Below are 144179 nucleotides of genomic sequence, written 5' to 3' on the forward strand. Positions count from 1 at the left end.
GTCATGTTTTTATAAGAACAAGAGTGAAAACGTTGATTGCCATTTGTTGGGTAACAAAGTTCAGCCTGGATGTGCGAAACAGTTCAGAGTCAGCCTGTGTAAATGAAGTGTCTGGCCATGTCGGCAGTGAACGCTGCCACTCCATTCTTCTTCCCTTTCGTTCGGACAGTAAAAATAACCCAGGTAGGAAGTAGCATTGGAGTTGTATTGTTAATATGCAACATTTGTGATTGTTGATTTCCTTTCCCCCTTTTGGTTATCGCCTACACAAGTACTGTTGCATCTGGCTTGGTCTATAATCTCATGTGGTGCTGTAATTGTATTTGTTTGTTTAGCAGGCATACGTCAGGTTTCTCCTTGAGGAAGGAAAGTTTCCTGGTGGTGGAACCCTGTAGCTGCATATTTGGCGTTTTACTTGCTGTGGGCTGCTGTTTCACTGGTGAGTCACTCTTACTGTGTGTATGCACGTACGATGTTGTGGACCCGAGAACACACCTCCAGTTATCCTGCCTTGGCCAAAGTAAGCCCCAGTCTCTGGCCCCACTTTATATGCAGCTCCAGTGTCAAATGCTATTTCTATAACTTCTAAATAGAAATATATACAAATTAATATTTGTATTTTTTAAAGTATTTGGGGGGGGGGGGGGGGCTTTTTGCCTTAATTGTGACAGGACAGTGAGTTGGAGAGAGAGATGGGGTAGGATCGGGAAATGATCCAGGTCAGACTCAAAAACCACATTTTGGATATTTGGACCCGAAATTGGTATGGGTGCTGTAGCCAGTTGCACCACTGTACACCCTCTAAATTGAAATATTTTTTTTTCTAACCCCTGTGAGTCTTTTCTGGTCTTTTGCTGCAGAACTGGCGGGTGGCGTAGTCAGGCTACTGTGATTGGCTCATAGCTCCCGCCATACTGCTCTTGCCACACCAACAGAGGCCAAGAGTATTTAAAGATACCTTAAAGAAGAATTTCAGCAGATATTCCTGGTGTAAAGAGATTTAGAAAATAACACCTTTAGCTCTTATTAATTCTTAAGTCCTGTCTCACATTTTTCCCAATTGGTGTCCATGCACACCTAACAGCCTGAAGGAAGGTAAGAATATGTGCAACAATTACAGTAAAGATGACATTTCCATCAAACACTTCAAAGCAGAATTTAACTTGGAAAAAAAATTGTGATGAATGTTCACCAGTGAAACATCACATTAGTGTCAGAATTATATTAAAGGATCAGCCTTAGAGAAATATCAGGCGTTGAATTACACAGCACCTGGGGTTTGGTACGCAACAGAACACTGAAGAATAAAATGATACTTGACTCAGACAAACAAGTGAAAGAGCACTGCAAATTCCAATATTTGTTCCTCAAACTTTGTCAGAGAAACTCCCTGAATATCTCAAAATAAAAACATAATAGGCCTACTTCAACAGTATTACACAATACCCATCGAACCACTTTCATTTCATCAAGTCTTTGAACCTTGCTTGTTGTGTTAGAGGTTTCATTTGATTTTCTCCTTACTAGTTTGATGCAATCTATGTTAGTAATAGTTGTATCCCACATTCTCTTTCATTGCTCACACTGTTCATTTTCAACATAAAATACTAACAGATAATGAAATAATACTGTTTGGATTTACAGTACATAGCCTACACATCTCACATACACACTCACAACTTTGCTTTGGAGTTGCACATAGGCAGTTTAAGAAGCACTGATATAAAATTTGGAGAGACATTAACCTTAACACCTGGGCTTGGATTGTTACAGCAGACACTCAGCGAACAGAATGCTTCAGTTACGTGCCCAGTGTAGACTACCAGTAAGGAATAACAAAAGTTTAATGTTACTTAATTACAATATTCAGACAGTCATGGGCATGTGGCAGGGCACCAGAGGTTGGACAAATCTCAGTCACTGACCACTATATTGAAACCATAATGTAATTTCCAGACTCAGTCTCTGTTCTGTGTTTGTATGATGATGATGATGTAATAACCACAGTTAGGTTGTGCTGGGAGTAAAGTACTGTGTGCCCCTCTAATGTCAGGGATGGCATACACACAACCTCATGACTGCAACATATGTTTTGTTCATCAGTTGTGATCACAATTGTAACACTTTTTGCAAAATGCTTGCAAAATCATTTTTTCCTTCATTATTTTGCCGAATTTGTGATGAATGTCTATATGGCCTTTATATTTTTTTACAAGATTTCAGTACAACAGCTGTTTATTTGTTTTTTTTTTTGTATTCATTTTGTTATTTATTTAGATATTTTATTCAAAGCGACTTACAGTAGTGTGAACTACTGGACTTACAGTAGTAGTGTGGTTTTACAGTAGTGTGGTTTTACAGTAGTACTATGGTCTTTTGAGACAGGCATGACCTAAAGACAGCAGACAGCAGTAAGGAGTTCCGCAGGGATTATTGCCAAACTTCAGAGATTAAATGTCTGCTCCCTGACCAGTGATGTTTAAGATTTGACAGCTGACTTCAGGAGCAGTCACCATAAAAATGGTCTGTCATTAAAATCCTGAAATGTGAACTTTTAACAATGTGCAGGCTTTCTGCAGAAGAGAGCTGCTACACATGTGGACAAATGACACTTTTCTGCCCTGTACTAAATATTATGCTAAATATAAATAGGCTACTCTTTGGCACCACATTTTGATAGTGTATAAATAAATTATAACTGTTCTATAACCGGAATACAACTGGTATGCCCAATGAGTGCATGTCATTACCAGGTAATACGATTTAAGATTTCAATAGTATGATAGTATGAACAATTAAGGGCTAAATTAAATAAATCATATTAAGGGCTATTAAACAATTTTGTACTTAGTGTATATTACATGAACAAAGTGTTATTAATAATTACCGTAGTATGTTGTGATGAGGCCAGTTTAAACTGTACTTGCAGTTAGACTTATCAAAGGTGATACTGTTCATTTAATGAATCAACGACAGTACACAAAAGGCTTGGATTTAATTTCAAAATGAAAAGGAAAAAGAAACAAGACAGCTTATCTTACCATCAAATCATCAAGTCAGTAAAACAGCCTTCCTTTACAACATTTACATCTTTAATGTACACCATTGATTAATTTAAACATACATTGATTTGAAAGACACATATGCATTTACATGACTTTATTTAGTAATCCCAAAATACATTTCTGTTTACAATATGACACTTTAGCAACAATGCACTTTTTTTCAGACAACATTTGGAAAACTCATCAATGCACAATACATTTCAAAGAACTCTTGTGGACTTCCTGTTTAAGGCCAGGTCCTACACTTACACTTTAACACTTCCTTTGGGTTTCTGCACCAGGCTACATCCACCATGAGGTGACAGTGCCTGCACACACTTATGTCGAGTACACAGTTAGGGGTGCACACACAAATCCATGTATGGGCCTTATATAAATGCATAAAGAACCAAGGAACAGCCAAATATCCATGTTTGTCACAATGACTCAAACAATAGAAATACTGACTTTCATTAGAGCTTCAATATGAAACACATCTGATCACTGAGAGTTCGTTCACTTGGTGCCAGGACAAACACGCCATACTCCCAGGTCCCAGAGCAAAGAGCTGGAGCTCCATAACGTTCGCCTTCACAGCATGCTCGTCTATTAGGAGTGATGTCAGCCATGGATGTGTTGTCTGTCTGTCAGTTTGTTTACCTAAGGTGGTCGGTTGTCTCTCACAGTAATCTGTATGGCTCAGCTGAATGCCTGGTGGAGCTTGTGCTTCCTCATCTCATCTTCCTCAGTCTCATGCGGTTCTCCTTGTCTCGCTTCTTCAGTGCATTGACAAACTGGTTGAAAAAGAGCTCCTGGTCCTTCTTCTTCAGCACCTGTTTAAAACGCTGGTCTCTGCCGTACTTCTCCGAGAACTCTTTGAAGGTTGACCTGTGAGGTGAACAGTGGGCTTTTTTTACTGAGTAGGAATAAAAGAACAGTCATGCAGATGTGGGGGATGTGAGTGAGCCATCGGAACCTTTACTGTTTCACCCTGAAAAAGGTCAACCAAGGTTGTACACTGACTTGTACACTTGAGCTGCACTGCAGCAGACAGGCTTGTGTTTTGACACTGATTACTTTTATGTCTGTTAACGCCGAGAAAAGAGAGAGTGCCACTGAAATGTAGGGGTGAGAAAGCTATTTTCCTTTTGGGCACTGCGGGAACTTTGCACAAGGGACAGGATAATAGAAAAAGCCATGCTGCCACTAATGCTGCCTTATCTTTTGCTACAGTTCCCCCAATAAAGCCTCCTATTCTGGGTTAAACTGTTGCAATGATGTGGCATTTGCAGCAGACACAGCATCATACTTTAGTGATGCAACGACTGAGTGCTTATGATCAATGGACTGTGTAGTTCTATTACTCTTAAAAGTTCAGTCAGCGAAAGAAAGTTAGTCCCAATTGAGACAAAACACATTCTGTTGTATACACTTCCCGATTTATCTTTTATTTTCCTTAAAAGCAACAGTGAACATGGAAAAAGCAGGCTTTCGTAAAATAACACAGCCAACAGTCTTTGACACTAAACACTGAAAAATTCATCATTAAACACATAGGTTATTGAATAATTCTTTGTGAAGGCAGAGAACTGAGCGCATCCTATATGTGGGGCTCCCCGGGGTAACAAAACTAGCTCATTAATACACAAGGTCACCCACAGAAGTGCACAGCGAGCCTCGTCACTCTCCTCATAATGTGTCAGACGGCGGAGCCTTTACCTGGAGGTAATCTTTGACTCTTCAAGGAGTTTGCGGTATTCTTCTTTCGCCTGCTGCAGTTTGCTCTTCCTTTCTTTGTATTCCTCCTTTATTCGGGCTTTCACAAACTGATCGAAGATCTATTAGTCGGAACAGGGAGACAAGCACAACACATTTCCCTCTTTAAATAAGACAAAATAAACATCAGATCAGTTGAAGTGGAACTCCGTAAGATATAATGGCTCATTTGTCTTGGCAGCTTTGAAATAGCAACAGCTCTGGTCACAGTACCTGTTTGCGTTCCTCTGAGCTCAGAAGGAGGTATCTTGGATCAAAAACGATTTTGTGCAGCTCCTTCTCCCAGGTGGAGAATGCTGACACCTACACAAGAGGACAGACATGAGTCATAACAAATGCATCTCACTCATGCCTCCCTCTTAGATTCCACTGTGAAATATACATCAGTCTCTGCCACAGACATTCTCCATCTTTCACAGAAAGACAGCGTGTAAAGCACTGGTATTTTTTCTCCTTTCCTGGAAGGTTGACTTCAGCCCCCAGATCTAGGTCCATACCCCTCTTTCCAGCAGCATGTCCCTGAAGTGTGCTATGCGGAGCTCCAAGGGCAGAACCATGTGAGCGGGTGATGTTCCACTGAGTGTCGCTGGTTCCTTGTCTATGCCATCCAGCCCACTGTCCTCAGGTTCTTCTACCCTTTGAGAGCAACAGACAGAGAAATAAGGGGGTGCAAATCACAATACTGAATATGACTGCCCCTTCTCGTATGATGCAATGAATGAATTATGCAATGAATTAGATTCTTCTGCAGCACCCTCAGTACTCTATATTTTCCAAGTCAGGATCTTGGTTTCAAACATTACAAATGTTACATGAGAGATTTCATGATGTCAGTTATATAAATAAAGTGTTTTAAAATTAATGCTTTGCAACCAAACTAGCTCTAAGTTTAAACCTCTCCAAACTCCAAGGGACATGGCGGCTATGTAGTTCATAATCATATTCCACATCACAGATTCTTTCCCTATATTTAGTCTGATTTCAAACAGATAAGCAACATACTTCAAAGATCTGGCTTTTAAAACATACATCAGAGCATCAGAGCTTCACAAAAAAACTCCATACATTGTGGAAAAAAATGGTGTGCATCGTACACCAAGCTGAGAGCGCAGAGAGTGAGATGTCATGGAGGGAAACATGAACACGTGTGATTATTCATTAAATATGAATAATAACAAAATAACAAATAATAATATATAATACATTTATATTATTAGACTACGTCATTCTTTGTCTATCAGATGATCAAACCATTACACATGCAATAACACAGCAGACTCTCAGTTTTGAACACAACAAAGGCTAAACAGTCTGAACCAAGATAATTATAATATCAATCTGCATGTTTGACTTGCACAGCATGTCGAATTGCCCTGTTTAGACATTTGACTAGCTAATAATATGAATTTCACAACCACAAGTTCCCTTTGAGGAAAAAGACAGTACCCACACAGCATATTAAACATGAACACAAACACACTAGCTTACTTGTTCCTTTTGGTTTTTGAGTTGTGCTCATCTTCATCATCATCATCATCATCCACTGATAGAGAACTTGAGCCATCCTCTGATAAAAAAGAAGATTATGGTGAGGGATGGCATTGCTATATACTGTTACATGTGATCATTAATCAATACACACATGATTATAGTTACAGCATAGCAAGTAAGCAAATACACCATCCTTATAACCAATCTTACCCACCACTTTCTGATATTTAATCAAATAGGAGGTCCCAATTGGTTAGAACTATTGTTTTTTCTCCTTGTTCTGAGCACAGACCCGGAGTACAAAATCTATTCTTCTAAACATAATTCATGTTCCAATTCAAGTGGGTTTTGTAACTGTGAAAGAATGATAAAATATTAACGTAAGGATAATGAAGGCAGGTGTATAGCTGGACAGGTACAAAAAAACACAAGGACCTCACACATTAGTAATGATCAGATTTAGCTCAGCTTTACCACAACACTTGATTTTTCTCATTCATATATTGGACTGTTAGTAGGGACCAAAATAAGAGTCCAGAAAAAATATTTTACTAAATACTTTACTAAATCATTTTTCATGTTACACATACCTAGACATGCTTCAGGAATTGACGTAATAGATTGAATTGAAGTAATAGGCTACAGCAAATTAACAGTAACTGGCACACTTTTCTGTTTATAAAACTGACAAGCCACCTCAACATGAACTACTGTTTAAACATGTTCATATGTTACATCTTGTATTCTGTAGATAATTACAGCACTTGACATTTGGTATATTTCTCTCTGAAAGAAATGTAAAGCTAGCATAAAGCTAATTTAGCCAAAATGGATTGTTTGAACTATGCGGTCTTACTGCTTAAGGTCATCAATGTGTAATCTGCCCGTAACTTCAAAAAGGCTAAATCAATGAAGATGAACAACCTTCAGGGAAATCAAGTCAGGCGGATAATAACTTCCCGACAAGATCTCCAGTAATTCAATATTTACAAAGTCAGTCACACATGATAAATTCTGATTAGCTAATCTGTAAGAATACTTAGTCAACTGTTGGAAAGCTTTATGAATTTGCATTGCTGTCTTGCACAAAGACAAATGCTTGCATTGAATATTGGGCATTCATATATTCCAACATGGTCAATATAATGGCATATACATATACAAGAAGCTGCCACTGCAGCAAACACTACACATTGGGCTGACATGGTGATGATAAAGTACATTTCACTGCAAGGGACGTACTTGATGATGAGTCTTTCTTGCGCTTATGGGGGGGATCTTCCATAATCCTTTTAAGATCTCCACGGTCTTTTAAATCTACAGGCCTGTCCCAGACTGACAGTTGCATTGTGGGATTGAAGAAGAACACCCTGTCATCACCTGTCCACACCACGCACCTGCAGGGGCAGAGATATTTCACCTCAAAGACATGAAAAGACCAAAACAGCGCAGTGTCATTTCAACATCACAAGCCATCTTGTGATGGCTTCAATGGATTTTGAATTGAACTGCAGTTGATGAAGTTGCCACCCTAGACACTGCTGTTCTTACCACATAAATTCCTCCCTGTTCGAGTCCAGGGAGGTACTCTGTCCACAACCCCCGTCACCCTGGTGCTGCTGGCCTATGCTGCGCGTGAGGATTGCAGGGATGAGTGTAACAAACAGCAGCAGGGTACAAGGTTGTGTGGTATTAACCTCACCCCCCACCCCCCCAGCCCCTTGGAGTGAGGCCCATGAAGAGGGCAGCCGCCTCCGTCCTGGCACACACACCCCATAAAGATTTAAGGAACAGGACTGTCCACACAAGGACCTCTGCACGGATGGAGGAATCTATTCCTTCAGACTTAATACACGGCTGCTTGGTGCTTATAGCAGGGTTACTGTAAATCCAGGTCTTCTAAGCGCAGATCTAAAAAAAAGTGTGCATGGGCTTGATTGGATTATTTATTCAGATATAAATGGCATCAACAAAAAAACTGTTACAGTTTAGCACGCTGGCACCAGACAACAGGATCTCATAATTTTCAGATTACTCAGGACATTGCAGAGAAGATTTACAGTCTTCTGACTGAGAGTGCTTATCCCACCACCGTTCCACATTTATTCTTGGCGTGAACACAGCACACCGTCCTCGGAGCGTTCACAAACTCGGCACATCAAAGAACTGTTTTAGAATATCTCTACACCTGCCATGACAAACAAACGGTGACATTTCATTTACACTTTTCCCACACCACTCCTCCGCAGTTAGATTAATGTTGCCACATCGGTGCTTTTTGTGCATGTGTGTCTCTTTCAGAGTTGTGACAGTTTCATTATGATTCAGCATGGGCAAACCAGCTTGACTAAATGTGGTTACAAAATACAAATATTAATTATTTGTCACCTGAAAAATGCGGGTGCAACAAAACAATTTTGCTGGGCGCCAAAGACAACATCATGAATAAGTAAATGGCCATTACCCCATATTTTGTTCCTCTTTGCACAAAGTTAAATGCTCAGTGGGATGTTTGTATAGTTCCAACATGAATTAAAAATGCAATAAATTATTGTAATGAGGGGGTGATATGGCATTAATTGAATTACAACAGTCCCTTATGGTTTCCACAATATCCTGAGTATGTCTTTAACTGAAACATTCCCCCTAGCTGTTATCTGGAAGAAGGTCCAAATATTGTGACAGCAGTCTTTTGCTGAATTAGACATGCATGCAGACACGCAGACACGCACACGCACACACACACACACACACACACACACAGAAACCAACAGGATAAGTTAATTAAGTTGAGACACTGAGTCCCAAACAGGCTCTTACCAGGGAGATCCAGGAACAGGTGTGGAGGCCACAGGCCGCTGGTCTTTAGGGGCACTCTCCTCCTCCAAGCTGATCTTGAAGGGCTTCTCCTTTAGACAGGAGTTAAACACACAAGTGAGACTGAGCTGTACTGGGAATCTGATTCTAAAAATAGTTTTGCTTTGCCTTAGTGATGCGTGTTTGCAGGCCAGTGCAAGCTGTCTTTGTCATGAAACATCTCGGTCATCTGACCTTCACCAAGTTTTCACGTTTTAAATACAACTGAATGTCTATGGTGTTGAGGTGAAATAAAACTCAATAGGAGTGATATTGCCTGGATGATTAAAAAATGCCTCTGTGCTGCTGGGATCCTTCCCAATATTGCTTGAATTTATTGAGCTATACACTCCTGTACATGCAGTTATTGATTTCAGGAGACAACAAATGGGTCGGAGATAATAACAGGTTTACAAGCTACAAGTCTGAAATTATGACTCCAACAAGGTATGACAGGCCCCTAGAAAGGTGTTGATACTAGACAAACATTCTGCATCTGGCTAATATAAAAATCTGACTCCATACTTTGCTTCCAATTAAACATAAATCCATAAAATGGAAAGAAAAACAATCGTATGAGTATTCATTAGACATTTTAACATGCACAGAGACTTCTGCTGGTATGAGTCATATTCCTGTGTGTGCTTCTTGAGGAGGCACGTTTGCTGACTGGGCCTTCAATTAGCTTTTACTTTCAAATGGCGTGCAAGGCTAATAGAAAAAATCAACAGCGGAGATTACTTTGTGATAAATTGTTTAGACCCACACACACAAACAAACAGGCACGCACACACAGAGATGCATGACCATCCCATCTAGATCAGTGATTCTCTATGCAAGCCTGTAGGGTGTGCGTGTGTGCGTGCATGCGTGGGTGGGTGGGTGTGTGGGGGTAGGAGTGCTATGCTACAGGCCTAGCCTGGCATTTATCACATAATGAATTATACCACATGTCTTGAAATATGTTCTAATTGGCAAGGCTATGAAATTCTCCAAACAAATCCAGTTACCGGGAGTCTCGTCTCACTGGAATATTGATGGGAAAGTCATAACTAGACCTCACACCGTACTCAGCTTTTCAGGTCAGCTTTTGTGAGAGCCCGTTTGATCTCCATTTCATACAAGGCAATAAACATATCCTAGTGCATCGCACCATCGTCCATGTGAGTCTATTAGAAATCTAAACATCTCATCAGCATTGGGATGATCACACTAACTTCCCACCACATGGTCAGTGGACACGGCATGGTAAGACTGGGAGAGGACTACACACCACACGTTTGTCCTCCGCCTTCTGATCAGTATGTAGCACCAGCGCCCCTGCACGCGGCGGCTTCACCATATCCAGCTTCTTATCTGCAAGATAAGAACACATGGAGGAAGTCTATTAGCATACATGTATGTTGTTAATGTGACAGAGTGGAGCCTAATCAGTCTTGCTAATAAGGGCGATGGGAGACTATGGTATATCAACAGACAAGCTGAGGTGTTTTTTTTTTTTTTTTAATGAAGATTCATCAGAAATGACACAGCCATTTAGTGAGGTGTCAAGAAGGATCATTCATACCTAATTAAAGCTCTCAGCATTCAATTGCCCCACCAATCAGCAGCTCATTACGTGTTAAGTAGGTGCAAACCTCAAATGAAAACTCAGCACACCTCAAAGAGCACCACCAGGGCTTGTTTCCCATAAATACTGCGCCTGAACAACAGGCTCAGTGATACTCATTTATAAAAACAGTCAGTCGTCCAATTATTGAGTATGAAATACAGTACTATTGCTGTACTTCAGGACTGCCATCGTAGTGCTGCTAATCTTGATTCCCATGACATACAAAATTCATATCGTATCACACCAGTCACATATTCAAGCAATCTTAATTTTTATTAACATTTAACATTTGCTACATCATTACAGTTTCCTATCCCTGAATGCTTATAAAGTAATTAAGTGAGCATAATCAATTAGAAATCATGGTTGCTAATAAGGGATTGTTTTTCCAGGAAATTGTGTCTAAATTATGAGTGACACCCTTTTTTAATTTGGCATGTCTTACTTACTGCTGGAAATGATGACATAATCATTGTCATTGTGAAATAATAATATTGTATAGAACGTGTTTGTACAACCTTAACACTTTCTCTTAAATCATAAACTGATGGATGGTATGATTGTGATGCCAGGTTTTGATTTTGAATGATTGATGCTGTTCATTTCTCGATTTCCTTTCCTTGATTGCCACTAAAATGCTGGGGGGGTGTCAGATACTGATACCCTGATTGCAGACGAACAACTATAAAAATATGAATTTAATCATGCCTATGTTGGCACAGTTGCAAATGGGACCCTTGTCTGGGCATCTGTCGCCAATAAGCATGCTGACAGTCATCTCATGGTATAGAACTGAGATATTTTGTTACGGCTGTGGTTGGATAGTGTGACTACCGCAATGCATGAAAACATGACCAAGTTCCACCACTATGGATCCTGCCATCTGGCTGTCATTATGGAAGTGTTGTCTGCCCAGTCTGTGAGAGACAGGTGTTGACATTAAGCATGGGTACAAAATAAAAATGCAACATCACACAAATTAGTTTTTATTATTTCTCAAAAGCAACATCTATGAAACAGAAGCACATCAGTGCAATTGTGAATGATCTGTAAACCCTGTAAATGGATGAAGCAACGCTTTATGGCTTTGAGAATGGGCATATGCATATGCATAAGCATTCAGTTAGCATCCTCTCTTCACTCTCAAATGACCGAAAATGAAAGAGGAGAAAAAGTAAAATGACAAACAGACGTATTGCATTTGAAGCCCGGGGACTAACAAATCAGAAATATTTGTTTCTGCATGATTGTGAGGGAGATATTGACAAAGGAAACAGTGTGAAAATCAATACCACCCCCCATATCAAATCTTGTTAGTTGCCACATCCCTAGGGGCTCTTAATGAAGTAAATGTCCCTGTGTCCATGCATCACATCAGAATGGAGAGCAAACACACTCAGACACCTATGAGGCAGCTGCGTCTCAACGTTATACATTAATCAACACTTCTTTCCCGTAGTGTATCTGACATTACATGATATAAACAATGTTTTCAGGAGGAAAGCTGCACAAACGGCAAAGATGGCACTTGAATGCTGAAATCCCTGATTCGTTGTGTCCAATCAAACAAGGTACAATAAATAGCAACGCTAATCTAAATTCCGCTGCCTGGGAAACAAACTAAGAGGTCTGAGAAAAGCACTCCATTCTGCGCAGCCATGAAATCCCCCGAGTGTGCCATTGATTTCAAAAGGCTTTTCTGAGAAGCTTGACTACAGAATAGAGATGACAAGAGGAGGGATTAGATGGTAAAGCATGCGGCTAATGGTATCCAAATAACAGGTCTACACCGTGTGTGCCCAAAGAAAATGAGGGAGTCTTTTTTTGAAGGATGTGGTTTTCCCCGTGAATTTTGCCATTAGTGTAGGATAAGGGTGAGGCCTGCTATGGAGATTATGCAACAGCACACTCCTTGTGAGTGCCAGAAAAACAGCTAGAGCACTCCACTCTAATCTAGTGTAAACTAGTTATCCACACCTTGTGAAGTCTCACTAGGTGCACTTAAATGCTCATGGAAAGGTCGCTATGAAGGGCTGAGTAAAGTTTCATTTTTAACATCATGGGCTCATCCATCTGGGACCAATCCAATGGAGTGTTGCTTCAGAAGGCTGGGCCTAATCAAAAAATGCTTGCATATGATTGAATAAGCCACTTGTCCGTCATCTATTGACGTGCTACTTCAACCACTCACATCGAAGCCAACCTGTGACACTGATAACAGTCTCACAGTCGCTTCTACGCTATGTCACATCTATGAAACTCCCGCCCTGCGTCCTGATTGGCTCTACCATACAATCTCGTGCTGAAATCACTCTCAATAGAAGAGGTCCCAGATGGATGTGAGTGAAGCTAGGCGGAGCTAAGCGGAACGAAATTCATCTGGCGAGAGTCAGGTTATAGCAGGTTAACTCTCAAGCTAAATTAAGCTGTGTTGCAAAAAAAAAAATCAGTCGGAAAACGAGTCCAAAAAGATGGTTCCGTCAACCTGTGCTTTCGTCACCTGTAGCCTACAACTTCAAAAATAGAAGTAGGCCTAGAAATGTTTTTCCGACAGTGTCACCAAGCATGGATTTACACATTCACTAGCTCCAAAGAATGTATGAAGATTGTGCGATTAAAAATGTTTTAACTTCACATGCGTGTGGTTCTAGGAATCTTGCCACTCTGCGCCACTTACGTTCGGTGGTGGTGTAACGTGCAGTGAGACAGCATAGGAATGGAATTGCGTTCTTGCAGGTTCGCTCCCCATACGAAGTATTAAGGCAACATAGTTTATCACCTTGATAATGGCATTTTCAGTTATAATCTTTGATGAAAGACATATGTCTACTGCTGATAAAAGGCCATGCACATTTGGTAGGCTGTTCAGTGACAGCTGCCAGTGGGCTATATTATATCTGATGCAAGCCAAAGGATAATTCTGTAGCCTAGGCAGCTAATAATTAAAACTGCTTCATGTGTCGACGATTGTTCATGAATGTCAAATCAACTGTGTGCTACACAGATTTAATACTAGCCATAAATTGAATTGAAAGCCATTGCATTTCAGATCATTTTATTTAAACACTTGGGACTTATGGGAGACAATAGGATTATGTTGATACTATTTTATTTATTTCACCTACACCTAGACAATTATTTGGAGTGAACACTTTTAATCTAAGAATGTAAGCTATAGATAGTTTTGAATATCCATAAGTTGTTTTTGAGTTTATACTGTTTATTCATTCACTCGTTTTGTTCAAGCCATTAGCATTGTTGTTTTAAATGTATGCTTTCATTATTCTCCAATTTCTGTAGGCAATCTATTTTTTCTCTCGATGTTAAATTTGATGACTTTCGATGAAAATCCTGTAGATGGCGCTTGCCAAATCGAACAGAAATTGTCTAGTGTAAACGAAAGGCACTTATGATAAAATATTTTGTCGTCTTCCTTCGCAATCGTTCTCGTATAAACGGCCCCTTAAAAACGAAGTTATCTCACATGTAGGATTCTGTCATATATCCTACAGGTGGGGCTCCGCCTCTACTAACATTTTGGAGCTCGAATGCGCTTTAATAGTGCTGTGCGTGCAAATATCCCACTATGGACGTGCATACCATACAACAACTGATGAACATTGATTTATTTGATGTTATAGGTTAGACACACAAAATGACCGCAGTGTAGATTAAGCCAACACTCATTAATGCGGAAGTAATTGTTTTTAAATAGAGGCGGTGTCTTGTGCGTCTCCACGTTTCACGATTGGCCAGCGTCATCCCAACACCGAGAACGCGCACAGATCTGAGCTGAAAGCCTAGTTTGACAAATATATCACATAACTGCTATCGTAGTATCACTTAACGTAGGCCTATACCCCCGAGTCAAGGCTTTGTCAAGCCTTGATATGTCTACATAGCCTAGATATGTCTAACGTGCTTCGTAGTGTACCCCACTGGTCTAAAGTCTGTGGCGCAAATGCAGATGCTATTTTAAGGGTGCATGCATGACCACAGGCCTGCATGAATTAATGCGTTGCACACCAATCAAAGCCTTGATATTTGTTAAAAATTTACCAGAGCGGTACAAAATATGACCGCCGCCCAGTCCAGCACATTTTTTCCACAAAAATAAATCACGCTGAAAGGCCTATATGATTCTAACTGTCGCACTAAGTTGCATTATCCACACTCAATTCTCACTGGTATCTTCTAGACAACAAGTACCAAAACATGATTAGTTCATAGATTTCACATGTAAAATTCCTTTTATACAACCCCCCCCCCCATCTTGCCTGTTCTGAGAAATTCTTGAATTGTGTGCATGTGTGAGTGTACATGTTTATGTTTATGTGTGTGTGTGTGTGTGTGTGTGTGTGTGTGTGTGTGTGCGTGCTTGTGTGTGTGCCTGCGTACAGTATGTGCTTGTGTTTTTGCATATGCATGCATGCGTACATATATCTACTGTGTGAGCATGTGTCATACGTATGATTACTGTGAATGTATGTGTGCGTGTGTATCTGTTTATGCACATGTGTGCATATGGAATGGGTTAACATGACCCCTGAAGGCAAACATTCGGAAAAAATTGGTCATCCTAGGCCCTACAGTTCTCAAGATATTCACAGAAAACTGTGTCTGCCCCACCCTTCGGGGGGTCAAGTCCAGCGGGGGGGCTACAGATCAAAACGAAAAACGATGGTTCCATGCTATCCATGTGGGGTTACATGCCCACCAAGTTTCGTGTACCCTGGTCTTTCAGTGTCCCTGGAATCCTTGTTGGTGTAGGTCACTAAATGTACACATAAATTATTTTATTGTAAGGCCCCCCATGAACGAAAGTTCACAAAACTTGGCATGCATTCGGAGGGTGTCATAATGATCCTACACTTTCAATTTCGTGCAGTTTTGACCATATCAGCCAGAGATATTGTGATGAAAACACCTCATTTTTTGCTTTTTAATTCTTAACTAGGTGGCGCTATACATGAAATAAGTGGTAATGGGACCAACATACGAAAAAAAGGTGGACCTCCTAGGCCCTACGGTTCTCGAGATATTCACAGAAAACTGTCTCCGGCCACCTACAGGCCAGTTGGTGTATAGTAACATAATATTAATTTATTGTGTGGCACCCCATGAACGGAATTCCACGAAAGTTGGCATGCATTCAGAGGGTGTCATAATGATCCTACACTTCCAATTTCGTGCAGTTTTGACTACGTTAGGTCACAGATACCTGCGATGACAACACCTCATTTTTACTTTTTTGTGTTTAACTAGGTGGCGCTATACATGAAACGAGTGTTTATGGAATGGGTTGACATGGCCCCTTGAGATCAACATACAAAAAAAATGGTCCTCCTAAACCCTACGGTTCTCGAGATATTCACAGAAAACTGTGCCTGCCCTACCCTCCTTTCGGGGGTCCAGTCCAGTGGGGGGGATACAGATCAAAACGAAAAACGATGGTTCCATGCTATCCATGTGGGGTTACATGCCTACCAAGTTTTGTGTACCCCGGTCTTTCAGTGTCCTGGGAATCCTTCGCTGCGCGGCGGTCATAATTATGACCTATTAATTTGGACAACTTTATACAGCCCTATAAAGGCTAAAGTTACCTTTAGTTTTGTTCCAATTTACCGTTGTGTATGGCTTTAAACATTGCGTGCACTTTAAGCTAAGGGTTTAAGCACCATCATTTTGCCTACCTTGTTGTAGCCCATCTGAAATAACTCCAAGCTTTGTTATGTTCCCTCCATCCTTTCGTTATTTTCAAAAAACGTTTTATATCCACGATGGCCTTGAAGTCTTGAGTTAGTGAATTAGCTTAAATCAGCTTTTATGTGCTGTTAACCAGCAACCATAGTACAAGAAAGCAGCAAGTATGGCTACAATTTCTGTAGTTGCTGCATCCATTCATTGTTATTCTCTCTCCTGCTCAAACAAATGTTGTGCGTGCATTAAGTTGATGATAACGTGTTTACAAACTCTACTTAACAGAAAATATTGTAAATAGCCTACTGTCATGCAGTTAATGGGATACTGTGCAGAGTTGAAAGTAGGTCAACATGGAAACTGTTTCTCGTTGTTGAGTTTGCTGAGGGTAAGGAGCCCTTGCTTGGCCGCCTGTGCTGCACAACGCACACTTCGCTCCTCTCATCTATACATCGTAGTTCCCATTTCTGTAAACCATACATAATTTCAAAGAAAAATATTACCACTCGAGGGGAAATCAGTGTGGTGTCCATTAAGATGTGAAAAAAGGCAAAAATCTAGCGTACACATTTTCACGAATCACGGATGTGTTGATGACAAATTAGGAAATATTAGAGGACTTAAGGAGACGTGATGTTGAATTGCATGCCGATGCCATTTAACCCAAATACTCTCCCGTGCTGCCGCTGGGGTATGTTAGATTACATTGTACATTGCAAAAATATCACCATGCATTCATAACCTCGTGATTCAGTGATCCCAAAACATCGGAAAGTATGTCTTTGTGACAATTCTGCATTACATTTTGTCAAGAGGAAAAATCAATAGCTAACTGTTCCCAACTGAACAGTGATTATAGCGCTGTGAACGCTCCTGGCTGCGCCTGCCAAATATTAGCCTGACTCTCGCCAGATGAATTTCGTTCCCCTTAGCTCCGCCTAGCTTCACTCACATCCATCTGGGACCTCTTCCATTGAGAGTGATTTCTGCAACCGATTTTATGGTACAGCCAATCAGGACGCAGGGCGGGAGTTTCATAGATGTGACATAGCGTAGAAGCGACTGTGAGACTGTTATCAGCGTCACGGGTTGGCTTCGATGTGAGTGGTTGAAGTAGCACGTCAACAGATGACGGACAAGTGGCTTTTTCAATCATATGCAAGCATTTTTTGATTAGGCCCAGCCTTCTGAAGCAACACTCCAATGGATTGGTCCCAGATGGATGAGTGGAGCTAGGCGGAACGAAATTCATCTGGCGAGAGTCAGGTTAGGCAAATATGCCACCATAATAGCAATCAGCTATGGAACAAGCGTGCCTGTTATTAAAGGGAATGTGAGATGACGCTCTGATTGGTTTATTGCATGTTACGACCAAACCACACCCATGATTAATGTAGCTACTTCAGATCACCCCATTTTAAACATAGCCTGGAAGCCAGCCTGATTTTATCCCACCCACAAAATCAAAGGGCAGATATTTGAATTATACTTGAATTTCCCCTAGGGATCAATAAAGTATATCGATCTATCTATCTATCTATCTATCTATCTATCTATCTATTTCAGTCTGGATTCGCTCCATTGAGAAGTCTCTATGCCCAACTAAGATGTGTTCGGGCCAATCAAATCATTTGGGCGGGCTTCATATGATGATGGACAGATGAGCAACAGTGTAGCAGTCATCTACGCCACCTGAGCGTGCTTGAGTTGATTCTGAGTTGGATTCTGAGATGGACAGATGAGCAACAGTGTAGCAGTCATCTACGCCACCTGAGCGTGCTTGAGTTGATTCTTGAGTTGACAAAATAGACAAACAAAAAAACAGTGATTAAGGCATTTGATATCCTCAAATTTTGTGGGTTGGGTAAATTCGGGTTGGCTTTTTTAGGCTAGGTTAAAACATGCGCGCCTCATAATCAAACCCAAATGCTGTGTTACCAGACTCAATTTCAAAAAGAATTTGTGTCTTGCTATGCCAGGCTAGTGCCTACATTGTCTTTTGTGAAAAACAAACAGTGGAACAGCTACAGAGGCCATTCATCTGTGCTTTATAGCATTGAATAATGCTGTATATCATTGTGCAAATAGGATCAATAGGTTGTTCCTGAATGTATCAGAAAAGCGTGTTTGCCTATCTATTTCCTAAAAGCATATGGCCCACAGCACCACAGGACAAGGGAGTCCATTCTGGGCTTAATAAACACTACCACAGCTTGCAGCCATGGGGCTGCACCGAGCAGCCAAAGAGAATGCTGAATGATTCTCCCTCCCTGCCGCAGACAGCTAACTACGGCACAAAGACATGGAAGACCACATGCCGCGGCCTTATCTTCCCATAACACTCACTGCATATAAAAATGACCAGAAATAAAGAGTGTGAAAACAACTGCTGAGATGTGTCTGATAAGGAAGGTGCAGATTTTTAGATGGAATGCAAATTATTCTTATACACCTATTCATGTGGTGACAAAGTGGCTCAAAATATTTCCAGTTTCTCCAGGGTAAAATGCAGACTTTAAATGCCATCGCTAATTTCAGTATCACTGTGACAACCTGGTGTGAATTAATTTGAGTGAGCACCATAGAATACTTTAAAGGAACCATATGTAAGATTGTGGCCAAAACTGGTACTGCAATCACTTTCAAAATACTGAAGAGCGGTGTATCCCCTCCCCCTCCCCCCTGACTTGAGGTTGCCAACCCTGATGGCGAAACACTACTGACTTCGTGATTAGTAGATAGGTGGAGGGTGGCGCATCAGGCCAAAACACAATATGACATGACAAAACACAACATCAACATCAGTTGAGGGCTGCAACTTCACTTTTTAAATGACAATATCCTGGCCGGACTACTGTTGTCAGTGATATAAGTATTTGAAATGAACATGATTTCTTAATGTCTAGTGACATATCAGGGCCATTTTATGATTAATTGAAATATTTTTCTTACATACGGTTCCTTTAAAACATCTACAGCTAACTCAAACCAATCTCTGCCATGAAAACCTCACTAAGTTTCAACTTTATTTCAGTGCTTCCCATATTTATTTGTGGCGGCCCACCACAATATCAACATGGACCACCACACAATGATTTTCTATGTTGTACTAATTTATATGGGATGAAATCCTTTTCATCTCTCTCTCTCTCTAATTAAGTTATGTGCAAGCATATAAGAAGCAGTATCCCTACGCTAACTTTAGATTACTGTTGGGTTGTCAAGGTTATCACACTGTAACATTACAGCTACTTACATCGACTTCTCGTGCAAGGCAAGTATAACTATAGGCTATTCATTTAATTGACTCTGACACAGAATGTTTGCTCACCCCCCCCCCCACCCCCTTCATCTACCACCACAAATACACTGTATTTGTCACTCAATTCACTCAATTATACAGATATAACCAGTAGTGAAATGCTTAGGTACCTGTCCAGTTAAGCACAGTTAGAGACTATTACAATAACCCACAGAGAAAATAATCACATAAACCCAAATAAATAATACCACACATAGCAAAAGGAAAGTGCATGTGGAACACCTGTGGTGGCAGTGTGTTCCACACAGTGTTGGCACCTCATTCAGCAGTCTCATGGGCTGAGGAAAGAAACTCCTTCTCAGTCTTTCTGTGTTGGCCCTGAGCAGATGGCAGCGTTTCCCTGAGGGCAGCAGGGAAAACAGTCTGTTGTTAGGGTGGCTGGGGTCCTGGACAGTCCTTCTGGCTCTTACTCTGCAGCGCTTGATGTAGATGTCCTGCAGATTGGGAAGGTCTTCATGGTCCACTCAGCTGAACGGACCACCCTCCTCAGAGCCAGTTGGTCCCACTTGGTGGTGTTCCCCATCCAAGCCATGATGCTACTCAGGATGAACTCAGCCGTCTGAGATGGTAAAGACGCTGGTTGGCCTTCTTTACCAGGGTGTTGATGATATGTCTGAGATGGTAAAGACGCTGATTGGCCTTCTTTACCAGGGTGTTGATATGGTGGGACAATCACAAGTCCTGGGAGATGTGGACGCTGAGGTATTTGAAGCTTTCCACCCTCTCTATCTGGGCCCCATTTATGCTGAGGGGGAGAAAGCTCCTCTGCTGCTTCCTGGAGAAATCCACTATGAGCTCCTTGGTCTTTGAAGTGTTCAGCTCTAGGTTATTCTCTCTACACCAGTTCTCCAGGTGGATGATCTTAGAGTGGTAGGCTGCATCGTCATTGTTTGAGATCAGCTGTGTCATCGGCAAACTTGACTATGATGTTGGAGTCTGAGGTAGCCTTGCAGTCGTGGGTATAGAGAGAACATAACAGGGGGCTCAGCACACAGCCCTCACCTAACCCAATCCCACAATGATGCTCACTTCAAAAATGGATCAGACCAAGACTGTCCTTCAACATCCTGACTGGTGTGGGGAAATCAAAGAGCTTACCTGTCGGGCCCTGCTCCTTCCAGTCGCCGGCCACCAGGGCCACGCCAGGTGCCGTCAGCGAGGCCACCCTGCCGATCTGCGCCGGCAGCACGGGTCCCAGCAGGCCCTCCCAGGTGGCGCGCACCCCTGAGTGGAAGACAGACAGAGACAGAGAGAGAGAGAGTGAGAGAGAGAGGCAGGATAAGGGCCTTTGTGGACATGAAAGCTTCGGTGACACATCAAACGTGGAGCCCTCTCCACCCGCACCCAGGGGAGCCCCCTGCTGAGTGGCCATCACTCGGGCCGACACACTCTCCACGGGAGTCTGGCTGGCCACAGGCCTACACTTAATGCACTGGGTAATAATCTTACACGTTCACAACTCTGGAGTCCAGGCATGGAAATACCATACGTACTGTACGCAGGTGCTGGGAAGGGCACGAACAAACTCTAACTCAACAAACACTGAACTCTGAAGTTTAGTCTGTGATGACAACATGCAACTTTGTTGTTTTAAAAAAGGAAATTTGATTGATTGATTAATTACTCTAAGGTCTTCTGTAACACTGTACTGTAGCTCAAATATAAGCACAAGGTAAATTACTAAATGTAAATGTAAACGTGAGATTCTGCTTGTAAGGGAAAAGTGCTTCATTTTGCCTAACACCGCAGTGTGACAGCAATTTTCTGTAAATCAAAATATAATTATTGGAGTGGTAATGCATTGCCTCTAAAGAAATCTATCAGACATCACAGCATTTGGCGAGTAATGTGATTTATCATATCTGTCCACAATGTTAAAACTGAGTTATTGATTTGCTAATGCACATTCTGCTCATCTGATTCTCCACACAGAACTAATATAACTTTGCAGCCCAATTCAGTGAGTCACAAAGAACACATTTCAGAAACTCCAAATATTGCAGAAAGAATAATCATAGGCATAATCATTTGTAATTCAACAGGATGGTTGGTACAATAATGAGCTTAAAACAAAAAGCAGAGTGCAGGCTTAATAATGATAAAGTTGGTAGTTCACACACGCTAAAATTTTAAAAAGCTCTCCCGTTATGTGAGCATGTTCCTTTAAGTTCAAAATAATAAGAAGTGGCATAAAATGTTTATCTGTAACAGCACATTCTGGGCCAATTCCTCCTTGAATCTGTCCAAAAATATCAATAAAAAGATATCAATTTTTTTTTGACATAACAGAATCGGTGCATTGAAAATGTACAACTTCATGCAACAAAGATGTCTCATTTATAAAACCCCTTCCCAACCATGCAGACATCCTGTGTGAAATATTGCACATAATTCTCAGCATGTCTCCTATTGGTTGGGCAAGCGGCAGGTAATGGAACAAATAAAGAGCATCTCAGTAAGGCTGCAGTCACACTGGCAGGGTAACCAGACAATCGATTGGAGAGTGTCGTCGCCCCCCCCCCCCCCCCCACCCAAACAGCCAACATGAGATACAGCATTGGAATTGTTGACAATGCTTGAAGCTCATTTGCCAGGATGCAAAAATGTTTCAACCTTTATTTTCATTTTGGCTGTCTGAATTCCCTCAGATAAGTGGGCTTTATTTGGAAAGGTTAATTGCATTTGAAATTAGCTGGGGGCACCTCTATGCCGACCTCTGGATTCTGCTGCTTGACAGAAGGAATTTGAATCTCACTTGTTTGCACAGTCAGAAAAAAAAAAACATTCAGTAGACATTTGATGTATGCTTAAAAGGTAGATATGGCAGTACGTCACAAAATATATTCAACTCTGAACCAAGCATCATTTAACTTCAGATAATGTGGTACCTTCTCATATAAATACATATTTTTTTAAAAACTCATTGATGTTGAAGTATTAGGATTGGATTTGTAATTCAGTACCAGTCCCTGGGCTGTGTTTGTTAGATAGCAATAATTTATTCATGGTTCTGTTCTTACCATTTATGAATATCATCAAAATGTCATATTTAACAACACACTTACATCAGATGTACAGTACATTATTTTTAAGCAGGTGTCAGCTGACACATTTTAATGAGATCTTTACCACTATAGAAATTGCAGACATAAGGAAATAGAATGGGAATAAGCAAAACAATTCTCCCACCAAAATAGAGAAAATAAATGTGCTTATGTTAGTCACAGCCTGTCAGTTTGGAAAAGCTTGTTTATCAGAACTGAAATTTAAACCAGCATCCTGAAATCTCTCACATCCTAAAATCCTCATGAGTAGGCTTTTTTCTATAATAACTCTTTTTTTGCGAGGTGTCCAAAGGTGGCTTCCTTCTTGAAACTGTGGAAAGTATGCTCCAAATGGATCGGTATCTGATTAACCTGATTCTCCTCCAGTCTTGCTCTCACATCTGGTGAATATAAATTTCAATTCAAGCCATGTCACAGACTTGAGTAACACACCCACCCCCCTCCTCCCCCCAAAATCTGACTATCCCACTTATCCCCCACCCCCTTACTCCTTCCAAAGTGAGATAAAAAGTGAAGTGATTAAAGTATAAACTGGTGAGTGGAGAGGAGAGAGTGGGCGGGGGGGGGGGGGGGGGGGGGCAGGGTAGATAAAGAGAGGAATGGAGCGCTGTATAAGTGAAGTGGAGAGAAGAGAAGAGAGAAGAGGCACGACAGGGCGGAGGAGAGAAAACAACTCTGTCGTCCTCGACAAGCGGTGTTAGTCTTGTGATGAAGCCTATAACAGGCGTCTCTGAGCACATATGCTGGAAGTAATTCACTGGCAGGAGGCTCAGGAGCAAGGAGTGTGGGGGTTGCAAGTGTCTGCTGTGTAGTCAGCTAGACCCCTGGGACCTGAACATGACAATCATCTTCACTCTCTCAAGCACTCTTTTGCTGAAATGATGGCGTGTGTTTAATGTACCTGATACAGCTTCTCTGCTCAGAGATATCACTGTTATTGCAGTACAAAAACGTCCTTATTTTTGGCTTTGTGAAATCTGTACACCTGATTGCTAAAAGTTTTTTAAGAATGTATTTATTTTAACGGATGCTTACCCAAAGAAAATGACAAAACAAGGAACTTGTCATTAGATGACAATTATGCAATGGATATCATAAGGTGGTGTAACCAAAACAATGACTTGAAGCACATAGCAATTAGCTTGACGCATATTGTTCGCCTCTGCTGGGAAAATTGCTGTAGACTAGGCTAATGCTTCAGTATATTTTCCCATAATTCATGTAAATGGTTCCAGCACTGTATGATTTGCAGGAATGAAAACATTAATGGACCAAATGATGTCTTGTTAATGGCACTTAGCACTTAGTGAGAACAGAACTAGGAGCACAGAGATGTGCAGAGCAAAAGTCCTGTGATGCAAATCACTGTTTTGGTAGGTTTATTGGAGAAACTCAAACTTTAAATGAAAAATGATTAAGCACTGCAAGATACGTTAATACTGTGTCTCATCATACGTGAACATACGGCTGTCTAGATTTGAGCTTCACGATGACTTTCCGATCACATATGGACAAGAACATCCATTTAAATTTTGCGTGTTGGATTCAGGCAGCAACAGACACTGGGGCTGCACCAGAGCTGGGCCAGAGCTGACCCTGGATCAGCCGCTAGCGGAGTCGAGTCCCTCTTTGCATTCCACAGACTGCTCTGAGATGATGCAATCATTTAATCAGAGGCTTGTGACTGCATGACAATTCATACCCCATGCCTACCGGGAAGGAGACTCAGATTCACAGCATTATCGCAAATGTGCAGATTGGGTATAACGTTAATGAAACTTTAACCATAGCTTCCTCTCATGGACAAAAAAAAGTAGAATTGTGGCCAAATGTGTTTTTGTCTGTGGCTAGGAAAATAAATGATCTGTGTGGGTCTCTGCAGTTTGTCCCCTGCCCAGCTTGGGAAGAAAAACAAAAGAAAGAGAGGGACAGAAAATACTAGAATGACTGATGGAGCAGGCGCTCACCTTGCAATCGCACTTCCACACTCAACACCCTCATAGACAGGTGAAACTGTGTGTGTATGTCAGTAAGTCTGTGTTTGTCTGACTGTGTATTTGTCTGAGTGCGTGTGTGCGTGTGTGTGTGAGTGAGTGAGTGAGTGAGTGTGTGAGTGTGAGTGTGAGTGTGTGTGTGTGTGTGTGTGTGTGTGTGTGTGTGTGTTGCAGAGTGACAAGGGGGTGCTGGAAGCCATTCCTCACTACTTCAGCTCGTTGTTAGAAAGTGCTCTGAAGTCTTCCCATTTCCCAAATCCCTCTGAGTGACTGAGCGGGTGTTCTTTGTTACATTAGACCATGGCCATGGTTAAAAACGCGTGACGATTGCACCAGTAAATGAAGCGTCGTTAACAAGCAGTCTGCAGACTCTCACTCCAGGAAAAAAATGGAGTTTGTTTATCCCTCACCCAAAAGCCTGTCCAATCTCCCCTTTAATAATCTCTGTGCTTCCCCCGAACACTTCCTGACTCCCCAATCTTTCACTCTCTCCTCTGCCTCCCCTCTCACTTTGCTTTCTATTTCCGCTCTGGCTCTGCGTCTAGTGGTTCACATCTGGTCTACCCCGTCAACATCCCAACCAGTCCTACACACACACTCAGACAAATACACACTCAGACAAACACAAACTTACTGTTACTGTTGTAGACCCTATACAGCTACACAGTGAGTGTGTGACTGTAAATGTGTGTGTGTGTGTGTGTAAGGGGGCACTTGATACTTTGCTGACACGCTTCACCAAACACGCCTCATTACAGCTTTGCTCACTTTCACATGCACGCGGCGTCTGCTCTTCCAGCGGCGGGTGTGAATCTGTTTCTGCAAAACTAATTGGAGTGGTGTCAGATCCCACAGTGCGAAGAAAGAGCCAGATGGGGGGAAAAAAAAGAGTTGTTGTTGAACAAAGATAAAGGGTCTGGACACACATGTGTACATCAGACATTCTCTCTCCCTCGCTCTCTCTCTACCTCCCTCATCCTCTACCTATCTCATTCTCTTTGTGTGAACGAGCAGCTCATCAAGGCTAACTGGTGCAAATGAGCCGCTGACTCGGCGGGATGTCCACACCTCCTCCTGACTCGTGTCACCCCTGCGCGCTGGAAGGCTGCGTAATGCCGGCGATGGACCATCACAACAAAGTGCCCTTAACAGCGGCGTGTCCACAACAAACTCAGAGTTCTCTGTCCTTCCAAGCATCACTTAATAATTGACCGGACCTGTTTCTGCGCGGAAAGCACATCAGATCCATTGACATGCCCTGCTGATGCACCACCAGCTCAGAACAAACGAGTGTTGCTGCTTATTCTGACAGCACTCCTCATCCCACCGTTGCTTTACTTCATGCGTAGACTACTGTATGGTCCACATGGCTCATTTGTGTGTTTGTGACTGGTCTGAACTTGACCTCTTGCGAGTGGTGTGGTTGCAGATGATTTCCCTGTTCACACTGGCAGGGGCTTTCCTGTTGTTGACTGATGGTCTTTGATTGAAGCAGCGTGTAGTTGATCTGTGCTTTTGACAGGTAATCCATGGAGAGGACTGTCACAACGTGATGAGCATTTGCTCAAACGACATCAAATGAGAACATTACCAGTGTGCCATGTTTCTACACGAGCTCGTCCTGTGCCTGACCACAGGCTCTGAGAAATTACACCTGTTAGACCGAAAAGGTCACCTATGGCTGACCATCTCTAAAACGCTGACATTTTCCCCGTCACTGTGGCATGCACAGGGGGAGCTAAAAGGACAGACATCCAATTTAGGGGCCTAATGGTTTCTAGGGGGAGAACAGCTTTTGAACACCAAAACAACACAAGTTACATGGGGTGGATGAACACACAGATATGACGGAGAGTTAAAAGGTATTTTGATGTTAAAGAAAGATTTGAACAAAAGTGACAAAAACCTATGGTCTGAAAGCTCTGCAGCTATAGAAAACATGACAAGAATATTCTTAAATGATCATTCAGGAGGAATGAAATATTATGGTGTAAGAGCAACACCTTCAGACTGGGAGTAATGGATTGGAAGACAGTTACTATAAGTACTCCAGTGTCAAAAATGAAACCCCACATTTCAGAAGATTTCTTGGGGATACTAATTTTAGATGAGACTCTTTGTGTGTGTTTCTTTAGATATTTCTGAACAGAACACTCAGTCACAACACAATTGTATGAATCTCTGTCTGAAAGAAATTTCCAGGAAAACAGGTTAGAGAGCAACAGCCTGTTTCCAAATGGGAGGAATGCAGATCACTAACCATTAACTGAATTTCTAACAAAACCAAAGCTTTCTGCTTCATTCCCTGGAAACGACTAGCCTATACAAAACAAATGTGCTTATTCCAAATGTTCCCTGACACAAACTCATCTGAATAAAAGTGTCTGTCAATGAATAATTAAAATGGAGCAATCAATTCATACTGTAACTTAAGTTCCATATCTTGATAAGTTCAGCGGACTTCTTTGCTTGCCGTAGCCCCCAGATGTGTGCTTTATATTTTGTAAGATTCTTGTTCAGACCAAAATAATTTTGCGTTTCCCAAACAGGTGATCCTCTGAAGATCTATGAACAAACATCCAAATATTTAATTGCAGTGAAAAACAACAGCAGTAGACAACAAACTAGAACCATCACCTGTGCCCCTTACATAAAATATCTCTTTAAAACTGACAGCATTATCAAAATGGAGATTTTTGGAAGTTTTTTCCCCAAGAATTCGCATTCAATAGTTAGAGTGATCCATCATTCAATTTCACGAGTGTCCCCATACAGTTGTTTTTGAGGGAGATGCTTTTTTCACAGGAAACCTCAAAAATCCTGTCAGGAACTGTCTTTTTAAAGAGGAAACAATGAGGCAACAGCCGGTGGCAAAGTCAGTGATTCAACAGCCCACCATCAAGCAGCGAGTTATCTGCTGTGAATTCCACATCAGTTAAGTGTGGAAAGGAGATGCAGTAAACATTCTCATTATCCACCCCGTGCACACCCCATGATGACACTGTGTTGTTGATGTAGCACACAATCAATCTCACTTCAACTCAGTTTGGAGACAAACAGAAAGTTAGGCCAGGGAAAGAACATGGTGAATTGAACACCTCCATAGCAGTTAAAATGCATTAAGTGCATTAAGCTATTACAGCATGTGGTTTGTCATATTTGACAAAAAACAAACATGGTTATGTGAACACATGATAAATGATATCCAGTAATTGAATGAAATCCAAAAACGCAATAAATGAATATCTACACCACCAGTTTTACTTGTCACTCACTACACGTTATGGGGCAGCCGTGGCCCACTGGTTAGCACTTCGGACCTGTAATCGGAGGGTTGCCGGTTCGAACCCCGACCAGTAGGCACGGCTGAAGTGCCCTTGAGCAAGGCACCTAACCCCTCACTGCTCCCCGAGTGCCGCTGTTAATGCAGGCAGCTCACTGCGCCGGGATTAGTGTGTGCTTCACCTCACTGTGTGCTGTGTGTTTCACTAATTCATGGATTGGGATAAATGCAGAGACCAAATTTCCCTTCAAATTTAAAAGAGTATATATACTATACGTGCCCCATATTATACTGACCACAATTCATACCAACATAAAACTCCAGTCTACACACAAAGAAAGAAAATTACTTTGTGTGCAATAAGACAACATCAAGACAAAAATAAGCTGTAATGTATAGCTTTTATAGCTTTAAGAGATGATGTGATAACCATGATAACAACTGTCTCCATGATAGGAAAACTTTGATGTTTAACACAGTCTCAGGACAGAGAGGAAATAAGATGGTAGACCTGAACACAGTGTGCCCCCTCAGCAAACTTTACTTTAAGCTTTTCTCTTCCAACTTGCTTGGTCAAAGGGACAAAACAGCATCCTATCACTGGCCAACCCCAGCCCACCCAGGCCCATTCCTGTCCACACACACACACACACACACACACACACACACACACACACGGTTCCTTTTTAAACTTCTGCCAGAGCGTTGGGTATCAAAGAAACAAAGGAATAAAAATGTGACCTAGTTAAGTCCCAGGATGCATCAAAAGATGAGCGGCGCATCAGAATCAATGAGGGTAGACGTGTTGTGAATCTGTGAAGGAGCGCAAGTCCTAGCGCCTTACCCAAACCTCCCTTCCCCTCATGTCTTTGGAGAAGCTACATTGACTCCCAAACCAGAAACATTTGAGTGTGGCCTTAGGGCAGGATACTTTTCTTTGAAAAGGGAAGCACAGAGGGCGATGTGAAGCCGATAACTCCCAGCTAAATTAGCATGGGGTGCATTTAGATCTTAAAAAAAAGGTCCCATCTGGTTTACAGACATCTGCTTAGATATCTGGCTCTGTCATTTGGAATGCTAAACTCACTGGAAGTGAATCATACATGAATCATTCCCCACTGGTCCTCCTGGTCCCTTAGCTCCAAGAACTATATTAACTCAGAAAGTGTTTAGCCTCTGGACACCATCATTGCTCTTGTTACTGTGCACTGTTTCTATTTCTCTCCTCCCTACCCTAAGTGTGGCTAACCTTCGACATTCGTCATTCATGTGTCAAAACACATGGCAGATGCAGGTGTTGCAAAATATGTCATTCATCTCGTCAACTGAATAGTAAGACCAGACAAATGATCAAACATCGTATTTTGATCAGTACAGTTTTTTTCTTAATTGTTTCATGTCTTGAATGCTCCCAGATCTTTTTGTCATACTGTAGTTCACAAGCTAATTATTTATCAGAAAATTCCGGTACATATCAGGATAGGTCTGTAAATTGACCATTTTGTATGGTAGAAGGTTTCTAACCAAATGGACCGCTTTCACATGAGGCCCTTCCAGTATTTCAGAGTTTGTGGAGGAGTTGCCTTTTTAAACCTCTTATTCACCAGATATATACTCACCGTATACTATGAGCACCTTAAATTTTGGGTTTTGAATTGCATGACAAAACTTTCACAATAATAGTTGCTGACTGCCAATTGCATTTCCATGCAACTTGACAGTTACACAATGCAACAACTACATGACTTAGGGTACATTCCGACTTTACGTTTTAAAAAAATCTGGCATGATTTCTGTTCCAAAAAGCAGCTGGAAGCCTCTTTATCAGATATGCAAAGTATCTACTTGTGATTGGTCAGCTGTCAAAAAACAGCGTGACGTAGGGTGTTTTTTCGCTAGAAGTTGAACATTTCTCAACTTTAAAACCAGCTCTGAGCTGCAGAAAGTCTGCACATACCCTTAGATTGCATAACATTTTTCCAGTCATTTCCAACAGTTCTACATTTAGGCATTCTTAGCTAAACTAACATGAACTAGATGTATCAAATAGCAGTACATCATTTCACCACTGCATGGTAATGCCATGTACTATCCAAAGAAAATAACGCATGCTTCTATAACTTCTCTCCATCATCCTACTCCTGTAACTGCTTGTGAACCAGAAGTCTTACATGCTCTCACCTTGGTTGCTCAATGGTTGTTGAAACTCTAATTCTTGCTTAGTATACACATACATTTTGCAAAACATTTGTGTGTGTGTCTGTGTGTATATGTGTAAAAATGTGTGTGCTCAAAAAGTGAGCCTGTGCGTGTGTGTGTGTGCACTTCAGATGCCGTTCCCAAACTGAATTACTGCACAGATTCACATGCACACATCCACAATCGCTTATCATAGGTTTCTAAGCAGTTATTGAAATGTGTTAGTTGCAGTGCAGTTTGAACCTTTACATCACAAGATATTGGCACATGCGTGTCTTGAGATAGTGAAAATGTCAGTTGCAGTGCCCCCAATGGAAGTAATTCCAAGAAATGTGGCATCTAAAGAATGTGGCAGTGATGCAGATAGGAAATTACAAAACCTATAGAACCGTACTATGCTGGTCATGATAATGGCCAACGATGGGTGGTATGTTATATACAGTACATAACTGATGCAACGAATAGACTGCATAAATCAAGTGTGTGTATACTGAGCCAGAAAAATTAAGTGAACTTATGCCACAGTTATTAGATATGGTATGTATAATAATAATAATAATAATAATAATAATAATAATACACATTATAAATTACCTTTACTTGAAAGAGAACCATTTCAAGTTAAACACCATTAATGTGGCTCTAACTCAGAAGTTGCATAATATAGCAATAAACTGAGCAAAGAAAAATATAGCTGACAACAAAGTAGTGTCATTTTCAAGAGAAAAAAGTGCAGTTAAATACGGAGATCCCTTATGCATTTTTATATGAAAAGGCATTGCATTGTGTTCTGAAGAAAGTGTTTAAGTGGCACAATAGAAAATCACTGGGTTGTGTTCCTGAAACACTCAGCTCAAAAGCTTTCCCTTTAGTGTCAGTCATAAAGTGCCTGAGGCTGAACTGGCGCCCTCGTCCAGAGATGACAGGACAATTAACAGTGTGCTGAACATCAGCATTCCGTCTGCTGGGTGCAGAGTGATCGATACTCATTTATGAACATAAGTATAAATATAGCTGCAAGCAGCAATGAGGGGGCCAAGCAGTGAGATAAGCAGGCCAGATTAACCATGTAAATCAATGCCGTTGCATCAGACATATAGCCTTAAGCAGTCACAGCAAGTTCCATGACATACAACCCAAGATTGGCTGAGTTACAAGGTCAAGTTTCACATCAAAACATAACTGATTTTGTGGGGCTGAACCAGGGCTGAGTGTCGCCGCCCCCTCCCCCAGCCAGCCCACCGCCGCAACCGCCCCTGCCCATCCCACCCCGTCCCACCCTTGCACGCACACATTAGAATGAACTAGATGGAACTTGCTGTCATCAGTTTCACATCAAAAATAAAAAATTGACTGAGATATGATCACACTTGCTGTGATTTAAACACAGAGGTCAAAAATTGACGTCATAGGGTGTGTTGAACTCGGCTTGGCCCAAGGATTCCAATGATACCTCATTTTGCCATTCGGGTCAACAGGTCAAAAGTTACGTCCGTGAACACAAGTCCAACTTTGGCCTGTTGGTGGCGCTAGAGCGCTTGAGGTGCCGGCATGAAACTTGGTGAAATGAATTATTGGACTGTCCCCAATTAGTGTGCAAAATTGTATAACTTTTTACCAGACGGTTCTATGGGCTGCCATTGACTTCCATTGCAAAATAATGCGCATCAGCAACTACTGGCCAAAATGCATTTTTGTCAATTACGGAGCCCCCTAGAGGTCAAATGTCACCAAATTTCTTGAGCGTCCTCCCGATGTGGTCTGAGTTACATGTACTAAGTTTGGTTTTGATACATGCAAGCGTTCCTGAGATATGAAATCACTTCCTGTTTGGCGGCTTCGCCACAAATTTTGATTGGCTGGTACAGGCCAAAGCTTCTGTCAATTGTTCCAGAAAGCAATGCACTCATCAGGCATGGTCTGAAGATGGTCTCTGCCAATTTTGGTGAGGATCCGCTGAAATTTGTGACCTGCCAAAACTTATATGTGTTTTTGATTAAATCCAATATGGCGGCCGAATCAATAACGATGACATCACAAGTTGGCCTGGGTTGGCCTAAGGACCTCCAACAGTATTATCAGACACCACTAGTGTGTTTTAATTCTAAGCACAACTGCTGCTACAGGCCAAAAGGCATGTTTCTTAATTACAGCGCCCCCTAGAGGTCAAAGGTCACCAGATTTCTTGAGCGTCCCCCTGATTGGGTCCTGAGTCCATATACTAAGTTTGGTTATGATAGATGAATGGGTTGCTGAGATATGAGCTCACTTCCTGTTTGGCGGCTTCGCCGCATATTTCGATTGGCTGTTACGGTCAAACGGTTTGAGTTCCGAAGACGAAAAGTGATAACTTTTGTGCGGCTTGGTCTGAAGAGCATGTGTGTCAAGTTTGGTGACGATCGGATAAAATTTGTGACCTGTGAAGTTTTAGTTTCACTTTCACTAAAATCCAATATGGCGGAAAATCCATCATGGCGGAAAATGACGTCATAGGGTGCGTTGAACTCGGCTTGGTCTAAGGATGCCAACGGTACTTCATTTTTCAAAATCGGATCAACAGGTCAAAAGTTACGTGCGTGAACGCACGTCCAACTTTGGCCTGTTGGTGGCGCTAGAGCCCTCGAGGAGCCGACATGAAACTTGGTGAAATTAATCATGGGACTGTCCCCAATCGGTGTGCCAAATTTCACAACTTTTTACCAGACGGTTCTATGGGCTGCCATAGACTCCCATGGCGGAAGAAAGATGTTAAATAATAATAATAAATATAGCTGCAAGCAGCAATGAGGGGGCCAAGCAGTGAGATCAGCAGGCCAGATTTGCCATGTAAGTCAATGCCGTTGCATCAGACATATAGCCTTAAGCAGTCACAGCAAGTTCCATGCCATACAACCCAAGATTGGCTGAGTTACAAGGTCAAGTTTCACATCAAAACATAACTGATTTTGTGGGGCTGAACCAGGGCTGAGTGTCGCCGCCCCCTCCCCCAGCCAGCCCACCGCCGCAACCGCCCCTGCCCATCCCACCCCGTCCCACCCTTGCACGCACACATTAGAATGAACTAGATGGAACTTGCTGTCATCAGTTTCACATCAAAAATAAAAGATTGACTGAGATATGATCACACTTGCTGTGATTTAAACATACAGGTCAAGAATTGACGTCATAGGGTGTGTTGAACTCAGCTTGGCCCAAGGATTCCAATGATACCTCATTTTGCCATTCGGTTCAACAGGTCAAAAGTTACGTCCTTAAACACAAGTCCAACTTTGGCCTGTTGGTGGCGCTAGAGCGCTTGAGGTGCCGGCATGAAACTTGGTGAAATGAATTATTGGACTGTACCCAATTAGTGTGCAAAATTGTATAACTTTTTACCAGACGGTTCTATGGGCTGCCATTGACTTCCATTGCAAAATAATGCGCATCAGCAACTACTGGCCAAAATGCATTTCTGTCAATTACGGTGCCCCCTAGAGGTCAAATGTCACCAAATTTCTTGAGCGTCCTCCCGATGTGGTCTGAGGTACATGTACTAAGTTTGGTTTTGATACATGAAAGCGTTGCTGAGATATGAAATCACTTCCTGTTTGGCGGCTTAGCCGCAAATTTTGATTGGCTGGTACAGGCCAAAGCTTCTGTCAATTGTTCCAGAAAGCAATGCACTCATCAGGCATGGTCTGAAGATGGTCTCTGCCAATTTTGGTGAGGAACAGATGAAATTTGTGACCTGCCAAAACTTTTTTGTGTTTTTGATTTAATCCAATATGGCGGCCGAATCAATTACGATGACATCACAAGTTGGCTTGGGTCGGCCTAAGGACCTTCAACAGTAGTATCAGACACCACTAGTGGGTTTTAATTCTAAGCACAACTGCTGCTACAGGCCAAAAGGCATGTTTCTTAATTACAGCGCCCCCTAGAGGTCAAAGGTCACCAAATTTCTTGAGCGTCCCCCTGATTGGGTCCTGAGTCCATGGAATAAGTTTGGTTATGATAGATCAATGGGTTGCTGAGATATGAGCTCACTTCCTGTTTGGCGGCTTCGCCGCAAATTTCGATTGGCTGTTACGCGCGAACGGTTTTAGTTCCGAAGACAAAAAGCAATGCATTAATGAGGCATGGTCTGTAGATGATATCTGTGAAGTTTGGTGTCGATCGGACAAAATGTGTGACCTCTGATACGTTTTAAGAGATTTTGATGAAATCCAAAATGGCGGAAAATCAATCATGGCGGAAAATGACGTCATAGGGTGCGTTGAACTCGGCTTGGTCCAAGGATTCCAACGATACCTCATTTTTGACAATCGGATAAACAGGTCAGAAGTTACGTTCGTGAACGCAAGTCCAACTTTGGCCTGTTGGTGGCGCTAGAGCGCGGGAGGTGCCGACATGAAACTTGGTGACATGAATCATTGGACTGTCTCCAATCAGTGTGCCAAATTTCACAACTTTTTGCCAGACGGTTCTATGGGCTGCCATAGACTTCCATGGCGGAATAATAATAATAATAAGAAAACTAACAAACACAATGGTTGCCTCGCAGCTTCGCTGCTTGGCCCCCAAATATAGCTGCAAGCAGCAATGAGGGGGCCAAGCAGACAGTTCAGCAGTCCAGAAGTCCAGATTTGCCATGCAACTCAATGCCGTGGCATCAGGCATATAGCATTAAGCAGTCACAACAAGTTCCATGTCAAACAACCCAAGATTGGCTGAGTTACAAGGTCAAGTTTCACATCAAAACATAACTGATTTTGTGTGGCTGAACCAGGGCTGAGTGTCGCCGCCCCCTCACCCAGCCAGCCCACCGCCGCAACCGCCCCTGCCCGTCCCGTCCCACCCCGCCCCACCCTTGCACGCACGCATTAGAATTAACTGGATGGAACTCGCTGTCATCAGTTTCACATCAAAAATAAAAGATTGACTGAGATATGATCACACTTGCTGTGATTTAAACATAGAGGTCAACAATTGACGTCATAGGGTGTGTTGAACTCGGCTTGGCCCAAGGATTCCAATGATACCTCATTTTGCCATTCGGGTCAACAGGTCAAAAGTTACGTCCGTAAACACAAGTCCAACTTTGGCCTGTTGGTGGCGCTAGAGCGCTTGAGGTGCCGGCATGAAACTTGGTGAAATGAATTATTGGACTGTCCCCAATTAGTGTGCAAAATTGTATAACTTTTTACCAGACGGTTCTATGGGCTGCCATTGACTTCCATTGCAAAATAATGCGCATCAGCAACTACTGGCCAAAATGCATTTTTGGCAATTACGGTGCCCCCTAGAGGTCAAATGTCACCAAATTTTTTGAGCGTCCTCCCGATGGGGTCTGAGGTACATGTACTAAATTTGGTTTTGATACATGAAAGCGTTGCTGAGATATGAAATCACTTCCTGTTTGGCGGCTTCGCCGCAAATTTCGATTGGCTGGTACAGGTCAATGCTTCTGTCAATTGTTCCAGAAAGCAATGCACTCATCAGGCATGGTCTGAAGATGGTCTCTACCAATTTTGGTGAAGAACAGATGAAATTTGTGACCTGCGAAAACTTGTACGTGTTTTTGATTAAATCCAATATGGCGGCCGAATCAATTACGATGACATCACAAGTTGGCTTGGGTCGGCCTAAGGACCTCCAACAGTATTAACAGACACCACTAGTGCATTTTAATTCTAAACACAACTGCAGCTACAGGCCAAAAGGCATGTTTCTTAATTACAGCGCCCCCTAGAGGTCAAAGGTCACCAGATTTCTTGAGCGTCCCCCTGATTGGGTCCTGAGTACATGTACTAAGTTTGGTGATGACAGATGAATGGGTTGCTGAGATATGAGCTCACTTCCTGTTTGGCGGCTTCGCCGCAAACTTCGATTGGCTGTTACGCGCGAACGGTTTTAGTTCCGAAGACAAAAAACAATGCATTAATGAGGCATGGTCTGAAGATCATGTGTGTCAAGTTTGGTGACGATCGGACAAAATTTGTGACCTGTGAAAAATTAGTTTCACTTTCACTTAAATCCAAAATGGCGGAAAATCCATCATGGCGGAAAATGACGTCATAGGGTGCGTTGAACTCGGCTTGGTCCAAGGATTCCAACGATACCTCATTTTTGACAATCGGACAAACGGGTCAAAAGTTACTTGCGTGAACGCACGTCCAAATTTGGCCTGTTGGTGGCGCTAGAGTGCTTGAGGTGCCATCATGAAACTTGGTGACATTAATCATGGGACTGTCCCTAATCAGTGTGCCAAATTTCACAACTTTTTACCAGACGGTTCTATGGGCTGCCATTGACTTCCATGGCGGAAGAAAGTTGCATAATAATAAGAAAAGATAGAAAAACAATGGGTGCCTTCGCAGCTTCGCTGCTTGGCCCCCAAATATAGCTGCAAGCAGCAATGAGGGGGCCAAGCAGTGAGTTCAGCAGGCCAGATTAACCATGTAAGTCAATGCCGTTGCATCAGACAAATAGCCTTAAGCAGTCACAGCAAGTTCCATGCCATACAACCCAAGATTGGCTGAGTTACAAGGTCAAGTTTCACATCAAAACATAACTGATTTTGTGGGGCTGAACCAGGGCTGAGTGTCGCCACCCCCTCCCCCAGCCAGCCCACCGCCGCAACCGCCCCTGCCCATCCCACCCCGTCCCACCCTTGCACGCACACATTAGAATGAACTAGATGGAACTTGCTGTCATCAGTTTCACATCAAAAATAAAAGATTGACTGAGATATGATCACACTTGCTGTGATTTAAACACAGAGGTCAAAAATTGACGTCATAGGGTGTGTTGAACTCGGCTTGGCCCAAGGATTCCAATGATACCTCATTTTGCCATTCGGGTCAACAGGTCAAAAGTTACGTCCGTGAACACAAGTCCAACTTTGGCCTGTTGGTGGCGCTAGAGCGCTTGAGGTGCCGGCATGAAACTTGGTGAAATGAATTATTGGACTGTCCCCAATTAGTGTGCAAAATTTTATAACTTTTTACCAGACGGTTCTATGGGCTGCCATTGACTTCCATTGCAAAATAATGCGCATCAGCAACTATTGGCCAAAATGCATTTTTGTCAATTACGGAGCCCCCTAGAGGTCAAATGTCACCAAATTTCTTGAGCATCCTCCCGATGTGGTCTGAGGTACATGTACTAAGTTTGGTTTTGATACATGAAAGCGCTGCTGAGATATGAAATCACTTCCTGTTTGGCGGCTTCGCCGCAAATTTTGATTGGCTGGTACAGGCCAAAGCTTCTGTCAATTGTTCCAGAAAGCAATGCACTCATCAGGCATGGTCTGAAGATGGTCTCTGCCAATTTTGGTGAGGAACAGATGAAATTTGTGACCTGCCAAAACTTTTTTGTGTTTTTGATTTAATCCAATATGGCGGCCGAATCAATTACGATGACATCACAAGTTGGCGTGGGTCGGCCTAAGGACCTTCAACAGTAGTACCAGACACCACTAATGGGTTTTAATTCTAAGCACAACTGCTGCTACAGGCCAAAAGGCATGTTTCTTAATTACAGCGCCCCCTAGAGGTCAAAGGTCACCAGATTTCTTGAGCGTCCCCCTGATTGGGTCCTGAGTCCATGGACTAAGTTTGGTTATGATAGATGAATGGGTTGCTGAGATATGAGCTCACTTCCTGTTTGGCGGCTTCGCCGCAAATTTCGATTGGCTGTTACGCGCGAACGGTTTTAGTTCCGAAGACGAAAAGGAATAACTTGTGCGGCTTGGTCTGAAGAGCATGTGTGTCAAGTTTGGTGACGATCGGACAAAATTTGTGACCTGTGAAGTTTTAGTTTCACTTTCACTAAAATCCAATATGGCGGAAAATCCATCATGGCGGAAAATGACGTCATAGGGTGCGTTGAACTCGGCTTGGTCCAAGGATTCCAACGATACCTCATTTTTGACAATCGGGTCAACAGGTCAGAAGTTACGTGCGTGAACGCAAGTCCAACTTTGGCCTGTTGGTGGCGCTAGAGCGCTCAAGGTGCCGGTATGAAACTTGGTGAAATGAATTATTGGACTGTCCCCAATTAGTGTGCAAAATTTTATAACTTTTTACCAGACGGTTCTATGGGCTGCCATTGACTTCCATTGCAAAATAATGCGCATCAGCAAGTACTGGCCAAAATGCATTTTTGTCAATTACGGTGCCCCCTAGAGGTCAAATGTCACCAAATTTCTTGAGCGTCATCCCGATGGGGTCTGAGGTACATGTACTAAATTTGGTTTTGATACATGAAAGCGTTGCTGAGATATGAAATCACTTCCTGTTTGGTGGCTTCGCCGCAAATTTCGATTGGCTGGTACAGGTCAATGCTTCTGTCAATTGTTCCAGAAAGCAATGCACTCATCAGGCATGGTCTGTTGATGGTCTCTGCCAATTTTGGTGAGGATCCGCTGAAATTTGTGACCTGCAAAAACGTGTACGTGTTTTTGATTAAATCCAATATGGCGGCCGAATCAATTACGATGACATCACAAGTCGGCTTGGGTCGGCCTAAGGACCTTCAACAGTAGTACCAGACACCACTAGTGGGTTTCAATTCTAAGCACAACTGCAGCTACAGGCCAAAAGGCATGTTTCTTAATTACAGCGCCCCCTAGAGGTCAAAGGTCACCAAATTTCTTGAGCGTCCCCCTGATTGGGTCCTGAGTCCATGGACTTAGTTTGGTTATGATAGATCAATGGGTTGCTGAGATATGAGCTCACTTCCTGTTTGGCGGCTTCGCCGCAAATTTCGATTGGCTGTTACGCGCGAACGGTTTTAGTTCCGAAGACGAAAAAGAATAACTTTTGTGCGGCTTGGTCTGAAGAGCATGTGTGTCAAGTTTGGTGACGATCGGACAAAATTTGTGACCTGTGAAGTTTTAGTTTCACTTTCACTAAAATCCAATATGGCGGAAAATCCATCATGGCGGAAAATGACGTCATAGGGTGCGTTGAACTCGGCTTGGTCCAAGGATTCCAACGATACCTCATTTTTGACAATCGGGTCAACAGGTCAGAAGTTACGTGCGTGAACGCAAGTCCAACTTTGGCCTGTTGGTGGCGCTAGAGCGCTCAAGGTGCCGGTATGAAACTTGGTGAAATTAATTATGGGACTATCCCTAATCAGTGTGCCAAATTTCACAACTTTTCACCAGACGGTTCTATGGGCTGCCATTGACTTCAATGGCGGAATAATAATAATAATAATAATAATAAGAACAAATAGAAACACAATGGTTGCCTCGCAGCTTCGCTGCTTGGCCCCCAAATATAGCTGCAAGCAGCAATGAGGGGGCCAAGCAGTATAGGCCGGAGTAGCCACGGCGACAAGATAGAACTCAGCAGACACCCGCGATCAACACTTGCAACAAGTGTCACATCAAAACATAGCTGATTTTGTAGGGCTGAAACAGGGCTGAGTATTGCCACCGCCTCCGCCAGCCAGCCCCCCCACCTAATCACCCCAGCCCGTCCCACCCCGTCCTGCCATGCCCTTGCACGCACGCATTAGAATTAACTGGATGGAACATGTTGTCATCAGTTTCACATCAAAAAATAAAAGATTGATAAAACACATCAGCAACTACACATCAAAATGCAATATTGCTAATTGCAGCACCTCCTACAGGTCAAAGGTCACCAAATTTTTTGAGCATCCTCCTAATGGGGTCATGAATCCATATAGTAAGTTTGGTTATGATACATGGCAGGGTTGTTGAGATATGAGCTCACTTCCTGTTTGGCGGCATCGCCACCAATTTTGATTGACTGTTACAAGCGAATGCTTTTGCCAATTGTTCCAGAAAGCAAGATATTGATAGATTATGGTCTGAAGATGGTCTCTGCCAATTTTGGTGAGAATCCGCTGAAATTTGTGACCTGTGAAAACTTGTACGTGTTTTTGATTAAATCCAATATGGCGGCCGAATCAATTACGATGACATCACAAGTTCGCTTGGGTCGGCCTAAGGACCTCCAACAGTGTTACCAGACACCACTAGTGCATTTTAATTCCAAACACAACAGCAGCTACAGGCCAAAAGGCATGTTTCTTAATTACAGCGCCCCCTAGAGGTCAAAGGTCACCAGATTTCTTGAGCGTTCCCCTGATTGGGTCCTGAGACCATGGACTAAGTTTGGTTATGATAGATGAATGGGTTGCTGAGATATGAGCTCACTTCCTGTTTGGCGGCTTCGCCGTAAATTTCGATTGGCTGTTACGGGCGAACGGTTTGAGTTCCGTAGAGAAAACGAATAACTTTTGTGAGGCTTGGTCTGAAGATCAAGTGTGTCAGATTTGGTGTCGATCGGACAAAATTTGTGACCTTTGAAGACTTTTTAGTGTTTTTGATGAAATCCAAAATGGCGGAAAATCCATCATGGCGGAAATTGACGTCATAGGGTGCGTTGAACTCGGCTTGGTCCAAGGATTCCAACGATACCTAATTTTTGACAATCGGCCATACGGGTCAAAAGTTACGTGCGTGAACGCACGTCCAACTTTGGCCTGTTGGTGGCGCTAGAGTGCTCAAGGTGCTGACATGAAACTTGTTGACATGAATCATTGGACTGTCTCCAATCAGTGTGCCAAATTTCAGAACTTTTCACCAGACGGTTCTATGGGCTCCCATTGACTTCAATGGCAGAGGAATAATAATAATAATAATAATAATAAGAAAAAATAGAAACACAATGGGTGCCTTCGCAGCTTCGCTGCTTGGCCCCCAAATATAGCTGCAAGCAGCAATGAGGGGGCCAAGCAGTGAGATCAGCAGGCCAGATTAACCATGTAAATCAATGCCGTTGCATCAGACATATAGCCTGAAGCAGTCACAGCAAGTTCCATGCCATACAACCCAAGATTGGCTGAGTTACAAGGTCAAGTTTCACATCAAAACATAACTGATTTTGTGGGGCTGAACCAGGGCTGAGTGTCGCCGCCCCCTCCCCCAGCCAGCCCACCGCCGCAACCGCCCCTGCCCATCCCACCCCGTCCCACCCTTGCACGCACACATTAGAATGAACTAGATGGAACTTGCTGTCATCAGTTTCCCATCAAAAATAAAAGATTGACTGAGATATGATCACACTTGCTGTGATTTAAACATAGAGGTCAACAATTGACGTCATAGGGTGTGTTGAACTCGGCTTGGCCCAAGGATTCCAATGATACCTCATTTTGCCATTCGGGTCAACAGGTCAAAAGTTACGTCCGTAAACACAAGTCCAACTTTGGCCTGTTGGTGGCGCTAGAGCGCTTGAGGTGCCGGCATGAAACTTGGTGAAATGAATTATTGGACTGTCCCCAATTAGTGTGCCAAATTTTATAACTTTTTACCAGACGGTTCTATGGGCTGCCATTGACTTCCATTGCAAAATAATGCGCATCAGCAACAACTAGCCAAAATGCATTTTTGTCAATTACGGAGCCCCCTAGAGGTCAAATGTCACCAAATTTCTTGAGCGTCCTCCCGATGTGGTCTGAGGTACATGTACTAAGTTTGGTTTTGATACATGAAAGCGTTGCTGAGATATGAAATCACTTCCTGTTTGGCGGCTTCGCCGCAAATTTTTATTGGCTGGTACAGGCCAAAGCTTCTGTCAATTGTTCCAGAAAGCAATGCACTCATCAGGCATGGTCTGTAGATGGTCTCTGCCAATTTTGGTGAGAAACACATGAAATTTGTGACCTGCAAAAACGTGTACGTGTTTTTGATTAAATCCAATATGGCGGCCGAATCAATTACGATGACATCACAAGTTGGCTTGGGTCGGCCTAAGGACCTTCAACAGTAGTACCAGACACCACTAGTGGGTTTCAATTCTAAGCACAACTGCAGCTACAGGCCAAAAGGCATGTTTCTTAATTACAGCGCCCCCTAGAGGTCAAAGGTCACCAAATTTCTTGAGCGTCCCCCTGATTGGGTCCTGAGTCCATGGACTTAGTTTGGTTATGATAGATCAATGGGTTGCTGAGATATGAGCTCACTTCCTGTTTGGCGGCTTCGCCGCAAATTTCGATTGGCTGTTACGCGCGAACGGTTTTAGTTCCGAAGACGAAAAAGAATAACTTTTGTGCGGCTTGGTCTGAAGAGCATGTGTGTCAAGTTTGGTGACGATCGGACAAAATTTGTGACCTGTGAAGTTTTAGTTTCACTTTCACTAAAATCCAATATGGCGGAAAATCCATCATGGCGGAAAATGACGTCATAGGGTGCGTTGAACTCGGCTTGGTCCAAGGATTCCAACGATACCTCATTTTTGACAATCGGCCATACGGGTCAAAAGTTACGTGCGTGAACGCACGTCCAACTTTGGCCTGTTGGTGGCGCTAGAGTGCTCTAGGTGCCATCATGAAACTTGGTGACATTAATCATGGGACTGTCCCTAATCAGTGTGCCAAATTTCACAACTTTTCACCAGACGGTTCTATGGGCTGCCATTGACTTCAATGGCGGAATAATAATAATAATAATAATAAGAACAAATAGAAACACAATGGTTGCCTCGCAGCTTCGCTGCTTGGCCCCCAATAAGAAATCATAGAAAAACAATGGGGCTTCGCAGCTTCGCTGCTTGGCCCCCAAATATAGCTGCAAGCAGCAATGAGGGGGCCAAGCAGGCAGTTCAGCAGTCCAGAAGTCCAGATTTGCCATGCAACTCAATGCCGTGGCATCAGGCATATAGCATTAAGCAGTCACAACAAGTTCCATGTCAAACAACCCAAGATTGGCTGAGTTACAAGGTCAAGTTTCACATCAAAACATAACTGATTTTGTGTGGCTGAACCAGGGCTGAGTGTCGCCGCCCCCTCACCCAGCCAGCCCACCGCCGCAACCGCCCCTGCCCGTCCCGTCCCACCCCGCCCCACCCTTGCACGCACGCATTAGAATTAACTGGATGGAACTCGCTGTCATCAGTTTCACTTCAAAAATAAAAGATTGACTGAGATATGATCACACTTGCTGTGATTTAAACATAGAGGTCAACAATTGACGTCATAGGGTGTGTTGAACTCGGCTTGGCCCAAGGATTCCAATGATACCTCATTTTGCCATTCGGGTCAACAGGTCAAAAGTTACGTCCGTAAACACAAGTCCAACTTTGGCCTGTTGGTGGCGCTAGAGCGCTTGAGGTGCCGGCATGAAACTTGGTGAAATGAATTATTGGACTGTCCCCAATTAGTGTGCAAAATTGTATAACTTTTTACCAGACGGTTCTATGGGCTGCCATTGACTTCCATTGCAAAATAATGCGCATCAGCAACTACTGGCCAAAATGCATTTTTGTCAATTACGGTGCCCCCTAGAGGTCAAATGTCACCAAATTTCTTGAGCGTCCTCCCGATGGGGTCTGAGGTACATGTACTAAATTTGGTTTTGATACATGAAAGCATTGCTGAGATATGAAATCACTTCCTGTTTGGCGGCTTCGCCGCAAATTTCGATTGGCTGGTACAGGTCAATGCTTCAGTCAATTGTTCCAGAAAGCAATGCACTCATCAGGCATGGTCTGAAGATGGTCTGTACCAATTTTGGTGAAGAACAGATGAAATTTGTGACCTGCGAAAACTTGTACGTGTTTTTGATTAAATTCAATATGGCGGCCGAATCAATTACGATGACATCACAAGTTGGCTTATGTTGACCTAAGGACCTTCAACAGTAGTACCAGGCACCACTAGTGTGTTTTAATTCTAAGCACAACTGCTGCTACAGGTCAAAAGCCATGTTTCTTAATTACAGCGCCCCCTAGAGGTCAAAGGTCACCAAATTTCTTGAGCATCCCTCTGATTGGGTCCTGAGTCCATGTACTTAGTTTGGTTATGATAGATGAAAGGGTTGCTGAGATATGAGCTCACTTCCTGTTTGGCGGCTTCGCCGCATATTTCGATTGGTTGTTACGGGCGAACGGTTTTAGTTCCGAAGACAAAAATCGATAACTTTTGTGCGGATTGGTCTGAAGATCATATGTATTAAGTTTCGTTAAAATCGGACAAACTATGTGAGGCGTGAAACTTTAGTTTCACTTTCGATAAAATCCAATATGGCGGAAAATCCATCATGGCGGAAAATGACGTCATAGGGTGCGTTGAACTCGGCTTGGTCCAAGGATTCCAACGATACCTCATTTTTGACAATCGGACAAACGGGTCAAAAGTTACGTGCGTGAACGCACGTCCAACTTTGGCCTGTTGGTGGCGCTAGAGCGCTGGAGGTGCCGGCATGAAACTTGGTGCAATTAATTATTGGCCTGTCCCCAATCAGTGTGCCAAATTTCACAACTTTTTACCAGACGGTTCTATGGGCTGCCATAGACTCCCATGGCAGAAGAAGGTATAATAATAAGAAGAAAATATAGCTGCAAGCAGCAATGAGGGGGCCAAGCAGTGAGATCAGCAGGCCAGATTTTACATGCAACTCAATGCCGTGGCATCAGGCATATAGCATTAAGCAGTCACAACAAGTTCCATGTCAAACAACCCAAGATTGGCTGAGTTACAAGGTCAAGTTTCACATCAAAACATAACTGATTTTGTGTGGCTGAACCAGGGCTGAGTGTCGCCGCCCCCTCACCCAGCCAGCCCACCGCCGCAACCGTCCCTGCCCGTCCCACCCCGCCCCACCCTTGCACGCACGCATTAGAATTAACTGGATGGAACTCGCTGTCATCAGTTTCACGTCAAAAATAAAAGATTGACTGAGATATGATCACACTTGCTGTGATTTAAACATAGAGGTCAACAATTGACGTCATAGGGTGTGTTGAACTCGGCTTGGCCCAAGGATTCCAATGATACCTCATTTTGCCATTCGGGTCAACAGGTCAAAAGTTACGTCCGTAAACACAAGTCCAACTTTGGCCTGTTGGTGGCGCTAGAGCGCTTGAGGTGCCGGCATGAAACTTGGTGAAATGAATTATTGGACTGTCCCCAATTAGTGTGCAAAATTGTATAACTTTTTACCAGATGGTTCTATGGGCTGCCATTGACTTCCATTGCAAAATAATGCGCATCAGCAACTACTGGCCAAAATGCATTTTTGTCAATTACGGTGGCCCCTAGAGGTCAAATGTCACCAAATTTCTTGAGCGTCCTCCCGATGGGGTCTGAGGTACATGTACTAAATTTGGTTTTGATACATGAAAGCGTTGCTGAGATATGAAATCACTTCCTGTTTGGCGGCTTCGCCGCAAATTTCGATTGGCTGGTACAGGTCAATGCTTCTGTCAATTGTTCCAGAAAGCAATGCACTCATCAGGCATGGTCTGAAGATGGTCTCTACCAATTTTGGTGAAGAACAGATGAAATTTGTGACCTGCGAAAACTTGTACGTGTTTTTGATTAAATCCAATATGGCGGCCGAATCAATTACGATGACATCACAAGTTGGCTTGGGTCGGCCTAAGGACCTCCAACAGTATTAACAGACACCACTAGTGCATTTTAATTCTAAACACAACTGCAGCTACAGGCCAAAAGGCATGTTTCTTAATTACAGCGCCCCCTAGAGGTCAAAGGTCACCAGATTTCTTGAGCGTCCCCCTGATTGGGTCCTGAGTACATGTACTAAGTTTGGTTATGACAGATGAATGGGTTGCTGAGATATGAGCTCACTTCCTGTTTGGCGGCTTCGCCGCAAACTTCGATTGGCTGTTACGCGCAAACGGTTTTAGTTCCGAAGACAAAAAACAATGCATTAATGAGGCATGGTCTGAAGATCATGTGTGTCAAGTTTGGTGACGATCGGACAAAATTTGTGACCTGTGAAAAATTAGTTTCACTTTCACTAAAATCCAATATGGCGGAAAATCCATCATGGCGGAAAATGACGTCATATAGTGCGTTGAACTCGACTTGGTCCAAGGATTCCAACGGTACCTCATTTTTCAAAATCGGATCAACAGGTCAAAAGTTACGTGCGTGAACGCACGTCCAACTTTGGCCTGTTGGTGGCGCTAGAGCGCTGGAGGTGCCGGCATGAAACTTGGTGCAATTAATTATTGGCCTGTCCCCAATCAATGTGCCAAATTTCACAACTTTTTACCAGACGGTTCTATGGGCTGCCATAGACTCCCATGGCGGAAGAAAGTATAATAATAAGAAATCATAGAATCACAATGGGTGCCTTCGCAGCTTCGCTGCTTGGCCCCCAAATATAGCTGCAAGCAGCAATGAGGGGGCCAAGCAGTGAGATCAGCAGGCCAGATTAACCATGTAACTCAATGCCGTTGCATCAGACATATAGCCTTAAGCAGTCACAGCAAGTTCCATGCCATACAAACCAAGATTGGCTGAGTTACAAGGTCAAGTTTCACATCAAAACATAACTGATTTTGTGGGGCTGAACCAGGGCTGAGTGTCGCCGCCCCCTCCCCCAGCCAGCCCACCGCCGCAACCGCCCCTGCCCATCCCACCCCGTCCCACCCTTGCACGCACACATTAGAATGAACTAGATGGAACTTGCGGTCATCAGTTTCACATCAAAAATAAAAGATTGACTGAGATATGATCACACTTGCTGTGATTTGAACACAGAGGTCAAAAATTGACGTCATAGGGTGTGTGGGGGTGTGAACTCGGCTTGGCCCAAGGATTCCAATGATACCTCATTTTGCCATTCGAGTCAACAGGTCAAAAGTTACGTCCGTGAACACAAGTCCAACTTTGGCCTGCTGGTGGCGCTAGAGCGCTTGAGGTGCCGGCATGAAACTTGGTGAAATGAATTATTGGACTGTCCCCAATTAGTGTGCAAAATTGTATAACTTTTTACCAGACGGTTCTATGGGCTGCCATTGACTTCCATTGCAAAATAATGCGCATCAGCAACTACTGGCCAAAATGCATTTTTGTCAATTACGGAGCCCCCTAGAGGTCAAATGTCACCAAATTTCTTGAGCGTCCTCCCGATGTGGTCTGAGGTACATGTACTAAGTTTGGTTTTGATACATGAAAGCGTTACTGAGATATGAAATCACTTCCTGTTTGGCGGCTTCGCCGCAAATTTTGATTGGCTGGTACAGGCCAAAGCTTCTGTCAATTGTTCCAGAAAGCAATGCACTCATCAGGCATGGTCTGAAGATGGTCTCTGCCAATTTTGGTGAGCGACAGATGAAATGTGTGACCTGCCAAAACTTTTTTGTGTTTTTGATTTAATCCAATATGGCGGCCGAATCAATTACGATGACATCACAAGTTGGCTTGGGTCGGCCTAAGGACCTTCAACAGTAGTAGCAGACACCACTAGTGGGTTTCAATTCTAAGCACAACTGCTGCTACAGGCCAAAAGGCATGTTTCTTAATTACAGCGCCCCCTAGAGGTCAAAGGTCACCAAATTTGTTGAGCGTCCCCCTGATTGGGTCCTGAGACCATGGACTAAGTTTGGTTATGATAGATCAATGGGTTGCTGAGATATGAGCTCACTTCCTGTTTGGCGGCTTCGCCGCAAATTTCGATTGGCTGTTACGCACGAACGGTTTTAGTTCCGGAGACAAAAAGCAGTGCATTAATGAGGCATGGTCTGTAGATGATATCTGTGAAGTTTGGTGTCGATCGGACAAAATTTGTGACCTCTGATACGTTTTAAGACATTTTGATGAAATCCAAAATGGCGGAAAATCCATCATGGCGGAAATTGACGTCATAGGGTGCGTTGAACTCGGCTTGGTCCAAGGATTCTAACAATACCTAATTTTTGACAATCGGATCAACAGGTCAAAAGTTACGTGCGTGAACGCACATCCAACTTTGGCCTGTTGGTGGCGCTAGAGCGCTCAAGGTGCCGGTATGAAACTTGGTGAAATTAATCATGAGAATGTCCCCAATCAGTGTGCCAAATTTCAGAATTTTTCACCAGACGGTTCTATGGGCTGCCATTGACTTCAATGACGGAAGCGTAATAATAATAATAATAATAAATATAGCTGCAAGCAGCAATGAGGGGGCCAAGCAGTATAGGCCGGAGTAGCCACGGTGACAAGATTGAATTCAGCAGATACCCGCCATCAACACTTTCAACAAGTTTAATATGAAAACATACTTGATTTTGTAGGGCTGAAACAGGGCTGAGTATTGTCACTGCTTCCGCCAGCCAGCCCCCCACCTAATCATCCCTGCCCGTCCCACCCCGTCCTGGCACGCCCCGCCCCGCCCTTGCACGCACGCATTAGAATGAACTGGATGGAACATGTTGTCATCAGTTTCACATCAAAAAATAAAAGATCGATAAAACACATCAGCAACTATAGATCAAAATGCAATATTGCTAATTGCAGCACCCCCTACAAATCATAGATCACCAAAGTTTTTGAGTGTCCTCCTATTGGGGTGATGAATCCATGTAGTAAGTTTGGTTATGATACATGGCAGGGTTGCTGAGATATGAGCTCACTTCCTGTTTGGCGGCTTCGCCGCAAATTTCGATTGGCTGTTACGCACGAACGGTTTTAGTTCCGAAGACAAAAAGCAATGCATTAATGAGGCATGGTCTGTAGATGATATCTATGAAGTTTGGTGTCGATCGGACAAAATGTGTGACCTCTGATACGTTTTAAGTGATTTTGATGAAATCCAAAATGGCGGAAAATACATCATGGCGGAAAATGACGTCATAGGGTGCGTTGAACTCGGCTTGGTCCAAGGATTCCAACGGTACCTCATTTTTCAAAATCGGATCAACAGGTCAAAAGTTACGTGTGTGAACGCACGTCCAACTTTGGCCTGTTGGTGGCGCTAGAGCGCTGGAGGTGCCGGCATGAAACTTGGTGAAATGAATTATTGGACTGTCCCTAATTAGTGTGCCAAATTGTATAACTTTTTACCAGACGGTTCTATGGGCTGCCATTGACTTCCATTGCAAAATAATGCGCATCAGCAACTACTGGCCAAAATGCATTTTTGTCAATTACGGAGCCCCCTAGAGGTCAAATGTCACCAAATTTCTTGAGCGTCCTCCCGATGTGGTCTGAGGTACATGTACTAAGTTTGGTTTTGATACATGAAAGCGTTGCTGAGATATGAAATCACTTCCTGTTTGGCGGCTTCGCCGCAAATTTTGATTGGCTGGTACAGGCCAAAGCTTCTGTCAATTGTTCCAGAAAGCAAAGCACTCATCAGGCATGGTCTGAAGATGGTCTCTGCCAATTTTGGTGAGGAACAGATGAAATTTGTGACCTGCCAAAACTTTTTTGTGTTTTTGATTTAATCCAATATGGCGGCCGAATCAATTAGGATGACATCACAAGTTGGCTTGGGTCGGCCTAAGGACCTTCAACAGTAGTACCAGACACCACTAGTGGGTTTTAATTCTAAGCACAACTGCTGCTACAGGCCAAAAGGCATGTTTCTTAATTACAGCGCCCCCTAGAGGTCAAAGGTCACCAAATTTCTTGAGCGTCCCCCTGATTGGGTCTTGAGTCCATGGAATAAGTTTGGTTATGATAGATCAATGGGTTGCTGAGATATGAGCTCACTTCCTGTTTGGCGGCTTCGCCGCAAATTTCGATTGGCTGTTACAGCCGAATGCTTCTGGCAATTGTTCCAGAAAGCAAAGCACTGATAAGGCATGGTCTGAAGATGATCTCTGCCAATTTTGGTGAGGATCCGCTGAAATTTGTGACCTGCGAAAATTTTTATGTGTTTTTGATTAAATCCAATATGGCGGAAAATCCATCATGGCGGAAATTGACGTCATAGGGTGCGTTGAACTCGGCTTGGTCCAAGGATTCCAACGATACCTCATTTTTGACAATCGGCCATACGGGTCAAAAGTTACGTGCGTGAACGCACGTCCAACTTTGGCCTGTTGGTGGCGCTAGAGTGCTCTAGGTGCCATCATGAAACTTGGTGACATTAATCATGGGACTGTCCCTTATCAGTGTGCCAAATTTCACAACTTTTCACCAGACGGTTCTATGGGCTGCCATTGACTTCCATTGCAAAATAATGCGCATCAGCAACTACTGGCCAAAATGCATTTTTGTCAATTACGGAGCCCCCTAGAGGTCAAATGTCACCAAATTTCTTGAGCGTCCTCCCGATGTGGTCTGAGGTACATGTACTAAGTTTGGTTTTGATACATGAAAGCGTTGCTGAGATATGAAATCACTTCCTGTTTGGCGGCTTCGCCTCAAATTTTGATTGGCTGGTACAGGCCAAAGCTTCTGTCAATTGTTCCAGAAAGCAATGCACTCATCAGGCATGGTCTGAAGATGGTCTCTGCCAATTTTGGTGAGCGACAGATGAAATGTGTGACCTGCCAAAACTTTTTTGTGTTTTTGATTTAATCCAATATGGCGGCCGAATCAATTACGATGACATCACAAGTTGGCTTGGGTCGGCCTAAGGACCTTCAACAGTAGTAGCAGACACCACTAGTGGGTTTCAATTCTAAGCACAACTGCTGCTACAGGCCAAAAGGCATGTTTCTTAATTACAGCGCCCCCTAGAGGTCAAAGGTCACCAGATTTCTTGAGCGTCCCCCTGATTGGGTCTTGAGTCCATGGACTAAGTTTGGTTATGATAGATCAATGGGTTGCTGAGATATGAGCTCACTTCCTGTTTGGCGGCTTCGCCGCAAATTTCGATTGGCTGTTACGCGCGAACGGTTTTAGTTCCGAAGACAAAAAGCAATGCATTAATGAGGCATGGTCTGTAGATGATATCTATGAAGTTTGGTGTCGATCGGAGAAAATGTGTGACCTCTGATACGTTTTAAGTGATTTTGATGAAATTCAAAATGGCGGAAAATCCATCATGGCGGAAAATGACGTCATAGGGTGCGTTGAACTCTGCTTGGTCCAAGGATTCCAACGGTACCTCATTTTTCAAAATCGGATCAACAGGTCAAAAGTTACGTGCGTGAACGCACGTCCAACTTTGGCCTGTTGGTGGCGCTAGAGCCCTCGAGGAGCCGACATGAAACTTGGTGAAATTAATCATGGGCCTGTCCCCAATCGGTGTGCCAAATTTCACAACTTTTTACCATACGGTTCTATGGGCTGCCATAGACTCCCATGGCGGAAGCGTAATAATAATAATAGGGAAGAAAACATAGAATCACTATGGGTTGCCTCGCAGCTTCGCTGCTTGGCCCCCAATAAGAAAACATAGAAACACAATGGGGCTTCGCAGCTTCGCTGCTTGGCCCCCAATTATACAAAAAAACATGCATATGCACATATTGAGTTTAAGTGAAAATACCTTTCTTGTCTTGTTTACACACACACACACACACACACACACACACACACACAAACACACAAACACACACACAAATTGCTGATAGCCCAGCTGCAAGTGTCTCCTGAATCCAGATTGGGAGGCTACGCATCGCTTCCTGGGGGATGTCACGCATAAGCACAACATAATGGGAGGCCCAGCAAACCTTCTGCCTCAGCTCTGACATCTTGGCCCCTTTAATCCATCACACCTCCTTTCTCTTTAGCACCATACATATAATAATGGATTAACCTCTGTGCACTAATTGCCTCTGACATTTTGCATTAATTAATGCTAAGCAGAGATGTCTATAACATTAAATAAAACCAAAGGATGTTTTTTTGTGCTGTTGGTTGAATATATAGGGCAAGATGCAACTAATAATGAACAATTTTGAACTACATCATGATCATGCTGTTAGTCAAATCATTTTCAAACATGTTTAGGGTAAGATGCAAAGTTAAAAGAGGACACAGTGAGAGTTTAGTGTACATATACTGCACTTAACACTGCCAGTGGGTGGGATGGTCTAAGCATATTTTGAATGTGAAACAAAGTTGAAAAAGTGCAGTTTAGTATTTTGTCCAACAGATGCCATGCTTAAAGTTGGCCCAAGCCCTAGCCAATCCCCTGCCGGGCGTTGATTAGCAGTGATTACACTGATGACTTATTGGACGCTTAGTCCAGTCACATACCAATTGACAATGATGTGATAGCAATTATGTTAAGTGCGCAGCACGCTGAAATTTGGCTTTGGTTAAGTATGTGCAATAATCGAATTATTACAAGCTATCTATTCGGTAATAACATTAACCCCAAAAACCCATAAATCCAGTTTATTAAGCCTCCAAATAAGATTAAAAGAATGTCAAGTGTTACAGGAATAGTGTACAAAACTATTTTTTGACATTGCCTTGACAGAGGTATCTTCAAATTAAGTTTAAAGTTGCAGGAAATAACTAAAACTGAAGATAAGTTAGAATTATGGTGTTAGTTTATAATGTTACTGTCAGAATTATATTATTAGTTAAATAAGATGTTTATCCTCAGTGTTAGACCACAACCCAATTAAAAAGAGTGGGCACTACAAACAACCAACAAACAAAGACAACCGAAATGTACTCTCTGGAGGGAAGCAGAAAACAGCGGACATCATAGAAAGCTGGAAGGCCATAAAGCAGAAAAGGGCCTCAGTGCATCAGTGCAGCCCCAGTGCAGCCTCAGTGCAGCCCCAGTGCATCAGTGCAGCCCCAGTGCAGCCTCAGTGCAGCCCCAGTGCAGCATCAGTGCAGCCCCAGTGCATCAGTGCAGCCCCAGTGCATCAGTGCAGCCCCAGTGCAGCCCCAGTGCATCAGTGCAGCCCCAGTGCATCAGTGCAGCCCCAGTGCAGCCCCAGTGCATCAGTGCAGCCCCAGTGCATCAGTGCAGCCCCAGTGCAGCCCCAGTGCATCAGTGCAGCCCCAGTGCATCAGTGCAGCCCCAGTGCAGCCCCAGTGCATCAGTGCAGCCCCAGTGCAGCCCCAGTGCATCAGTGCAGCCCCAGTGCATCAGTGCAGCCCCAGTGCAGCCCCAGTGCAGCATCAGTGCAGCCCCAGTGCAGCCCCAGTGCATCAGTGCAGCCTCAGTGCACCAGTGCAGCCTCAGTGCACCGGTGCAGCCCCAGTGCATCAGTGCAGCCCCAGCATCAGTGCAGCCTCAGTGCAGCCTCAGTGCAGCCTCAGTGCAGCCCAGGCAACAGGCGGTGATGTGGGAAGACAGAGTAAATGGTCCACAACAGAGAGGGAGAGAGGACTCCACTGACTTGGCTTGCTTGAACTCCACTGACTTGGCAATTAGCTGAACAGACCAGTCTGGCGATTATCTTATTTGAAATACACAGACAGGACTAGCAGGAAATGTTTGTTTTTTTTCATTTAGCTGGATGCCCCCCCCTCCCCTCACCCAATGTGTTATAATTACTGAAATTTACCTTAGATGCGAAAAAGCTACAGTACTCATGTTTCCTGTTGTGTTGATTTTGTGCAAATAGTAAACAGGAAATCTCTAGGTGCGGCAATGTGCTGTTTATGCTTTTTAATTAAGCTGTTTGCGTGATGCCTTCCAGGCCTACACTATCCTTTTGTGACTACAAGAAAACATTTGACCGCATGTAACCCTCTTCATTCAAAGAAAACCGTCACATTGATTTCTGTTTATCACTCTCTAGCTTCCATTGGCCTGTGCCCGGTGTGTGCTCTATGAAAACAGTGGAAGCACACAAGCAGCAGGAACTCCTCAGATGAAGTGTCTGTTGCTAAGTTTGTATGAGAGTTGTGAGGGGTTGCCTCAGATAGAGCAGAGCTCATGCACTTAGGCCTCTCAATGACAGCTTCCCTGCCAACCAACTCTCATGAATGATTTATAGTTGGGTTCCATAAAAGAGCAACGTTTTTAAGGTAATATATTTTAGATGTCAGGAAAATACTGACACTTACTGCAACCACTAGGTATGTGTTGTATTTTGACTCATCAAACGAAACATTTCTCAGCAAATGTGACGTTAATTGAGCACAGCATGGCAAATTATGAAAACATATGTTTTGCACTGTCATCTAATATCATATGCAAACACAATGACGAGATGACAGGGGTCCTGAAAGTCAATTACACTAAATGTCAATGCTTTTCCTATCTGTGAAGAACACCTTTCTTTAAAAGGGCAGCACAGATTCAAGATAAGAGCCACAATCCCACAAGGAATGTCTGATGAAAATAGGCTGATCTACTGTAATTATGTGATTAAGCTCAATCTGAACCCCAAGACTCACGTAGGGCGTCTCTGTTGTCAGGAATTTCAAGAATTTTTAAATCTATTTTCATGAAAGTTCTTTTTTTTGACATTCAGAGCAAAGCTATTTTTGCAAAGGGAACATTGTTACATTGTGTTTCTATTTCTTTCTGCTTCTGTTCATATTTCTGTGGCACCATACATTTGCATACTTTTCCCACTGGTATGGCGTAGTCGCAGTGGGTATCAGGAGGATGCTCATAATGAAAACCTTCACTGACAATCACACACAGAAACCATTTAAGACAAAATGGGTGTGAGTTTGGGCGGCTGCTGGTAGGTAGCCCTTATGAAGAATTCAAAAACAAAGGAAAACATTATGGGAAGCAGACTACTGCTGATGATGTAAGGCCCTGCAAGCCCTATGATGACAGGATAACCTCTCTTTCCTTTGTTACAGTGCAATCTGTTGACTCAAACCTAATTCTTTCATCAGTGATATCACTTTCTTTTGAGGTTGATAGGTACTGTCACATTGTATTTTCAGGGTGATTACATGATCGCAGTCTTTCCTAGGAAAAGCTTCTGTGATGTGTTTAATGGCAGTGTGCGATACTGTAGTTGCCTGTGCATTGTCTAATTACTCAACAGTTCATTTCTGGCTTTTGGGCATTGATGCCCCACACTTGACAGACAACAAAGGAGTGCCCACTGGTTTTAATTAAAGTCGTTTATCCATGGTCCTTTCCCATGCATGCTGAACTGGGTCACGTGTATTTGCATTTGAACAATGGAGCTTGATCGATACCACTAATGTGCATGAGAAGAAGACTTAATGGACATGGTTCAAGCAACAACCTTGCGGCTGCCTTGGAACAGATAACTCTCTCCCAAGTCTCTGCTGAGAGTTATTTATGGCTGAGGGCTGAGAGATCCATTCGGTCCATCTCTACAGCTCACAGAACACAACATCACGTAATTGCCCGCATGGTGTAAGCAAACCACAAAAGTTTTTGATTGTGAAACGGTGAAAAAACTGCTTGAGTGTATTCTAGCTCCGCTTTTAACTCCAAACCCCCAATTTTAGACTTTCACCGCTTTTTCATATTCTAAAGTGTAGCTTCCTCCATTGCAACAGCATCATTTATTTATTCTGTTTCAGAAAAAGGCATCAAACAATATTGAGCCATCCCTATTTTGCCCCATGAATTCAGATAACGTCTAGTAAATGAAGTATTTACAATAACCTTAGGGCATTAAAACTTGTACTAACTGATTTTAAGAGTGGAAAATGTATATATTATATATTCACACTTATGGTGAAGACTGGAAATTATGAATTATGGTTGAGTCTTATCTCAGTTCATCCCCACATGACAAATAGTATCCCGCTCTGTCTCCTGTCTCTTGTACTTTTTTCCTTTTGATGTTCCATCAGGGACCTGTCAGGCCTCTGATGCTTCAAGGGTTATGGGAACCACCATAGTGCTGCTGCGTAGAATGCGATGTTTATAAGCCAAATACCTTTGTTTTAACCTGGTATTAAAGCACAGCCTTTGAGTGAGCGTGCTGGAAGGCAGCGGTTCATTTAAATCCAGTCACCATTTAATTATTTGACTAATTATGCCCTAGCTACACTATGCCCCAGAGGATTGGCTCTGTGACTCAATATAGTAGTAAGACCTGCTGTGCTGCAGCCTATTGAGGTGCTCGCTCTGACAGGACTGAGGAATCTGGAAAATCGAAAGGTGGCGGTGTTTGCATCATGACGAACAGCAAGAAGTGTGATCCTAAAAATGTCACCGTTCTCTCAAAGTCCTGCTCGCCTCATCTAGAACATCTAGCGATCGTCTGTCGACCCTTCTACCTGCCCCGTGAGTTTACTTCGGTAATATTCAACGCTGTCTACATTCCTCCACAAGCCAACACAGATGCTGCGGTTTCAGAATTGCAAGAAGTGTTAAATAGACAACAACACACGCACCCTGAAGCTGCGCTTATTGTGGCCGGTGATTTCAATCAAGTACATCTGAACCGGTCCATGCCTGAATTTATTCAACACATTAACTTCCCTACACGTGGTGACAACACACTGGATCACTGCTACACACAGTTCAAGAACAGTTACAAAGCTAAGTCTCTACCAGCTTTCGGAAAATCAGATCATGCCGCTGTTTTCCTACTGCCTATGTACAAACAGAGAAGTCAGACGGACCCCCCAGTGACGAAGGAGGTCAAGCACTGGACTGACCAATCGGAAGCCAGGCTACAGGACGCCCTTAGCAACGTTGACTGGGAGATGTTCAAGACGAACTCTGCTGACATCAATGAGTTTACGGAAGTATCATTGAGTTACATCAATATGCTAACTGATTCCATCATCCCAACTGTAAAGATCCGAAGCTTCCCTAACCAGAAGCCATGGGTGGATAGAGAAGTGAGAACGGCATTAAAGACACGCACCATGACTTATAATGCTGGGCTTATTTCAGGGGATATGACGGATTACAAAGCAGCATCTTATAGTTTACGTAGAGCTATTAAAGATGCTAAGCGGCGCTATAGAGACAAAGTTGAAGCTGATTTCTTGGAGGGTGATCCAGCACGAGTGTGGAAAGGACTCCGAACCATCACTGGCTTTGAAAGAAAGTCTCCTCCTATGATGAATGTGAGTAAAGCCCTCCCTGATGAACTTAATGCTTTTTATGCTCGCTTTGACTTGAAAAACACAGACTATCTTGCACTAGCTGCAGCATGTGAAGCAAATGAGGATGCACCTTTCTGTGTCTCTGAGGTCGATGTGAGCAATGCCTTTAGGAGGGTTAATTGTAGAAAAGCTGCTGGACCGGATGGAATTTCTAACAGGGTTTTGAAATCCTGCGCTGCTCAGTTAGCTCCTGTGTTCACTTATATCTTTAACACATCATTGGCTCAAGAGACAGTTCCTACTTGCCTCAAGCAGTCTGTTATTGTTCCAGTACCGAAAAACCAAGTCCATCATGTCTGAATGACTACCGCCCAGTAGCCCTGACGTCTACAGTGATGAAGTGTTTTGAGAAGCTTGTGAAAAACATTATCTGCTCATCCCTCCCTGCCTCCTTCGACCCCCTCCAATTTGCTTACAGAGCCAACAGGTCTACAGAGGATGCCATCTCAAACCTCATGCACACCACTTTAACTCACCTGGAGGAGGGGTATGGGAATTATGTGAAGATGCTGTTCATTGACTTTAGTTCAGCATTCAACACAATAGTACCTCTCACCTTGGTCACAAAGATGAAGGCCTTAGGACTGAACACCACCCTGTGTATTTTGGATATTTGACTTTCTCACCAACCGTTCACAAATGGTTAGAGTGGGGGGTCTGACATCTGACTCATTAACCATCAGCACTGGTGCTGTTTTGAGTCCACTGCTGTACAACATCTACACACATGACTGCAAAGCCAACAGTAGTCATACCTCCATCATCAAGTTTTGCAGATGACTCAGTGATCTTGGGCCTGATTAGTAACAACAATGAACAGCTCTACTTGGATCAGGTTGATGAGGTGGCACAGTGGGGTCAATCTAACAGCTTGACACTGACTATCAATTAAAGAATTACAGGATTACAGAAGGCAGCAGCAGAACTACAGTTACACCCCACTAATGATCAGCGGGCAACCTGTAGAGAGTCACAAGTTTTAAATACCTTGGTGTCCACATTACTGAAGACTTAACATGGACTGTTAACACTCAATATGTTCTGAAGAAGTCCAGACAACGACTCTACTTCCTTTGACAGCTAAGGAAATTCAAAGTTTCTACATCCATCATGAAGGCCTTCTACACTTCAGCAGTTGAGAGTGTTCTAACCGGTAGCATCATCACCTGGTATGGGAACTCCACAGTTAGAGATTGTAGTACTCTGCAGAGAGTAGTGCGCTCAGCTGAACGTACTATAAGAACTCAACTCCCTGCTCTACAAGATATCTATTCCAGAAGAGTACTCCTAAGAGCCCAAAAGATTCTGAAGGACTCTTCTCATCCTAACAATGGATTATTCCTACCGCTGAAATCAAGAAGACGCCTATGTAGTCACAAAGCCAGAACTGAGAGACTCAGGAGAAGTTTTTATCCCCAGGCCATCCGAACTCTGAACTCACACTATACTGACTTTGCACTCATTCACTCCTCAGCACTCTAACTTTTGCACATCTCCATAGAACTTTTTATTTATTATTTTTCTATCTACCCATGTCCTTGATTGCCTAGCCTTTCTGCCCCACCCCCCACCCCACCCCCATCCCCAACACACACACACAAAACACACACACTTACATCATCTCTGTCTTCACCTCACATACATACAGCACACTGCTTGCTACAGTAAGCCTCCTCGACATACTTGCTGCACACTGCCCCCCCCCCCCCCTCCCTACATACACAGCACATTGTCTTCAGGATCTTCTCCAACACACATCCTCTACATACTTACAGCACACTGCCCCCACCTACCCACACACACACTACACACACACACACACAGTCACTGCTCCACTCCCCTCCCGCCCACACACACATCTTCACTGTCATCACTCACATACATCATACATACAGTACTCTGCTTGCAATAGTAAGTCCCTTCACCATACTTGCAGTACACTGCCCCCCCCCCCCACATACACAGCACATTATTTCATCAGGAAGCTTCTCCAACACACGTCCCCAACATACTTACAGCACACTGCACACCTCCCCCCCCAATACACAGCACATTGTCTCATGAGGAAGCTTCTCCAACACACATATCGCACACTGCCCTCCCCACATACACAGCACACTATCCCATCTCCCCTGTCATCCCCCCAACACACACACCAAGACCCTTGGCAGTTGGGTTAGCCCCTTGAGCCGTGGATCTGCCCAAGGTTTCTTCCTTGGTAAGGGAGTTTTTCCTTGCCCCTGTTGCTCTTGGGTGCTCCTTGTTGGTGCCCCCCCCCCAATCCCAATCCTCCCCCACCTTTCTTATGCAGCCCTTGCCACTTAATCTACTAAACCCCTCTTCTACTGCACTTTTTACCCCCCCCCCCCCCCCCATAAATGCACAAATAGGCTGACACCAGACATAATTTCACTGCATTTCTTACTTCCAGTAACTATATGCATGTGACAATAAACTTCCTTGTATCCTTGTATTGTGGTGTATGAAATATGTATGTCTGCATGTGTCATTCCCATGTCTGTGACCTTGTATGTGCCATCCTGTGCCTGTGACCAAGTAGGATGAAAAGCGGTATGGAAAATGTGAAAAAGAATTTCCCTAAGGGGACAACTAATAAACTAACTAACTAACATTGTGCAAGTGGAATATTTGTAACATTTATTTTAGTGAGCTGAGCCCTTCATATATCCACAAGTAACCAGACACATAAAAACAATGACAACCCAATGGTACCTCACAGCAGAGCCTTTTTGCAACAGTGCAGGGCAAAGCAATAACCTTGACAAGTAATTTCCTGAGCTAAAGAAACAGACACCCATTACAAGACTGAAAGCAGTTTTAAGAAGTCACACGTCTCACTTAATGTGCCATAAAGAGTAACCCTTTGCTGACCAGAAGCGTCAGTGGCTCATTTTTAAAGGGCGAACAGAAAATAGAGTCTGTGACATGTAAGGACAGCAGGTCACCTGTCAGCATGGCCTGCTGGTGCCATGTTTTAATGGGCGCCCCCAGACCATCAACTCACTCCCATCCACAGTAAAATTTAACAACCAATTTACTCAAAGGTTATTAACATCGCTGACCTGGTCAATGCCACACGTTACACGGTAAATTCCTCCCGCCAAAACATAATTACAATAAATCACACTCCACATTCAGCCAGTCTGTTGCAGAGTCCTGGGAGAAACACACACACACGGACACAGACATACACACATACACACAAGCACAAGCATACCCTTACACACTGCACTGAGGAGGAGGCAGAGGTGGATGGGAGAAAATGTCAGCCATAATGATATACCACAGTTCCACTTACAATGCTCTCTCAAAAGGAAACGACAAGAAGAATGTGCTATTCTGTCTTTCTAGGGAACACTAGGTAACCCACTCTATCATGAGTCAACAACAGCATGAAAAGAAATATATGGAAACATGGCCTCACATCAAATCTATTCATCTCAAGCACCAAAACCGGCGGGAGAGCTCTAGTTCCCTGGTGAACAAACACCACATGCCTGTCAATGCCCACTGTCTGGAATACACATGGAATTAACCCCATTACCTCACCAGGACACATGGCTTAATTAAGGTCAGCTTTCTGGTGAACCCCTTTGTTCTGGAGCTGGTGCTCCCAAAATGTCACAAAATATGGTGCCTCTAAATAATTACTGTCACTTGAAAAAAAAGAGTACAATTCTTTCTGAATCCAATGGCACCTGCATAAAGCTGACAAGGGCACTTCATCTACAGGTGCATTCACACAAATGTATTCAAAATAATGAAAAGTACTAATGTTTTGCGTGGTACGAGTTGAAAGCAGTGAAAAATATGAATCCAAATTAAGCTTTAAAACCAGAGTAACCACAAATTGAAATATGCAGCATCAATCACCACAAAATGGCAAGATATTCAAGGAAACATAATTTCAGTGCAAAGTCTAATGTGTGTGGTATTTTTTCAAGGTTAGTATGCATTACAGCTGGCATATAACTAAACTGCTCCCATAAACACATTACTTTACATTGAATTAATCAGTGCAAAAAGCCATGCTTAATGCCCTGTGGTACGCTGAGAGATTCCATCCTTGGCTTTGACAGAGGTAACCAGCTATCTCCTACTAACTCCATCAGTGCATCAGAGAGGAAGGCAAGAGAGCCTGAGTGCAGAGAAGAGACACACACACACACACACACACACACACACACACACACACACACACACACACACACACAAACTTCTAACACACTAAGCCTCTGTGCTGGCACTGTTTATTTGTCAAAATGCTTCTTAGAGTTGCAGCTGACAGCTGTACCCTGACGTTGCCTTAATAAGTGTAAGTCTTATTAAAGGAGGTGGACTGCGTGTCCAAGCATCTTCTGTGGAGAAGGAAGCACCACGTAGCCAAGCCTGTGAGCAGGACAAGCACCGAACTGCATATTAATGGTTTACAGCTCTCAGATACACATCTCCGGGGGGACTGGAGAAGCAAGGCAGTGTGTGTGTGTGTGTGTGTGTGTGTGTGTGTGTGTGTGTGTGTGTGTGTGTGTGTGTGTGTGTGTGTGTGGTGGTGGTGGGGGGTGGGGGGAGGCTTTATAGTGGTGGAATCACATTGGCATGAGGACAGGAGAGGAAACAAGAGCTGGCCAACAGTGTCTCTCTCTCTCCACATGGTGATTATCAGTGCTCAGTTGGACAGTTGCACTCAGTTAGTCACTGCACTCCCCTGCCTCCAGAGGGGCAAACATGGCATCAGACACACCCATGCACCCTCTCCAGCAAAGGTGTCAAACTAAATCTTTGGTCTCGCTCTGAGTACGGCATAATTCCTTCGCTGTCAGTGCGTTGCTTTGTCACTCTCAGGGAGGAAGAGAGGAAGAGATGACATGAGGATCTATTTAAATTAGCATCTGAAAAGAGCTCTCAGGGGATATAAATAGTGTGTCATAATATATACAGGGGGAAAAGGTAGCATTTAAGCTTTTCATTGTGTTTCCACTGACTATAGTCACCTGCTATTTTCTTTAGTAAGTAAATGGAAGTGGTTAAACTCTCCAACTAAAGTCATCCAAATTACACTTAAGTAAAAAATCTGATTTGGTCCATAACAGTGTAACTGGGTCAAATCCAGTTGAAATTCCCAGCAGTAAAGAAAATGCTTTGGTCTCAATAATACAATTCTGTGATACCTTGAGTCAAGTGCCGATTATAGTCGCTCTCCGACTCTGAATTCAGTAGAAAATCATTTAAATCCATCTCTTCATAGCCACTTCTCTATTCCTTTAACTCCCTGAAGGATTTCTGCTGTGTTCTTGGCAGCAATCCTGAGCCTGGAGAAAGATCCGTTCAAAGAATGTGCCAGTCTCTCGAAACCTATTCACATTCTGCCACACAGAGACTTCATCCGTCACAGAGATAGCTGATCGCAAATCTGACTAAACGAATGCACATCTCAATCTCTCCTTTGAGAAGGCCGGGGGAGTGGGAGGGCTTGTCATTTGAAGTCATCTCTTTATCTGGCCTGGGTAATGGGAGGTGAGTGGAGAAGTCAGATACAGACGTGCAACTTCTGCAACTCAAATCACCTGTCAACTTACGCTATTTTCTTAGGGAGAGTGAAGATGACATTTTGCAAAATCATGCAGTCTCAATATTTGGTTGCTTTATGGCCCAAGCCTATGAGCTGAACTTAGCAGAGCATAGCTAGTATCAGCTATGCTATTAGCACAGCATAGCTAGTATCTACACTGGCCTTCTGATGTTGCCATCCACAGGTGTTAAGTCATACTGTATATGCTTTCGAGTTCAAAGCAAATCAGTCAGTGTTTTGACAAAGACTATTTCTTTAGTATGAGACTGGCGTTCTGCACAGAGCTCCTGTCAGTTTTAATAGGCGGCGAGAGGAAAAGGAAGATGTCCTTAAGCAGACAGATACAAAACAAATAAGGCTAGTATCTTTCCCACCCTGTCCTTTTGTCTTACAGACTGTTCAATGAAAGCCTCATGGTTAAAGATTTGGGGAGAATGAAAATACCAATGGTGAGAATGGGCTTATTGGCTTTCCCCCAGCTAAACATAAATGTCGCCAGATTACTCAGTCACGACAATCTATTAGGGCATCAGCGCTTGGTGAAAAATGAGGTCTTTTACTGACCCGTCCCTATTCACAGCACTCCCAGATAATTCAGTCTCTCTGTGTGTGCACAAGTGGCGCATCCCTATTCAATACCCAACCCACTCTAGGATCCAGACACAACAGTGACTGATTAACTTCTTATCAGCATCCAAAAAAAAAGACTCAGTCCACATGCCTCTGAGCCTCCACATCACTGGGTGATAACGAGCCATGCTCTGTGTATGATTAAACATTTATCTGAAATCAAACACCAGTAGATTGTTATGCTGAGCAATAGGTGCATCCCCCAGTTCTACAGAGCATTAAAACTCCAACTGTTGTTATACTGCATCTGAAAACATTCTTACATGACCTTTAATAATTCAGTAGTGTGCCTCTGGGGGGCCACAACAAACACTGAAGAACACTTTATGCTGCACAAAATGCCAGCTTGCAAAGCCTTGCATGACAGAGGGTCCTGAGCAGTGGTGTGGGAAAGGCCGTGAAGGCTTGTCTTAGATAGGTCTAACAAAAGTAAACCAGGCTGTAATCTGTTCCATATGCATTTGGTTTAAAATGTGACTCTGAACAATTAGATGGTTAACTGTTTTTTTTTTCTTTTAAACTTCTAAGCCAGTCTATAGTCTCATGAAAGTGAAACAGAATATTGAAATATTGTAGTCAGGTTGTAGGTTTTACAGTGAACAGATTGTCCTTGTGCTATTGTACTCGTGCTGATGTCAAATTTTGCTCTACCTTCTTACATGGCAGATACATTCATCAGGCATCTTAAAATCATCATCTAACACACAAGAGATAACTGGCACATCTGGCATCTCATTCAGTCAGCTCTCACTGATACATTTCAAAAGGTCTCCCTTGCTTTACACTCTGCAAACATCTCATTCGGTAGGTACACACCGAGCTTGTGAACTGTGGATCTCTCCTGGAAAGCACCCAAATGACTGTGACCCGACACACAGAGTAGACAGACAAATTACATTTCTTCTAGACCTGCATCAGTGCATATCATTCCAAATAGATTACATTTTTGTTGAGTTATAGCACGTACAAATGAAACCCTGCAACTTGCAAATCACTATTTGGTGAGCCTTTGTACTACAAATCCCTTTTGACATTATCCTTGTACAAAAGTGTACAATGTAATCCACTCATTATCAGTATTCACCAGTGTTGAGAGTAACATGCTTGCTACAAACTACTTTTGGCGGTAACAAACGCATAACTAATTATCTTTTTAAATTCAGCAACGCAATTTCAATTACTACAATTTAAAAAGGTTTGTTACTCGTAACCTTTCCCTTGTGTGAAATATGAACAAGACAAACAGACTACTGCAGCTTATTCCCTTGCTGGTAATGATTTAACATTGTCCGACCTTACGCTGGTGAAGTGAATCAATCAATCAGCATTAACACACACGATGGCTGACCGTTGGGAAATGTGAGCTTTTGGTAAGGAAAATATGGACATTGTTGCTTTTTCTCCTTGAGACGATAGATTGAAATAGGCTGAAGTCATGAGTCAAGTCATCTACACCCCAGTGTAAGCGAAGCTGATGGAGGAGTCACTCCATCCAAACAGCCGAGGCTTGATTTGGAACACAAGACATCTGCACAATAATGTACGTTGGACTAAACAGACTGATTCCTGTTTGTAAGCTATGCTGTCGAAAGAAACTCTGTCAACAGCTGAATCCGTTCAGACTAACCAAAATACCAATGACAACAAGAGCCTGTGGGCAAACATACAGAAAGAGATTTTCCAGCTACCTATAAATATACAAAGGCAAATAGTCCTATGCCTTTGCCAAACAGTATCTATTGTGTTTTACTGTTCCACTATTTATCATCATAGTTATTTTGGGCACAGAGTCTGATAACCTGATACACTGTCACAACAACACTAAAATCATAGAGCAGACATATAACAAGCTGCATTTAAAAAGGAACTGAAACGTTACTTTCTCTAGTTACTAATGTTTGCACAGTAATTGGTAAAGTAATTCATAGCTTTTGAAAGAGGTAACTAGTAACTGCAGGTACAGTAACTAATTACTTACTGTATTTCCGTTAACTTGCCTGATGGTGGTGTTGACAGCTGACAGTTGACTGATAGCCTGAGATTATATATGGCAAAGACATTATATGATTATGGACACAATACATACACTATTATCATCATAACTTATATAACCGTGAACAAAAACATAATTTCCACTTTGTTGAAGCACAGAAACATACCCAAATTGCTTTTGAGCTTTGAATAGTATGAGGATGTAATGTTGTGGAGTAGATAGCAGAGCAACCAGCATTGTTGGAGAATAAAAAGAATATGGCATATAAATGGAGCCTTGTGGTTATTGCTACTGCACATCTCGGTGACAGGGAACCAAAATGCAATTTAGACTCAACGCCACATTAAAATGATATTACAAAAACACCCAGGAATATGTTCCAAAAAACAATCTTTGCAGCCGTTAATAATTCATAGCAGAGCAGAGTTGGCATGAAGGATCTAGTGTTGAACAGAGAAAGCCCTGATGCTGGATATGAGGACTGATGTTATCCAAGTTAAATCTATTTGTCATACTATCCAATGACCTTTATCAGCTGTCTTTCAACTACTATAGCTCCCCTGACATTAGGACAGGTTGGCTGGGCAGCTTTCTGTTGAAAGATTTCATAAGGCAATAGCACACGTTAACTGCATCTCCCTCTCCTGTGTGTTTTGCTTAAATTATGAGCCCACAAATTTAATCTGCTCAGCACGGCCATGGATCAGAAAGATGACTAATTTCTTAAGACCTAAAACAATCCATTGAGGAGCAAAATAGCCTTTTCCCCGACGATACATTTCAGTCTGGCCTTAAACCAACCTTTAAGTAATTCACAGACGATTACCTCTACATCAATGACAGCTGGGCAGATATTGGGGAGGTTTTCCAGAGAAACCACATCATGCCCGGGCACTTTGTTTCTGCTAGCCCTTAGTGTCAAATATGTCAAAATATGTCAGGGGGAGATGGAAGGAGGCTAGTTAGGTAGGTGTGTGTGTGTGTGTGTGGGTGTGTGGGTGTGTGGTGTGTGTGTCTCTGTGTGTGTGTGTATTTTTATTGTTTGAGTTTGAGGGTGGGAAGTGATGTATGAGGAGTCTTCTTGATTTACCTGATTAGTCTGCCTGAGGCAAATCTCTAATATTGTTCTAAAAGAGCAAATCAATTTTGCATACATTTTCATAATGCCTTTAGAAAGCAGCCATAATACTAATAACAATCATATGCTTAATAAAGAAACAAAATAAATTTACTTTTTCTTTCACAGCTATTTTGCATAACCAAACCATTAGGTGTAAAGAAACACTTTACACCTGCCTTAGTAATTAAGCTCAGACATTATTGTATCTCATAAAATACAAGGGTGTAGAATAAAACAACACCAGTTTCTAAATGGATAGATCATTCAGAGTAAAGAAAAACACAACACATTAGAACCGTGTGAAGCAAGAAGACTCAATGGGCTTAATGGCGATGTGTAGTGAGGTTAGAGGCACTCAGACACAGGCATGCTGATGTGGTGATGCAGAGCTGCAAGCTGATCTCTGGAACATACCTTGGAGCCCAACTACATGGACTGCTGGCACGGAGCGTTGACACAGCTTATGAACGCCCACGGACACTCACGTGGAGAGCATCAAAACCAGGCCGCTGGCCCCAGCTCCCTGCACTACAGTACATTTGCTTATGGTGGAGAAAGGAGGGCCCAGCTTGATTTCATTTTCGTCAAGTGGCTTAGACCTCCAGGGTGGAAAGAGAGGTGTGGAAAAAAAGGATCAGAAAGCTTTCTGAGTGTGAAAGGAAATGGCACGAAAAGAGTTGAGTGTGTGTGTGCGCGCACATTTGTGTGCGTACTGTATGTGTGTGTGTGTGAGAGAGAGAGAGTGTGTGAGTGTGTGCTTGCAAGTGTGCAACCGTTAATATCTACCACTTTTTCTTCTGTGGGTTTGTGATCCTACATCCTCTTATTTTGAAAAAAAAAAAAAGCAAAACACACTTGAACCCCCTTTTCTCTTAAAGTCAGGAGATTTACTTGTGTGTCTGGCTTGAAATACCTCACCGGCTCTCTGGGTTCGCTCGCTGGACTCACAGTTCCCTGTCTGCGAGGATAAAAACAAAAAGGCCCACTGAGCCGTTAAGATTGCGGCGCCCGAAAGCAGACCTGCCAAGCTGTTCTCTTCAAAATATTCAGTGACACTACTATGCGAGTCGCAATACCAATCAAGCAATGTGGAGACATCAACAACACATATGAAGTGCAGTAAAAAAAATGACACGCTGTATGTCTTTCAATATGGATGCTCGCTCGTCATCGTTTTGAGTGTCTGTGTACTAAGCCAAGGCAATAAATGTTGATCCTGGCATAGGAAATGCAATTCATCTAAAATCCTAATCCAATAGACCGCTTTGAAAGACCTGCTCTGTACCCACAATGCCCTCCTAAAATAGTGCTTTGTACAGTCTGTCCATTTATTGGAAGTGTAAATTTGAGACAGCGTGCATTAGACACACAATAAGGTCTTAGCAGATATACAGTTCTTGGTTCTAAGTGGCATTGAGGGCTGCAGTTTAACTCACCTTTAAATGATGTAGCAGGCGGAATGGCAGTGCTAGATCAGCGGTGGCTATTTGAGGAGGACTGACCAGAGGGGCATGCTGGTGTGTGAGACCAGAGCCTCGTGCCATCAGAATGCCTCTGCTTCAAGCCAGCAGTGTGGGCAGATAACCCCATGTCTGATGGGATATATAATCTCTGGTTCTAGTACAGTCATATGCTTTAAGGGGGTGTTGGTTTCTCAGACTAGGATCACAGATCAAGGTCTGCAGCCAAGAAATGGTAAGAAAGGACATTCATTAACTCAGACAGATTCATGCACACTATACCCACACACCTACACAGACAGACTGGGAGAGAGAGGGAGGAGAGAGAGAGAGAGAGAGAGAGAGAGAGAGAGAGAGAGAGAGAGAGAGAGAGAGAGAGAAAGAGAGAGACCCTGGAGATTGATGGATGATAATTACTGTTCTATTTGTCCAACCATCTACAATAATGAGGACAAATAAACACATATATTATATACTTCTGTGAGGCACTGAAACATGACACACATGATGTATGTGCATTATCCATGTAGTTACATACTAGCAGCACACATACTACTGCCCCCCCCCACCCCCCACACACACACATCAAAACTGTCCTTTCTATTCCATTTAAAAGATGTGTTACAATGGGAATGTAAAGATTATGCAGCAATGGGACACTTCCATATTTCATTAGCAATAACTCCAAACCACCACATCAATCCTTGCTTCCTGTGGCTTCTGACATGCATAACATGACATGAAATACAGCCATAATTCAACTAAGCAATATTGCCATCACATGGAAAATGAAAGTAGGCATTTTTCAAACTAATAATTTACATTTAAATAAGCCAGGCAATATCTCACCTAAATATTTCACTATGTCTTTCAGCTAAGCTTGGTACAAAAAGTTGAAACATGTAGGTGTGTGTGTGTGTGTGTGTGGATAAGACAAGATATAGAGAGAGAGACAAGAGAGAGAGAGAGAGAGAAAGAGAGAGAGGGGGGGTGGAGGCTTAGAGAGAAACTGAGTGAGAGACAGAGGAAAGGGGAGAGGGAGACCTTGTATGGAAAGCTAGCATTCTAGAACAGATGACCAACAAGGACCACGGCTTTATCTGTTGTGACAGTGAATCGGGGCACAGGAAGATTTGTTTTCATCATTAAAATTTGAAAGAGAATATTAATATGAGGTTGCAGACAAAAAGAGAAAGAATCAAAGACAGGGGGGCAAACAGAGGCCAGGTAACCTTAAGGACACTCGTCACCACGCTCTCTCAGATGCCTGAGAAATGGCTGTGAAAAAAAGAAACCAGCCCTGCGACAGGTCCTGTCTGTGCAGATGGCCTGCATCATGATGTGTTCCCATTGTGACAGCGGGGTATTGTCTGGTCAGCTTTACAGAGGAAGACACAGTGCTGAGAGGCCGGCTGGACATAAGCTCAAATGCCACCATGCTGAACCCAACACCACTACTGCATTACTGCAACACCCACCCACTGAAGATGGCCTGGGCAATACTATTTTGGAATCGTTCATCTCAAACATAACAAAGAATGTGATTTAAGCAAACAAACACTTTGTCTGTAGTACTCTCAAGGGATGTGATCAACAACACAATTTTCTGCTTGGTTAAAATATCTGGCAGTAACAGAAAAGCTCAAAGCAAGGCAAACCTGCATGCCAATTGTTTCACATTACATATTGAGGGGAGGATAGATTGTTTAAAAGGCTAGGTCTGACAGAGGTAAGCAACAACTCTATTAGCTTATATCAGCTTTACATTGAAGCTACACTCTTCTACGCAGAATGCATGAAAACATTGGATGGGGAAAATAATTATTTACCAACCACGGATTGATCATTCATTGCTCGGTTCTACTACTCTAAAAAGTAGAATTATTTCCCATTTATTTAACTCCAAACTACCATTCCAGAGACTTTAAAATTCACTGCAAACATCCACTGATAACATGTAGCCCCAGTGGCTCAAGGCAGCTTACTTCATCCCCACACAAACACTCACCGCATGCGTCTAAATATGCTCAACTAATGAGCCTGTTGTAAACTTATCAAAAGATACAGTGATGAAATTCAGCGAGAAAAGCCCCCATCCTGCGCTACATTCTCATAAAACAACTTCAAAACACGACTTAGAGCCACCACCACTCTTCCCATCATAATTAATGTCCTCTAAATCTCATAGTGTCTGTAATTACAATAATAAGGCCAGTCAGTCTATTTTGGGCGTCTTTTTGGCACCGTACTCTTTATTCAGTCTGTTAGCCATCTCTCTAAGATGGGCTGCCATAGAGAGGTCATACTATGGCTTCCCTGCGTGCTGAGTTGATATAAATACTCTGTCAGGTGAGTAAAGATAACAGTGTGACATGAAGGGAAAGACTGCCAGGAGAAGAGAGGAGAGAGAGGAGAGGAGAGGAGAGGAGAGAGGAGCTTGTCAGGCTAAAAGAAAGGAACTTTCAAAACCTGTGCGTCATGATGACACAATCAGACGCTATTGTTTGCCAGAAATCTTTAATGGCTTTCAGTGCAGTCAGGCTGTTTCTAGCTGAAAATACACCCTGACCCTGGATTGCCATATAGCAATTTTAAAGTGCTTTCCTCACTCTATTCTCCTCTGTGCCTCAGACAGATCAACCGTTTCTCTCTCTCTCTCTGTTCCGCACTCTCTCTCTCTTTCTCTCTTGCGAGCACACACACACACACACACACACACACCACACACACACTAAGAGAGATACTCACACATAGATGCAGACACTTTTTCTCTCTCTGCAGATCAGTCATTTGTCACTAAAAGACATAAGTGTGAAATTATGCTACAAGCTTAATCAAAGTAATGTGCTGTATGTCAAAAGGGTGCTCAAAAGAAGGCTCAATGAATTAGACTTGCAATATCTATATTATCTGAATTACTTGCAGGGCACCAAGGTAGCAGAAAAGTAGGCTATGCTGATGATATACAGTAGGCAACCTTCAGATTCAGGCCTTAGTCTTAGTGTGTGTGTGTGTGTGTGTGTTTGGATAAAAGTGTTGGTGTTTCTGTGCGTGTATGTGTAATTGAAGTGTGAGTAATGATGTCCAGTCATAGGCGGAAGCATCCTGCAAAACAGTTTTAGGCCACTGCATCAACATCTGTCAAACCATTTTAATGAAGATCAATACTTGCTCTGCAGAGCAGCTCAGAACTTTGCATCAATGCAGGCCGAACTCATCTCGTATGCCCCTTCAGAAAAACAGCACAGTCTGGATCTCACCACTGGAACTGACAGATCACACAGATCTTTTAGATGGGTCAAGGCCAGACTCAATTCCGCCTGATTAATGGAACAGCAGAGTAAGAGACATATTTCAGGTCCAAACACTTCCCCCTCACACACACCCTGTGCCTTCTCTCGTCATAGTCTCCTTGTTCTGTACTTCAGATCTTTCCAGAAGAATCCCACTGACCTTTCAGAAAGTTAGTGCTTGAGTGGGTTCGCTCTGAAATTGGTCCTGTGCACAGAGGAGGTGTTGGCCACTGCAGCGGCTCCACTGTGTGGCGAGGGGGTCCCAAAGCTGATTAGAGGCCCGGGCCTCCTGTCTCCACAGAGACAATGAAGTGTGGAAATGGAGGATTAATGATAATCGGATGATATGCAGGGCACCAAATGGGGAGCGCTCACCTCTGCTGACCCGGTCCCCGAGCAGCGATAAGTGGTCCTATCGGGGGAAATTGAGTTAGAGAGCGTTAACTCGCCAGCATGTGTCTTTCGCCCTGTCACTCGGATGCCGTCACTTCAGCCGGATTACTCCATTATTCGCTAATTTTTTAACCCTTAAAGGAGTACGATGGGAATGTTGGGAAATGAACGTTCTAAAGAATATCTGTGTTCATTGAATTCAACCAGAGCCATATAAAGGTATCTTCTATCTACAAGGCTCTGAATTCAACATAGAATTTTAGAACCTTCAATTGCTGTGGAACGGAATCTTCTGTTAGAATGTTCAAAAACCTTTAAATGTTTTAATCAGGCTCTGGGTTTTATTAGCACATGGGCAGAGCTTCAGTCGCAGTGTCCCCCCCAAAAAAACTACCTCTTATAGAACCAAAAGGAACTCTGCAGAGCTTCAGTCGCAGTGTCCCCCAAAACAACACTACCTCTTATAAAACCAAAAGGAACTCTGCCTATGGCACTGTTTTTTTGGGAGCTTTAATTTGTTTGTTCCATTTGGAGGTTATCTGTCCAGTGTTCCAGGATGATTTACATATCTTAACTACATATTGAGGAGAACTGAGAACCCAATTTGCTTTAGCACCTACCAGTGTATGCACAGAGCCTTGAATAGACACAATTAAATGTTTGAGCTCAGACAGCAAAAGGCCAAAGTCAATGCATAATTAATTTGCATTTGAAATGCACCTTGCATCACATTAATCTTTCAACTCTTTAATCATGTATGTAATCTTTGGAGTGAGGGGGAAAAAATGCCGTGCTGCTTATCTAACAGTCTCTGTATTGGCTGTCTTTTTCAAGGCTCGGAAATGTCAAGGGTATCAGTAGCTCCCGCGCTAGCGGCAGCCTGTGCGTCTTTCCAGTGCTGCCTCCTCTAAAGGTAGCGGCGCTGCATAATGTCTTAGTGTTTGGCCATGCAGAGCGAGTACTAATGGAAGTCAAACTCTATCTCCTGATCCAATATGAAAATATACTCATCATAGTGATCACAGCGATATGATGACAAATTGATGAGCGCCACGAGCTTCATCAATCTTTATGTCCTCGGCCCGTGCCTGTGTGTGTGTGTGTGTGTGTGTGTGTGCCGCTCGCGCTCTTCAGGCGTTGGAGTGGGCCGCAACCTTATTACCAGCTGGCCTTAATGAATCTCTCCACCTCGGAGAGACTACAAAGGCATCCTCCGAGTCTGTCCTACACAGGCCTCATCAGACTTCAGAAGGGACTCTCCGTGCGGAGACAAAACGGCACAGTCAGAGGCAGACGCTTACAACGTCCCCAGTCGCTACGCACGTCCCAGATAATCCCCGTAAATCTCACCGCACCCCAAACAGAGACCCCCTTCATAAGGAGCATGATCAGATTTTCTTCCGACTTAATAACAAGTCTGTCCTTTGGCATGTGTGTGATTACATTGGATCATTAGGCAAAAAGATGGATGTGTCTGCCAAATGCCACACTTTGCCACTATCCAATTTTACAGCCCGAGTGGTTCTCTGCAAAGTTTGTCTTGCATCCCATTGCATCCCATTCTTTTCAAAGGTTTGTGCTTCTCGAGAAATCCATGGAAATACAAAGCAGTTGAAAATAACCATTAAGAGACAATCCCACAGTGGTGTGTGTGGCGGACTTGAAAAGGAATCAAACATGAAGAAGTCTGCGTGATGAACTGCACAATGACAGCAGAAACGTGTAAACATCCTTTTACAAGTCCTGGATCAAAACTTCTAAAATCACCATGCTTTAGGATTTCACACTGAGTGTGTTTCACACTGGAATATTCACAACTTTGTTTTCAGCAGGGACTGAAAAGCAAACTAACCAATATGCCAGGCATATGAAACACAGCACACAAAGGGTATGCCATGTCTACAAACACTCAACATCACATCAAAAGAAACAGATATAGATATAGAGATAGAGAGAGAGAGAGAGAGAGAGAGAGAGAGAATATGGAGTGTACATGGCGTCCTCATCAGCTTGGCCTGCTCATCTGCACCTTTAATTGATTAACTGTTAGGACACCTGGTGTCCAGGGTGTCTTTAAAAGGCACCCTGATGCATTGTGGGTTAGAGAGCGGGCGTAGGGTTGTTGGTGGCAGCAGCAGACCTGAGTCTGGGTTTAGTTAGGTTTTGGTATTTCTTTTCTTTAATTTATTTAGCACCACTACATTACTCCATGCATCCATACATTGCCTACACCACTGACTACTGACATATTCAGGGTTTCTAATTATTTTGGGTTGGTTATATTAAACGCTCTCAATAAATTATTGTTAAATCTTCTCTGCGGTGTGGCGTGTGCCCTTGTTTTTGTCTCGTCCTCGAGCCAGGACGTTACAAATGGGGGCTCGAGTCCAGTTAGTTTAAACTTCTTGAGAGAACCCGGTACGTTGATCTGATCTTTGTTTGTAGGCTACTTGTTCTTTGTTGGTCCATCTGCTTTAGGCAGTGGTTTTGTTCGCTTCCTATTGGTTGATATCGATTCAAAGTTTTGTTAATTGAAAGAGTGGTAGGCCTAATTGCTTTGATAGTTTGGTGCTGTAGGGACGCGCCCACTTTTGGAAGTCGTTTGTTCTGGCATTTTGAGGATGTGTGTCAGTATTGCTGTAAGGTAAGTACTATCATTTATGTGCAAAGAACTAATAATTAGGGATGGGCAAAGCGAGGCTTTATGAAACACTGAAACGTTCGAAGCAATTGTGCCGAACTATTCCGAGGCTTCGAAACAATTCCGACACCTCAGAGCTGTTTAGGGTGAAACAAATCTCAAATGTTTCGTATTGGAGATGTAGTCTTTAAAGTTCGTGGCTCACTGTGTTACCCGTGTTCAGTCTTTGTCAAAAGCTAAGCAGTCATGCCCTTGGTCAATTACTGGATGGGAGACCACATGAAGTCACAATAAAGAGAATCTTATTGCTGCCGCTAGTGTTCTCTAAATCACTTTCTTCTTATAAAAACTCGATTTTTGACCATTCTGAGAGTTTAGTTGAAACTGTATGGTTAATGAAGAAGTAAGAAAACATATAGATACTACCTTACAAATCAAACAGGGATCGAACCACATTTAAGCAGCCTGGGCTACCGTGCAAAAAACACCCTCACTAACCACTACACCATCATGGTTATTGCTTGAGATAAGTCTACACTGTTAATTGAACGCTTGGGCACGCCTGCCGACACCAGTGAAATGCACCGAAGGTTCACTTAACTTTGGTCACATGACATGGCGGTTTTGAACCACGTTTCGAAGCAGTGTTTCGAAACACTTGTGCTTCGAAGCCGACACTGATTCGAGACGTCGGTTTCGAAAGTCACACTCCTAATAATAATACGTTGTCTTTTTGGAGTTAACTCCCCTGTGAGGTGTAGCGGTGTGCTTCCTTTGAGGCACATCGGGGCTTGGGTATAGTGTTGCGGTGAAGGTGAGTAGAAGCATTTGCTCGGGGGCACTTCCACGGTGTGAGGTTCGTTGCAGATTTTACTGTCGCGTTCCGATCTCTGCTGGAATCAGTGTGAGAGCCGCCGGCGAAGATAAAGGTTATTTTTCGGTTGCTCTTACCCGTGCACAAATACCCCTCATCGGTAGCCGCATGAAGAGTGAGGTTTATAGTAGTGAGTACTTTTTGGGTAGGTAGCCTAGGTAGTTGGGGAGTTCCAAATTAGTCGCACATTATTTGGTAGTATTTTCCTTTGGCACTAGCTGGATTTGATTATGACTGCCGACGAGTTTGTGAGTTCTCCGTCTTGGGAGGTGTTTCATAGTTGCACAAAGGATGAATTGTTGAAAATTGCAGGGCATTATGAGCTGACGATTAGTGAAAAGAAAAGGATGCCATTAAAGGAACCATGTAAGATTGTGGCCAAAACTGATACTGCAATCACTTTTAAATTACTGTAGAGCGGTGTATCCCCTCGACCTCCCCCCTGATTCGAGGTTGCCAACCCAGATGCCGAAACACTGCTGATTTCGTGATTAGTAGATAGGTGGAGGGTGGCACATCAGGCCAAAACATGACATGACAAAACATCAACATCAGTTGAGGGCTGCAACTTCACTTTTTAAAATGACAATATCCTGGCTGGACTACTGTTGTCAGTGATATAAGTATTTGAAATGAACATGATTTCTTAATGTCTAGTGACATATCAGGGCCATTTTATGATTAATTGAAATACATTTCTTACATACGGTTCCGTTAAACATCGGTTGCGCTTGAGTTAAATTGAGAAAGGAATATTGGCCGAAGCTTCTCCGAGTTTGCTGCCTGAAAAGCCACAGGGTAGCGCGTTGTCTTTCGATCAGCAGACAGATTTGTTGTTGCTCCAGATTCAGCGTGATAAACTGAAATATGAGGCCGAAATGTCTAAAGTGCAGTTAGAAGGCGCGTTTAGATATGCAGCATCTTAAATTAAGTATGGTTAAGGAGGGTACTCTGCCAGATTCAGCAGTTAATGAATTTTCTGTAGGCTCGTCTGATACGACACAGAATTTGAGATTGGTTCCACAGTTTAATGAAAAAGATCCAGACATTTTCTTCACACTGTTTGAGCGTGTTGCGGAAGCCAGGCGTTGGTCTGACACTGAACGTACACTCTTGCTCTCTTGTGTTTTAACTGGGCGGGCGCAAGAGGCGTATTCTTCTTTAAATAATGAAGATTGTAAATACTACGCGAAGGTTGTGCCAGAGGCTTACCGTGTACGTTTTCGTTCGAGTAAAAAAGGAAACTAAGCAGACGCATTTGGGGTTCATGCATGATCTGAATAAACACTTTACTCGTTGGTGTTCTGCCCAAGGAGTAAGCACTTTCCTTGAGCTGTCCAATCTCATTGTTTTGGAACAGTTTAAAAATTCTGTACCTGATCGAGTTGTTACATTCATTAATGAACATGCTATTCAATCTGTTGAGGAGGCTGCAAGGTTGGCTGATGATTTTGTATTAACCCATACTGGTTTTTTTTCTGAACGACATACTTCTGATGCGAGTTTCAGGCAACCTATTCGTTCTCGTTCTCCTACATTTAAGGGTAGCTCAGATTTTGATTTGGTGTGCAATTATTGTAGAGAAAGGGGTCATTGGAAGATAGACTGTCCGGCACTGAGATATAGGCCAGAACATCCCAGTGTTACATGGCAACTGGCTCCCATGTTAACTGGCTGCGTTGATGTTTCATGATTGATGACGAGTCTTTGACAGATGTGGCCGCTTGCAGATTTGTCACTTTCTGATATACTAGAGACGCACACAAATATGCATGACATGTTTAAAAGTCAAAATTGTATGTAGTACTACATGCATTGGACCATGAATATGCCACCCAAAAAACAAACACCTAAATTAACTCCACGTGGGTATCGAACCACGAATAAATTGACCTGTTTTCTTGGTAATAGCATCTATCCACTTGCGCCTCGAACCAGCTGACGGTACTCACAGAAATTGACTTAAATTGTATGATTAAAAGAAGTCAGCTAACGTTATTATAATTGTAACAAGTTAACATAGCTGTTCATGTTATCTGGCTACCATGTTATCATGCTACCGTTGCCCAAGCCATTTAGTAGGCCTTCAAAGTATCATGGTTAAGTTTTACAAACGTTTCACTGAGGTTAGGCGGTGGCCGCCCCTGCCTGAAGTGTCTGTAGAGCCACATGAACGTCAGCAAATAAATTAAATTAAAATGTGTTGCCTAATTGTGTATCCTTTTGTCCAGCCTGTTCTTTTAAGAATTCAGTTCATGTAACACAGGCATTGAAACCCACATTGCAATGGGCAGGAGAAGTCTATAACGTGTCCATATTTTACACAAACTTTGAGCACAGGGAGAGTCAAAACTCTTAGGCTTATAGGCTATTAACGTTAATGTTGCTGACATGTAAACATGGGTTTGATGTTTTTTTGATACTTTATTTCCCAATTCATGAGTAGGTGCTTCTCCTGTGGCGCAACAGGTTAATGCCTTTACATTGCTTTTTCACGCAGTCAACATGGGTTCAATCCTCCTCATCACACGTTTTTTTTATTATTATTTATTTATTTTTAGACCAGCAACGCTTCCTCAATTTAGGCTACAGATACTAGGTGGCCACAGAGAGCCTGACCAGCAGTCAGTGAAATGTTTGAAAACTTAACCATGATACTTTGAAGACCTACTGGCTTGGGCAACTGCTGTAGCAAGACAACACCATCAGCCGTGTTAACTTGCTACAATCATCAGCTGACTTCTTCTAATTGTATAGACTAAGTCAAGTAAATTTCCCTATGATTTATTAGCTGGTTCGTGGTGCAAATACGTAGATGAATGGTTATCATGTAGGAGGTTTCATTTAGGAAGCAGGTTCGATACCCACGTGGAGTTATTATTTGGGTATTTATTTTTTTGGTGGCATATTCATGGTCCAGTGTATGTAGCGTACTACAGACAATTTTGGCATTTAAATATGTCATGCATATTTGTATTTGTTCGTCTCAAGTTTCCATCAGAAAGTGACAAATCTGCAAGCAGCCACATCTGTCAAAGAAACGTCATCACTCGTGAAACGTCATCAACGCATCCAGTTAACATGGGTGCCAGTTGCCATGTAACACCGGTAATGCACATGTTAAACCTAGCGCTTTGGCAGCGCCAGTTTCTTTTGCTGGTGATGAGAAGCAATTGGAAACTCTAGAGAAGCTAAAGATGTTGGGTCCTAACGTGTCATTTTCCCCTTTTATCACAGAAGGTTCAGTGTCTCTTGCAGGCTGTAATGAGTGTGTTCCAGTGAAGATCCTATGAGATACTGGATCAATTGAGTCCTTTATATTGCAATCCGTTTTGCCTTTTTCTCAGCAGTCAGATACGGGAGTCTGTATGTTGATACAGGGAATGGGTCTTAACGTCTTGTCTGTTCCTGTCCACAAAGTTACCCTAAGATCTGATTTGGTGCAGGGAGAAGTTGTGCTTGGGGTACGGCCAGCTTTGCCTGTTGCGGGGGTGCAGGTGATTTTGGGTAATGGACTTGCAGGTGAACGTGTGTGGGGTTCGTGGTCTTGTCCTGTGGTTTCTACTCAGGGTCCTGCTGGTCCAGACCAGGATCTAGTGCCTGATGTTGGGGAAGCAGTGGGCATGGTAACATGTGCTACAAACAGCACTGCTAAAGCTGATACGAAGGAGTCTGAGTCGACATCTAGTGTGTTGCCTGTGCCTGACCGTGCTAATTTGCCCTCTCTTTTGTCTGATTTTGGCAAGGAACAGAAAGATTTGCCCTTGTTAGAAAAGTTTGCCCCTGGTTTTTCTGATGTTGGTGCGTCTAGTGCTGCGCATGGTGATGTTGTGCAGAGTGGGGTACTGGGGTGCAAGTCGGTTCCACATGGGGAACAGTCGGTTGGACCACAAAATGTTCAAGTCGTTGTGCCTACTAAGTATCGCAATTCTGTGCTCCAGGTTACACATGAACAGTGTGGACACCTGGCTGCTCGAAAAACTCGAGTCAGCAGCAGACCTGAGTCTGGGTTTAGTTAGGTTTTGGTATTTCTTTTCTTTAATTTATTTAGCACCACTACATTACTCCGTGCATCCATACATTGCCTACACCACTGACTCTACTGACATATTCAGGGTTTCTAATTATTTTGGGTTGGTTATGTTAAACGCTCTCAATAAATTATTGTTAAATCTTCTCTGCGGTGTGGCGTGTGCCCTTGTTTTTGTCTCGTCCTCGAGCCAGGACGTTACACAAGTCCTGGATCAAAACTTCTAAAATCACCATGCTTTAGGATTTCACACTGAGTGTGTTTCACACTGGAATATTCACAACTTTGTTTTCAGCAGGGACTGAAAAGCAAACTAACCAATATGCCAGGCATATGAAACACAGCACACAAAGGGTATGCCATGTCTACAAACACTCAACATCACATCAAAAGAAACAGATATAGATATAGATAGAGAGAATATGGAGTGTGTTGATACATATATATATACAGTATGTCTAAATATTTCTGTTAGAAGCCTTTATCTCTCATGTACCGTCTTAAAATACAGACTTTTTCTGATGCAATAACGTCAATTAATCAAGTCCATCAATTAATCAATATGACTCCGGGTGAATGTCTGTGTCCGTCAGCCATTAAGCTGGCTGAGCTTCTATGGGAGTTTGGAACGGAGTCAGGGGCGAGAGCAACCAGACAGCATTGCAATGCAGCTCAGTGTAGACCTGCCTGACCTGTTTAAGGTAATGGATGGAATGAAAACCGAAAAGTAATGTCACTTCTCCTCCAACAATTAGAATAAATTACAGCACGAAACACGGGCCTAAATGATGGAGAAGGCATTTCTCCTGAATGGGGCTCTGCAGACAAACTGCAGAGGAGCTTGTGAGGGTTGGTGTAACATTCTGCATGCTGTCTCTTGAGGAAAAGAATCTTAAAGGTCGAGTCAAAATAATGTGAGTGCAGGCCGCTTCGTCAGCCTTCTGTCCATACTCAAGGTAACATTAAGGCAATCAATGTCTCTGAGCTGAGATGCATGACAGGGAATAGGCTGAAATGTAATTACCTCTCCAGCCCTCTTAATCTTTCATTCTTCCCTTCCTCTTTCCTGCTCTATCTATCTTGCTCTATCCCCCCTTTTTCCCCTTTCTTCTGTTTCAGCACAGTCTGCAGTCCTGGTTCAGTGACCATCTATCTGTACAGTAAATTGGGAACACACAAAAGCTGAGGTGAGACTCCAGAACAGAAAGCCCCCTATCCATCTGGAGGAGGGGAGAGGGGAAGGACACAAAGGGGGGCCAATGACAGAGGCACAGCCACGGAAAACTCCTCCATTCTCTTCATGCAGTCATTACGCGCCAGTCCCCTTGATTTAAATGGGACAATTGCCCACCTCTTATCTTTCAGCTGGACAGAAGCACCAGGGTCAAAGGTCCCGGGCTCCGGAACACTCACTTAGCACAAGATGGCCCTTCAGCTTTGTGAAGCGAAAAGGCAAGTCAACGAGCCATGAGATACAGTAGATCACTATCTTAAGGTCGGCCACAAGAGTGCGTGCACAGGTGACCATCTGGTGACCAGTCGCCCAGTGACCAGGTGACCAGTCGCCTACAGATATCGGTTTTCATTAAACCAACTGGCATATCGCGGTGTCTGAGCTCAACCTGAAACCAAGGAAGGGTAAAAAATGCAGCGGTATCGTTAACAAAAATGAAAACAAACATTAGCTGCTCAATGCATCATCTGCATAACCAAAAGCATTTGCAAGTACAATCGACCAATTAGAATATCAGAACCTTTTTTGTTTGAGGGGGGGAAAAAACAACCCCATGCTAATTATAGTCTCAGCAATCTCCCCAATCAGGTCAGGATGTACCGCCAGAGGAGCAGGAGAAGGATAGGAGAGGGAGGAGACGAAGGAGGCGCTTACCTGGGCGGTGAGGAGAGAGGAAGGGGATCTTTATGGGGGACAGCGAGAGGAGGTGGAGGGGGTGCGCAGAGGAGGCCGACGGCCCCTGGGCCACCTCCGATTCCATGGCCATCATGGCGGCGGCCGCCAATGCGATCCTCTTGTTGCTGCGCACTCGCTTGATAGCCACCGGACAGCCTGGAGACAGAAACACAGACGCAATTCACCAGGGGCTCGGCCAGGTTTCTTAAACGCGAGACTGTAAAGAACTTTTTGTGGTCGGAGAATAAGTAATTTTGTTTTACAGATAGAAATTACTTTTACATATTCTTGACTTCTTATGACACAGAGGCCAGAGTCACCGCTCCAAAAGCTTACCTGCAGGCTGTGATGCTCAGCAACTCAGAACAAAACTTCTTCCATCTCACTACTGCCGAGGGCTCGACTGCATGGCTTTGCAAAGGCTCATGGGATAGACTATTTGAATGGTGCAGTCATTAACAGAGATAATGTGTTCAAACAAGAGGAGCGTTCTAAAGGAGAGTTCTATGGCCGTGGACATTATCACTGTTTAATTTCTCTCCAGGCATACCCAACTGCTTTGACACCGGAATCAATAAACATCGCCATTTAAATGTAATCACGGCTGCACTCTAGCTACATGCAGCTGTACAGTGGGTTGTTTCAACACTAACTGGTGATGACTTTCAGGATTGCGACTGGGGTGCATAGATGATTGACTAAGCAGGCGCCAGCCTCTAAGGGGAAGAATGTGTAATGACATCAGTCCACAGCTGCAGCAAATGCTTTTAAAACCCAAACTCTTGAGTACCAATTAAGCCTGACAGCACCCCCCCCCCCAACACACACACACACACAGCCACCACCCCTCTATCCCCAACCCCCCCCCCCCCCCCCCCCCCCCAGCTTGTCCCTCTGATGGAGTGGACGCCTGTAATAGGGGACGGTAATGAGGAGGCTTTTACCGACAGGAGCCAAAGCTTCTGATAAGGAGGAGAGGCAGAACTTGGCAACGGGTGCGGATGGCACCGCACACAAAAAAAGAGAAAAGGCATAATGAGTCAGTAGTTGGTGAGCTAGCAGCCCGGCAAGCACCTGCATATCAAACAGACGAGGAAACCACTCCTACATCTGATGTGAAAAGAGCCTTTTTAGCTTCCATGGCCCGCCAATGACGACAGCCCAAAATGAAAGTGGCTAAAGTCAACATGAGAGTCGCGTAAAACAGAACTGCTCTTTTATCATCCAAATGCCTGCTAATATTTAGTTTTTTTTCATTTTCATTTTGTTTTGCTTTTTTCTCTGCTCAGTGCTGTGTTCCCTCCCTTTTGTTTCCCAATTAAATAGCTGTCAACAATGCTTTCATAGAATTTATCCTCCCTGCCTCAGTTCAATGATGGGTCTATTAGACTGAAGTCATCTATCACAGAGCTTTACTGCAGGAGCCAGGGATGGGACTATAATCAAGACTCAACAAATGGGGATCCCTGTAAGCAAATGTGCCAAACAAAGGCCCCTCACAAGAGCATATGAATGAAGCTGTACAAACCATTTCCTATGTGGATTACACTGGAGAGTGTGTGGATGCAGCAGGAGACATGTCTGCTGTGATCATCCCTTATTGCAGGTTACAGCAGTACACTGAGACATTAGACATAGGTGGAGTTAGAGAAGGTATGTAGCTGGTGTAGAACTCACAACAGAAGTGCTGTGTTTGCTACATTCTCACTGGAATAAAACAGACTTTGAACATTTCCAGCCTGGAACAAAGGTTTGTTTGACAAGCATATTTTCACATAGCTTGTAGCAGAAGTGCTGCATCTGTATGTGTGGATTCTATCATCCCTATAAAATAATCAAATCCTAAGGATACACTTTTGATAATGCCGATTGGCAACATAAACCCTCTGCAAAATGGGCAGATCTCAGAATGTGCCCCACATCACAACCATTCCCCCGCATGCCTGACATAGCCAGAGGAAAAGGCAAACGACGTAGTCAGGGAGAAAGTGACAAAGAAAGAAAGCAAAAGGATAGAAAGAAAAAGGGAGAGCGAGAGAGATAGATAAAAGAGAGAGAGAGAGAGAGTGGTGGTGACATCCTAAAACAATTAGAATCACAATGCAGCTTCCCCACACTAACCCCGCACACAACCCCCCCAGAACCAGCAGCACTTTATCTAATGGGGGCGAGTGGGAAGATCTGAGGGAGTGTGGTTAGCATGCAAGAGTGTGCCACTAAAATGAGGCCACCAGGGATAACTCATACAGCGCCGCTCCAAAGCCACTGCAGAGTGACTGCAAAGACAGATGTTTTTAAAAAGACAAGTAAGAGATGGGGGAGAAGTCCTCCTGTCACATGAAGGCACAACTGGGACTAGGGATGGAAAAAAAGGAAAAAAAAAGTGACTGCAACTGCTCACCACCTCCTGAGCGATGAAAAATTAAAGCAGAACAACTTCAGTTTAACACCTAACCATGGGACATGCCACGGGTGGATGCTGAAGATGCGTGACAAGCAGCCTGACACCCCATTATTTGGACAAAGCCCTCAGTGGGCAGCTCCTGAGATGAGAATTGTGACTTATGTATCTGATAGTGGCTCACCCCGAAAGAAAACATGAACAAGACAGCCAGGCAGATCTCAAGGTGAACAAAGCAAATCTTAAAACGTCACTGGGAATACTGTCTTTTGAGTGTACTTATTTACTCCGTTATTTACCTATTTCTTTTTCATTTTCTTGTTTACTTTCAGGGCTACTTTCTTCTGTCTCGTGATCTGTGCTGCCTGAGTGAAGCACAGAAGAAAGAAAAAAGCAAACAGCATCAGTGCCTGTGCCTTCTAAATTACTCTGGCAGAGAAACTAGACACCTACTCTGTCCCTCTCTCACCTCTCTCTCTCTCGCTCTCTCTCTCTCTCTCTCTGTCTCTCTCTGGGGTGGCAATTACCGCTCCCCAGCACTTAAATGTCCAGTCCTGTCTCAGGCAAACCCAGGAAAATAAGTCTTCATTAGCTTCTTAAACTGAGATTCTGTCTGATATTTCAATAGAAGCTGCCCTCACATACAGACAACCATAAAGTTTGCACACAGAAGATGCGAGGACACTCCATGTTATTCCTGGTGCTCTCTTCTCTTTGTGCTATTTCTGCTGATGATGTTCTGCCCTCTCTAATGCTGACAATAAGTAGTGCTGGAAGAAGCCTGAGACGCCGGGGAGCTGTCCATTATGTCTGTGGTCCTGAAACAGCAGGCTAGAGCACACACTGAATCTCTCTCTCTCTCTCTCTCTCTCTCTCTCTCTCTCTCTCTCTCTCTCTGTACTCCATCCATCAGCGTAGCCCTGAGACTACCCCAGTGCTGTTCCAGTGCTCAGGTCCCCCCTGCATAGCCTCTATAATGAACTGGCAACTTAACCTATGCTTTCTTATGGCCTGTGGGAAAAAATCTTTGTGTTTATTTCATCTTTATTCTCACAGAGCCTTTATATTCTAATGTACTCCTGCAACAACCCCCCCCCCCCCCCATCTTGACTAGTAATGAAATATGTTTTTGCTAAACAAAGCCCTGATAATAATGCCGAGGGCCTTTGTTTTCTCTGAAAAATGGATCAGCTCAACCTATTCCTGGATGTGCTTTCCCACACTAATCTATGAGAGAGCTAAGAGCCTGGCCTGACAAGGAAGGGTGGGGGCCAGGGTGGCAGGGGAGAAGATGCACCACCTCACTGAAGGAGCAGATTGCACTGCCTGCTCGCGGCTCATCAGATGGAGGCCATACTGCACCGCTTAGCCCACTGCTCCGGCTGAAGGAAATATGACTTTTCCTCTGAAGGGCAAGCACCCCGGTTCCGATCAATTAGCACACACAATGGGCTTCAAAGTCAGCTGCCGTCTAATTAACTGTTTCTTTCTGCTGATTCGGAAACAAATTCTGTTTGAACTGATGTTTAACCATATGTGAGGCAATAGTCTGGATGAGATGTGGCAAATCACTTCAGGGGTGACACGCTCTGCTGAACGCTCTCAGATCAGCCAAAGTAAACAGAAATATTTATGACTGTGCTGTTGTGAAGACAGAATAAAAGGCTGCATTGATGATGTTGCATTGTGTTGTGCAACACACAGATACCCCACTTTTTAAAGGTGTCACTTTTCACGTACAGTATGTTCCTGGAGTCAAAATGTGTGTCTATCTCGCCAACCGTCTGTGTGTCTACCTCCCCCATGTCTCCTCAAGACTGGATCAATTTACTGAATTCTTTTAGCCACAATAAAGTCAATCTTTTCTCATATTTTGTTCTCATTTTGGATATTGAGTTTTCTCGGTGAGAAAAATGGAGCATGAACAGCCTCCATGAGAGAGCGTTCAGGAGCTCACTCCTGCTGATGGTCCCTTGGAGTCTCCTAAGCCTTCTTGAAGAGCAATGCTGCGGCATTCCTGCACAACGCTTCACTGCCTCATCCCAAATCGACCAATCAACTTTCATCTCAATTTTCCAGCACCTGCAATTTCATGACAAAGGGTTCAGAGTGACTTTTCACATTTCATTAGGCTCCGTCAATAACCAGAGGTTGCAAATGCAGTGAGATGAGAAATATGAGTTTAGGGGCAGTTCTAGAGGGCAGTCATCTATGGTAATTGGCCTTTTAGAGGGCAGTTCTATTTTTTGAGTTTTTAACGGCACAAGGTTGGGGTACAACTTTAACACTTTGATTGTTTTTAAGGCATTAATAGGAAGAGAAAACTGAGAAAGATAGCCTTTCTTGGAAACATCTAACGATTCAAGACCAACATGCCTAGACCTTTGTCTTTTTAATTAAATGCCTAGACCTTTGTATGAGGTTTTCCAGCATAGTAACCTGAGGTCAAAATGTTTCAATAGTGTATGGCCACAACCTTGGGCTGGACCTAGTGCCACTGAAAGTCTTCTTGATTTTGTTGGAGGGAGAGGCAAAAAAAACAGCAAATTCACAGTGCCATAAATAATTTATTCCATTATACTGCTATTCATAGAATTTTCTTTTAGGCAGGATGCTCTATTTAAATTATACAATAGGGTTTGATTGTTGTTGTTTGCATATTGTGTTAGAAAGGCATGCTCCTCATGCATAGAATAGTTGGGACAAGCACGCATATCAGCTGGCAATGGATCTGAATATAACCTCAAAGTACTCCAGATAAACATAGAACATCTCACACTAGCAAGGGCATGTTGTGAGCATAACACATGCTTGGGATGTTTTTGCTTGTAAAAGCCACTACTGCATGTCTGATGAGATCATGCACTTTAACCCATTTACTCCTGAAATGCCTGCTAAAAATGCCTATAGAATCCTATGGCATTCTAGACTAAATAACCTTATTTCCTGAGGGTTTTCTGAAAAAATACTAAGAATTGTCAACGTCTACCAAAACCTTACTATCTAAGCCTCTGCACACCTAGAAACATGAAATAAAAAGCATGCTGCGCTACGCAGCAACCAGCGGGAGAGTCAATGTTGCGCTATGCAGCAACCGGCGGGAGATAGAATGTTGCGTCGTGCAGCATCCAGCACGAATGGGTTAAAACACAGCCAAACTCAGATGAGCAGCCCTTGAGAGAAAGTAGCCTTGAAAGAAAATGGCCTATCAGAGCTGGAAATGACCACTCAATCTGCCCAGACTCAGACATTTGTTTACAGAATTGTTCATTAAATGGCAGATTGATGGCACCACCAGAAAAGGCAGTGACTGAACCTGTTTCATTCAGTGTGATATATCGCAGGAATTTATGGTTATGTCCTCTGCATTCAACTGATGGAGTCATTGGTGCAAAAGCAGGATCAATATGTGTTCCCCTAAAGACTATAAGGAGGTCACCTTAGCAATTGCAGTTCAAAAACTTCCAAATGAGAGTGATGAGCTAAATACATCATTTGAATAATTATGAGAAGAATATCAAGTAAGAGAACTGGTATTGGTTTTGATAGATTTTCTTTTCAGTAATATTATCAGCATATTAAAGATATTATTTGAAGATACCATTTTCTTGTAGTTCTGTTCTGGGGTGTTTGGCATATAAAAATACACATGCAATGACAACAGCAATGACGATAGCCACATTGTTTCTGCCTTACGGCAGTGGAAATTTTACATTCAACTGAGTACTGAGATATCTTAACATCTAAACAGAAGACAGCCTGTAGAAAGGCATGAACTATAATTTCCAAATTCTCTGCTGCATCTTGCACAGAACATATTTGCAAGGAAAAACACATCTGTAATAGGATTCATACCATTAACGACAGGAAAGACTTAGACCTACTTGCTCCTCTAAAATAACAATATTCTGATCATTCAAGCTTGAATCAGTCAGGATTACCTTTTTCTGCGTGACTCTAATGCAAACACCATTCCCAGAGAGGAAAGTTACAGTTAGTTGCATTTCCTATGTTATGCAGTAGCTGAAACTCTGGAATATGACATGTTTGTATGCCCAGGAACAGAAAAAACAGGTTTGAAATAGGAAATGCTCCGACAGAGCATGTCTTCAAAATGCTTGCGTGGTTTTCTATTTCCATGATAGACAGGCAACAAACTGCTCTGTGTGTTTTGGTATGTCTGCATGTTGTGAATCAGTGAGCAAAACATACATTTCCATTTGATGAAATATTAAAGCAGGCATGCAAAGTCTGGCCACTGCGCTCATCTCAGTAAATCCTCATTGGCATGAATGCATAACTACCTTGAGCTTCCACTGCGTTTGTGCCCACACGCCTCTGCTCCTGCTCCACTGCTCCAGATGGCTTATGCCCAGATACATGGACAAGAATATGGACTTGGAATGATGCGCATGAAACATTCATTGCTACTTTTACACGCTTTACATTATGCCTTACTTGCCATAACTTTTGTACTCCCTTCCCATGCGTAATGCACTCGTAATCATCAGAACCCCCATCTCGGCTAGCCATCCTGCCAGGGTGTGAATGCTTCCTAAGCTCTGCTGGTCGTTTAGTACAGATGACTGTCAGAGGGAGTAATACGTCTCTCGTTTAAAAATACATGATACTCCATTGAGTGCACAATTCAATGAGACCAGGCTGCTGCCATTATTAGGACCCTCACTGTAATGACTTAATTTGAATGTGCACCTATTTTCCTGTGCACAGCATGCACACTATTTACCTAGGCTTACTTCTAACAGTAAACAAGCCTGAGGGGTGGGGGCGGGGGGGCTACATCAATCACAAACACATCAGAAGCTTACACAACAATTACCTCACAACATCACATCCATCTGTAAAGCCACTGAAGTTCTACTAACAGAAGGGCAGAGACAACTGTGTCGAGCTTCAACGTAGATGAATGAGCTCTGGCAAGGGAGACTGATTACTGTTCAGCTGGGCCTATAATGATCCCAAGGACATACAGCTGAGGATGCAGCCATGGTTGTCCATAGACCTCTCCAGAATAAGTCCCGCCTCCTAACTTCCGTATCCATCCAACCTTCGGTCGTCAAATGTCTATGGGAAATAACATGGCGTTTTGAAAGATCGTACCTGTCAAACTCTGTAGGTGACAAAGTAGAAAAAGCTGCTGGGCAGATTGGCCTACACACTTCTGCCATCTAGTTTCCACTGGATTTTTTGATTTTCGGTGCCATTTAAGTAGTATAGTCTATAGTATACTACTTAAACGGCACCGACAATCAAAAAATCCAGTTGAAACTAGATGGCAGAAGTGTGTAGGCCAATCTGCCCACCAGCTTTTTCTACTTCGCTACCTACAGATGTTTTACCGGTATGATATTTCGAAACGCCATGTTATTTCCCATAGACAATCGACGCCAGGAAGTTGGATGGATACGGAAGTTACGGAGGCGGGGCTTATTCTGGAGAGGTCTATGTAGGAGATACAATCAGGAGCCATGTCCTTGCTGACCAGCCCTTTCGACAGGGACTCAGTGGATGCTGAAGTGACCAGGACAGGAGCGGGAACCTGAGAGCGGTCAGTGGACGGCCCGCCAGACACATGCGGCCATTACGCAGACAGATCCTCCCCCGCGGCATGTGAAGTGGGCCACACCGCACTCAGACAAACGCTCAATCACGCCGACAAGTAATTGATTGCTTAATTACGACCAGGACTGCATTACATGCCCACCCCTTCTGTCTGGCTATCAGCCTCCCTTCCGCTGCACGGACCTGCCCCCAGGCTTTCAGCGCCGAAGTCTTAACAGGGGAAGTGTTTCAGTGTTTCAGGGAGAGGCTAATGTGCCCTGACATGGCTGCATGAGAATGTGTTTTTGGCCCTGGGCATCACTTTAGCACAATCCATGTGGTTTACCAGCACACTGTAAGGCATAATGTTTCTCGTCAAGTTAGCAAGGTTTTTGACTCAAGGAATGAGCTACTCTTCACCTGGGTGAAATTATCTTCTGGCCAAAACATCAACTAAATATAATGGCTACAAAGTCTGAATGATACAACATTTTTCTCAGGCTTTGTACAAAAGCCAGCCATAACACACTAAGTAAAGTATTATCCATAGTCATTTCAACTAAAGGTACACCATTGTATGGACCAACTGTTGGCTGTTGGTGCAAGCCAAAGAGCAAACAAATCAAAGACTTTCAGTCAGTCTGCCCTTGACCTATGGCTAAGAAAGAATTCCTATTTCACCTCTTGGTGTGAGCTGTGTACAAACCTCAATATATATATATATAATATATATATATATATATATATATATATATATATATATATATATTGGACAATAACGCACACATATTCACACATTGCCACAGCTAGGACAATGCAAAAAGTGAAAAGCAAAAAGTCCTCCTTGACAACAGACGTCCTACAATCAGCAAATGGTGTATTTCCATATATGTTAGAGTGCGTATACATGATCTTAGGACATATTAAAATCTCCGCTTTCTCAAGAAAAAAAATCTTTGTATCCCATGGACATTTCTTGTCTGTTGGTATTATCCTGCACATTACTGTGTTATAATAATGACCTACTCTGTAAGTATGCAAATGCTTCTGACCCTTGCTCCAGACACATTGCAATAAACAGCACTTCAACAGCTCAGTCTTTGGCCCTGTTCCATCAACATTTAATTCAGTCCAGCCGAACTTTCCCTAACTAAACTCCCACACAACACACATACAGATGGTTCAGCAATTCTTATGGTTTACATGAGACTGTAAACAGTCTACTGACATTATCTCTTCACCACCGACACTGAGTGAAAAGAAAGATTAAACTCAGCAGCAACATAAAACACAAATAAATAATCAAATCAGCTGGAACTGAAATCAACCATGCTGAAAAACACCTTATAAATGTTGTCAGCACGATGGTCAGGCCAGTAAAGAGAGTGCAGGTAATACATTTCCACACAAACCTGATATGCGGCGTGGTGACACCAGCAGAGTGTGGAAATTCCTGGAGGCAGAAGCTGGCCTAGATATGCTCATTGCCATTTGATTTGTCACCAGCAGTGGTTTCTCTTGCCTCTGGAAAATTCCTATTTCTTCGGGACCAAGCCAGGTGGTCTCCAGAGCGAGGGTGTTGTTCAGGTACACCTGCAACAGCAAGACGACATGTACAGGTCGCTCATGCCTCAGAAAACGCCACACAAGACACGAGCAATACTGCTCACCTCTGATAAGATCTGCTGCCGTGCTGAGATGGCTTGCTCACCTTATACTCCGGGAGCCTCTTCTCAACCCAGCCCTTCCTAAAATGTGGGGGGAGCACCGTTCGGTACACGCGGGGGAATACGGGTACCAGCTCCACACTTGCGGATGGCTGGAATCCAAGAACATGGGGCCTTGACGGTAGATCAAACTGTAATGTCACACAAATAACACAAGGGAAATGATGGAATGATACACATGGGTTACTTGTTCATATGTTGATAATGTCAATTGTGCTTCAGGCAACTTTCACAAATCAGGCACTTTTAGGACCTTTCCAGACAATTGCATTTGTTTGTGTGTTTATTTTCCACATGGGAGCTTATTCATTGCATCATCCTTCTTAGACTGAAATTGTGTCAGTAAATTAAAATGTGAGAACACATGCCACATGTCAAAGGAGAAACATCTCACACCAAAGTAATAAAATACCACAAGCTGTATCTGTGCAAGAAAAAGACAATGCCTAGGGAAAAAAACATTTGAAGTAAAACTATCTCATTGGGTTGAAACTGTTCTGAATCAGTTTGACTAGAGTGATCAGTTTGACAGAGTGATCCGTTTCACTAGTAGCATTTACCAGTAGGCTGCGACTGATGTTCAAACAAAAAATTGTGATGATGGCAACATATCTGGTCTATTTCAAAAAGCTTGGAATAAAAACACTCACTCAAGAGATCCTCGCTCTGCTTACTGAGTCATGCCGCTGCCACATTAAAAATCTATCAGAAAACTCGGGGGGGAAACTTTTGAGATTCAAAAAAAAAATCTCTTTAAACACAAGTGCTGCATCATCGCCCTTCATTTTCCCTACTGCTTAAGCGATCCTCCCACCCTCACAATCGCGTAAATCCTGGGCCTGTAAATGTTGCTTAGTGCAATGAAAAGTCAAGGTCTACATCATTATCAATATGCCTGAGAAGTCCTGATCAAGCCCCTTTTGCATGCCCTGGTGCTCGCATGGAAATTGTGCTTCTCAGCTCTTGGAGCTAAAAAAAAAAGCACCTCTTGTGGACCTCGGAAGACACTGCAAGGCACACAGTGCATACAAATCTATCCTCAAACCGGGCCCTAGTCCTCTGTTCTCCGCACCAATGTGCCCTCAGTGCAAGACACAAAGTCAAGATTAGGACAGGGGGCATGGCAGGCAATCTGTTAACACATTCCAATCTCCACATCCACCGAATTAAATATGCACTATAATTGCGTTATTCTGAGCGTCATTTCAGCATCATTCGGTTAATAACATTGCTATGAAATTTGTAGCATCCTTATTGAATAAAGTAGGCTACTACTAAACACTTGGGCAGCAGATTTGTCTGTAATCTAATGTAGCCTACGGATGAGAATGTTTATCGTGATTTGATATGATACACATGTTGTAGATAACTTTAAAGATGATGACAAACTTTGTCGGCTATAGGTAACATTTTCATAAGGCAGTAGCAATACCTGGACATTTTGAAGTGGGAACTGATGGATGGCTGGCTCTGTCGTTGGTGGTATTCGTATCAAAGGAATGAGCGGATCACAGGACAGCTGCCAGCTAGAGAGCCCATGCAGCAGCGGAGGTGGGCGAGCGGAGAGCAAGAGGGGCGCGGGAACAGCGGCACCCACCCGGCACAGTCCCGAGCCGCTGGGGATCATCCATACCCAAGGAGGCGGCTCTGCATTCATCTGCCACAGCTGCGACTGACCCTTTAAGCGCGGAACAGGGATCATCCCTACATCCTACACCCGACGGAGTCCTCTGTGTCCGTGTCCTTAATGGGAGTTGAGGGAGAATGGGAGATACATCAAAAAGCAGATCGGACTACGTGGGAGATATGCCCACACATATCTTCATGGTATTCCACGTGTTGAAAACAGCAGAGGGAAAACGGACATAAGTAAAACAACTCTGCTAGCATATATAGAGATTCATTTTGTGCAAAAGAGGCAATCTTATGTCAAAATCTGAACTGCATATTATTAAATGTCTGCATATGGTATAAAATCGCGCTAGACAGGCTATTCTGCAATATAGTGTAAGTCTTTAATATTAAAATGCTGAACTAAACTACTTTCATTTTGTGTACTAAAAATCTCATTTTATTTTTAAATTTCATTTTTGTATAAGTGCTTAATTTGAACAGAATGTTCACGGAAATTTACGAATAGGCTATCTGCTCCAAAATATTTGGCATCAATATCAAATTAATAAATAAACCCGGCTCATTCTCCTCTGCTCTGCAGCATATGCTTGCTGTCAAAACACGCTGATAACAGGCTCTCTTTGTCCATTTTTTAAGTTGAAAACACATTTAAGATACTGCAACCCGCAAAAGCATGTGCTCCACGAGGAAAACAACCTAATTCTGGATGTAATTAAAACGCTGTCTCAGTAAAACTTACCCAAATATTATTGATGAGCACCTTATATGTCACCGATCTTTAGTTATCCATTGTAGGCAAGTGTATTCCTGATTCCAAATGAGAATAGTGATGGCTACAGTTCGTAGCAATATCCAAGAGTGATTTCAACAATGATGCGATACAAATGTTCTGAAATTGTTCTGAACTGGTATGCTGAGAAAAAGCGCACCGTCCATGGACACACGTCTCCGATGGAAAAACGTCAACGCAGCTGTCGTTTCCTCCCAAGTCTGCCGTTTGTGAGTGGATCTCAGTGGAAATCATGCAAATATGTAGACTGTCACAGATTATCTTGCGCTATGTTACAGCCTCCTCCCAGATGTATAACACCACCCAGTAAAGCAAACGTTAGTGACAAATGCGGTAGATTCTGCCTGTCACCTCATTAACACTTCTTCGTACCGAAAGAACAACATAAAAACTTCTTCACTGTCTTGGTGATTTTGAATGATGTTAAAGGAGGTATGCAAGTGCCCCTACCTGCACAGGAGCGCAATCTCACGTGCCCGTGCCACTGCTGCTGGTCTGGATGGCTTGAGCTCGGCGTTAGTGCATAACTGTTACGCCACGCGTGCGTAACTAACCAGTGCACTGGTGCGTCAGGGGCCCTACTCACTGTGAACTGAGAGAGCAGGAACATTTTTGCTTTAGCCTACCTAAGAGTGAAATGCCTTTAGTGTAAACTTCAGAAAATTACGTGACAGTACTACTTGCCTTTGAATGCATCCTAGATGAAATACAGCAATACATTTGGGTCATAGTTTTGACTGTCAAACTTGAATGAAATATTTGTGTGAATGGATTCTATGCATTGTCCTTAAAAGTAAAACGTGCATGCTATTTGGTTAAACAATATTTTTTTAATATTTGCCACTAGGGGGAAGGGGCGAACTTCTTACTTTGACAATGAAGGCTACAGTATGCCTGAGATATCAGTGTTGTTCACCACATGAGACATCACAGGATATTAATAATTACTATTTCCCCACACTAAACCTTTTCTGAAAAACCTTCAGAGGTAGACAAGTCTGTAAATGATGTGGGATTATATTTATATTTATCCACAGCTATTGGGCATCAAGGTTCATATGTACAGTATATGTTTATCTATACATCAAGGTTCATATGTATATGTGTATACTTGTTGAGTGGATATGCTTCTTTTAGCAACACAAGTTTGCCCAACTGATCTTTTTTTTCTTCTTCTTATAAGATGCATTTGTTTAACACAACAAAGTTTTACTAAAGTAAAGCTAACCATTAAATAACTTATTGTTCTTTTGAAAACAAAACACGGTCAGACCCTGTAGCCTACACAGCACCATGTTTTTCAGCTAAGTGTCTGCATTAGTCTGACTGAAGCACCCAATATTTCCAGTAAGCTTATCACTAACTATACATTTGTCTACAGTAGAAGAGCTTATTTTATATTAATTATTTTGAGCATATCCAATTTTTAATAACATCATGTAACTAAACCAGTTTATTTTCTTTTACTTCCAAATAACTGCAGGTGCCTGCACATTGATTCATTTTTTTATCTTTTTACAGAGCTGTTTTTACCCAACACATGTGCGGTTTATGAATAGTTCTGATGTTCGTCTACCAAATCACTTCACAGAGATAACACATTTGTGGCATGTGAAAATGAAATTGCATGGGAGTTGAATTATCCCCTGAAGTCAGATATTTAATATTTCTGGATTTGGTCTCCCTGACTATTCAACATTATTCCCCAGGCTCTGCTATGGCGGTGGCCTTTAAAATGGATCTGGAATTGTAATTAAAGAATGTTTTCCTGCTAGATAGGCTCCCCCGATTGGCTGAAGTGGAAGCTGAAAACACCCCTTTTCACCTCAACATAATTGGGAATACGGAGTCAAATGCTAAAAGCATGAAGTGTGGTTGCTAAGTAGAGCCACTATTATTTATTCCAGCCTTCCAGTTGGTAGTTCTATTGACATTGCACCTTCAAGTTGTTACATGTAAAATTCAGCAATTAGTTCTAGTGGCAGTAGAAAGTAGTATAACTTTATACATTACAATGAGTGATTCAAATAAAATATGCAACTATTTAATAAAAAAGTGTATAAAATGGAAACAGGTTAGAAGGCTGTCAGTTGAAATTTAACAAATCTTCCTTATGTTTGGTTGCCGTCTCATGAAGTAACAACATGGTAAAGAGCAAATGCATCGTTGTCTGTGTCAGAGATGCTTTGAACAGTAGTGTAAGATCAGATCTGCTTTACTTGATCACACAGAATGATCCTGTAACAAGGTATTTTAATACAATAATCATCCATTTTAGCAATGTTGAGATGGGCCTGCCAATAATCCAACATTTCTCAAGTAGGACACCATGAAGGGTTATCTGATGAGAACCAAATGATTGTCATTTTTAACCTTTGATGACCTTAGAAGGTAATAGTGTTATGATTCTCTGTTTTGTGCAATCTTAATTAAAATGCTGGCCTCCTGCCAAATCCCACATGCAGATGCAGTAGTGTCTAATCTAAGAGCATGGCACCTTTCTGTTTGGATAAATGATAGCAGATTAATTGTTTCTACATTAAATGCCACTCAGGGAAATAGTGTTTGCCTGTCAATTTTTTTAGTACAACCCATAATTCTGCCCAAACCCATAATTTTCACTCTCTGGAAATGGCATTCATTGCCGTTGGAGTAATTATTCTTTTATGTTGGGCCACTTTCAAGAATAATTGGTTAGAAGCTTAATGAACATGTCATATTGGATTGTTGCAGGTGGCTTTTGCCCTCTTTTTCACTGACCAGGGACATTATGAAATAAAGTAATGGTTTGTCATACCATTAATTTCCCAAACTATTTTCATAACTAACAAAAGTGAGTGTTAAAACACACACACTCACTCACTCAGGAAATTCATCTGTATGGAGAATCTTTTTTTTTGTCCATGTTCATCTGTCTCTCTGATGTGTACACTAGGAGCCTGCTATGCCATATTCTATGTTTCCCTTTGAAAAATAAGGTACAGGTGGTTCAGCAGCAGTTCAGGAGAATGAGCTGATCGGAGCTTTCCACTGCTACCCTCTGGGAGAACCTGTTTGGCACAGCAAGCCTGCTCTTGACAAGTAGTCTGGCACCCTCCACTCCAACACTAAACCAAATAAGCAATCCTAATTCAATTCAAATGATTTTCAGCACACTGTGTCAATCACGCTTGCCCACTCTCAGCTGAGAAAATCCTATCTTTCTCCTTTGTACTAATGGACTGACACTGAAGACATTATTATAGACTCACAGACTCCAAATCAGGTCAAGATGGCTTGATCTGAACCCTCTCCTTGAGAAGAAACTAGTTTATGTTGACAACATTGCACATGAAACGAGCCGCACTCCCCGTTGATAGACTCTTGTGCCGAGATAAGTGATGCTAAGAGTACTCCCAAGGGCACCCTCTAAAAATGTGCCGTGAAATCGTATGAACTCCTTTGGGTGCATCCCGTTTTAAATTGTGTACAGTGTGGCCGTAAACTTACCTCAGCCTAGACCTGAATGTCCTCAGGCGTTTTTTATGGGCTTCCATAGAAAAGAGTGTACCCGGCCCCCATTGTAGTAAACGCTTAAGTGAATCAGGGAGCAGAACAGATGCTCACACATTCCTGGAGGGATGAGTGTGAACTTGTGACGAGGTGTAATGACCAGAGCCATATGCTTACGAGGACACAGGGTGGTGGCTCCAGGGCATAGTCCAGACACTTCCGATCGTTTTCCTTTTGAAACTCACGTGTGCACATTTCCAATTCTGGAAGCAAAAAGTGTTTTGTCCACACTGGATCCCTGGAACGTGAATCACATGACCATTCTTGAATTTAATTTAATGAATTTATTCAGAATTTAACTGCTATGCAGATGCTATCAAACCAACCAAGGCCCACGCACTTACAGTAGGTCTCAAAAAATTCTGAAAATTACCAGTTGTACCTATGTTACACAGGAGACACACTGTAAAATTACTCTTATGTAAGATCAATACTTTCCAAGATACAGCCAGTTTTACAGGGGGAGGGGGGTGTCGATTTTGTTCGGCCTCTTTTTTTGTCAAAGTTCACAAGCCCACAGCGCAAGAACTAAACCATGTAGGAGGCTCAAATTTTGCATGCTGGTACATAAATAGGAATATTAGGACTCTCCAATAAGGATGGGCACATCATGGGTTTCTGTCATCGTTTTCAGATGTTTGTGGATTTCCTTGTCCACAATAAAACACAAAGCACAAGTTTTCAAATGAAAACAAAGCCAACGACAACGCTTATATATTAGGGCTGTCAATCGATTAAAAAAATGAATGTAATTAATTACATACTCTGTGATTAATTAATCTAAATTAATCACATATATAATTTTTGCTGTGAAAGTATTTTAAATATTTAAATTCAAATGAATAATTGATTAATCAGCATTAGTGACATTAAAGTTCAAAAACTCTTTTATTAATATTTTCACTGTTCAAATAATTGCCATAATAATCTATGATATGACCTAATAGTCAGTTATTTTTTGTCAAATTAATTAATCGAAATTAATCAGTTATTTTGACAGCCCTATTATATATTGTTCCTCTTTCAGGAGATCGAAAACGCCAGAGTATTGTAGATGAGAGGCACAAATGCAACAAAATAATTTTTAGATTCAGATGAATCAGGACTAGTGTAGACATGGCTGAGGACACAGCAGTAATGCACACACTTTACATGAGGCCAGTCTATATGGGCCATCGTTTGACTTCATGAATAAACAGGAAAAGGCCTCTGAGACCCTCTCTATCATCTGCTCCCATTCCTTTTCTAGCCCCTCAGACAACTTCAGTGTATTCTTCCATGAATTAGTATAGTCCATTACACTAGCAATTACCCATGCAAGCGCAAAGACCTGTGGGTGTGTGTGAGAGGGAGCTTTTACTGAATTGACAAGATGGGCTTGGCATGGCTAAATGTCACAAGAGTTCAGATCTAATCAGCCCTTACCTTCCTCTTAGGGTCTGTCAAGCGCAATTCCTCATGGCAGATGTCGATTAATCTTGAACAGCTCAAAGAGCAGAGTACTCTCTCAAACAAAGTGGACTGAAATCACCAAGTGACCAGGGGCGTTGCTAGCGGGGGGGGTTATGGGTGTTATAACACCCCCACTTTTGCTGAAACACGACCCCTCCCCCCCTTCCGTCCCCCAACTTTTGTCACGAGAATGTAGACATGCAGGGAGTCATAGACGTTGAAAGTGGGGGTGCTTGCACTTGTTGTTTCCGTGTAGACAGGCCATTGGCTACACTGGACACGCAACTGCGTTCTGTTCTCAGAGCATATGCTTTCTCTTTCTATGATCTGCAGTTTCTAAAACTATGGGCCTCCTCGACAAGAGGATTACTGGTCCACGGAGCAGCAAAGTTAAGTTATGCTGGTGCTTCTGTTCTGTTCTGTGCTTCTGCACTTCTGATCATTTGCAGCAAGATTGAATGTTAGGCTATTATGGAACCGCAAACTGAAAGAAGAAAAGAAACTAAAAATATCCCCAATCAGAAAATATATCTGAATTTGGTGACATCAACTATAGAGGCTTATAGGCAACAATTGATATGAGCGCACTATAGAGGCTGGAAGCAACAATATTTAAAACAACAAACGATTTGGATTCCTGTAACTATCCATGGAAACAGCATAGAGACTGCAAGCCTAATCCTAGTCATTGACAGTGTTGGGAACGTTACTTTAAAAAAGTAATTAGTTATAGTTACTCACTACTTGTTCCAAAAAGTAACTGAGTTAGTAACTGAATTACTCTATGAAAAGAGTAACTCCTTACCAGGGAAAGTAACTATTTGCGTTACTGTTTGCTATATGTCAAAGAATTTGGATTTTTTGAGCAGCCAGTTGAAATGGGTAGAACAGACAGGTGTTTGTAGGCTACATAACTTTTGATATTTATTAGATAGATAGATAGATAGATAGATACTTTATTGATCTCCAAGGGGAAATTCAAGATATTGCACATCAACAGACCTATGGTTGACTTCAGTCTGTGTCATAGGTTTTTGTTGTGAGGCAGAAAGATTTAGCTTTTGCTGTTTGGAGGACTTTGCTCCGAGTCCTGCTAGTGGATGGCGAGCTATCATCTGTGGTGGAGGAATCGGTGTTTTTGGCCACTAGCTTTAGATGCGTGTCTGAGATGCTTCATTAAATTAGAGTTGCTTACAACGGAAGTCTTCGCTCCTGGACATAATGTACACATGTGCGGCTGACATGCGAGCTGCCATGCTAGCATCTACCGGTGCCTGGAGTCTGGATTGAGTGCTAAGAAACTCTGATGACGGCGTCAACCATGAAACAACAAACGGTCACTGTCTAGGACCACCGAGCTGATAATTAGCAGGGTCGCCCATCACAAATTCTGACTGTCTAGTCCTTCCAGTGCTCTCCAGACTGCCAGTGAATTCTCTGGGTTGGTCAGTTATAAAGAACTGTGTTGGTGTTGCATCGTGAAGACACAGCTGTGCGCAGTTTTCACGCGGGTCATCTTTGCCCTTGGACATTTTCAGCCGGTTGGAAATTGGACTAATTTTATTTTAAATTTTTATTTATTTTATTTATTAATATGTTTGTTGTATGTCTTGGTGTCACGGGTACGCTGGCGACTACGCCGCTCCGTCCGGCATCTTTTGTGTTTCTTGTTTCTTAAATGTATGTCTTGGTGTCACGGGTAGCTGGCGACTACGCCGCTCCGTCCGGCATCTATTGTCTTTGTTAGTCTGTGTCAATGACAATGTCTTATATGTGGAGCGCTTTGGGTTGCACTCTGTGCATGTTAAATGCGCTATACAAATAAATCTGACTTGACTTGACTTCACATTACATGCACGTTCTTGCCTTTGACCACAATGAATTTGAAGTAGTGCTTATAACTCCACCTTGAAAATGCCAACTTTTCATCGGATTGCTCCTGACCTCTGCTGTTTTGTCGAATCTCTATTTTAGCTGTTGCGTGTGCTGGCAAGTGTGTAAAAACACTGGCTCTGATTGGCTATCATGAAACATGACTCTGCCTTAGCCAATCATAATAGCTTACGTCGTTATAAACCCACCTCTTCACTAGCTGTGAGCCAGGGGTGCGTACGGATTACAGAGTTTATTCAATCATAGTAACGCACCGCATTTAACGTCCAGTAACATTAACAGCGTTGTAACGACAGGAAAAGTAATTAGTTAGATTACCTCGTTACTGAAAAAATAACATTGTTACCAAACACTGGTCATTGACATTAATTAAGATGGTATATGCAACAGAATTTATTTATATGCCCTTTGCATACCTTTGCAAACATGCTTTGGGTAGACATCAAACATTTTTGAATTTGATCCTACAATTCTGTCATTATTCGGTGTCTTTTCCATTTACTTATTTTTTTTCTGGACTTTGTCTTTATTAGCATAGGACAGGGAAGAGTGAGACAGGAAGTAAGTGGGAGACAGAGATGGGGTGGGATCGGGAAATGACCCCAGGTCGGATTGGACCCTGGGTCCCCGTGGGGATTTGGACCCGTATATGGTATGAGCGCTGTAGCCTGTTGCACCACAGCAACCCCCTTACATTTACTTTAGAAATATTATAGCTTAATTAGGCTATAGCTTAGGCCTATGCATTATTAACCTGGTGATACCTCGAAACACCTCAAAATTAGGCTGTAATCTGTTAGGCTAAAGTCACATCTTATTTTAACAGAGGTAACAAATACCCTATTGCGATGTCAGCTTTTTTTTAACTTGTCTCACTGAAGTGAACATGGGTTTGTACAAATAAATGAATTAGTGAGATGATCAGCATCCCTGTTAACTAGAACTATGGTTGTGCTAACCCATTTGCACAAAACATAATTTCTGAAATATTGTCTAAATTGAAAACATCTCCATGTAGGGTAGTGTCAAGCAGTGAAGTGATAGCAGGTAGATACTGTAGGCCTACATGTCACACAAAAGAGGGACACTGCTTGCTCTGCTCTGTCCCTTCCAACTGCATTAAAATGGTGTGTTTAGCAGCCATTATTTCAAAACTTCCCAGGTGGAGAAACCCCCCGGGCACCCTCTAATATCGTGTGCACCCCCTCTAAGAAAATACTTCCAACGTTCCTGCAGGGAGTTATTTATAATATGGCTGGATTTTGGCTGGATCCATGGTTTCACTTCCCTATCCCAGAACCCCCCCACTTTTAAAAAGCTTGATACGCCTCTGCAAGTGACGCAATGCCTGTACAGAGTTAAACAGGAGCCAAACGAGTTTTGATGCATTATTGTCCCAGAGGCTCTAAATTAAAATGAGATTATGTTATGCAAGAGTGCCATTCTCCGCTGTTCCTCTTGACTGCTCATTGCACTCCTACGCAAAATTCTTGCCAGGGTTTTAACCCACTTCTCCATTTTAGATGGGCCCTTAAATATGGGTCAAGGAACGGATATCAGGTGTGGAGAGGAGACAGCTCAGGGATGTGATGGGCCACATCAGTGATTCATTACACCTGAAGCAGGTCATACGGTGAATGCTGATAACACAGCCCTGCTGGGTAACCAGAGAAGTGCCAGAGCCAGAGTAGAGTTTGATATGCCCTCTCCACTGGTGCTCGCTTCAGCGACTCCATTTGCCTGCATTCATTTGAGGCTTTAATGACACTGATAGATTCCACCAGTGACCAGGTCCCCTGCTTCTTCCCCAAAGCTACTTAAGATGACAAAAGAAATCCAAATGGGTTGCCAAGGATATGCACTGAGAATTGTGGCAGCTAATCCTAGCTCGTCCAGTGAAATAATTGTCTTCTTTAACATAATGTGTTGATGATGTTACTCCAAAAATACAAAAACCCTCTCACACGCTCAAGGAGAGACAGGGAAATGGCAACAAAAATACATCCACACACACACCATAGACCTTAGTACTGTATATTGAATGACCTCACATACCCGCCTCCAGACTTTGCACTTCTCTCTCAGTCCTCCAAGCCTGAGGAAGGCAGAGCGCCCGGTGAGTCGGTTCAGAGAGGTTTTCATCATGCGGTGGGAGTGCAGCCGCCAGGTGGATGTCCTCGAGTTGGTAATTGATGATTAGCATTTGAAGAGGTTCTTGCCCACTCTCAGCAGTGGGGCTACATTAGCTATTCCGAGCTCATAATGAAGTTAGCGTGTCCCAGTAAGGGGCTCCTCGGTTAGAACAACAGAATGAGCTCCAGTCATTTGCACTTTGTTTCATGTACCACAAAACTGATAACACATGACAGAACATTATGAATACAGCTGTGGTCATTACAATGATAAACTCAATTAAATGATGAATGTATTACAATACATGAAAATAAATCTAGATCTATTGCCATTGATCACCTTCAACCTATGAAGCATTACAACATTTGATAAAATGGCATTTATGGAGTTTTATTTTTTTTAAAAAGCAGTGCAGTTATTTTTTCAAAATAAATCAGTCTCAGCTTAGGCTACTAGAAGCCTTTAAACATAGAGATGAATTCCCTGCAGCTTGTCCATCAATGAAATTAATTGGCATCAGTAATGACAAGATGGCCACAAATGCCTTGTTGTGGAGATAATTTGCGCATTTAAAGTGCACATAAAAGAGACAAGAGCTTAAGGACACCATTAAGCACCATCCTCTGAAACATATCCACTCTCAGATACAATCATGCTTCAGTTCATATATTAATTAGCAAAATAGCATTCACTGTCTTCACTTTCATCCTCAAGCAAATCTAAGGCTGCAGTTCTACCAAGTAAATAGTTTATCTAAATACTAGTTATTCAACTGCATTGCTGGACCAATTATTTTTTTTCTGTAATTTCTTTCAGTCCAACTCACATCAGTCTACTAGTCTATGCTTACTTAGGGCAGAGCGAAACAGAGTGTCATCTAAGCACTGATATGATGAGAATCAGTTGGTTAATTAGGTGACAAATGGACATTAGCGGGGGCTGACCTTGCAGATTCAGACTTTTCAAAAGCTCCCACAAGGCTCTGGGGCTCCAGACAACTGCAAGGACACTGCAGCAGATCATGAATAAAAAAAGAAGAAAGAATCACTGGAGTGACGTTGGTCCAGCTAAGGTTCCAACCAGTGATGGGCAGTAACACGTTAGAAGTAACGCGTTACTGTAATCCAATTACTTTTTTCAAGTAACGAGTAAAGTAAGGGATTACAATTGCAAAAACAGTAATTAGATTACTTTTACTTTCCTGCAAGCAGCCTGCGTTACTGCGTTACTAAAACGTGATTTTGCCAGACAGTAAAAGAATTTGGGATTTTGCCATATGGATTTTGTGAGACTAACTCCTGACAATGATGTAGGCTATAGCTGCGCGATATAAATGTAAACAACAGACACACGTGTGCAAGACATGGAGTGCAGGAGAGAGCGCAAACATGGAGCATTTAATTCATTGCAGTTCAGACATTAAGAAAAAAACATTAACGCTGTACACTCTTCTGGGAAGAAAAATGTTGTCTACAGCGAAAAATTCCACCTCAAATCTGAGCAAGCACCTAGCAAGCCGGCACAGGAATGTGAAACTCATTGAGACACCCAGATCCCGATATGACGGCTGCAGCAACAGGTGAAAATAGAGGACGTCGCGGGTTCCCTGTAGCCTACTGGCCCGTTATAACAGGAGCCAGGGCATTATAATATTCTGGCTGCATTCACTGTGATTTGGAAAATGGGCAAAAATATAATGTGGTCTTTGCATCAGAGCATTCCAGTTATTCAAGAGGTGTCTTGGACACGATCCTATGAGCACTGTTTTATTTACTCCAGTGTTTGAATAAGGATAATATAAATGGTGCATCGAACAGGCCCTGAGCTTTACAAAAAATACTCCTCATCACAAAGGAACATTTGGGATAACTCTTCTTCAAATACTGACTAAGTGTGTTATTTGGGAAAATATGTTCAGGGAATTTTTTTTTTTAAATGCTTGAATAGTAACTTGAATGTAAATATTAATGTGAACTACCCATCATATTCAAGCAAGAACATCAAGCAATTTTATTTGTGAATGAATACATTTACAACCTGTGTAGTCATTTTGCCATTTTGTCATGCTGTGTTAAGGTTAAAAATAGATGATGTTTTAATTGATTGCATAAAAATGACAAGGGTGACCATGACTGGAATATCATGAATCCAGTTAAACTGTTATTCTGATGGTTAGCCAAATGTTTGCTTCTTCTTGTTGGTGGTTTGGTTAAAAAAGTCGGTGGACAAACAATATATCAAAGTCAAAGTCTGCTTTATTGTCAATTTCTTCACATGCCAAGACATACAAAGAGATCGAAATTACGTTTCTCACTATCCCACGGTGGAGACAAGACATATTTTACCAATTAAGTCCACAGACAAACATAACATTCAAGTAAACAATAAAAAGTAAATAAGAAGGCACATACAATGAAGAAATAATAGCAGCAAAATTGGGTTGAAATTGTGCAATTGTGCATAGACAGTCAATATAATAGTGCAAAGTCAGGCCAATAAATGGCTGAGGTAGTTCTGTTTGACCTAAGTAAGCAAGTGGCATAGTGGTGCAAGTTATGTAAGAGCAGCAGAAGTGTGTTGTGTTTTCAGGACAACAGGACAACAACAACAAGTTGCAAAGTGTGCAAAGTGTGCAAGTGTACAAGTGGAGTAGTGCAAGTAGAGTAGTGCAAGGCAGCCATTGTGGGTCCAAGGTCCAGGATGTTATGTAGCTGAGGGTGAAGGGGGTGAGGGGGGAGAGAGTTCAGCATCCTAACAGCCTGGTGTATGAAGCTGTTGGTGAGTCTGGTGGTGCGGGAGCGCAGGCTTCTGTACCTCTTCCCAGAGGGCAGTAGATCAAACAAATTGTGAGCGGGGTGACTTGCATCACTCACAATTGTGGTCGCCTTGCGGGTACAAGGATACAAGGATACAAGGAAGTTTATTGTCACATGCATATAGTTACTGGAAGTAAGAAATGCAGTGAAATTATGTCTGGTGTCAGCCTATTTGTGCATTAATGGGGGGGGGGGGGGGGGGGGGTAAAAAGTGCAGTAGAAGAGGGGTTTAGTAGATTAAGTGGCAAGGGCTGCATAAGAAAGGTGGGGGAGGATTGGGATTGGGGGGGGGGGGCACCAACAAGGAGCACCCAAGAGCAACAGGGCCAAGGAAAACTCCCTTACCAAGGAAGAAACCTTGGGCAGATCCACGGCTCAAGGGGCTAACCCAACTGCCAGGGGTCTTGGTGTGTGTGTTGGGGGGATGACAGGGGAGATGGGATAGTGTGCTGTGTATGTGGGGAGAGGGCAGTGTGCAATATGTGTGTTGGAGAAGCTTCCTCATGAGACAATGTGCTGTGTATTGGGGGGGGGGGGGGGCAGTGTGCTGTAAGTATGTTGGGGACGTGTGTTGGAGAAGCTTCCTGATGAAATAATGTGCTGTGTATGTAGGGGAGAGGGTATGTATGAGAGAGTACTGTATGTATGATGTATGTGAGTGATGACAGTGAAGATGTGTGTGTGGGCGGGAGGGGAGTGGAGCAGTGACTGTGTGTGTATGTGTAGTGTGTGTGGGTGAGGTGGGTGGTGTAAATGTCTTTCAGGGAGGGGAGTGAAGCACCAATAATCCTTCCAGCTGTGTTCACTATGCGCTGCAGGGCTTTCCTGTTGTATTCAGTGCAGCTTCCGCCCCACACAGCGATACAGCTGGAGAGGATGCTCTCAATGGTGCCTCGGTAGAATGTGGTCATGATGGCTGGTGGAGCACTTGCTCGCCTGAGTCTCCGCAGGAAGTAGAGGCGGCGCTGAGCTTTCTTCGCCAGTGATGCAGTGTTGGTGGTCCAGGAGAGGTCTTCACTGATGTGCACCCCCAGGAATGCGTCAGCAGGGTGAAGAGCAGCAGACTGAGCACGCAGCCTTGGGGGGCCCCCGTGCTCAGTGTGATGCTGCTTGAGATATTGTTGCCAACACGTACTACTTGAGGCCTCTGATAGAGGAAGTCCAGTAGCCAGTTGCAGAGGTAGGTACTGAGTCCCAGTTTGTCAAGTTTGCAGATGAGTTGTTGTGGTATTATGGTGTTGAATGCAGAACTGAAGTCTATAAACAGCAATCTCACATACTATATCTCACATACAGAGACTATATGCTCTACATTTCATGCATTAATTCTCAGAAAAGACAGACATACTGAAGCCTTTAGAGATAAACACTGAATAACAAACCAGCTTTTTAAAGGTTTAATGTTGAGAATTTGCCATTATTAAAAGCATTCCTCTAGAGGTGGGGGGCATCATTATTCCAGTCATTAATGTAGACATGCTGGAAAAGAGTCTATATTGACTGTGATGTTGAGTTATGTTAATGCCCCCCCCCCCCCTCTAGAAGACTACAGCTGTTTGTGTCCTATAATCTTAATAGAATAGCTCTAGGGAGGCTGAGAAATGAAGTCACCCATGTCTTTTATTATGAACATTTGTCCATTTTGTAAATGGGCAACATTTATGTCTCCTGATATCATTCATTAAATGAAACATTCATTTTCCAGTTAATATTTTTTGGATACAACAACCAGTCAGTGATTAATTAGAAATGTTAATTAAGGAATAAGCCCCGAGAGGCCATAGGTTACGCTGATTCTACAACAGCTAAGGGGTGTTGTTAGGCATGACGCGCTAGCGGAGTGTCTAAAAACCCCCTTAGCTGTTTTAGAATCAGCGTAACCTATGGACTCGAGTGGCTTATTGCTTTTCTAAAACTGTTGCTATAAATACCTGGCAAAGTTTCATAAAGTAAAGGCAAAGCAACGAGAAATGTAACTATTTATTCATAGATAATCATTCTTCCGCCAAGAAATATATTTCCTCTATCTGAATGGTTGCCAAGCAACGTCGAGATGCAGCTAAGTTATGGTAGCAGTAATATAGAATGGAATGCTGTCAAGGTGTATGTTTGTGCTGGATTTTACAACGGCATCGAACGCGATTCAGCCAATCACAATCAAGGACCGGAACTATCAGTTTTAGAAATATCCATAGGCCTACGCCTCCATCCTAAAGGAACATTCCAACATTTTGGGAAATTAGCTTATTCACCATCTCCCCCAGAGTTAGATAAGATGATACATACCCTTCTCGTCTCAGTCTGAAGCACCCACCGTTAGCATAGCTTAGCATAGCTCATTGAGCTCATCCAACTAGCCTATCTCCCAAAAGTAACAAAAGAACTCAAACGTTGCTCTGTTTACATTTTGTGACAGTATATTTACAATGTGTATATCTTTCAATGTAAAATGCAACAAAGCGATTTTGTAAACATATTCATGCTTGGAACTACATTCTTATTCTGGTAAAGCACTGCTACTGCTGCTACAGCTACTGTGCAAATAACTTAGTCCAAGAAGCTGCAGTGCTTTTCCTGAGTGAGAACATAGTTCCAAGTTTGTATATGCTTAGAAAAGTGCCTATTTGTACCCTATATGTTGTAACTATACAAGTCACAACATGTAAGAAAATGTTGGTGATCTTTTGTCACTTTTGGGTGCTATAGGCTAGTTGGAACTGCCCACCTCAATCAACTATGCTAAGCTATGCTAATGGTGGGTGCTTCAGGTTGAGTTACTGCATGCACGGAGACAAGAAGGGTATGTATTATCTTGTCTAATTCAAGAAATGAACACATAGGAAGGCATGAGTTCCACTTGGGCATAGCTGTTGTTGGTGGAGCACACTGTAGAGACTGAGGGCCACATGTATACGCCGAGCTATTTACTAGGCCGCCCTTAGGTAAAAGCGCAGACTGCCAGTCGCAGGAGCTGAGAATGGCAATTTGCGCTTTTTCCGAGTCATGCATATGCATTCATAGGAGGGTCAGGGGAAAGTGGGAGTTTTGTGTAAAAAGATGGGAGGAGAAGTGTAAAATGCGTCTGAGGTATTCCCCTACGAAAACTGCCCACGAGAGTGCACGTCTGTATTCACGGACATATTTCCGCCTTGTAAAAGCAGGTGTTAACCCTCTAGGCGCCACAGGCGACTATAGTCGACAAGATGCGGTACTGAATAAAACGGCCGATTTAGTCAAATAGGGTGTCATATTTCGTTCAACTTCCACTCCACTAGATGGCAGACATGTCATACGTCATCCCCGAGTCGAAAAAAGGGCACGCTTTAAACAAAACTTTCTAGCTACAGCGCATTGAATCAGTGCGTGAAATACCGGAGCTAGTGTGCGTGTGAGCCACTTTGTCAGAGCGATATTGTCAACGTCAGCGAGTATTTGCATTAGATTATCGTCTAATGGCATCAAAAAAGTTTACCTGAAATGAAGTGTTGGGTCTTCTATTCCGCGGACCCTGATTCTGAAGGGGAATATCTGCCTTCAGAAAATGACGGTGATTCGTTTAGTGAGGCTTTAGATGCGTCCCTGCCTTGCAATGATGCAGCTGGACAAAGTGAGAGTTTACTCCATAGTTTAGCTTACACCAAGCACAAACGTTGAATCGTTTGCCCAATGTCACTGGTGGGAATAATGTTTCACGGGTTCGGAGTGTTCATCGGGAAGTTAGCAGGGTGTTAGTGGTGTGGCGAACGAGGCTGGAGGTAGCATAATGTCCATAGCGCTAGCTTCTGTCTTATGAACGTGTGCCTCTCCACAATCGCGGCGACAGTAACGTGGTGAAGCCTTTGTCTAATGCCACTGGGTATGTTAGACGAGGTCGAAGTGCTCATAGGACAGTTAGGGAGGAACGTAGTGGCAGTGTGGGGAGTCGCAATGAGAATGACAGTAGGCCTAGTCCGAGCTGCGCAAATTCTCTCCACTCGGCGCGCGCGAGGCAGATCTGGCCATGCTGCTCGAATGGTGGAGGTGGTGACACGCTCTCTCCCTCTCCCTCTCCCACACACACACGCATTAGGTCATGCATAGTCTATCACAAGATGATGGGAATGCCGGCCCTGTATGGATAGGGATAGGGAGTCATTATCTCTACAGCAAAAGGCCTGCTACATAAAAAAAAATGTCAGCCATTTAGTAATGATTTACACGGTTGATTTGCTATCTACTTCCCTGATCATTTAGGACATACAGTACACTATGTGTTCCTTTTTGTGTGTTCATGTCCTTGTGATGTGTGTGTCTTTGTCAGCTAAGAAAAAAAACAAAAAAACATCAACAAAAACAACAAAAAGAAAAAAAATACTAACATTGTCTCTTGTCTTGTCTCGTCATCTCACTCCTGATCTGTGCCTTGCTGTGGCAAATGAGCATTTGAACTAAACAGGTCTTGTCTACTTGTGTTTGTGTGTCATCTGAATAATATATATGTGCCCCATACATGGAATCAGAGTGCCTACTGTATGTAGTAAATGGAAAATCTCTACAGCAAAAGGCCAGTCTACTGCTACATGCATTTGGTTTGTTTCTGCCATTTATTAGTAATGATTTACACAGTTTGTTCACTACTTACTATTTACCTGAGCATTCAGTATTGTGCAATATAGCATACAGAAGGTGAGGGACATTTTGGGGGGAAAGAAGTGGTGCATTTTATCATTCAAACATGCGACTTTTCATGAAAATTTTATAATCCAAGATGGCCGCCACCATATGACGTCATTATATGCAAATTAGATATAAACATTTAATCTCTACATAAACTTTGGGTCATCCTTCATATTTCTCTAATTTACAGAAAGTCTCTATCTCTTATCACTTTTAAGATATAGCCTTTTGAAATGAAGATGTCAAAATTGATCGTTTCGGAAAAAAACCTCTGGCGCCTAAAGGGTTAATCCAAATTGCGAAGTGTTCAAAGACAACAGAATCGGTATTCAGAGCACTTTGCTTCTTTTGCTTCTTTGTGCTACTGTATGTCAGAAGCAACCTTAACTTTTGCCGGCCTTTTTAATGTCTAACTTTCACTTTCACGTCATTAACTTAAACTTTCCTACCTGCTAGATTTGGCTATTAAAGCCTACATGTACAAGTAGTTTGAGTATTTTCTTAAGTGGAGTAGAATACTGCTCTGCATTATGTCTCTGCTTGTTGACGACGTCTTATTATGTATTGTATTATTTCATAATACAATAAGGTTACATTCGCAAATGTACGTACATCTGTCCCTGAATGCTTTGACGTATTGGAAAGAGCCAAATATTATACTGTTTGTTATTCTCTCTGTGGCACACAGCTGTAGTTGTGGCAGCATTCCAGCATATTTCTTCTCATCTGATTTGAGGTAAAATGGATAAGGTGCACTCTTGCAGTATAACATTACTTTTTGAAGTGCTCTATGACTTTGCTGTTTCTTTCATTGGCCTGAGCTGAGCTGAAGTGCTGTTAAGACCTCAAGTGAATGAGTTTAAATGACTTAATGAATGAGTTTGAACGAGTTCATTTTGGTTATATGTGTGACTGAAAGGTTGTATTGTTATTAGGAACACATAAATGGGCAGATGGAATATGTAACGTGTCAATTTAGTCTTGAAAGAATAACCTAAATGAAAGCTTTTTTTGTTAAACTGCTCCATGGATGTTCTAGTCTGCTTTATATAAAGACTGTGATGTGTGCACACAGACACAAACACAATTGCATTTCTATTCCCTATATTACATCTCATACATTTCTTTCACTTTGAAGACAAGACATCAGAAAGCACATCTTGAACTGAATTCCCTTCTCTAGGAATGTGCATCTTTCTGCTGAGTTAAGTAAGGACTCCCGGGCAGGATCTCTCGCTTCTGCCTTTACTCCCCTCAAAGAGTCCATTTACAGACAAAAGGTCAGTCAGTTTGTAAACAACTGCTCGCAGCAGCTGCCTCTTTTAGGAGGCTATAGGCATCCACCATTGGGATGCTGTGGTGCTATAAGATATGGCAAGGCTTCCAAACCACTCTACACTTGTAACATTTGAACTCTGTGACCTCAAATCCACGGTGGATTATTATTTGTTTGGAGGGGGGTAAAACAAAAACTGTGCATATTTCATGTATGTGTTTCTGTAATTACTGCCCCTTCTTAAATGTAACACTTTGACTGTACTTGCATCAGTCTGACTTCATACAATTTCCAGCAACAGGCACTTTGCATTTTCCAGCATTTAAATGAAGGCCAGACTGGATCTATATTTGGCATTTGGTATTTTACATGAACTAGGGATGACTATATGAAAGAACATTCTACCAAAAAATGGCATAGCAAATAATGACACCTGGCCTTTATTTAACTTAAAAATTCATTCTACAAGTACAGGGCAGTCCCAATTTAAAATGAGTTTGTTCAAACTGAACAAGAATTCAACAAGGGCTAATATTTTGTGTGTGTGTGTGTGTGTGTGTGTGTGTGTGTGTGTGTGTGCGTGTGTGTGTGTGTGTGTGTGTGTGTTGTGTGCACACTTGCACCGGGAGCATGAGAGACAGAAAGAGCAAGGGAGAATATCTGCAGCCATTAAAACAGCATTTTTGAAATTCTGATGATAGAGGACCTTAGGTGTGATACTCCATGTAATCCCCAAATAGACTTTTTATATTTCCCACGTCCTATTCAACCGCAATCAAAAACTGTGGTTGTCTTTTTCTGTATCGACCATTTTTAATAGGCAATTACCTGTTAGTACAGAGTTTGTCAGCACTGCAGTTCAAAATGAATGGCTTGAAATGTAGAAAGAAATGTTTTCTCATCCTCTATCAAAATTGAACAAAGCAAAGGTTACGATGCATCCGCCTGTACTGATAAATGACTTCCTATCCCAAAACGACAAAGTGCTACCACTTGAGTAATGTGCAATGCCATTTTAACTTTTGAGCATTTCGTTTAATTTTATGCTGACATGGGATTTCTGCATCAGTTGCTTGCAAGCTCTAACCTACTAGATAATTACCATTGTGAACCTTTAACACGAAATAAAAGTGTTCACGAGTTCAACAGAATCTCCATGGTATCTGGGTTTCTAATATCACATAAAAATGAAAGCAGGGAGAGATTAAACTCTAGTCAAATAGAACGTAGCTGAGCATAGATTTGTATGTACTATGATGCTAATTAAACTCTAAGGTGCTCCCTCAGCACACAATAGCCTTGGCTCACTAACTACTCTTTGTCCATCACAAAACATTTCATTTTATATGACACACCAAAGTCCACTTATTTTTCGCGCCATACATTCTTAGTTATAGTCACAGGGATATGATGTAGCTGAAGCAATTCAATTAAAACAAAACATAGATGTGAATGTGTATTCATGATAGAAAAATACCACACTTCATGAAATCTTCCTCAGACAAGATAACCTTGAACTTGCCACAAAATGACAATTTATTAATGGAAAAGTTTTTTTTTTTTTTTAAAAGTCCCATTCTACCACAGAGTATACACTGTATCTGTATCTGATGCCTGGTAATGAGCCTTATCATTTTAACCCGTCACAGTTACTCAGGATAAAATCCCTCTCTGAGCACCACAACATGGTGTATGATGAAGGCACTTTCACTGTGCATCTTATTAAAACCAAGCCACTCATAAATCCTGTTGGCAGATGCCTTTGGAAATAAACGAGGCCACATTCTATCCCTCTCAGGTGCTGGCTAGATAATCTGATCATTATTTCAGGACCAAAAATATTCCAGTTAATTCTCTGACTATACAAACTGTACCACCTCTACTACTACTGTACAAAACACTCATCACACAAAATGTTTCACAGCAGAAAGAGAAAGTACCATACAGGGTAATCTGTTAGCACATATCTCCAGGACATTTCAGCCAACCAATGATCTTATGATTATCCATGTCTTTCATTTATACAATACCCTTAATAACAAATTGAACTAAGATGAAAACTGGGATCTTACCACTAGACACCTTTTAACTGTGCACCAGATACATTCCCTTTCATTCCCTTAAATTCACACAGGGCCTCGCACCCCCTTGAAAGCGGGAGAAGACAGCGGGAGAAAAAATTACGTGTAGGTGATAAACCTGGAAAAAGAAGATAAACCTGGAAAAGGTATGTTTTGGTCCCGGTGATTATTTGTGAAATTGTGCAAACGACAGCCTTTCAAGGCATTTCAAGGAAGGAGTGGTAGCATGCAAGCTCCCAAACTGACCCAATAGGTCTTTGGAAGGCATCAATAAATTGTTGGGGAGGGTCATGCGTTTTTTCTCAATCACTTTGGAGGGTCATAGAAAAAGTCTTGCTGGCGAGGGAGGGTCACGCCTTTTTTGACTAATGCTCCCAAAACTCCTCCGGTAGCCCCTTAAATAAATAACGAACAGTCCCTAAAAGAATATAGGTGGAATCCCAAACTTGGTGATAAATAAGTTACACATCATGGAGGGTGTGAAGTTACTTTCCAGAGGAGGTAGAAGACTCCTGATTTAGTTTTCTTTTTTCTCATGTCTGGGTAAATTTCCCAGAAAATAACTGCCACTTGGGATGTGATGAATGAGTAGAGAATCAGTCATCTTGTTCACGATCTGATCCATGAAACAGTTCTCCAGTCATCAGCAAGAATTCATTTCATGTCTTGCACTGATGTGTTGGCAACACCTTATAGTAATACATTCCTCCATTTTCCACAGCCCCAAGTTATCCATGCAATTTTGGCTGATTCATCATACTTTGATCTATTCAGTACCTTCCAAGAATTAGATTAACTTCAGGGGTTGATCATTTAGATGTGGACTCAAGATCAAACACATTCGTGAAGAAAAGGCTTACAGGCATACTGCAAAGAGCCATTTTCTAAAAACAACTCCTGCTCTTCGTCATTTTTTTTTTCAAAATATCCTGTTCTGACCATAAGTCAATTGAATGAAATAGAAACAATATGTAACAAGATAAGATGATGAATATTGTGGTACAAAATACAGTTAATTTCGGCCCTCGTAATGCCGGTGTAATTTTTACATATTGGTAGGTTGGGACACGACTGGGTTGAAAACGAGTATGTAACATATAAAGCTGGGTTTTGAACTCAGTATGAAAAGAATTGAAGAAAAGAACAAGTCAGGTAATTTGTTGAGGCTAGGACTTGTACAAAATGTACAAATTTGGCAGGTAGAGACAGGTGGTTACACGAAAAGGAGATGACCTTGTTTGGAACAATGGATAGAAAAGAAGGATTATAATGAAGCAGAGACAAAGCTTCCTCTTAGATTTGCCAAGGATGACAAAGAGAACAAATCTCAGCAAGCAGCCTGCAAGTTCATCTCACAAGAGTTTTCTTTGCAGAAAAGAGAAGGCAGTATTATCCAAACACTACATCTGGGACCTTGGCTTGGTGTGCAGATCTAGAATCATGAGGCTTGCGTGATGAACTATTGATGAAGCTTCCAATATGGGCCCATGACCAGCAGACAGAAAACGAATTACAGGGGGAAAACTGTTATGATGGAGGCCATACTACATTGTTCAGAAACTCAACCAGCTTGGCCAAACTTAGACAGATTTAAGAAATATAATGCACTCTATTTGCACAAACCTTCCAATTATGCAAACAGCGAGCACCAGGATCATGTTGGTACTGTTGATTGTGTGATGTGAGTGCCACAGGATATGAGAAATAGGTGGTGATGGTGGTGGTGGCAATATCTCACTTTAAATGCACACACCTTCTGCAGCGCTGCAGTCGCAGACCAGCACATTCTGTTCCCTGATCAAATCCATCAGAAGGAGAAAAACAAATCCACCCCCCAGGAAGAACTTGCTGGAATGCCAGAATGCCATATTCACACGAAGAGGGTGGCCAACGTACAGTTGTGTTTGCGACAAGAATTTCTGCCACAGACACCTTCCCAGTAAATATAATCAAGTGTGCCAATACCTGTTGTGGTGATTTTGCGTACCACCTGTCCTGGCAATAAATCTGGAAGGTCTGTCATGACACATCCTGCGCCCAGCATGACAAGAGTGAGATCCATCATTTCATGCTTTTTTTCTGGGTGTCTCTCCTCTAATATGCACAGAGGCTTTGATCTGTTTCACATTTCAAGTCATTTACTCCACTCCTCATTATGGACACTTTCCTCTGCAGCGGCTTCAAAAGAACACCTCAGACTTTTATTCTGTCAAAAACAGGTCACCTTGTGTGCCATCTCTTTTAATACCCATCCAAATTATAGACAGGAATACAAATCACTGCAATTTTTATGCAACCTTTTCCGCCATTTGTCTTTAATGTCCACCAAGTTGTGAGGCATCTCGCACACCGACGTATGAAAAATACATTATCCTACCTATTGCATTGTGGGGAAAACAAGCGCTTGTAAAGCCACACTAAAAACAAGCAACAATCTCCCTTACTTATTTATCGCCTGCCACAAAACTGGACAGCGTGGCGCAATTCACCTGTCTCTCATCCATCACTTAAAAGCAATAACTGTGGAGGGGTCTGGGAATGAGCACCGGAGCTGTCGCTGTCCACTGCTCTCCGCCGCCGCCTTGGGTCAGTGGGACAGGGAGGGTCGCCGTCTGCCGCGGATATCAACTATAACTCGGCGCTCGGGGACTCTGCACAATGGGAGCGCCCTCGCATGCCTGGTCCCATTCCGTTCGGGTTCAATCGGTGAGCACGGCCACCGACTTCAGCGATGAACTCCCCAGATGCTGGAGCTGCCGAAGCAGCGCTAAAAGCAATCTCTCTCTCTGTGAGGAAAACACAGACTACTACTGTGCCACTGCTGTGCTGCAAAATGGCTGAGCAACAGGCCGTAGCCAAATCAGCGGTCAGTGTGCTCCCCTGCGTCTATTTAGTAAGGCATGGTTTGTATTATCACTCTTATTATCTGGTTAATATTGTACAATGTGATGGGAGACTGCAAAGGTCCTCCATGAACTCCTCACATACTGTCATTATATTACAAATACAGTACACTACGTATTTACAAGCAACTCAGCTTTTTACAAAATTCAGAGTCTGCAACGTCTCCAGAATAAATGTGCTTTAACCAGAGCTTACAATTCACAAATACAAGGACACGACAGAGAAGGGAAGCATTCTCTCTCCGTTCGCTCTCTCAGTGTTATCATGTGTACCTCACATGAAAGATTAAACAGGAGCAGGAGCAGTGAAAAGGGAACAGACTGTGGTTGAATAAGCTTGTGTTACAATGCCAATACAATTATAAGAGCTAATGCCCCTGAGGGAAGAGTTAAGTAACAATAGCAGGAGACCAGCAGCCAGAGCTTCATGGGTTCTTTCTGCACACACAGGGGCCTGTTCCTAGATCTGTGCCCGTTATTCTGAGGGTGGAGAACCCAAGGCATGCAACTCTCTCAGCAGTCTGTCTCTAAGCATGGCCTGGGGGTAGAGACCGTGCAGGGCTTCTCCGGAGTGTGTGCGAGTCCACTGTTGGTGCCTCTACAATTATCCCTTTAAAGCCCGTAGGATTCTGTTCGATGCACTTACAGCAAATTCGCCCCCTCTCCGCATTCTACTGAACTGCAGTGCCAAAAGCGCACACACACACACAGGCATGACCGCTGTGTAGGTGTCTGCTGGGAAAAAAAAGAGATGAGTCGAAGACTTTTCTCTCTTCGGGAGTTTTTTTCCCCCCCATCAGTCTGCCGAGCGAAACTGCATGCGATTCCACATTCAGACCACCGCTCGCCACTCTAATGCCAGGCCAGATGGATTCTTCCTAGCACCCCTCTCTCTCACACAGACAGAGCGAGTGACCGCAGGCTGATTTGATGCCAATCCAAACCTTTCAATTAGACCTAACATCACTCACAGATGTGCTGCTACCACACACACTCTTCAATCAGGCAAAATCACCTGTCAAATTTCACGCTTTGTCACTTGGGTAAAGGATGGCACTGGTCCTCTAAATAACTGCAAATTGAATTGCATTGTTTTTGTATGTGTCTGTGTCTGTTTGCATCTATTATTTTGTCATTTTTTACACATACAGAAGACCATTTCATACATTACAGAACACAAACTAAATACAGGAAAAAGAAGGAGAAAATAGAATAAAAACTAATCATAATAATAAAAGAAACACCTGAAGATTTGTTTACTGGCAATGATTTAATTGTAGAGAACACATCCTCAGTGAAATGCTGATTATTGATATGTTGTGGAAGCTGATTCAAAACAGATTCAAACCTTCAAAAAGATGTGGTATTAGACTGAGAGGTTTATTCTGATGTATAAAGACTACCATAAAATGCATAAAAGTGTCTCGTAATTGCTGATGGGTCACAAGTTAATAGCCATTATTGTTCTTTGTGCTAGTATGCTACTTGGCCTACTCCCAAACTCATTTTTGTGTTAGTATGTATAGTTGTTAACTTAATATAGTTGCCATCATTCAAATTAAAATGATGAAGTAAGGCTATAAGTAATTTATTCCAGAGTGATGATGTTTATGTAGTGTTTCTCTGTGTCCTAATTATTCTTTTAATCCTTGAAAGTTTGATTCTATTTCTTTCTTTACATGAGTAGTATGATACAATGTGTCCCCTCAAATTGGCTTTTATGTGCATCCCAGAATGTAGATCAGGATATGGTTATGGTAACGGAAACAATACAGACACATAAAAACACAAAGAAAACATACACACAATTCAGACAACATTTACATATCAAAAACGCACTACAAAATTCACAACACAACGGAAGTGTTTCCGGGGGACACTTAAAAGTGAAGTACACGGCCCCAAGCTGTGGCGCAACTGGCTGGGGCACCTGCACCGTAAGCTGGCGACCCGGGTTTGATTCCCGCCGATTCCTCGAGTCCCGCACATTTTAATGGCACTTAAAAGTGATGAACACCTCTCCTTTACTGTCTGTGCATATGTAGTTCGCTACCTATTAAGAGGTGTTCATCACTTTTAAGTGCCCCCCGGAAACACTTCTGTTGTGATTTTTTGTTTCTGAATTGCGTGTTTTGAATTGGCAGCTCGTTTCTGAAATGTAAATGTTTTCTGAATTTGCAGTGTGTTTTCTAAAAGATGTGCACTTGTTGTCAAATGAAGATGAAAATGTTTTCTTAAGTTGTTTGTGTTTTGTCTATTTGAACGCATTATGTTGATTTGCATCTGTTGTCATAAATTGCACATCGTTTGCACCTGTTGGCTACCGTAGTGATGTCTTTTTGTGACTGCATATGTACATACTGTAACCTGACGCCATCAGCTTGTACTGTAGTGTGCCTCCACTCCTCCTTTCCATTTATTCCCTACTTATACACCATTTTTCAACATAAATGTACTTTTTATGTTTATATTTATATTTATATATTTTGTCTCTGTAATATTTCAACAGCGCACCAATGTAGCTTCCTCAACTAACTATGTTGTAATTTGTTCTCTTTTTTTATCCCAAAGAGGAAATAAGTAAGGGATAATGGACGACACGGTGTCTGTTCACAGAAGTTAATGCACGGTCGAGGTTGTAAAACGGCCCTGACGCGAAGCAGTTTAAACCTCGTAAGTGCATTAACTTCTGTGAACAGACCACCGTGGAGTCCATTATCCCGCTTATTCCACTGTTGCCACTTGCGTTGTGTTCATTTCCTGTTACAATTTAAACATTTTAATCGCTAAAACTTGTTTTGTTTGTAGAACTACTTTCTTCCAACACATATCAACTAATTTCTTAACTTGCAGGACAAACTGCCGTTACTAGTTCTAAATGGATGGTTGCTACGGCCAAAGGCCAGTCGTTAGTTGTCTCCCGTTGTCAAGCGGGCGTATCCCAAGATTCTGATGAACTTTAGCTTGGAAACATCGCTATTTTACTTAGCCTGCTGTCATCCATCTAGCTAAAAGCCACCTCCGTCATATGCTACAATGTTGCCATGTTCTGAACGTCTGCATTTTACAGCTCAGATGCAACTTGACAGTTCATTTAAACTTCACAACGAGTTCGGCAAATTACTATACAAGTGTGATACGGCCCACAAAATGGATCTTCTTCATAGGTGTGCAAATAACATACGGTTAATGGTCGTTCTAAATTACGTAGGACAATGGGAAATTCAACCAAGCAGTGGAATAAAATACAATACAGGCAGTCAGTTGTCAATATGAAGTCAGCAAAAGGCATCTTGTTGAGCCTATTTCAATCATGGTCAGTTTCAAACAGTAGGCTAGCGCACCTGGATTTTATTTGTCACATGGTGCGTTCTCTCTTCTCTGCCAGCTATGTGTAGGCCTCTTTCCTCCAGTTCTTTTGCTGCTTCTGTTGGGTTTGCAAAAGTCGTTGTACTTCTGTCATTATTGAAGATTTTTAGCTTTGCTGACCAGTGCAAGAATGTGCGCCTTGGTGTTTGGAGCCGTCACTTGTTCCCTCATGGGTTTGTACAGTGATCTCTGTTGTCAAGTTGATCTGTGCGTCTTTGAACATCACCTCTTTCTTGTCCCGTGTCGCTTTCAACACCCTTCCTTTTGCATCACAGTGGAGGAATGCAGCAATAATCGGTTGTGCAGAGTTTTGCCACTCTTTGAAGCCGTGGTGGGTTTGCACAACATTGAGTTCTCACGACACTCCAAGGACCACAACAATCAGCTGATTAAGAAAGGAGGTCATGTTGATAGCTTCACTTATTTTTAGTTATGTTATAAAAGCACAGATTATTCTGCCTGGATTTGCTTTCCAAGAGGTCCATTTGTTCAGCAAGTTTATCACTTTCAGCACCCTTTTTTTTTGAGTTGAAGAAAGTAGCAATAATTGGTTGTGCCGCTCTGACACTCTTTGAAGGCACAGTGGGCTTGCACAGTACTGAGTTCTCCCTACACTCCAACATCTTTATGCAATTCGCTGTTTTCTGATCTCTAATCTCAGCATCGTCCATATCACTCACTCTGACTTCCAGCTGATCCACGGCGCTTGTCACCAAATCCAAGTTTCTGTTGCGTTACTGTTTTAATGCCTTGCTCTGTGTCCTGTCAAAACTCTTTGCATTTGGAACTTTTGTGAGTTTTTCAGCTCAGCACACTATTGTTGGATCTTTTTCTGCTATACTGTGCTTGCTGTTTGCCGTTTTGCGACTTCCTTCTTTGGCTGGCATTTATCAAACATTTATCAAAGTACCTGAGAGAAGGTTCATTCCTCACCTTGAGACGATGGCAAGCATATTTCATTCTTTCATGAAGAATCAGAGTTTTGATAATGTTTTTAAGTGGTTAGTTACAGCTGCAGCCATGACACCACAACCTATCTGTGTGTCTTGATAATACTATGAGGTTTTGTTGATATGCTATGGATTTAAAATTACACCAATCATCATCAGTGCCTGTGACGGCCTCAAAACTACCACTTGGCTGGATTGTTTTATGTGAGCTAACTCGTTTTGGTGGCTATTCTACACAGGAAATGTTTTTCTGCATAGTCTGTATCACTGCTAGATGGCTCAGTTCAGCACTATTGTCTGAAATAAGCATCAGGTAATGCCTCGAAATACTCGACAAAACACCAGATTTAGAGTCAACAGAACCTTTGCATTGTACACATGAAGCATTTTACCATTGTCTCTTAACCATGGGGAGGGAGAGATAGGAAATCTGCACAGACTGCTGTGATTTCAAATGGAACACGGGTGCTGTCGATGGTATCTCTTTGTGAACTGAATATAATGAATATCTAAGAGACACAACATGCTTTAGAAAGATAAATATCGCACGCATCAAAACAGTGGAGGAACCCACATCGCATATGGATGAGGCCTAGCTGAATGCTTTCTTGGGTGACAGCAGTGGAGAGGTATGCTTTCACCATCAATTTCCTCCCCCCAATTATCCCCCTCTTTGGGCTTCAACAGTTGTATTTTTCTTCTGTGAGACCACAATTTTTCATTCATGCTTAAGGTAGGTTTGATGGGTGGCAGGGATTGCAGACAAATGTTATGGTTAGCCCATCCAAGCTCATTTTCGCCCTGCCATGGTTCCCATAATATGTCACAGTGGCTCATGGGTTTGCGGTCACCATCACAACAGTTTGGAGGGATATGAACAAAAATGTTGTTCCACAAAGATGACAGAAGGATATCATTCATCGGCATGCTGTCACCCAGTGCTGCATAGAAAAAACAAGATACCAGAGCAAATTCCTCTGACTGGATTGGCTATTCCTAATTGAACAAGATATCACTGTCACTCAACACCATATGTTCCCCACAGGCCATTGCCATGACGACATTGTGATATGTCTGCTGTCTATGTTTATGTGTATGGTATTTAGCTTTTGTCTAACATGCAGGTTAGGGATGACTTTTTCCCATGAGTGATTAACAAGAAATGTCACCATACTGTAAATGTTTAAAGATAATTCTGTGCTTTTTTGAGTTAAATTTGGGTTATAATTTGTAAATGCTTTTAATTGATCAAAGTGGTATGATATCTCAGCTATCTCTAAAAGCGTGCTTAAGTGCCTCAGAGAGGGGGAAAGGAGATGCATGCTGAATTTGTTTGGTAGCCACTTCAAAAGAGATCTGACCTTAGGCCTAATGACTGGCGACTCTAGGGACGTTCATTAGAGAGGGTTGAGTCGCACTTAAAAGCTGAGGCAATTACATAATCGCTGCCTGCAACAGCGGACACGTGAGGCAGCGTGGGTAAAAATTACATGAAGGCGTGTGGGATTTTCGCCCGAGATCAAAAACAACCCCAGTCCATTACACATGTCTTTACATGGGGAACTCAGACTGGAGTACACACAGAAAGCTGCCATGGTCTTTGGTTCTGTTAGCTAAGGGTATTTTTTTTTGGTCATTATTTGAGAGTACACGGTTTCGGTTGGTCTCGGCCGCTTGGCTTATCGTTGCCAATGAATGCTGTGTCCACTCACCGGGGGAGTGGACATGACACTGCAGCCCTTTGTGCTTGTGTGACCATGCTGACGTCCGGACCTGCGAGCCACTAAGCTGAAACATTGGCCTCAATTCTCTGCTCACACTACCGGAGCTCTGACAGGATGTCTGTCAACATCTCTGGACTGCAACACAGAAATCACTTTTGCCATGAAAACACCCCCCCTCACAAATGTAGCTCCCTTGAGTGAGTCTTGAGGCGATTCCTCTGGGAGTGGTAGGAGCTTCTCTAGGAAAACTACAGGCTTGGGTGCAAAACATGAAGCTATGAGGTGGTTGAGAGCATGTGCAGACACACAAAGGGTTTGCGCTGATTAATGTGCAGTATGTGCCTATACACCCAGAAAAAAAGGACCACCTGGCAAAGCCATCGGAAACATGCAAACAGATTGTCAGGAGAGAGAGGGGGGACAGAGGATGTTGATACTGTAGAGGTGGGATCTCCTGTAGAAAGAAAGCCAGCTGCCAGGTATGAATGATGTGGACAATATATAAATAGAACGCAACAAATGCCATCTGCTTTCTCTGGGTCCCATACAGTCCACCCACCCACCCCTCTCCATTCCATATGCTGCACTTCTGCTTCAGTCAATCTACAGTTCCCCTCATGGCGCTAAGTCACTGTACGTGGGAAGAATACGGTTTACGTCGAGCGTGCCCGTAGTTTATGGCCACGACTGAGCGCGCATTTGTATCCACAGATACGCATACCCATACAATCGTTCCAACTCAACTGTGAAATTGAGTTCCTGCTCTGGCTGAATGAGTGTCTTTGAATTATTGTTTGATATTTTGTCGTCCTGTTGTTGATATATGGAGTAAATACAGGCACCTCTGCTCCCGTCACTCACAGGTCCTGCTTGCTGAAGTGCCCTTCTCTGTAGATATCCCGGCCTTCACTGTGTGACTTCTAGTGCTTAGTCATGCAAGTCAGTGTGTTATAAGGTTATTTTATTTCACTATATTGAATTTAATGCTCATTTATTTTCACATAAATCTAATCTTTTCATCTGTAACTCACCGCCCTTCTGCACCCACAGATAAGTATTCATTATGTTTAGAAATTACAACATCCTGCGCTGTGTTCATTGTATTGCCATTGGTCTGGATGGAAGCTATTCATCTTGTGGCCCGCAATCATTTTCACCACACCACTCCTCTTAACATCTCTCGGATCAATCCAGCCATCAGGGTGCTTTTGCTGAGCCGTGCCTGTGCGCTGGTTCTCTGGGAGAGAAGCGCGGAGATGAGAGCCCCTTCAGTTTCTCCTCTCCCATCTCCCCACACACCAGGGAGGGGAATCCTATGAAATGTGTATGACAAAGTACACTAGAATCGCAAGAATCGCTATGTCTTTACAACGTAATACTCACTGGGAGTGTGTCACGGAGGTAAGTACAGGGAAGGTTAATAGACTGGGAGATGCAAACACGCCATCAAGGGAATGGCAGGACTTTATGACAGCGGAAATGCCTGCGGCAAATGTTGATGCACTGTTAATTCAAAGTGCATTCAACCAATTTATGCATGTGATGACACTGCAAATTAGAAATAATTTACGTCTTAAAAGGCTACATTTACATCCCAGTATGAGTCATACATCTTGAAGGGAGCTACACTGAAGGCACTGACCATTCATGCACATATGAATGAGATGAATGACCATATGCTGGTTTGTCACTGCGCTTTGACTGCATTTAAAGTAACACTAGCCAACAATGTCACTTTTTGAGGAATTTATTTTTTTATTATTGGAAAAGGGCCTACTTTTCCATATTCAAATTTATCATGATTGTATAGCAGAAAGACAGATACACACACCCCGTCACTCCCATTAGCCATTCAGGCTATGCACTCGACATCATTAGGCTACTATGCCATAGGAAGCCAGTTAGTATGTTTAGCTTTTATCAACTGGGTGGCTGTTGGTGTTTAAAAGGTTTTGGGATATTTTGGTGGTACTCCACTCACTAGCTTTAAACCAAAATCTGTGATATTGCTTTAAAGGACTATTTTTCTCTGTATGGTCAGTGTATTGACTCTAACTCCTTGGAAAAAACTGAGAACCTCATTGCTTTTAAATGCCTTGTCCCTGTGAGCTGGGACTTCAAAAGATAAAGTCTTCAGTGAGGCTCTATAGCCACACACAGATGGCAATCTGACAGTCTTTCACTGTGTTCTGCTTCAGCACAGATGTCAGACAACATTCATAAGGGAGACAGAGCCCATATCTCCCCAAAGGCACCATTCAACCTTCTTTGGGTGCAGATTTGATCAAAATGATCTATGATTTGTTGTCTTAAGGTTACCAATATGACGACAAAATGCTATTCTGCATCTGTGTAACCCAGTGATTTATAGAACTGCACTAGTCTGGTACTGGATACATTTCTCTTTTCTCTCTCTCTCTTTCTCACTCTCTCTCTCGCTCTCTGTTTACTATGTGGTATATACTGTGGCATGACCCAAATATTCTCCCGAGTGAAACACCATTTCATAGCTTTTGCTTTCTCTGAAAAATGTTGACGTGCTCAAAAACGGGCTGATGTGCTCTTCTCTTTTTGTAACGGTTTCCAGAATTGCATTAGTGGGTGTCTGGGATAAAACGTTTAACACATTTGATTATTGAAGAATTTATACTAGATTTTAACAGTGCTGTTTAAATGTGAGCAGGAAATACACTGAATGCATGTTTGTGATAAACACAGGCAGAACAAGATATATGGACACTAACTATGCATTGCCCTTTCTGGAATGTCTCATACAAACTGACCTCATTGAGGCCTTTTTCCTCAAACAAGGCAAAATTGTTCAGAGCAGATGATGGCAGGGCTTTTGGATTGGTCCAGTAAATTGGTGTCATTACTCTCCATGTCTCCTTCTGGGCCTCGCATCACTTGTACTCACTAAGAACAACAAACACTGCATGCGTTTGGTACAATGCAGAAACGGAATGCATCTCAAGTTTGTCCTTGATAGAACTTAATGATCGTCAGAAAATGGCATATTTATTAGACTGGTTTAGCATGTTTGATTGTTCAGGACATAGTGTGTCAGAGACAACTGAAAGCTACTGTATGCATGACCGACATGTTAAAAATGAAGAAGCCTGTAAGTGCACACAACGGTAAGCAAGCCTGCAGAATCCTCTGCAGTTCAAAGAGGAAAAGGGACGAGTCCTAACTTATTAAAAGATTCACCGGTACATTGCAATGCAATGCAAGCTGCATAAGTACTCACGTATACATGACTGTCAACATGTCAACTGTCAATACATGTCAACTGATTGACCTTCATTATTATGAATGAGCATTGTAACAATATGTCAACCATTTACCAATCATACATACTTGAATGACTAATCAATTTGGCTAGATAATTATCAGATAATAGCATGGCCACTAACGTCTACTGAAGTAAAACAAAAGGGCCATTTGTATCCCATTATAATACTGTATGTACAGTAATAATGCTGCTGAATAATACCTCTCGTAAAATATACTTCTGGTGAATCCTAAATGAATTAGATCATGTGGTGTCTAATTTATATACAAATTTACAATTTTGACATATAGAGAATGCAAATATCAGACTGAGTCATAAAGGTATCATATTATATCCATTCAATTTTTTTAAATATGCTGCATGGCTTTATCATCACCTGACATCTCTGTCTCAGTCCAGTTTCTGGACAGACATGATATTGTAAGCAGAATGGGCATTTTTTAACAATCATTTTTCTCCTCCCTTCTCTTATCTTCTCTGTTAAGCACTTGACCTCTCCCTCTCTCCACCTCAAGGTTAGAATAAAACGGGATCCACACCTGAGAGAGCACAAAGCCCTTTGGACCTTCACTCATTTGGGGGTAACTCCATTCACAAGCATTCCCCCAACCACTGCTTTTTCTTGGCTGTAATTTTGTACAGGTTTATTATGGATATTACGATTTTAAAAATGACTATTACTGCATTCTTTTTGGAGCAGTGACATATGATTTGGAATAATATTTTAAGAAGGTAAATAAACAAATGTGGAAAGAGATTCAGGTGTCTTAAAATGTGGAAAATGTCACTTCATACTAGACTATACAAGTGAGGCTACACAATTTCAATCGTATGGCAGCTTGGTTAAAGTTATTTGGGAATCTGTGTGAGAGTGTGAATGTGTGAGTGAGTGAGTGAGTTAGTGAGAGTGTGTGTGTGTGTGTGTGTGTGTGTGTGTGAATGTGTGAATGTGTGAATGAGTGAGTGAGTGTGTGTGTGTGTGTGTGTGTGTGTGTGTGTGTGTGTGTGTGTGTGTGTGTGTGTGTGAATGTGTGAATGTGTGAATGAGTGAGTGAGTGTGTGTGTGTGTGTGTGTGTGTGTGTGTGTGTGTGTGTGTGTGTGTGTGTGTGTGAGTGAGAGAGAGAGATAAAACTGATTTACTTTGTTTACAGAGACTACAGAGAGACGGGGGAAGAGCATGATTTAGCTTTCATTGCTAGAAAATAACAAAGGCAATATCTACCCAAAAAAAGAGCAGTGTGTTAATCTGTGGTAATGGCCCCCACACAGCCATGCAGGCCTTAACGATCTGATCTGATCTGCCTGGCAGCCTCCTGTCTGTAGCGCGTGTCTGTTACCTCTGTGTGTTAGCCGCTCATTTGCTCCTCCCGCACAAGGGCGCTTCAGCACTCGTCCCAAACACAGATTGCATTCCGCTGTAATTGGGGATCGTTCACCTTTGTGGAGTCCCTGACCGATTCAGTTGGCAGAGTGCGCCGCCTGCCTGAGTAAAATATGATAGAGATTAAAAAGGTTGGCGTGAGGGAATAGAGAGGACATGATGTTTGCTTTTAACCCTTCATCATTCAAGTTTTTGGACTAAACAGGATTGAGGCTTGAGCCCATGACAATGCTCACTTTCTATACCATAAGCTCTCACCCTCTACACCATACAGTCTCTTCACCTCTTCGGAAGTGTGGTTAATGCAGCTAGTGCAATTGCCTATAAACTTGTGGTGTTGACATCATTAAACATGACCAAAGTTTTTACCCCCTCCCTTAAAAAACTAATCTATTTAGAGAATTCTCCAGCTTTCTGTGAAGAGAATTCTCCAGAGCCTCTTACCCTTTTCAACCCATTGATCACAATTAAGTACTGGAGTAACTGATTTAGATAAGAGACCCATGAGCCAGAGAAGGCAGAGGTGTTCTTAGATAACAGTCGGACTCCAAATTAACCGATTGTAAAAGTGAGACGCTAAATGTCCCTCCATTAATGGAGGTGCAGGCTTTCCAAGTGTGGAATTGGACATCTCCCTGTGCCTTGCATTTCAAACACAGGAGACCTTGAAGAAGAAATCACATGAGGAAGTAAAACCGTGATAATAGGTGTAGAGATTAGAGGACTCATCCTGCAATAGGTGGATCATGGGCAGCCATGCAGGTTGGGTAGAGATTTTGTTTTTTACAGAAATCCAGAAATATTCTTTTCAGTATATTTGTGTAAGACACGTTCCTGTTAAGCTGTTCTCACCAGTATGCTCAGTAGACTAAACTCATCTGCAGCTCTGTTGGTTTGATTTTTCTTTTGTTGTTACCGGTAAGCCATGATGACACAACATAAGCACATAACTATTTATAGAGTAGAGATATGTCAGACATTGTCTATGATATAACTTGGACAGAGTTTGTCAACACTCCTGTTGTAAATACAGTTGCAAATCAATGTTATCTTCTAGTGTTGTCTTACAGGGGCACAATGTTCTATGAGACAATGTGAAGAATTGCACCTGCAAGATGTCAAAGTTTGTTTTTAAATCAACAAAATGGCCATGATGGTCATGTCTAATACACCATGAAAGGCATAATGATTACAATTAGATTATAATACATTGTAGATCCAATTACAATGCATTACATGGAACAAGTGTATTCACAGAAAGTGTTGATGCAAATACCAAAAAAATAAAATTGTTACTTGGCTGCATATTTTGCTCCTATTAAAAAAAGGGTTTTTAATCCTGATGAAATCAATAAGGATGATAACTGTGTGCGAAATAAATGATTCAGCAGGATGGAAGCTGAGCTTTCGTTAGCGTAGTCCTGGCATGATACTGTAGAAGTCTTCTGTTTACTCTGGCGATGAACATAATTACTCCCCAAATGCATCCCGCATCGAAAATTGATGAGGTGTTTTCAGGGAGATGTTAAGTGTTACTAGTGCGGCTGCACATCCACATGCAATCTGAGCAAATGTGTCCTCTTCACACCCGGGAGATTGGGATGAGGTTTAAGAATGATGGCTTATTAATCTAGCAGCTCTATTACACTTATACTTAAAATATTGTTTCAGAATAGGACTACAGGGTAATTCTCTGCGTGCACTTTATAAAAGGATCAACATGTACAAAAGATTATACGGAATATAACAACAATACCCCACAGGCTTTTAGCAGCAGTTACTTTCAATTATGGACTATAATCCTTTCCCTGACATTCTTATTACAGTAATCCCCGACACTGCTATTAGGGTAAACTATTAATAGTGGTCTACAAGGATACTACTTTATTAATGCATTGACCCTTATCGGACTAAAATCATTGGAATAAGGACTAAGCAATTAATAAAGGAATAAGCAAATTTGTATTTGAGTTTGATGTTTTTGATGATAAGTGTTTTACATGCTGATATGTTTGTATATGCTGAAAATAAGAAGCCACTTGTATTTAAGAACTGACTTCCTGAAGTAAGACACATGAACACATGTCACCTAGTCCTACTGTGGATACGGGGCACAGAGATGAAGTACGAGCTCCAGTGATGGAGGGGGACAGGGGTGTCCATGCATCATTTGCAGTTGGAGGTGGACAACCCTGTCTCAGATGTCATGAGAATATTCTTTATTCATACCCCTGGCAAGCAGGAAAAGATCAAAATCACTCAGGATCATTAAATAGTGAGTGGGTTTTGCCAACCGCCTATGAGGAGGAGAGCACCCACACATTTTGTCAAAAATAAAAAAGGTAGGATCATAATGACACTGCTCATTATTTGACATTCAACTTTGGGCCTTTCTCTCGCTTGTCCTCTCTGGTCAGTTAGCATGTGTATGCGTGTGGGGGCTGTCATGTGTGTGTTTGGCCTACAGTGCAGAGTCCTCAAGTGCATTACTTAAATATTTTATGATACTGTGGTCTTGCTACACGTAACCACCGTTTCTGCTCTTGCTGGGGTATTTAAGTCAGGGCTCACATCTGGAATGAATGTCTTTCCTTTTCCATTTTGTACCTGTGTTTAATTGATCTGATTTGAATAAAACGATGGTTACGTATGTAACCACGGTTCTATGAATTTCGGATGACCGTGCTTTCAGCACCTGGATTTCCATCACATGCATGTGCAGGACGAGTGTTTATATCAACAAAGTCACTCGTGACATGGTGTGACGCATGACCCCGCCCCGGTACTTAAGGTGGAACCTCTGGCGGTCATCCGAAATTCATAGAACCGCGGTTACATACGCAACCATCGTTCTATTTAATTTCTACTGACCGCCAGAGGCGGTGCTTTCAGCACCTGGATGACAAATACCAACAGGGTCACGAGGAAGATCTACATACCCTTTTAATGGCTTGAGAGGGCGGCTGTGGCTACGAGGTTCGTGGCCACATTGACCCTATAAAACCTTGCAAATGTGCAAGTCGATGCCCATGAGGCCGCCATGCATATGTCAGAAAGTGGGACTCCGCGTAGTACTGCCCATGACGCAGCTACACTCCGAGTCGAGTGACCACGAACACGAGGTGGAACACTATCAGAGTAGGCATAGCTGATGGCCTCCACGATCCACTTGGATAGCCGTTGCTTGGACAAAGCCAGGCCCCGCGCTTGTCAAGTGTGCCAGATGAATAATGAATCTGACTGCCGGAGGGCAGCGGTCTTTTCAATATAGGCTTTCAATACTCGGACTGGGCATAGAAGAATGTCACCTTGCCCCGGTTCCTCCCCCTGGGCTGGGGGCTCGAATGCTCCCAGACTGAGCGGCTGGTTAGCATACGTTGCAGAGAAGGTTTTGGGTAAAAATGCCGGGTTCGGCCACAGGGTCACCCCTGTGCCATCGGAACTGGAGCTCCCCCACTCTCTTCGCCGATGACATGGCTAGGAGAAAAGCCGTCTTCAAAGACAACCATTTTAATCCTGACCTCCCCAGAGGTTTGAACGGGTGCCGACACAGTGCCTTCAGCACCAGCGGCAAGTCCCAGGAAGGTATTATCCTTCTTTGAGGGGGCCTCAGTCGCTGAGCACCCTTGAGAAAACGGGTCACCAGACTATGGGATCCCACTGTAACTCCCTCTACCTTGTTATGCCTAGCTGATATTGCAGCTACATACACCTTGATAGTGGATGCCACCAGTCCGTCATCAAACCGCGATTGTAGAAAAGTGAGGATAGCTGGTATCGGGCAACGTGTTGGCTCCTGTCCATGTTCTTGGCACCATTGTATAAAAAGCTTCCACCTATTAGCGTAAAGCGCATTAGTGGAGGGTGCCCGTGAGTTGTGGATAGTCTGTACCACTGCAGGGTCACATGCCCCTAGCAGTGGTTCAGGCCCTTCAGAGGCCACACCCAAAGTTGCAATCGTGCTGGGTTCGGATGCCAGATCCGGCCACCCAGCTGAGAGAGGAGGTCTGTGCGCACAGGGAGACGCCAAGGCTGTCCGTCCAGTAGGCTGTATAGCACCGGGAACCAGACTCTCCCTGGCCACCTGGTGGCTACAAGCAGCACTTGGTGGCCCTCCCGGAGAATCCTCTCTAGAGTGGGTAGTATGAGCGGGAGTGGGGGGAATGCATACAGGAGCTGCTGGGGCCACCCATGCGCCAGTGCATCCTGGCCCAAGGGGCTTGTTGACTCCCTTGAGTGAGAACCAGAGGGGGCAGTGTGTTGTGGCTTGAGAGGCAAAAAGATCCACCTCCGCTCTGCCATATTGGTGCCAGATGGCGTGCACCACTTCTAGGTTCAGCCTCCATTCCCCTGGATCGGGGTGTTGCCTGGACAAGAAGTCCGCTGTGACATGTGCATTGCCCTCAGGCTCAATAGCTGAGGGTAGGCCCATGAGAGTAGCTGCTGAATCGGCCTCAGGGACGCTAGAGACCTTGTGCTCCCCTGGTGGTTGATATGGTAAACCACTGACATGTTGTCTGTCCTTATAAGGACATGTCTCCCTGCTAAGACTGGCAGGAAATGCTTGAGAGCAAGAGCGACTGCCTGTAGCTCCAACACATTGATGTGTTGTTCCCTCTGTCGAGGGTCCCATGTGCCTTGGGCAGTTCTGCACTGCCAAACAGCCCCCCATCCGGCCAGGGATGCGTCGGTCTCTACCACTTCTCTGCGAGAAGGTATGATCCCTAAACGAACCCTGGCAGTCAGGAACGAACTCTTCTTCCATGGCTGTAACCCTTTTAGGCAACTGGCGGTAACAGTCACCAGTCTGTGCATGTGGTGCTTTGGATGCAACCCTAGCCTGTTCATCCATATTTGGAGAGGCCTCAAAGAAAGGAGGCCCAGGGGGACTACGGAAGAAGCTGCCGTAAGCATGCTCAACAGCGCCTGGAAGGACCTGAGCGTCAGAGCTCGGCCTCTCCTGAATCGCACTATGCGGAGGAGAATCTCACCTACCCTCCTCTGAGATGGGGTCGCCCTCATTGTCTGCGAGTCCAGTTCGATTCCAATGAACACCGTCTGCTGGCTGGGGATTAGGGAGCTCTTCCCGAAATTCACAGTTAGCCCTAGCCTGGTGACATGAGCGACTAGCAGGGCTGAGTCCCTTAATGCCTCTGCCTTTGTCTGGAAACAGAGAAGCCAATCGTCTAGGTAAGGAAGGATGCGCATACCTCTGCCTTGAAGCGGAGCCAGGGCTGCCGCAGCAAATCTTGTGAAGGTCCGCGGGGCCAGAGAGATTCCGGATGGCAGGACCTGGTCCTTCATCACAGTCATTTTGACCCCTTGAAACCTCGGTGGTCGGTGCTTGAACTGGATGGTGTACCCTTTTGACAGGGTTGACACTACCCAGGGGTCTGCTGTATTCACTTCCCAGTGATTGAGCTGTTCTCTGGTGAAGCGTCCGACCGCCGGCCTGTAGACGTCACTGTCTACCTCCTCGCCCCCTTCTACTCCGAAAGGGGCGATATTCAGGCGTACGCCGTTCCCTGTGAGAGGGTTGGTTGTCAGCAGGCCGGCAAAACCGCTCTGGCCTTGTTGACCCCTGTGCAAAGGTCCACCTTATTGGCTGAAGAGTATCACCCGCCGTAGTGGGCCTTTGTCCCCGAACGGATGCACGGCGCAGGCTAGCAAACTGCTGCCTGGTTTGCGTTACCTGTAGGCTGCGTTCGAGCGTTTGCTGTGCGGCAGGCCCAAAGAGTTGTCCAGGAACCACCGTGAGACAACGAAGGGCTTTCCTGCAGGGCTCAGACAATGGTGACTGAGCCAGCCATATCTGTCACCGTGTCAGGGTCAGGGACAACATTAGTCTCCCCAGTTCCCTTGTCATGTACCCAAATGCTTTCAGTGAGGCCTCACTCAGCACTTCTGCCGACTGGTCTGCTCCAGAGGACTGGAGGGTCTGTGACAGGGACAGTATAAGGTGTGACATTGAGTTGCCTATGCAAGCAACCCGCGCTGCTGAGTCATAGCTCTTCCCAATAAGCTCGTCAGTCAGGCGACACTGTGGCCGGGGACAACATGCATCTGGCCTTAATGCCTCATCAGGTGAAAGGATAAGGGCGGCAAGTGCCGGCTCTATACACGGCATGCGGTCCAGCCCATGACTGGCTGCATCCTGCATACTAGCCAGGGTTCTGCAGTCGCTGGGGAGATGGGAGAAACGTCTGGGGTCAGCCCAGCATCTCTGTAACTCCTCAATGAAAGGAGCTGAAGGAGGCACGCTAAAAGATGCAGTAGAAGGGGCCTGCTTGAAAAAGGCGCTCTGCATACCTACCTGCGCTGGTGCTGCATCTAAGCCCAGGCGTGCCAGCGCTATCTTCACAGCGGGTTTGATCGCTGATGTGTGGCTAGCAACTGAGCCCTTCAGTGAGCTGTGTCTAGAAGCATCCTGGGTCTAAGAGCCTGGGGTCAGCCCTGCATCTCCCAGATCATCCGCCCACTCATCAACCGTCGATAGGCTCTCCGAGGCCCTGATAGAGAGCACATCCTCCTCTCGGGCACCCCCAGCTGGGGACAGCACAGGGGGCTGCTCTGATGAAGACCTTGAAGCGGCTGCTGCGTGATCGCCAGCAGGATGTGCTCCCGGACCTTGTAGATTAAGGAGCATCGCTTTAATCTGAGCGAACTCCGAAGCCATGTCTTCTACCTTCTGGCTTAACCCTTAGAACCCGATTGACGCAAAGTGCGTCAAAAAACATACCCTTTCTTCTCTGTTACATTGCTCCGCGACTGTTCATCACAACGAGATAAAACCTTTATTTTATGACAGAGAAGAAGTGGGACTTTCCAAAGAGACTACGCACCTGTCTGTAAGACCAAGTATGAAAATTACAAAAAATCATGAAATTAAATAAAATTGCATAATATTTAAAGTCTATACTTCTCTGCGTTCACCTGCGCACCCATTACTCTCGTTTGAATTACTCGCGAACCGGTGATCGCATAGATATGGCAAGCATATCAAATGAAAGAGGAGAAACAGGGCTATCCATTAGTACCATGGATATCGATCTTTCTGGCTTATAAAAACAGACGAAGTGACTGCAAAATATTAACGTCATGTACACAAACCAACGCTGCACACCCATTATATATATATGCCACGTATGTTAGATGAAAGAGGAGACACAGAGCTATCATTTGATACCAAATACATCCTTCTGGGTTATAAAACAGACGAAGTGACAGCAAAATAATAACTTCATATAGCTGTTTTTGTGGCAAAGCATGTTTATAATCCAACGCTATCGTGTGTTTCTCTATGGCAAAACATGTTCATAATCCGGTTTTGAGATCCTAGCAAATTCCTGCATGGCATCCAATTCGAGGCTCACATTGCATCACAATTTGTTCAGCAAAGAAACACCTTTTTTGCCTTTACTTTGTTCATGGCAATGCAGTAAAAAGTTGAGAATCATCATGAGTGCATACACCATAGTCACACATGCTAACAGGCAAACTTGGGTCAAGTCAGGTCAGATCAGTTCGTGTCACAGATATGGAGCGCAGAATGGTCATTTTTCATCGCTAAATAAAAAATGGCATTTATTTCCGTAAATCACACACCACATATTTCTGTAAATTGCTCAGCCCCAGAGTATCCCTCCAACATGGCAATTATATTGCCCGTTTCAGGACAGTCTGCCCTACACACACATGAAATGCATGTAGAGCTATGAGCTTGCTGTGGTGAGATACAGGTAAAAATATAAGATTTTTTATATAATATGATTTTTATATTTTAATTCTTTAAAAATCAAAATAAAATCAATGCTAGTACTAATACATGAAATGATATGTGTGTGTGGCACTTACAATGACCAGAATAAATCCTTATGAATAAAGGTAGTGAAAATGCCCTAAAAACAGCTTAGGGTTCTAAGGGTTAAAGGATCTGGCCTAGGGAGTTTAAGCCTCCTCTTAGCAGGGGCCTCCCGTGTGTCTGCTCTGCGTTTCCGCGCTTTTGGGGATTCTATGCGGCTCCTTGCAGGGGGTGGTTGGGAGTTTAACCCCCATTCTAGTTGGGCTAGCCTAGCAGTCCTTGCAGCTACGCTCAGGCAACTGCAATTCATGCAAGCCTGGTCTGTCAAACCCTGCCTTAAGTGTTCCATGCCCAGACAGCTTGGACACTTATCGTGGCCATCCTCCGGTTCCAGAGGGGCCCGGCAGTCTACACAAATCATAAACATGCCTCAAACAATAGCTTCATTCACAAATTAACGGTTGGCCTACCAAGCATACTACCAACAACAACAAAATCAGGGAGGCTATCAAACGCAGTAGGCTAAACAAATATGCGCAAATAAGGAGCGAACACACGCTCACTGCGCCACCTTAGTTTATAAATAAGAAACAGAAGAGAGCGTTTGAAAACGCGAACAAACAATATCATAAACGTGAAATTAGCACTTCCAATACAAAAGCGGAATTCCCTTGAATTCTAACTCACTTAGGAAGACGTTGCGGAAAACACAAGATCAGTCATTAACTCGCGAAGCCCGCGAAAGCATTTCATTAAACGTATGAAATGTATTAAAATGTATTTAAGGTACCCTGAAGGCTAGAAGGCGAAAAAACACCCTAAAACGATTCCACATAGGCCTAGTTGCCGCAGTAGAGCGAGCTCACCCATAACGGTATTAATAAGGAAAAGTGTACTTACCGATCATAATAGAAAGTCACGTAGACAATCTCAGTCTTATAAGAGGGTCACGAGTGACTTTGTTAATATAAACACTCGTCCTGCACGTGCATGTGATGGAAATCCAGGTGCTGAAAGCACCGCTTCTGGCGGTCAGTAGAAATGAAATAGAACTGGTACGCATTGGGTCATTTCCATATGTAGTTGGCCATGTGTGCTTTTTCATGTTTTGTATTATGCATATGTGTGTGTGTGTGTGTGTGTGTGTGTGTGTGTGTGTTTTAGACAGAGGTGACTGACACACATTTGGAGACAGATTGGCAGATTTCATGGTACTGCTAGCAGGTTGCTTAACTGGGGTCTTTGGTCTTTTGGGGTCTAGATTTGTCAGTAGCCTAAGATGGAAAGTGTTTAGTGTGGGAAACTTATCCAAAGAAACATCTTCAGTTTAGTGTCACAAAATAAATAAACGATTTACATATTTGACACACAGCAACAATACTAATCTTATAACAATTTCAACATTGTAGTGTATTTGAAGAGTTTGGTTCCAAAATGCTATATCTCTGTTTTTAAAAACATTAAAAAGTCATGCTATTTAATTGTATATTTCAGGTAATATCAATCGAATTGCAGTTGTGTTGTTTTGATATACTATATATATATATATATATATATACACAAGGAGTATGTAAATATACAGCACATCTATGTTTTATTACAGGTGTACTGAACTTTGAAATGCATTGCATATTTAGAGGCATATAAGTGAATAATAAATGCCCCCAATCCATCCATTATTAAAACAATTTAACCGTATCTGCAGATAAACCTTAGCTATAATGATTTCTCTAACCGAGTCAACTTAATGGTCCTCATATGCCCTTTTTACAATTAATTGTTTGTATCTAATCTGTTCCATCTGTCCTAAATAGACAACCTAATGTTTGATTTTCCCAGCATGTTCACAATGTCTTTATCTACTTATTCACACAATCATGTTTTAATTTGATTTCTGTCGCAATTAAGACCATTTGTTTCCTCATTCAGCCTCATGCTTGTACATTTACTTTCTATCCTTGAGCAGCAAGGCAATGATTATGAGTCGATTTATTTTGTTTATATATTTATTTCTCTTATCGGGGCGGTAGTAAAACAGCTGTCTGAATCCTGCAGGCATTTGGTCAGGAAAAAATTACCAGAGCCACCATCCATGTGAGTGAGAGGGTGAGGGTGTGCTTGGATGAGCGCACCCTTCACACTGACATGAGAACAGATAGCTGCTAAGAATCAGCAGCTGAAATCATTTCCATGACTTGGGCTCATCTGGCGATCAGCAAAACAACTACGCAGTCCCTTGCACCAGATTATACGTGTTCTGGGCCATGTTCTACTTACAGCAGCTAGGGTTAGGACCATAATAATTACATCCAATAATAGTATCCTGAGTACACAAAGATGTGGCAGCTGTGTGTGTGTGTGTGTGTGTGTGTGTGTGTGTGTGTGTGTGTGTGTGTCTGTGTGTGTGTGTGTGTGTACCGGCGTATGCATAATTGATGCCCATCAGAGCAACCATCAGAACAACTGATGATGTGAACAGCACCCAACAAAGTCTCTAATGTATGTCTAAAGTTGAGAGCCTTTTTTTACTGCCAGAAAGCTTTCATAGATTTATTTATTTATTAGTATCTCTTTGAAAAGTGGCCCAAAGGTTGATTAGTTCTCCAGAGTAACTTTATTCAAGTACTGGTAATTTTTTTTTTCATTTGGGGAAAAAAATGGTATTTTTCCATTTTCAGAAAATCAGCCCTTTTTCTATCAATGTTTGTTCAAACGTTCAAAGTCTGTCTATTTATTTATATATTAGGGTTAAGGAGGTAGGTATTCAACTGAAAGATTGACTGCCTGTGATAGGAATGTGTATATTAATGTTTAGCCTGAGAGATTATCTGTTGTAACCATCACAACCATGAGACTGAGATTAATTCAAACATCTCTGAAGATCATCATCAGTAGCCTGCATGACACATTATGGCAAATCCATACTCAAGTATAGTCAATCTTGTCACACGTTCTACTTTGCCTGTCATTGTCCTATTGGCCACTGTTATTATTTTTCTTTTACAGTAAATGTTGACTACAACCATATCATCAAGTTTCATTTGGATTATAATGAAGTCTAAATGTATGACACTGGTCTAAAAATAAGTGTAAAAAAGCCAAATACATTATATGAATGCCTGCCTGTGTGTAGTGGTGGCCGTAGTAAATGGAGAGCAGAGAACTTTAACTGCACTGCAAAAAGATTTGTCAATTTGCCTGGCATCGTATTAGTCTAGGTCCCATACGGCCGGGGCAAAGGCATCAGCTCCATATTCAGCCACCAACCAGAGACCTAATTGGGCTGTTTCTGGGAGCAGCCCAATAGATCTGTGCACTGTGGGTAACGTGGGCCTTGATTGTGCTATCAATCAGTACTTCTCTGGCCTGCAACTACAGCAACCTCTTGAGATTGTGCTGAGAGGTATTTTTAGAGCGTATTTGTTTTACGGCGCTAACTGTGGACATAAGCCTTGCATAACATGAGTGGCATCCCAAAGAATCTCCTGAGAGAAATTATCTCTGCCTATTCTGGAGAGGAGTTTTATCTACTACTTTGAGGAGGTATGAGTGGCATTCAGCAGGGTTACTGACACAGGCTGCATGTTCTGAAGCCACTATGTTTTGCCCAGAGAGAGTGAAAAGAGTGCATTCCCTCTGTGCTGATCTAGTTGTTTACTCCTATAATTAGAGGTTTGAAATGAAGTATTCTTTCATATGTGTATTATGAATTTGAACATGTGCAACAGCGGCAGAAAAACAAGTAGGAATCAGTTGGTTTTATGCTTCATTAAAATTACCACAGGGCAGGCATGCACCTTTGCAAAATATCCCCCAAAAGATGCCCAAATGTGTGTACTTAAAACTTGAAATTTGTCTAGTGTGTCATCTCTTGAAGAAAGCAGACCCAACACATTGCTTTGTACTGTCAAAACAGACAGGCAATCTATGGGAACATATTGTAATACTGGCTACATACATCCTTGTTTAGAGTATTTTTGGTTGACGAAGTCAAGACAAATCTTTAAAACTGTGCAGTGCCATAGGGTAGGGACATGGGAGAACAATTTAATTCCTTTGCCATTTTCTCAGTAAATGAACACAATGCTGAATGCCTGTGCTGTATGTGGGTGTACTACGATCCCAATCACAGTCACGGAGAACGCCATGATTCATATGACTTACATCACTTTAAATTAGAAGAACACAGACCCCTGCCGAGGTCAAATGTCATATTTCCCTCCTTATGTCTAGGACACATAAATAATCATTGGGACACATTTGATCTGTTTCAGCAACGGAACCACACTACTCACAGTTATCACGAGAATCTCTCTGCCCTTCGTCAGGATGACCTACGACCTAAGACTCATGACCTGATGTAGAAACCCACTGACACCTCAGCTGAATGCACTGAATGCTCCCAAAGGAGGAGGCGCTGTTAATCTCCAGCCATCAGTTTCAGAGCTGGCAGTTCAGCATGCCTAAATACATACAACACATGCCTGTTTGGAACACATCACCTCATCTCCCCTTCTCTCAGCCCAAAGCTGAAACCTGAGGGATGCAGTGGGAGTAAATAGACCTATTCAACAATTAAATCTCAGAGAGAACAGATCTCTCTGCAGTATCTTGAAGTATGTCTCACTGAAGCCCCTTCAACCTGCCCTGCAGCATAAGGTGAATATTTGTATTTTTTTAGTTGATATCGTGCGCTAGCTGATGACTGCGGTACAGAGCAAGGCTTTCATGCTGTGTTTTGTTTCATCATTGCATCACGCATCCGTGTATTATCTAAAGGAGATCCTTCAACCACCCACTTTTGCAGCAAAAAGCCTTTGAACTGCCTAGGCCAGTTGAGCTGAGTTTCCAGTCCTGTTCAAAGCATCCTGTTGTTTGCATTCCTATTGCAATATGATGCAGTGTTTGTGCTTTACATTTGTTGTTCTTGTCTACAAAGCTTTAACTGATTGATTGCATTAAAGATAAGGAGGTGGCATTACAAAGAATATATACCAAACAAGTCTGCATCTGTCTTTTCTTCTGTCATATGCTGGTATGAGTGAGTGCACAGATGAAAACTCACTTTCTTGTATTGAGGTATATCTAACAGTTTTCATCCCATTTGAGAGTTTGTAATATGTAATATGCAAGTGCACAGAAGCTGGATCTCATACAAAAGCAGTAGAGGTGAACTCATTTGTTTGATGGAGTACATGCTTTTGCTACACTACAGAACAATTGCTACTGAAACTGCCTAGCCACCATCATCTTTCTCAGTCTCCTTGCTCTGTCTAGTCCTTTACTCAGTGTTCTTTTGTTTGACTGACATCCTGACATCTAATCCTCTGGTTGGGTAAGGGTTGAGGCCGGCTGAGCAACTTATAAGGGAATGTGTGTGTAATGCAGCCAAGCTGTTCAATGAAGCTGGCTTACAGAAGCCGGTGGGGACACATGTCCACATTAAGGTGTGGCTTAGAGCGCAGTTCTACCCAAATAGTATCATTTTAAATTACTGCTGAAATGACGCATACATTTCTCTTTCTCACATACTGAGATATCTCTATTTTCTCCACAGTTCCCTGGATGTTTGTCTGTTTTTTGAGGCACTGGGCATCGAACAGGATGGACGTTGGAGCTAATCATTTTTCACACAATTCACACTGCACTGCCTCCAGTTGCTGTCAGTCAGAGGATAGGAATAAGCTTCGCCTAAGGGCAAAGTTAAAATTGTCTCTTTCAATAACTTCCTATATAGCTTTCCTCTACCCGTCATGGGTAAGACAATTAGCAATAATACATAATGTGAGGGTAGTTTATGTGCTAGTTTATGTGTGTATTAACGTATTTAACATGAATATAAATGTGTATGCGAGTGTGTCTATGTGTCTCTGCAGTGTGTGTGTGTGTGTGTGTGTGTGTGTGTGTGTGTGTGTACACACACTACACGTGTGTGGTTGCAATAAGAGACGCTGACATAATCCTGCTGGAGAGCAGGATGCGGAGTGCAGCCAAGTTTCTGTCCATGAGCCGCTACCAGTGGCTCTCCACAATAATCCAGCCTCTCTGAGAGGAGAAAGCAAATGGCTGCAGGCAAAGCAGATAAATATTTACTTCTCGTTGACCCGACAGGCTCCACTCTTGGGATTTTTATCACAGGCCAGATGCACAAGAGGCCAGACATCACATCACACGCTGACCACATCTCATTATAGATGGAAGCACACATGCTGTGTGGAAGAAAGTGAATGGGGTTTTAATGTTACAACACGGTATGAGCCTGTATACTACAGGGAAGAGCTGGTGCTAAAGACAGAGAAAAGAAAGAGAGAAGGACAGAGGTGGGGCTACACAAGATATTGTGCTGTCCACTAGAGTTAAACAGGCTATTAAAACAAAAAGGCTCCCTGCAGTAACTGTTAAGTCCAGTTGCTAGTTGGCCGGGCCTGCAGTGTGGGACTCACGATAGTTACCCAACAGTGCCACCAACAGAAGTTTAGGGAGACTTGCCCAAGTCTGTTCGAATCATTGGGGTCCCAGAGTGACTTGTTAGTTCGTTTCAGTTTGTATCCACTGCTGAAAGGATGAACGCTGTAACATTGTAGTCAAGAGGGTGATGACTACAGGCTGTCCTCTACACAAGAGAACTGCAAGGTTTTCATGACTATTCTGAAGCAAAATGCAACATTCAGCTCTCTTCTCAACACATTTTGTTTTGGTTAAGTTACCACAAATTAATTTAAGGTTGGAACTGGCCAATAATCTGATATGGAGAAAGCCAGGCTAATTGCTGAAAGACCATAGACCTGATTGCTGATTGTTTACTGGAAAACAGCATATCCAAGATCATTGAGATATTCGAGAAAAGCTACAATTACTGTAACTAATTTCACTGATAAATCACCAATAATTCTCAATGTTTTACTAGGCATATCTTTCACATTTTTAGTTACCAACCAAGACAAAGATACTCAAAAACATGTTCTTCCAATTGCATCTATTCAAATCTGATACCCAATGAAATGTATTATTTTACTCATATTGGCCATCCTGCACTTACTCATTTCTAACAATTTTACCGTGTTGTCTGCAAAATCCTGGACAATGCTCTTAAGACATGCTCTGAAATAAGATGCTGCAGTACTCTGGGTAATTGTATTATTAACTAGGCAGTGGCAGGAGCTGGAGGAAGTGGAACACAGTTCTTTGATGTGAAGAGGGGCACAACCGGGGAAAATTCTCACAGCCACTCAGCGCTGGGTCTTCGGAGTGTCACTCTCAGCCCCACCAGGTGTTCCGGCCTGCGTGGATGCCCTTGAATGATCAAGTTCACCCGGTCAGACAGGGAATTATCAGCCAACACTTCCATCAAATGCCTTAAAAAAATGCATTTGGCCAAATTATATTGATTAATTATTATTGAACAAATGTTAAGATGTGAAAACGCTCGTGGCAGGAGGCAGTTTGCCATAAAGAAGAAATAAGCGCAGCATCCACTGAGCTCCACTAGCCCCTGCAGGAAGGAGATGAGGAGCCTGTCTGTTTAAATAAGAAAAAATTAGTGTCTACTTTACTCTCTGTGTGTGTCGCTAGCACAAAGTCAAATTGATTATTGATTGTAACGCTAGCTGTGACAGTTGAGGCATGCTCCAAAAGTTTACAAGGGATGTTATCCACAGCCACCCTGCACACATTATTCAGACTGAATACATTTATAATGCGACCCCATTTCCTCTTCATGAGGCCATGCCATCGCTAAAGCCAGTCTACTTTCGACAGCTTGCCCTGTTCAGAAATGAGGAAACTCAATGGCACGCTGGTAATGAGCCAAATAGTTCATACTAATTATTCCAAACAGTCCAAATGTGTGTCCCTCATGAAAATGATTTTGGAATGGGAACGAACCCTGGAATCCTGGGTATGCGGCACTGCAGATCACAGCAGGCTAAGGGCCACTCACCGCTTATTAGTAGCCCTAATTTAACGTCTCACAAGCCCACAGCTGGGCAGGATGATTGGTGCGTGCCATGGGCCACATTTTAATTAGCAAAGTAGCGGCTGGCCCCGGGTCACAGGTAGAGCAGATACACCAGGGGATGGGATGGGATGGGGACTGGGAAGGGGGCTATTTTGAACTGGCGTAATGGAGATTCTTTGTAGCTCCCAGTAAAACATCACAGGCTCTGAACTTCTTAGACACTGAAATAATGACTAGGCCCAAGAAAAGAAGGCTACGAGCATAATGTGTGCAAAGACTGGCCATCTTATATCCAACAGATACATTGCAGTCAGTTTTCATATTGGCCTCAACTGACTGCCAGCCTTTGCCTGGCTACATATGAACAGTGTATGTGATTTTCATCACGAGCTCAAAACTGGATTGGAGTGTTTATACCCGCGGTGCGCGTGATCCCTGTGGCAAGTTAACATCTGCCCTCAGCACATTTTCAGCCCACGTAGAAAGCCAAATGATCCATCTCCACCAATCACTGTCGCCCCAGCCAGCGGCGAGGACAAACCAATCTCGGGCCTTTGTGCGTATTGACGTGGTAACAATGGGACCCTGAGCATGGCACTCAGCTCAAAAATCAAGATGATCATGCAGAAAAATAAGTGAAAGAGGTTCAGTGTCTCCCTAAGACCTTCAACCATCTGCTTTTCTGCACGCAGATGTAGTCTCAAAATACCAATAAGCACCCTCCCCGTCAGAGCTGGAAGCCTATTTGTTGTCCCTTATCTTTCAGTGACATTCAAGCGCATGTGACAATAATGAAAGGTCTGACAAGAATATTTGGATCATTGTATCCTCGCCGAGCAACGGTTCGATGTGTGACTGCGCTCAGGCAGAAACAATCTGCCAGATGTGACCCCTAACACAACGTCGTAATTCCACTGAGTTTCTGTCTGCCTCTCCTCTCACGGCGGCTTGGAGAGGCGGGCAGGCGGGCGGGCGGTGCCAGGCCGTGAAGGCGTTCCAGTGGAAAACAAACGTATCTCTGCGCCACAGCTCTGGAACCGAGGGGCTTGCATGCCTTTAGCGCAGCATTGCAGCACCGTTCTCTTGATTCTGCTCTGTGGAGACAGGGGCTTGGAGCGTCTCCGTTCTTGTCTTAATTCAGAAGTCAACACAGAGCAAACGCTGGCACTCATTAATCTTCATAGCCTGCGCGCACCCCGGCGTTTTTCTGTGACGGCTTAGAATGCACAGTCACCCCCCCCTCAACGGCAAACAAGGGGAGAGACTCTGCTACTAGGCGGCAGCACCATAAAAGTACAGCGCACACATGACAACAGAATTAGTCAAAGAGATTGTTTTTCTTGCGCTGCCACTTAGAAGGACTTGCGAGTGTCACTCTTCGCGGCCGTGCCGTGGGATTGCGTCGCTGGCAAAGGCGCTGATGAGGACCGTGCATGCAGGAGAGCAGCTGGAGCCGTGAGAAGACACCAGGCTCAGCACTCTCTGCTGTTTATTCGCACCGAATCAGCTATCACTCTCAGGAGGGGCCAGATGGGGTCCAAGCCCAAGAACAATCTGTGCATGTCTGTCTGGATGTCATCTCACCATGACTGTAGTTTTAAATTGTTTCTCTTATAGGTTTTGAATGACTGATTTCTTAAATAGAAGGTATGCAACATAGACCTTTCTTTTCCATCACAACAAAGGGCACCAAGTGTTACTGTAATTCATGATACAGGTGTGTGTGTGTGTGTCTGTGTAGGTGCAGGTGTGTATAAAGGTATGAATACAGAAGTATGAGAATGGCATGGGGTGAGAGCTGAACAGAGGATAATGGAAGCCATGTAGGATTCTTTCAATTTTGTCACTTTTCATCCTC

The 144179-nt window shown here is 42.9% G+C and overlaps 1 protein-coding gene across 2 annotated transcripts; it reads right to left on the minus strand.

Annotated features, from left to right (window-relative positions):
* Positions 1–3036: 3036 nt before the first annotated feature.
* On the minus strand, positions 3037–93526 carry LOC121700638 (transcription elongation regulator 1-like protein). Of its 2 annotated transcripts, XM_042083745.1 has the most exons (15): positions 93031–93526; positions 92089–92399; positions 90641–90787; positions 90342–90522; positions 80946–81122; positions 20900–21025; positions 10441–10523; positions 9132–9220; positions 7863–7940; positions 7554–7708; positions 6309–6387; positions 5318–5456; positions 5034–5123; positions 4764–4882; positions 3037–3932 (listed from the first exon to the last, which is right to left on the minus strand). In XM_042083745.1, exons 2-15 carry the CDS (start codon positions 92356–92358, stop codon positions 3776–3778), a joined length of 1890 nt encoding a protein of 629 aa, XP_041939679.1. In that variant the 5' UTR covers positions 92359–92399; positions 93031–93526; the 3' UTR covers positions 3037–3775. The 2 variants fall into 2 exon arrangements, with proteins under 2 accessions (XP_041939679.1, XP_041939680.1); XM_042083746.1 differs by lacking the exon at positions 7863–7940.
* Between the last annotated feature and the right edge of the window lie 50653 nt (positions 93527–144179).

This window comes from Alosa sapidissima, chromosome 24 (assembly GCF_018492685.1).
Source record: "Alosa sapidissima isolate fAloSap1 chromosome 24, fAloSap1.pri, whole genome shotgun sequence".
Classification (NCBI taxonomy): Eukaryota; Metazoa; Chordata; class Actinopteri; order Clupeiformes; family Clupeidae; genus Alosa; species Alosa sapidissima.

Excerpts from the sequence above, each read along its gene's own strand:
- LOC121700638 (XM_042083745.1), bottom strand. The coding sequence starts at position 92,358 with ATGATCCCTGTTCCGCGCTTAAAGGGTCAGTCGCAGCTGTGGCAGATG. Across the intron at positions 7,709-7,862 it reads AACAGGGAGGAATTTATGTG|GTGCGTGGTGTGGACAGGTG; the intron begins GTAAGAACAGCA and ends CTGCCCCTGCAG. Across the intron at positions 4,883-5,033 it reads GCTCAGAGGAACGCAAACAG|ATCTTCGATCAGTTTGTGAA; the intron begins GTACTGTGACCA and ends TCCGACTAATAG.